Source organism: Coregonus lavaretus (genome assembly GCF_964263955.1).
Source record: "Coregonus lavaretus genome assembly, chromosome: 16".
In the NCBI taxonomy this organism is placed as follows: domain Eukaryota; kingdom Metazoa; phylum Chordata; class Actinopteri; order Salmoniformes; family Salmonidae; genus Coregonus; species Coregonus lavaretus.
Genome location: NC_140003.1, coordinates 3,428,566 through 3,572,744, shown reverse-complemented (window position 1 = coordinate 3,572,744; position 144,179 = coordinate 3,428,566).

Here is a 144,179-nt window from a genome sequence, read left to right as displayed (position 1 = left end):
CACGACGAGTTGAGTTTTTACCAAAAAGTTATATTTTGGTTTCATCTGACCATATGACATTCTCCCAATCCTCTTCTGCACTCTAGCAAACTTCAGACGGGCCTGGACATGTACTGGCTTAAGCAGGGGGACACGTCTGGCACTGCAGGATTTGAGTCCCTGGCGGCGTAGGGTGTTACTGATGGTAGGCTTTGTTACTTTGGTCCCAGCTCTCTGCAGGTCATTCACTAGGTCCCCCCGTGTGGTTCTGGGATTTTTGCTCACCGTTCTTGTGATCATTTTGACCCCACGGGGTGAGATCTTGCGTGGAGCCCCAGATCGAGGGAGATTATCAGTGGTCTTGTATGTCTTCCATTTCCTAATAATTGCTCCCACAGTTGATTTCTTCAAACCAAGCTGCTTACCTATTGCAGATTCAGTCTTCCCAGCCTGGTGCAGGTCTACAATTTTGTTTCTGGTGTCCTTTGACAGCTCTTTGGTCTTGGCCATAGTTGAGTTTGGAGTGTGACTGTTTGAGGTTGTGGACAGGTGTCTTTTATACTGATAACAAGTTCAAACAGGTGCCATTAATACAGGTAACGAGTGGAGGACAGAGGAGCCTCTTAAAGAAGAAGTTACAGGTCTGTGAGAGCCAGAAATCTGGTTTGTTTGTAGGTGACCAAATACTTATTTTCCACCATAATCTACAAATAAATTCATTAAAAATCCTACAATGTGATTTTCTGGATTTTTTTTCCTCATTTTGTCTGTCATAGTTGACGTGTACCTATGATGAAAATTACAGGCCTCTCTCATCTTTTTAAGTGGGAGAACTTGCACAATTGGTGGCTGACTAAATACTTTTTTTCCCCACTGTACATCACAGTTGGATGCTTCACCCTGTCACGGATGCCATGGTTGCCCTTAGTTTGAAGATGTAATCTGGTGACATGTGTTTCTCCATCTCCTTAGCTATCATACTCTAATTCCACTGATTTCAAAACTCGGTCCTCCAGAAAGTGGAGATCAACACTTATGCTGTTCTACTAAGCAATATATTTTTTAAAAAGCAGCGTTAGACAGGATTACCTACACATACTGACCAGTTCAAATAGACAGACGCGCGCTATATGGCAGACCAATCTGAACTCATCTTTCGACATGTCCAGCCCACTCATTATCTCAGCCAATCATGGCTAGCGGGAAGGTTGCTGTCTTTTTCTGTGGCTAAACCAACTATGCTCGTAATTTGACAATTTTATTCGTATTTACAGATGGCATAAAAGTTTGTTATTAAGGCACATGAAAGTTCACATGTTCCAGGATGCATTTCTGCCAAAAAAAATGAATTTTGATTTTTTTTTATGTTTACGTTCAAATTGCTCTCCTGTGAAGTAGTGACGTGCGACATACGCCTAGTGTCCTGAAACAAGTCACATATTTATTCTGTACAAGCTTCCTTCATTTCACTCTGTCAATTAGGTTAGTATTGTGGTTGATCCATCCTCAGTTTTCTCCTATCACAGCCATTAAACTCTGTAACTGTTTTAAAGTCACCATTGGCCTCATGTTGAAATTCCTGAGCGGTTTCCTTCCTCTCCGGCAACTGAGTTAGGAAGGACACCTGTATCTCAAAGGGATATTCAGTGTCTTCTTTTTAAGTGTTTTTACCCATCTACCAATAGGTGCCCATCTTTGAGAGGGATTGGAAAACCTCCCTGGTCATTGGTGTTGAATCTGTGTTGAAATTCACTGCTCGACTGAGGGACCTTACAGATAATTGTATGTGTGGGATACAGAGATGAGGTATTCATTCAAAAATATTGCACACAGAGTGATTCCATGCAACTTATTATGTGACTTGTTAAGCAAATGTTTACACCTAAACATATTTAGGCTTGCCATAACAAAGGGGTTGAGTACTTATTGATTCAAGACATTTCAGCTTTTCATTTTTAATTAATTTGTAAAATATTCTAAAAACATAATTCCACTTTGACATTATGGGGTATTGTGTGTAGGCCAGTGACATACAATTTTAATTTAATCAATTTTAAATTCAGGCTGTAACACAACAAAATGTGGAAAAAGTCAAGGGGTGTGAATACTTTCTGAAGGCACTGTATGTGAAATAATGGTCTGTTGCACCTACTGCAATGTAGACTTTCTCTTTGAGTTTCAATGTATTCTCTCTCTCTCTCTCTGAGAATGAGAATTTCAGTGGAATATACAAGATGAGGGAATTCTCTCTCTCTCTCTCTCTCTCTCTCTCTCTCTCTCTCTCTCTCTCTCTCTCTCTCTCTCTCTCTCTCTCTCGGCAGTAATAGTTTTGGCACTTTGCCAGAGGTACCCCTCAGTCTCGTCTGTACCTGTCAGTTAGCAAAGTTAGCCTGAAATTAGGTCCTCTCTTCTGTTTAGTCATATATTTCTCAAGGGGGAAAAAGTGTGGCCCCCTGCTGCATCTCCGCAACAACAAACAACCACAGTATCAACGGAGCAACTAAGATGGCGCGGCATAGCAACTGGGTATGCATATCAGCAACCATAGTATGATTTAATTATCTTGATCAAAGATAACAAATTGAGAGGTTTTTTTGTCTGTTTTTCATTCTCCCTGTGACATGTTGCATCTGCGACATGTTTCATCCTACTCTGCTCTTTCTCAATCCTCCCTCTCACTATCTCTCTTCCTCTTCTGTCTGCCTGCGAGACTCAGTGGGAATGACCTCTGTTGCTGCAGATCTTGCCATCCGGAGACGTGCATCTCCGCTTGCTCTCCCACCGGCTTATGTCACACTGGAATTCACTTTTGTCTCCATGCCAACCAGCCTCGCAGTAACAGTAGCCACAGTAACACTGTCCGTGGCCTGGAAGCAGAACAGATTGCAACAGCCACACAGAGACAAACAAACGGCTTCACCTTTACATTGCATACAGCACAAACCTGTAACCATGGCTGAATCTTTGGGTGTCATTTAGTTTTTTGGGTGTCAATTAGTCATTAATTATTTCATTTTATTATGTATATATGATGGGGAAAATGCACGTGTACATATAGCTTACACACATTTACAAATGTGGGAATAATTATTAATGAATGGTGAGCAAACTGTTTATAAATGCCTTATAAATGGTTTATTACCGGACTATGGACCAAATGCATCCCGTTTTAAATAAAGCCTTCATAAACACTACATAAATGTGCCACAAATCATCTATAATCATATGTCATGCTCTATAAAGGGTTCATAAATGTGGCATAACTTTGTGACATAACCAGCAATGTCAAATGTGACATAACCCACTATGTCAAATATGACATAAATCTGTGCTTTATAAAGGGTGGCATAAGCATCGCTTAAAAAAGGCTTTATAAATCATATTAAATTGAGGCTTCACAAAGCATTTATAACCTTGTCATGCATCTTGGTAGACATAGCCGCGGGAAATAGGGGTGCTGAGGATGCTGCAGCACCACCCCCACATTTTTTATTTTTTTTGAATTTAGTGTACTGGGCCTTAGTAGTCCTGTATTAGCGGACCGATATATCCGTCTGTAGCCCGGGCAAAACATTGCCTTTTCACACTTTGGTAATAGAAAAACAAAACAATTAGATTTCCTGTGTTCAAAACAATGCTTATACCGCATCAGGTGACCACTTTTGAGGTCTGGTAAAAAATCTGAGTGTAGTTACCCTTTAATTCAGTGCACATGCACTGTTGTTTGGTTAGCGGTGTTTCTGTAGCGCAGAAAGCACATATGTGATGGAGTTCGGAATTAAAATGCCCACTGGACAGTGGAACATTTCTAAGTGAAACTTTATTTATTGTAATTAAAATTACAGTGAACAAAAATATAAACGCAACATGCAACAATTTCAAAGATTTTACTGAGTTAATTCATATAAGGAAATCAGTCAATTGAAATCAATTCATTAGGTCCTCTTCGATAGATTTCACATGACTGGGAATACAGATACACCTTGGGAATGATTCAAGTGCAACGGTCAAGTGCAGCCAGCTCTAGGCAGAGTCTTGGTGGTTCCAAACTTCTTCTATTTAAGAATGATGGAACCACTGTGTTCTTGGGGACCTTTAATGCTGCAGACATTTTTGGTACCTTTCCCCAGATCTGTGCCTCGACACAATCCTGTCTCAGAGCTCTATGGACAATTCCTTCGACCTCATGGCTTGGTTGTTGCTCTGACATGCACTGTCAACTGTGGGACCTTATATAGACAGGTGTGTGCCTTTCCAAATCATGTCAAATCAATTGAATTTACCACAGGTGGACTCCAATCAAGTTGTAGAAACGTCTCAAGAATCATCAATGGAAACAGGATGCACCTGAGCTCAATTTCGAGTCTCATAGCAAAGGGTCTGAATACTTATGTAAATTAAGGTATTTCTGTTTTTTTATATTTAATACATTTGCTAACATTTCTAAAAACCTGTTTTTTGCTTTGTCATTATGGGGTATTGTGTGTAGATTGATGAGGAAAAATAATAATTTAATCAAATTTAGAATAAGGCTGTAACGTAACAAAATGTGGAAAAAGGGAAGTGGTCTGAATACTTTCTGAATAGTAATGCATTTTATTGGTAAAGTGGTTTCTTGAATCAAACAACACAACAACATTTTCAGTCACCTCCTTGTCTGAAGGACAATTGGATGAACAGGTTAATGTCTGCAATGTAGGCCTACATTGAACACCACACATTGGTTGCTACTGTAGGCTGAATGACAGAACAGCTATTTCAATGTTAAATGTTATGTGATGCATTTTCTTCATTGTTTTTGATGGTAGGCCTCTCTGGTAGGCCTACATTATGATCAAATCGCCACAGTAGCCTACATGGCCACTGTTAAAACTGTATCTTAAAGCAGGTAAAGCCTAAGTGTTCACAATAAATGCACGCTGGAAGTTGCACAGAATGTTCACAAAGTTCAAGTTTGCGCTCAGCAGACCTGAAATGTGTGTGCCCAAATTATTTTTAGGGAACAGGAGAGGGAACATTGCACAAGATGAAGGGAAAGTTGGAGCATAACTAATGAAAATTGATGTAGATATGTTCTATGTGTGCTATTTCTATGATTATTTTTATTTTGTGATACTTTTACGTGATATCCAATTGGTAGTTACAGTCTTGTCCCATCGCTGCAACTCCCGTACAGACTCGGGAGAGGCGAAGGACGAGAGCCATGAGTCCTCCGAAACAAGACCCTGCCAAGCCGCACTGCTTCTTGACACACTGCTCGCTTAACCCAGGTTCCCGTGGTATTGGGTTTCTCTTGGCTCCAGTGACACAACCCCTTAATTGACTGGTCTACTGGTGCCATCATCGGCTGGAGCCCGTTCTGCCACGCTCATTGCCTGAAGTCAGCTCAGCCTGCCCCGGGACGTCTTTCTGGGGGCTCAGAAGTTGCCTCAGACCTCTCCGCCATTCCCGAAGAGTACCAGGACCTCCGGGAGATGTTCAGTAAGGACCGGGCCACATCGCTTCCGCCGCACCAAACCTACGACTGCAGAATCAACCTTCACCCAGGCACCACTCTGCCCCGGGGATGAGTGAGCTAGCTGTCGGGTCCGGAGACCAAGGCTATGGAGACCAACATTGAGGACTCCCTAGCTGCTGGGTTCATCCGTCCTTCTGCCTCCCCCGCCGGCGCAGGGTTTTGTCCTTCTTCTCCACAAAGAAGAACCCTGCGCCGGTGGGGGAGGCAGAAGGACGGATGAACCCAGCAGCTAGGGAGTCCTCAATGCATCGACTATTGGGGCCTCAACAACATCACGGTGAAGAACTACCTGCTACCTCTCATCTCCTCAGCCTTCGAGCCGCTCCAGGGGGCCAACGTGTTCTCCAAGCTGGATCTATGGAACGCCACCCACCTGGTGCGGATACTGGAGGGGGACGGGTGGAAGACTGCCTTCAACACGGCCAGTGGTCACTAAGAGTATCTGGTCATGCCCTTTGGCCTTACCAATTCTCCAGCTGTGTTCCAGGCCCTGGTTAATGATGTTCTCCGCGACATGTTGAAACGGTTCATTTTGAAACGGTTCCTGGAGAACCAGCTTTTTGTGAAAGCGGAAAAATGCGAATTCCATCGCTCCACCATCCCCTTCCTGGGCTACATCATCGCTGCAGGGAGTGTACAGATGGATCTCGGGAAGGGTAGAGTGGTGGTGGATTGGCTGCAGCCTACGTCCAGTGTGCAGCTGCAACGTTTCCTAGGATTCACCAACTTTTATCGCCGCTTTATCAGGGGTTACAGCACCAGCTAACCGGATCTTTGTCCCAGACGCTGCCCGCTCCACGGTCCTGGAAGGTGTTCATTCCTCCAGGCTTGCCTGCCACCCTGGTTCCCGTCGGACCCTGGCCTTTGTGGGAGGATGCTTTTGGTGGCCCCACCATGGTTCCGGACGTCTCCGTGTTCGTTGCCGCCTGCACGGTCTGTGCTCAGAACAGGAATCCTCGGCATGCTCCGGCTGGCCTCCTTCAACCTCTTCCTGTCCCTCGCCGTCCCTGGTCACATATATCCCTGGACTTCATCACTGGTCTCCCTCCGTCTGATGGCAACACCACTACCCTCACGGTGGTGGACAGGTTTTCCAAAGCCGCCCATTTCATTCCCCTCCCCAAGCTACCTTCTGCCAAGGAGACGGCCCAGCTCATGGTGTAGCACGTCTTCCGGATCCATGGACTTCCGGTGGACATGGTTTCCGACCGTGGTCCTCAGTTCTTGTCCCAGTTCTGGAAGGCGTTCCGCACACTTATTTCGTTGTCGGCTAGTCTGTCCTCCGGGTTTCATCCCCAATCCAACGGCCAGTCGAAGCGTGCCAATCAGGACCTGGAGACGACTCTTCGGTGCGTCGTCATTGCCAACCCTACCACCTGGAGCAAGCAACTCGTGTGGGTAGAGTACGCCCAGAACACCCTTCCCTGCTCGGCCACTGTGCTCTCCCCCTTCGAGTGCTCCGTGGGTTATCAGCCCCCGCTCTTCCCGGAGCAAGAGGAAGAGGGTATGGCTGTCCACTCGGGATCTGCCACACCGGGTAGAGTCCCGCAAACTTTCCCCCCGTTTTATCGACCCTTTACCCATTTCCAAGATCCTTAGCCCCTCTGCTGTCCGTCTACTGTTGCCCCGCACCCTCCATATACATCCCACATTTCATGGATCAAGGATTAAACCTCTATTTCACAGCCCTCTGTCTCCTCTTTCTGTTCGTCTGTTGCCAGTTTGTCTTGTCTCGTCAAGCCTACCAGCGTTTTTCCCGTACTCCTGTTTTCTCTCTTGTCCCTGTTTTCTAGTTTTCCTGGTTTTGACCATTCTGCCTGCCCTGACCCTGACCCTGCCTGCTGTTCTGTACCTTTCGGACTCTGCTCTGGATTACTGACCTCTACCTGCCCTTGACCTGTTGCTTGCCTGCCCCTGTTGTTGTAATAAACTTTTGTTACTTCGAACTGTCTGCATCTGGGTCTTATCCTGAGGTCTGATAACTATCACATATTTACAATACAACATCCATTTGTACGTATGTATAGTGTGTGTCTTATCATGTGTATATGTGTGTCTGTGCCTGTGTGTGTCTCTTCAAAATCCCAGTTTTTCCATAAGGTGTATTTTTATCTGTTTTTTAAATCTGATTCTACTGCTTGCATCAGTTACCTGATGTGGAGTAGAGTTCCATGTAGCCATGGCTCTATGTAGTACTGTACGCCTCCCATAGTCTGTTCTTGACTTGGGGATTGTGAATAGACATTTGGTCTTGTGGGGTATGCATGGATGTCCGAGCTGTGTGCTAGTAATTTAAAACAGACACCTCGGTGCATTTAGCATGTCAACACTTCTTACAAAAACAAGTAATGATAAAGTAAATCTCTCCTCCACTTTGAGCCATGAGAGACTTAAATGACTCTGGGAGACTTAGTACGAAATGTCTCCCAGAGATAATAACACAAAGTACTTTTACAGCCACATTAAGGATGGAAAGTTGTCCCCTTTAATATTCTGGTAATTAGGTTCACCTTTAATTACACTTATTACAGACACAGATTGCATCCCAAATGGCACCCTATTCCCTGTAGTTTTGACCAGAGCCCATGGAAATTAGAGAATGGATTAATTAAAGTTGACAACCAGGGGATGCTAAACCTTCAGGAAGGGTAAGGATGAGTATACTAACACCACAAGGTGATTCAGAAAACGTTAGGTAAATCTTCAATTAACCTTTTCACAAATTAAACTGTACAATATGTGTTTCTATTCACAGAACTCATTTAACATAATTGAAAGGAGTCTCCACCCTAGCTGGTGGCTTACAAAGGGTTGGTGGCTTTCAATGGGTGAATACAGTGCACACAAAAACACCAATTGTTGTAGAAAGGGTCGGACACGAGACAAAATAACTAAGGCTGCGTTTACACAGGCAGCCCAATTCTGATCTGTTGCACAATTATTGGCAAAATATCAGAATTGGGCTGCCTGTGTAAACACAGCCTAAATGTCATAGTCATGGGCTTAATTAGAGGTTGTGCGATGACAAGGGTATTGACTAGGGTGAAACATGGCTGGGACTTAATCAATTGCTGTTAGTGGCTTTCTGGATTGCGCTGTCAGAAGTGCAAAGCCTGTGGCCTTGTGGTCATACACATGGCTGCTAAAACATACAGTGTGTATGACGACCCAATGGAAACCAGGATTCAATCCCTGTATCTACCTTCTGAGTTTGTCTTCCATCTTCATCAGTCTCCTCTCTATTTCTAACCCGTTTCAATAAAGCTTATAAAACATGACATGAATGTAGAACTCCACTCTCCTTGAAAAATAAAGAAGTGCAGTTGATTTGCACAGCATGTCCTGGAGGGAGTTGACACTTGCTACTGGTTGCGTGCATTGGATGACTTTTCAACCAGGGTTGCCATCAGAACTGAACGCCACAGGACTGCCAATTCCTAAATCTAGTGTCAACTCCCTCCATCTAGGGAACATGCTGCTTCTTCTGAAAGCGCTATGGAATGCCACTAGCTGCAATTGATTTAATCCCAGCCAGAGTAACATCACCATTGTGGGAAATGAGAGAGCATACCACAGCCAATATCGAAGAGAGTTTCCACCACATGCAAAATCTCTAAATCCTGCATTAGGTGAAGTCTATACAAGTACAACTATTTTGGTCGAAATGACAATCAAAACCAAGCCAGAGAAGAGAAAACTATTTTACGATAACAGTCTGTCTCAGTAGAAACTATGGCATGTTTTGATGTTGGGGGACATTTTTGGGGCTGCCTACACACACACACAGGTTCAGGGGGCGTACCTCCACATACCTCTCCGGTGTCCTCGTCATTCGCTGTCGTCACACTCACACAAGTGTCCCGTCAGCAGACCCCTGTCATCGGGGTTGTGACACATGCAGGTGCCACAGTGACAGGAGCTTGTCAGAGACACAAACGTCAATGTGTGAGTGTGTGAATGTGTGTGTGTCTCATCTGTCTCTCTGTCTGTCTTGATGTGATGCATATTAGGGGGTGAGGACACAGCTGGTTTGCAGATGTGGTTTGGGAGGGGTTGTGTGTCTCCACGTGTGTGATGGGGGGCCTCAGGCTAGGGAGTTTGTGCAGTGTGTGTGTGTGTGTTTGTGTGCGTGTGTGTTCGTGTGTGTTTGTGTGTGTGGGTGGGTGCTTGTGTGTGTGTGTGTTCATGTGTATGTGTGTGTGTGTCTTCATGTATATGTGTGTGTATGTGTGTGTGTGTGTGTGTGTGTGTGTGTGTGTGTGTGTGTGTGTGTGTGTGTGTGTGTGTGTGTGTGTGTGTGTGTGTGTGCATGCGCTTCAGGGCAGGGTGACCACATGCTGTGACCGGATTTGCATTCACAAGTTGATCAGTCTTACAAGGAGGCCACACACATACTCACACAAGCACAGACACACATAGACACACACATGGCCTCAGGCAAGGCCTGAGAGACAGATAATTATCCACAGGTGGGTATTGTGCTGTCAGTCTGTAAAAATAAGCTTGTGCAAGCAGGTGTGTGTGTGTGCCTGTGTGTTATCAGGTATCATGTACGAAAGTCGTATCCCTGTTTTGTTTCAGAAATCTCTGTAAGAGACCTAAAGAGGGGTCTTGCATTTGTTAGTGTAAAAGTAGTAATCACAGCTTCGTCCCAAATGGCACCCTACTCTGTTTATAGTGCACTGCGTTTGACCCATAGGGCTCTAGTCAAAAGTAGTGCACTTTATAGTGAATAGGGTGCCATTAGGGACAAAGACACAACCGTGCTCACATAAGAGGAATAATAAAGACAACAAAGGGATAATCATACATGTGTCATACCCACCTGAGAAAGAGAGAGGTGTGATGCCTGTGTCAGTATAAAAGAGGTTGAGGTGTGGCGGTATAGTACATTATACCTGCGTTGGAGCAAACCACTCCATGTGGGTTTCTTGGCAGTTCCTTACTTGGTCAGGTTACAGTCTTCCTGGTACTGGCACGCCTCCCCGAACCAGTTCTCATCACACTCACACTTCCCACAGTGGCACACACCATGGCCTACAGGGGGAGGGAGATATAAATTATAGCATGTAGGGACAATGGAGCATGTTGATCTGCTCATGTTGAAGGCACCTGTAAACAGACACACATGTATAGCACTAATACACAGGCATACACCTGCACACACCCTCCAGCGAACATACATAACCATACATTACTCACGCACGCACACACACACACAGCCTTGCATTAGACAGCGAACTTGAAAGGGAGACACGTGGCATCTCCTCAGTTCTACTAAGATGCTAAAGCTCTTCAGTCTCACCAGAGGACTCAACAGTGCTCCAATCCAATTAATTCCTTATTACATACAGTACCAGTCAAACGTTTGGACACACCTACACATTCCAGGGTTTTTCTTTATTTTTACTATTTTCTACATTGTAGAATAATAGTGAAGACATCAAAACTATGAAATAACACATATGGAATCATGTAGTAACCAAAAAAGTGTTAAACAACTCAAAATATATTTTAGATTTTAGATTCTTCAAAGTAGCCACCTTTTGCCTTGAAGACAGCTTTGCACACTCTTGGCATTATCTCAACCAGTTTCATGAGGTAGTCACCTGGAATGAATTTCAATTAATATGTGTGCCTTGTTAAAAGTTAATTTGTGGAATTTCTTTCCTTCTTAATGCGTTTGAGCCAATCAGTTGTGCTGCGACAAGGTAGTGGTAGTATACAGAAGATAGCCCTATTTGGTAAAAGACCAAGTCCATATTATGGCAAGAAGAGCTCAAATAAGCAAAGAGAAATTACAGTCCATCATTACTTTAAGACATGAAGGTCAGTCAATACGGAACATTTCAAGAATGGGATGAGTTAGACCACAGAGTGAAGGAAAAGCAGCCAACAAGTGCTCAGCATATGTGGGAGACTGTTGGAAAAGCATTCCTCATGAAGCTGGTTGAGAGAATGCCAAGTGTGTGCAAAGCTGTCATCAAGGCAAAGGGTGGCTACTTTGAAGAATCAAAAATATAAAATATATTTGTATTTGTTGAACACTTTTTGGTTACTAAATGATTCCACATGTGTTATTTCATAGTTTTGATGTCTTCACTATTATTCTACAATGTAGACAAAAAATAAAAAATAAAGACAAACCCCACATTTTAAAGAGGCTGCCAGGTTTAGGCCAAGTGTTGCTCTAAAGGCAGACCTACATTAGATTGTGTAACTGTTGTATGAAGGCCAGCAGGGTAATAGGCTGAACTACCTCTGACACCATTACATACATGATTGATGGACAAAAATGATTTTAATTCTACCTAATCAAAAAGGATTCCTCTCTCTCTCTCTCTCTCTCTCTCTCTCTCTCTCTCTCTCTCTCTCTCTCTCTCTCTCTCTCTCTCTCTCTCTCTCTCTCTCTCTCTCTCTCTCTCTCTCTCTCGTTCAAGGTAGGGTGACCAAAGTATGAAAAATGACTGTAGCTGGGACATTGATGAAGCTTGATCATATATTTACGATCATGCCACGCGTGAACCCAGTGCACATTTCGAGTGAAGTTGCTTCATCAATTGGGGAGGACATTCAATCGGCCTTTCCAGGAAGCTAATCCTGAAGAGGGATGCTGTACCATCATTGACAGTGGATATTGCAAGCGCTGACCATAATGTAAGCATCAGAGTATGATGAGTCTGAAACGCTATCCAACATTTTGGGAGGATCGGGGGGCTAACGTTAGATAATGCAACTGTGGCTGCTTTGACTTGTGAACGGTACATTTTCTGTAACACACCTGATAGTCACAAAATTATTTTTGTTCTTCCATCCCTAAGCCCCCTACATTGAGTCTTATAACTGCCAGCACACAGCTGACATGAAGGAATGTTGGCAAAAGGATTTGCGGTGTGTATAGTTTTTATCATTTACCCCTGAAAAATCATATTTTGCCATTCGATTGTGTGGGTTGTTGGAAAATTCTACTCTGTCTTCACAGCTTCGTTACAGCTGGATGATAGTAAGTCAAAGTTATTCATTTCAAATCTGCATCAATTGAACATTTCAGGCACATGAAAAGTCCAAGTACAAACATTGAAAAGTTGTACAAAAAGTGCACAAACAAATATTGCATATTTAAAATAGAGTAGTTCAAAAACACCAGAAAACACATAGTAGATCACTACATCAACAAATTGATAGCGTCATAACTCAGAACAGTAAATAAAAGGAAATTCAATTCATTACTCATTTAACAAACATTTCCCTTTTCAAAAACATTACAGGCTACGTAGACAGGCCTCCTGGATCTCCTGGGGAAGCTATGCGGGCTATCCATCCCAGGACCCTTGTCTGCCCAGTGTTAGAGGCCTGACAATAAGCTGGCCTATTGTAAATTATCAAATAAAAGTCTGATCAATACATACCATTTTTAACAAATTGTCATTTATAATTCTAATGCAGAGACAACAAAACATTGCCCAGTTCACTTATTGTATGCTGTTTTCATGTACATTCCCTTGTGTCTAAGCTTCTAATGTGACTCAGGCTTTACTAATTATTGTGAAGAAGTGAACTGTGTTCTGTAATTAGTTATAAAACAATATACATTTAATTGTGTATTGCTGCTGTTTTCCTGATATCCAACAGTCCATGATCAGCTCTGTTGACCATGAGAGCATTTTGCAGAGAAAATGGGTTTAGGCTCGGAATGACATGTGGCCCATTGTTTACCTTGTTACCTGGCAATGACCACAAGGAGCTGTCAGTCAAGGCGAGCTCATGAATATACTGTAAGCTCTTCGCCCACTCAGCCTGTTCTTTCAGGCATTTTAATAGCGTAACAATATTATGGGTGATGTTTTGGTCATTCAAATGCTATTTTTACTTGTGAAATAGGATGACTGTGAGGGACCTTTAAATAAACACATTTTCCCATAGATGTGTAAGAAACATATTTGTTGTGTTGTTCCACAGCCATATCTGTTTGAATCACTTTAATCTTCTAGATACAAATTTCAGTGGTGAATATTAGCAGTTGTTTACTTTCAAATCAAATGTTATTTGTCACATGCTTCATAAAACAACAGGTGTAGACTAACAGTGAAATGCTTACTTACAAGCCCTTAACCAACAATGCAGTTAAGAAAAATAAGTGTTGAGTAAAAAATAGATAATTTAAATAACAAATAATTAAAGAGCAGCAGTAAAATAACAGTAGCGAGGCTATATACAGGGGGTACCGGTACCGAGTCAATGTGCGGGGTCACAGGTTAGTCGAGGTAATTGATGTAACGTACATGTAGGTAGAGTTAAAGTGACTATGCATAGATAATAAACAAAGAGTAGCAGCAGCATAAAATAGGGGGTGGGGGGTGGGACATTGCAAATAGTCCGGGTAGCCATTTGATTAGCTGTTCAGGAGTCTTATGGCTTGAGGGTAGAAGCTGTTAAGAAGCCTTTTGGACCTAGACTTGATTCTCCAGTACCGCTTGCCGTGCGGTAGCAGAGAGAACAGTCTATGACTAGGGTGGCTGGAGTCTTTGACAATTTTTAGGGCCTTCCTCTGACACCGCCTGGTATAGAGGTTCTGGATGGCAGGAAGCTTAGCCCCAGTGATGTACTGGGCCGTACGCTCTACCCTCTGTAGTGCCTTACAGTCTGTGGCCGAGCAGTTGCCATACCAGCCGGTGATGCAGCCAGTCAGGATGCTCTCGATAGTGCAGCTGTATAACTTTTTGAGGATCTATGCCAAATCTTTTCAGGCTTTGTCGTGCCCTCTTCACCACTGTCTTAGTGTGTTTGGACCATGATAGTTTGTTGGTGATGTGGACACCAAGAAACTTGAAGCGCTCAACCTGCTCCACTACAGCCCCGTCGATGAGAATGCGGGCGTGCTTGGTCCTCTTCTTTTTCCTGTTGTCCACAATCATCTCCTTTGTCTTGATCACGTTGAGGGAGAGGTTGTTGTCATGGCACCACACTGCAAGGTATCTGACCTCCTCCCTGTAGGTTGTCAGTGATCAGGCCTACCACCGTTGTGTCATTTGCAAACTTAATGATGGTGTTGAAGAGTCGTGCATGGCCACGCAGTCGTGGGTGAACAGGGATTACAGGAGGAGACTAAGCACGCACCCCTGAGGGGGCCCCCGTGTTGAGGGTCAGCATGGCGGATGTGTTGTTGCCTACCCTCACCACCTGGTGGCGGCCCGTCAGGAAGTCCAGGATCCAGTTGCAGAGGGAAGTGTTTAATCCCGGGGTCCTTGGATGGTATGCGAGTTGGAGTGGGTCCAGGTTGTCGGGGGTGATGGTGTTTATGTGAGCCATAGCCAGCCTTTTACTGCATTTCATGGCTACAGATGTGAGCGCTACGGCATTTAGACAGGTTACCTTGGCGTTCTTGGGCACAAGGACAATAGTGGTCTGCTTGCATCATGTAGGTATTACAGACTGCAAGCGGTTGAAAATGTCAGTGAAGACACTTGCCAGCTGGTCAGCGTATGCTCTGAGTACGTGTCCCGGTAATCCGTCTTGCCCTGTTGCCTGAATGTTAACCTGTTTAAAGGTCTTACTCACATCGGCTACGGAGAGTGTGATCACACAGTCATCCGGAACAGCTTGTGTTCTCATGCATAGTTCAGTGTTGCTAGCCTCGAAGCGTGCATAGAAGGTATTTAGCTCGTCTTGTAGGCTTGCGTCAATGGATAACTCACGGTTGGGTTTCCCTTTGTAATCCGTGATAGTTTGTAAGCCCTGCCACATCCGACGAGGGTTCAGAGCCGGTGTAGTACGATTTGATCTTGGTCCTGTATTGGGATTGAGGGTGTAGCGGGATTTCTTATAAGCGTCCGGATTAATGAAGAATATCTGTTTTCAGTCTCTGATATTGAGGGCCTAAAACATTTTTGGGGTATTCTGAGGCTTTGGAAATTAAGTCTGTTGACAAGTTATTATAAATGTTGCTCTCATCCTGTTTCGCTGGGGTCTTGCGGGTCACACTCCATCATTTGTCTGTTTCGTCTATCATGTAAATATTATGTCACTTTCAAGGGCTATCCATCAGTCCCAAAAACAGGGCCTCGTCCTCATCACATTCCTATTATTACTGATCTGTCCCAGCAGACTGTAGAGGAGAGCGTTTTATACCCAGGTTATTTGATTTCATATAGTGGTTGTTCTATCCCAAAGCCTTATCTTTAAAAAAGTTGTTTGTCCACAATCAAATGTCTGTATTCTATCACCTTGTCGCTGTTTTTTGAAAGTACATAGCTCAAGTGGGGTAAGAAGTTGAAGCAAAATTTTTACTGTTTTTGTGCTCTTGTATTTTATTCTATCCTCTCTAGAAGAAAGTGAAGACATGTACAACTAATCTTACATGCTATGTATTTTGGCAATGTAGCAATGACAAATATATTAATTTACTGAAACAACTGAAAAACAACCCAAAAGTATGGATAAAATGTTTGTTATCAAGATGTAAAATGAGTGGAGGGTCCTCAGAGGAGAAAGGGGAGGACCATCCTACTCAGTGAATTTCAGAAAAAAAGAAAAATAATGAAACATTGTCAAATACCTGATTAAAGCACACTGGTCTACAATAGTCTCAACAGCACCCTCTAGGGTAGAACCATGGTGTAGCCAGAGGACAGCTATTTTCCATCCTCCTCTGGCTACATTGACTACAATACAAAACCTAGGAGACTTGTGCTCCTAACCCCCTTCCATAGACCAACAGTGCATTCGGAAAGTATTCAGATCCTTTCCCCTTTTCCACATAATTTTACGTTACAGCCTTATTCTTTACATTACAAAAATCTACACACAATTACCCCATATTGACAAAGCAAAAACAGGTTTTTATAAATGTTAGCAAATGTATTAAACTGAAAAAACAGAAAAACCTTATTTACATAAGTATTCAGATCCTTTGCTATGAGACTCGAAATTGAGCTCGAGTGTATCCTGTTTCCATTGAACATAGAAAATCTGTGGAGGGAGCTGAAGGTTTGAGTTGCCAAACATCAGGCTCGAAACCTTAATGACTTGGAGAAGATCTGCAAAGAGGAGTGGAACAAAATCCCTCCTGAGATGTGTGCAAACCTGGTGGCCAACTACAAGAAACGTCTGACCTCTGTGATTGCCAACAAGGGTTTTGCCACCAAGTACTAAGTCATGTTTTGCAGAGGGGTCAAATACTTATTTCCCTCAATAAAATGCAAATCAATTGATAACATTTTTGACATGCGTTTTTATGACATGTTATTCTGTCTCTCACTGTTCAAATAAACCTACCATTAAAATGATAGACTGATCATTTCTTTGTCAGTGGGAAAACGTACAAAATCAGCAGAGGATCAAATACTTTTTCCCTCACTGTATTTACAATTTGATTGAAGTCCAACTGTGGTACATTTTATTGATTGGACATGATTTGGAAAGGCACACACCTGTCTATATAAGGTTCCAGAGTTGACAGTGCATGTCAGAGCAAAAACTAAGCCATGAGGTCAAAGGAATTATCCGTAGAGATCCGAGACAGGATTGTGTCGAGGCACAGGTCTGGGGAATGGTACCAAAACATTTCTGCAGCATTGAAGGTCCCCAAGAACACAGTGGCCTCCATCATTCTTAAATGGAAGAAGTTTGGAACCACCAAGACTCTTCCTAGAGCTAACCGCCTGGCCAAACTGAGCAATCGGGGGAGAAGGGCCTTGGTCAGAGAGGTGACCAAGAACCCGATGGTCACTCTTACAGAGCTTCAGATTTCCTCTGTGGTGATGGGAGAACCTTCCAGAAGGACAACCATCTCTGCAGCACTCCACCAATCAGTCCTTTATTGTAGAGTGGCCAGACGGAAGCCACTCCTCAGTAAAAAGCAAATGACAACCCACTTGGAGTTTGCCAAAAAGCACCTAAAGAATCTCAGACCATGAGAAACAAGATTCTCTGGTCTGATGAAACCAAGATCGAACTCTTTGGCCTGAATGCCAAGCGTCACATCTGGAGGAAACCTGGCACCATCCCTATGGTGAAGCATGGTGGTGGCAGCATCATGCTGTGGCGATGTTTTTCAGAGGTAGGGACTGAGACACTACTCAGGATTGAGGGAAAGATGAACAGAGCAAAGTACAGAGAGATCCTTGATGAAAACCTGCTCCAGAGCACTCAGGACCTCAGACTGGAGTGACGGTTCACCTTCCAACAGGACAACGACCCTAAGCACACAGCCAAGACAACACAGGAGTGGCTTCGGGACAAGTCTCTGAATGTCCTTGAGTGGGACACAGCCAGAGCCCGGACTTGAACCCGATCTAACATCTCTGGAGAGACCTGAAAATAGCTGTGCAGCGACGCACCCCATCCAATCTGACAGAGAGGAATGGGAGAAACTCCCCAAATAGAGGTGTGCCAAGCTTGTAGCGGCATACCCAAGAAGAATCGAGGCTGTAATCGCTGCCAAAGGTGCTTCAAGAAAGTACTGAGTAAAAGGTCTGAATAGTTATGTAAATGTCATATTTCATTTTTCATAAATATTCCATATTCCATTTTAGAATAAGGCTGTAACGTAACAAAATGTGGAAAAAGTCAAAGGGTCTGATTACTTTCCGAAGGCACTGTATATTTCGCCCCCCATGTGTCCATTTTCCATACAACTTTTTCCATCCATTTTCCATACAACATCTAAAGTTGTAGAATGAGTTTCCTTTAAACAATAGATATTACATTGCTTCTCTTTTAGCCAGGTAAAGACTGATCGTCTTTTCTTATTATCTGCTAAGCCATTACAATTATAACCAGCTATACTTATTTCACCACTTACCATAATGAGATACAAGTTTTGATTATACTTAACATAATATATGCTTGTAAACTCACCATTAAGAAGTACCATGATAATTGAGTGTCCATATAATTTAGCTGTACCATGATATTTGCACTGTTAAGCATACCGTAGCTGCGACTAAGTAAACCTCTAATTGTTCTCCAATATTCCCCCTGCTAAAACCTCCCCCCATCCCAAGTTGGGTTGTCTTCCCAGTGACTGGCTGACCATCCCTGTACATATGGATCCTAGGGCCTTTGAGAGATAGGGGCCCATCCTTTAACAAGTGCACATGGTGCCACCTACAGTACAGAACCAGATCTGCAGTCAACATCTTTTCGAACGCCTTCGCTTCGGTTGTACAGCATCTAGTTACTTATATATATATAAAAAAATCGTGCATATCTTAATTTATTCCTGCAATTGATTAATAATATGCGTAATAATATAAGCACTTCTACGAAGGATTGTTATGTATAAAAAGGGCTGGCAGTAGGAATTCGACATTTTTGTCAACAGATGTGGGATGCATACACTCACTCACCCCACCCCTCCCAAACAAACACCTCTGCCCCTCTCTACCCTTATGCCCATAAATCGACCTACCCCTAGAATGGATAAGGACTGCTCCTTAGTGGCTTGGTTGCTCAGGTGGGTGTCTAGGATATAGTGTTGGCACCGTTCCATCATGATAGGGCAAAAATAAACAAACTACATATTTTTATTTTGTATATCCCATATCTGCGCAAAAGTGAAGACTCACTCTGTCACAACTCCTGTTCACAGACACACATGGGCTCTGGCATTTGCAACCATTTTCCTTACTCACTCACTTAACTCATCACACTTTTCCAATCACACAAAACACATAGGTACCCCATCCCACACACCCGCATTCACCTCACATACAGTGCCTTGCAAAAGTATTCATCCCCCTTAGCGTTTTTCCTATTTTGTTGTATTACAACCTGGAATTTAAATGAATTTTTATTTGGATTTCATGTAATGGACATACACAAAATAGTCCAAATTGGTGAAGTGAAATGAAAAAAATACCTTGTTAAAAAAAATATCTAAAAAAAAAATAACGGAAAAGTGGTGCATGCATACGTATTCACTCCCTTTGCTATGAAGCCCCTAAATAAGATCTGGTGCAATCAATCACCTTCAGAAGTCACATAACTAGTTAAATAAAGTCCACCTGTGTGCAATCACATGATCACAAGTGTCACATGATCTGTCACATGATCTCAGTATATATACACCTGTTCTGAAAGGCCCCAGAGTCTACAATACCACTAAGCAAGGGGCACCACCAAGCAAGCGACACCATGAAGACCAAGGAGCTCTCCAAACAGGTCAGAGACAAAGTTGTGGAGAAGTACAGATCAGGGTTGGGTTATAAAAAAATATCTGAAACTTTGTACATCCCACGGAGCACCATTAAATCCATTTAAAAAAAAATTGAAATAATATGGCACCACAAAATACCTGCCAAAACTCACAGATCAGGCAAGGAGGACATTAATCAGAGAGGCAACAAAGAGACCAAAGCTAACCCTGAAGGAGCTGCAAAGCTCCACAACGGAGATTGGAATATATGTCCATATGACCACATTAAGCCGTACACTCCACAGAGCTGGGCTTTACGGAAGAGTGGCCAGAAAAAAGCCATTGCTTAAAGAAAATAATATACAAAAACGTTTGGTGTTTGCCAAAAGGCAAACATATGGAAGAAGGTACTCTGGTCAGACCTTTTTGGCCATCAAGGAAAACGCTATGTCTGGCGCAAACCCAACACCTCTCATCACCCCGAGAACACCATCCCCACAGTGAAGCATGGTGGTGGCAGCATCATGCTGTCGGGATGTTTTTCATCGATAGGGACTGGGAAACTGGTCAGAATTGAAGGAATGATGGATGGCGCTAAATACAGGGAAAATCTTGAGGGAAACCTGTTTCAGTCTTCCAGAGATTTGAGACTGGACAGAGGTTCACCTTCCAGCAGGACAATGACCCTAAGCATACTTCTAAAGCAACACTTGAGTGGTTTAATGGGAAACATTTAAATGTCTTGGCCTGGTCAAAGCCCAGACCTCAATCCAATTGAGAATCTGTGGTATGACTTAAAGATTGCTGTACACCAGCGGAACCCATCCAACTTGAAGGAGCTGGAGCAGTTTTGCCTTGAAGAATGGGCAAAAATCCCAGTGGCTAGATCTGCCAAGCTTATAGAGACATACCCCAAGAGACTTGCAGCTGTAATTGCTGCAAATGGTGGCTCTACAAAGTATTGACTTTGGGGAGGTGAATAGTTATGCACGCTCAAGTTTTCATTTTTTGGTCTTATTTCTTGTTTGTTTGACAATAAAACATATTTTTCATCTTCAAAGTGGTAGGCATGTTGTGTAAATCAAATGATTCCAACCTAAAAAAAATCAATTTTAATTCCAGGTTGTAAGAAAACAAAATAGGAAAAATGCCAAGGGGGGTGAAGGACTCACGCAGTTGCGTACTGTGTATTTTTTGTCCTCTGTTTGTCGTGTTTTTATTTCTACCTTGTTGATTCCTGCCTAATTTCGGGCTTTGGGTACTTTTTTGTTCCAGTTCATTGTATTTGGGGATTTATTATTAAATGAATTGTGCTATCTATTTATAAATATTATACATACAAAATAGAATACAAATCATTTTACAACATTCCCTAACTTGAATAGTATAGTGTATTTATAGTTTATTTATGAAATGTTGTATATTATTATTTCAGTTATTTTTTTATTATTACAATCCCTATCATTAATAGTGTTGGCTGTTCCATTTTATTTAGAATAGCCATGAAGTGGTCTTGGTGTCTCAGAACAGTTGGTTATCAATGTATAGCTTGTCGACTATGAGAGCTACACGTCTCCCTTTTAGTCTATTGTCTTTGAAGAGTGGATACAGTACCTTGCGTCATTCTGTGATTTCCTTTTGGAACTGATTGTTCATGCCTATTTTAAAGCCGGCGAGTCGTTTGCACAGGCTTTTAACCATTATTGTATCTTTAAAGGATGCAAATTTGGCAACGATTGGGCGCTCGTATCGCTGTCCTCTCTGTCCGAAACGATGTACGCGTTTGAGTTTAATTTGGTCGATAGTGTCGACTGGGATCTGCAGCGCTTTAACCATGAATTCTTTCACCACACTCTCTGGATCTTCACCTTCATCCGCTTTAATGTCGGTAAACACCAGATTTCCACGCATTGATCTAGTCTGTATATTTTGATGCTAGTGGTTGTATTTTAATTTGGGATCTATTGCATACCACAACTGTCCCAGACTATGTTTGGAATGTTTATTTTTTGCACAGAATAGAATTGGTCGACTTTTGTACTATGGGGGATAGTAGATTGACATAGGTTAGTGCTTTTGCTGTTCGTTAGGCCTACTCATCTTGTTGGCTGACGAAAAGTAAATGTGGACAGTTCTTCCAATATCTTCAATATGCTCCTGGGAATTGGATAAGGACTCACGCAGTTGCGTCCCAGATGTGTCTGTCTTCACTTGTAGCCTGTGAGAAAGACCCGATCACGTCATGGAGAGCCAGCACTCCGGGCCACTCCGGGCCAAGGGCACAACAGCTACTGGCCGCAAAAGGCATGGATTTGTTTACAGTGCATTACGGCCACAAAGGGGATGCCACCGTGAAATTTTAGGCATTATCAAGTGCTTGTCAAATTGTGAATGAGAGACTATTGGAGTGTGTACAGCCTGTGCAAAAAACAAAGCAGAGCTCATGCCTTTCAAGCGACTTTTTTAAAATCATCATTAGAGTCACAGCATGCAGCCTTACAATGTTTTAAAAATAAAAACATATAGCCCAACGTTTGTAGAACAACTAAAGTTACATTAATAACACTAAATTAAGCATATAGGAGTACCTATTTCTTTGTTAACCGCTCAACATAGAATAGCCGCATGTCCGCACTCCCTCAAATCGTTTGGAGAATATATTTTTTGTTCAATTGTATTCTTCATACTATAAAATAATATAAAACATTGCCAAGGAATTCTAAGCAAATCTTGTCTGCGAAACGAACTAGTGTAGCCCACAGCCATTTGGCATAGCCAGATCAGGACCTAACATAAGGACAACTCTGTCAAGATCGCTGACAGATGAAGCGGACCAAGGCGCAGCGTGATAAGCGTACATTCTTTATTGTACTTAACACACAATCAAAACAATAAACAAACGATACGTGAAGTCCTAGGTTACAACATAAAAAAATCTTACGGAACAAGATCCCACAAAACTAACATGCCAAAAGGGTGCCTAAGTATGGTCCCCAATCAGAGACAACGAGCTACAGCTGCCTCTGATTGGGAACCACCCTAGCCAACATAGATCAAAACGAACTAGAACCAAAAACATTGAAAACAAAACATAGAAAATCCACACCCTGGCTCAACATATAAGAGTCCCCAGAGCCAGGGCGTGACAGTACCCCCCCCCCAACACAACAGGGTAGGGGCCGGGTGGGCATTCCGCCTCGGAGGCGGATCCGGCTCCGGGCGTGACCACCACTCTCTCTCTACCCCCCCGTTGCGCCCCTGGTCTGGTCCCGCTGGCCGGAGCTGGACTGAACAACGGTGGAGCGGGTTGCTCTGGCTCCGGAGTGGAGCAGCTGACCGGTGCCGGACCAGGCACCGGTGGAACAGGCACGGACCGTGCCGGACTGACGATGCGCTCCACTGGCTTGGTGCGGGGAGCAGGAACGGACCGTGCCGGACTGACGACGCGCTCCACTGGCTTGGTGCGGGGAGCAGGAACGGGCCGGACCGGGCTGACGACGCGCACCACTGGCTTGGTGCGGGGAGCAGGAACGGGCCGGACCGGGCTGACGACGCGCACCACTTGCTTGGTGCGGGGAGCAGGAACGGGCCGGACCGGGCTGACGACGCGCACCACTGGCTTGGTGCGGGGAGCAGGAACAGGCAGGACCGGGCTTGCGACGCGCACCACTGGCTTGATGCGGGGAGCAGGAACAGGCCGGACCGGGCTGGCGACGCGCACCACTGGCTTGGTGCGGGGAGCAGGAACAGGCCGGACCGGGCTGGCGACGCGCACCACTGGCTTGGTGCGGGGAGCAGGAACAGGCCGGACCGGGGTGGCGACGCGCACCAAAGGCTTGGTGCGAGGGACAGGAACAGGCCGGACCGGGCTGGCGACGCGCACCACTGGCTTGGTGCGGGGAGCAGGAACAGGCTGGACCGGGCTGGCGACGCGCACCACTGGCTTGGTGCGGGGAGCAGGAACGGGCCGGACCGGGCTGACGACGCGCACCACTGGCTTGGTGCGGGGAGCAGGAACAGGCTGGACCGGGCTGGCGACGCGCACCACTGGCTTGGTGCGGGGAGCAGGAACGGGCCGGACCGGGCTGACGACGCGCACCACTGGCTTGGTGCGGGGAGCAGGAACGGGCCGGACCGGGCTGACGACGCGCACCACTGGCTTGGTGCGGGGAGCAGGAACGGGCCGGACCGGGCTGGCGACGCGCACCACTGACTTGATGCGGGGAGCAGGAACAGGCCGGACCGGGCTGGCGACGTGCACCACTGGCTTGGTGCGGGGAGCAGGAACAGGCCGGACCGGACTGGCGACGCGCACCACTGGCTTGGTGCGGGGAGCAGGAACAGGCCGGACCGGGCTGGCGACACGCACCACAGGCTTGGTGCGAAGGACAGGAACAGGCCGAACCGGGCTGGCGACGCGCACCACAGGCTTGGTGCGAGGGACAGGAACAGGCCGGACCAGGCTGGCGACGCGCACCACTGGCTTGGTGCGGGGAGCAGGAACAGGCCGGACCGGGCTGACGACGCGCACCACTGGCTTGGTGCGGGGAGCAGGAACGGGCCGGACCGGGCTGACGATGCGCACCACTGGCTTGGTGCGGGGAGCAGGAACGGGCCGGACCGGGCTGACGATGCGCACCACTGGCTTGGTGCGGGGAGCAGGAACAGGCCGGACCGGGCTGGCGACGCGCACCACTGGCTTGATGCGGGGAGCAGGAACAGGCCGGACCGGGCTGGCGACGTGCACCACTGGCTTGGTGCGGGGAGCAGGAACAGGCCGGACCGGACTGGCGACGCGCACCACTGGCTTGGTGCGGGGAGCAGGAACAGGCCGGACCGGGCTGGCGACGCGCACCACAGGCTTGGTGCGAGGGACAGGAACAGGCCGGACCGGGCTGGCGACGCGCACCACTGGCTTGGTGCGGGGAGCAGGAACAGGCTGGACCGGGCTGGCGACGCGCACCACTGGCTTGGTGCGGGGAGCAGGAACAGGCCGGACCGGGCTGGTGACGCGCACCACAGGCTTGGTGCGAGGGACAGGAACAGGCCGGGCTGGACTGTGGAGACGGACTGGAGGTCTGGAGCGGAGAGCTGACACAACCCGTCCTGGCTGAATGCCTATTTCCACACAATCTGTGTGAGGCATCAGCAGAGGACGAACAGGGCTGTGCACTCGTACTGGCACTACAGCACGTGGCACTGGCGCAGGATATCCGGGACCGAGGAGGGGTACTGGAGGCCACGAGCGTTGAGCCGGCACACTCCGTCCTGGCTGCATGCCCACCTTAGCACGACACGTGCGTGGTGCTAGCACAGGACATACAGGACTGTGCCGGAACACTCGCGGCACAGTACGTGGCTCCGCATAACACGGAACCTGCCCAGTCTCACGCTGCCTAGCCTGAGTACGGGGAGTTGGCTCTGCTCTACCTCTAGGCTCCGCCAACCACCCTTCCAGCCCCCCAAACCTGGTGGCCTCCTCTCCTAGTCCGCCGATTCGCCCTGTAGCTGCCTCCAGCAGCCCCGTCGTCCACGCCGTGTGCCCCCCCAAAGAAAATTACTTGGGGTTGCCTCTCGCGTGTCCGTCGTCGGCACGGTTGGCGCCGTTTCTCCTCTCCTGCCTGGGCATTTGCCCATGGCCCTCTGCCCGCGAAAATGTCCTCCCATTACCACCATTCACCCACCTGGGACATCGCCAACTTCTCCTCCTGGGCACGCTGCTTGGTCCTCTGGTGGTGGGATCTTCTGTCAAGATCGCTGACAGATGAAGCGGACCAAGGCGCAGCGTGATAAGAGTACATTCTTTATTCAGTACTTACACTAACCAAAACAATAAACAAACGATACGTGAAGTCCTAGGTTACAACACAAAACCTTACGGAACAAGATGCCACAAAACTAACATGCCAAAAGGCTGCCTAAGTATGGTCCCCAATCAGAGACAACGAGCTACAGCTGCCTCTGATTGGGAACCACCCTGGCCAACATAGATCAAAACGAACTAGAAACAAAAACATAGAAAACAAAACATAGAAAATCCACACCCTGGCTCAACATATAAGAGTCCCCAGAGCCCGGGCGTGACAAACTCAGAGAATGGTATTCCGTTCTTCTGAAATAGACTACATTTTCTTCATATCATGCTTCTTTAGACCTGTCTAAAATAAATAATGGATTTATTGTGAAGGTGTAGGCCTTATTACATGGATTTATTAGCCTAAAATGTAGATGTTCCAAAGATCTGCATCAGTGGCTTGTAGGCTATGTGTGGAAGCCAGAGATGCTAAATGTGTTTATGTTTATTAATGGTCAATTACCGTGAGGCCGACAGTTATTTGCTTGACAATCACCGGCTGATGAAATTTCATGACCGCCACAGCCCTAGGTATACCTTACAACATTACTGTACATGTGCCCCCGAAAAGTGTGTGGTGGAGGTTGAATTAAACTACCTTGGTAGCACCAATGTCTCTCACTCACTCTCTCCTTGGGCAAAGGCCTGACTTTACTGGCAGCCTTTAGCCATTAGGCCAAAACATATTGTGATTTTAGTTAATTAAAAGTATTGATTTTAACATTATGCCTCTGATGCAGTTCTTCATCACCAGCAGAAAAGACAAGTTTAAGCATAGTGATTGTGTGTTTGTTTCCCACTTGATTTATTTCCCCAGGTGCTCCAGTGTCAGAAGGTCATTTCAGTCATCCCAACAACAGTTGGACATTTGGACTTGAGTGATTATTGCATATTAACGTAAATCAACAGACTTTCAAGTTATTTAGATAGTCCCAATGCATATCTACAGAGGGTTACTAGAGTGTATTAAATGCACTGAACATGCTCATCAGTTGATACATATTTGAATGTAAAGTAGATAGTCTGTAGACCAACAACTAATCTCAACTTGTGTTTCATTTTATTTGGATAGTCCCAAAGCATATCTACAGATAGTTACTAGAATGACAACAAATATGCTGTTAAGTAGTAACTGATAATCAGTTGAGATGCTGCAGATAGTCTCCTGATTGTTTGTTGATCATCTATAGATGGGCTGGCATTTGTGCAAGTGAGGGGATATACAGTTGAAATATTACTGACCATGCTACAGATATGCTGTTGAAATACTGATGATAGTCTACAGATGGTTTGTTGAGCATCCATAGATGGACTATAGACTACCTTGTTGAAAATTATGAGATATACTGTTGAGATGCTGCTGAAAGGTTAAATGCATGCTGTTGAAATGCTTCTGATGGACTACAGACACTTCCTTGTTGAAAGTAAACAGACATGCAGTTGACATGTTCCTGATAGTCTGAAGATGGACTATCCAAATAAAGTGTTTTAACTTTTTAAGGTAAATTATCTAAAAACGCGTGAACTCAGATTTTTTTCATATTCGCAAATGTTGTAGCTTAGACCCTACTTTACATCATCCGAGGTTTTTGTGTTGTGCCCGCCATCGGTTGAGACAGAACATGCTCTTGAATACAGTGTGGGTGTCATTTCAATCATAGAAATATAATTCATAGAATGGACCTATCCCTTCTTGACATTTTAACTTCTAATTCCTACCACAAAGATGGCCGCCGGTCCACCCACCGGTGAATGTCAACTTAAATGGTCATGTCTATTCTATTATATACATTTCTATGATTTCAATAGATTTTCTATGGAGGATTGACTGTATAATTTAAAACAACAGATATTCCCATTCAAGTCAACATTCTATAATGTGTGGACCTCTAACCATCTTTGTGGTACCATTTGAAAGTTAAAACTTCACTTTTATTACCATTTTAGTACATTTATCAGCCAAAACATGACACCCACCCTGTATTCAAGAGCATGTTGTGTCTCAACCGATGGCGGGAACAACACAAAATTCTCAGATGGTGTAAAATAGGGTCTAATGTACAAAACATGAAAAAAACAGAGTTTATGCAGTTTTAGATAATTGATGTTTAAGGTTAAAAAAAATTCTGGTGATGGATGTCTCATGGTATGGCGGGGGTATTTGAGCACCTTTATCTCTAGAATGTTTTGGCATTCAAGTCCAAAAAGTCTCTTTCTGAGCACTTATACAATGGTAAAATATGTATGGAAGGTTTCGTTCAAATCAAAAGGGATGCTGTCAAAAAGTGATTGAATTCAAATGGATATACCCCTCTAACAAATAGCCAGAGTAACACCAATTGATCAATGAAGTGTCAGGTTGAAGGACTGGAGCTTACACCCCTTGTATTACATACTCTAGTAAATCAACCTATCCGTAAGCATGTGGTAAGATGTTTGGTTTTGTGTTTTGCAGAATACTTCCTTGCAAGGAGACAAAATAAATATCACTGTTCCCCGTGTAAAGAGACCCATACTCAAAGTAGGGTTATGTAAGTGATAACAGGAATTATTATGACCATGATAATTGTGACATTGACATAAGCTGCGTAACATTATGTAAAACATTTTGCAATGCTTACTCTGCTTTTATTTTATGCACATGATTTTAATATTGTCTCCCTTTTTTCTCTCCATCTCTGAACAGGAATCTATGAGTGCCAGAAAAGCACCGGTTTCCTGTCAGGTTGTCTGAAATCGATCAATCGCCACTCAAATACAAAGACTGAAAGCCTGAAGATGGAGACAAGTGGAGGTCCCACTACTTCAAGGGGCATCCGCCATCTCCAAGATCAACGAAAAGGTGATGAGTGCATGGAGGCCATCTCGCTGTTGAACCACACCAATGAGGTGATTCTTCTCAAGATGAGGGAGACCTTTGAGTATCGACAGGGCATTGTCAATGTTGAGGAGAAATCTACTAGTGTACTCAGTGTCTTCCCCCAATTCTTGGATACCAAAGCACTGATAGGTGTTTGCATTGGTTGCAGTAATCTTGATGGTTGTCCAACAATGTGATATGATTGTGCTATTTTCTGTGGTACAAAATAATCCTTCAAGACTTTTGCGTGCTCTTCGACTCTGAGACGGCATCAACGTTTCTGGAGAAATGGAGTACCAGTTTCATAGAAATAATTATCAGGGAGGCGAGGACAGTTCGACCATCAGATTTTCTGCTGCAGTTGCTGAAATCGGTTGATGGGGAACGTGAAGATCCAGGTATTGCTGAAACTGTCTGTCAATTTCGGTCTTAATTGAAAAGATAATCTTAAAAGCTGACAGTAAGCTTACTGCAGTGTAATGTTTTATGTGATGTTTTTCAGAGTGGGACAATAAAATGGCCTCACCGCTATTGTTGCTGCATCTCCTCGCACCACAACCAGCTTGAAGGAAGAGAGACAATAAGATCAGTGTTTGTGATGCGGTGGATCACTTGGTGAAGTTTCAAAAGGTTAGTTCATGATCCCACATAAATAGATAGATCATTTATAGTCATCAGATGAATTGTTCACACTGGCCATCAGTTATTGATGACATCACACAATGTCACAAAAAAAAGACATAGCAGGATAGCAGTATGTTAGGCATTGGTGGCAAAGGGTACAGAGCTGTTGTTTCCAACTGAGCATTGATGAGAAATACATTGGGCCACATAATAATGGTTCAATGATGCTGTAGTGCAGGCGACGGTGTGGCTGAATGGATTATTTGTGTTTTTGCAGTACAGAGAGCCTGGTGAATGTTGTGAGACTTATGATCATAACGTGCTTGCTGTCATTTTGTTTTTCAGTCATGCCGGAGTTTAAAGGAGAACCTCACTGAGAAAACCATCAACCATACCTCCTGGCTACTGGGACCACTAGAGTTGATGTGCACAGTACTACATTGTGATGGACAAAAACGTCATACCTTGTCAGGCAAGCACTTCCTTTGCAGCTTTTGATGAGCTTTTCAAAGCTCATTTCGTGTTCAATGTGAAATATGACTATGCTTTCAGCAGCTGTTGTGCAGACAACAGTGTACAATATATAGGCAACACCAAGGAAAGTCCAGAGGCCAAGGAAGTGAGGGCAAAGCTGTTAAACAGATGGTAAACATAACAGACCCAAGATGTTTAGATGTTTTGTTTGCAAGTCATTATAAAAAACAAGTCCACAATTGATTTGACATATTAAGTTAAGTCACTGGAAAGAAAGATTGTACTATTATTTTACACAGGGAGCAAGTTATTTGTTTTTGGTCGAGTTTGAAGCTTATTTCCATGCTTATCAAGTCAGTGAAGGCCAAGGAATATATTGGTTTTGAATAAGGAGCACCTAAGATATTTCAAACCTTTTGATATACAATAATTGGGCATGTCATGTGGTTGTGAGTCATAATATTATGTTGTTACAAGGGGCTGCCTTGAGTCAAGGTGGTTTTGAGAAAGGAGAGTTGAAATATTGCAAACATGTATTTATTCAAATGTGATGGATGTGTTTTATTGTGTAACGCTAGAGGGCTGCCACATTTAAGACAGTATTTTAAGTGTCTGTTTCCAAAGTATGATTTATGGTAGTGAAAATGTAATACTGTAGCGCTATAGGGCTATTTAACGATAAGCCTAGAAAGCTGAAACAGCTCTGGTTTCATTCTCCTTCTAACCTGATACTACCAGGTGAATGGTGTCTGTCAGGTAGAAAGCAAGCCATAGGGAGAGACTAAAGGATCCTTTCTGACGTGCAAACCAATGTTACATTTCAGAATTGATTAACATTAGATTATGGTTAGGGTCAGGGTTCAGCTAAGGTCAGTTTTAGATTTTGACTAGTTGGTTTGCACGTCAGAAAAGTGAATTTAGTATCAATCATTTGGGTAGCCGTGCCATGTTTGATTTCAGCTGTGAATACACCTGACTGAATTTGACGCTGAAAATATTAGTTGCAGTTTTAAGCAAATAGTCACTCAAGTGGGAATGTATTTATTTTTTTAATGAAATATGCATTAACATATCACGGACCATCTCCAGAAAATGCATTGTCTAACAAATAAACACAGTCAATTCAATACCTTTGCCTTTGGTTTATTTACTCTCTGAAACGTTTATTATGTTATGTTTTAAAAGCCAGTCCAATGGCAGGTTTGGTTATTGGTTTGTCACTTTTAAAAGGTACATTTTTAACACCCACTGTGATGGGAACTCAACACTCTAGAGTGTTATTGATTTGACACTTTTAACATGTTCATTTGCAAGACCCACTGTGTTAGTTTTCAACACTGTGTAAGGGACCCAACACTCTGGGGGTGTTAGTTTATCAACACTTTGAAAAGTGTTAGTTTAACACTATTTCGGTGGGTCACATATAATTACAAAGAACGTGTTAAATGTAACACAGTGGGTGTTCAAATTCAGATCGCAAATTTGCTGTGTGATAGTTAATCATTTTTAGGATATTATTCAATTCAAATGTGTTTCTTCAAACAGACGGAGGTAGATTGTATATTGTTTTCTTGGTTTTAGAACTTTATTTTTGTGTAGAGTGAGTTAATGCCATTTATTTAAATTTACCCTGCTAACTTTAGTAGCAAGTAGCTAGTTAGCTAGCTACCAGAGTTCAGTTTTCTCTGCCAGAATGGCTAGTTAACGCTAATGACAATGTAGTGGCTTTTTTGTTGATGAACCCCTTTTATTGCCGACATCAGATTCAAGCTTCTGGGAAAAAGCTGTATCGATCATGTAATACTGCATTTTTGCGTTAAAATAAAGATTGCCGTTAGAGTGCAGTATAACTACAGTATGCTGCAAATACTGCATCCAAAATAAATACATACATTGTACTGCAATAATGTTTACATTTACATCATTTAGCAGACGCTCTTACCCAGAGCGACTTACAGTTAGTACATACATTATTTTATTTTTTCATACTGCCCCCCCGTGGGAATCGAACCCACAACCCTGGCGTTGCAAACGCCATGCTCTACCAACTGAGCTACCTCCCTGCCGGCCATTCCCTCCCCTACCCTACCCTGGACGACACTGGGCCAATTGTGCGCCGCCCCATTGGTCTCCCGATTGCGGCCGGCTACGACAGAGCCTGGATTCAAACCAGGATCTATAGTGGCACAGCTAGCACTGCGATGCAGTGCCTTAGACCACTGCGTCACTCAGGAGCACTAGAACCAAAAAGTTATGTGTCTTGACTTCTGTTACAGTGTAATTGCAGTTACAGTGCAACGTGCGCACATAGGGCTCTACCTGTACATTTTTGGTCGTTGTTGTTCTGAACCCACTGCCCGCAAGTCATTCAATTCTAATTTAAGCTCCAGAACCAAAACGTTATGTGTCTTGACTTCTGACCAATGACCAGTCATCAGCATTGGAATGCAAAGGCAGGTGCGCATATCCAGATTAGTGACCAGAAAGAACTTGTTTTAATTTCCTCCAGTTTTCCTGGCAAAAACAGAGTAGGCCTACATTTATCATCCATATAAAATACAGTTTAGCAATCTACTATGACCTCATCTTTGCCAGAACATTAGGCTACCTGGCACTATGATTGATAATTGTCCTATTTCAGATAGGCATAGTTAGGGTGGCAACTGGCTATATGTCTAAAGACAGGCAGCTGTAACGTCGCACAGCCTTCAATATTATGGGATGAAGATGTAACATATTCTGGCAAATTTATTACGATATTTGTGAGGAAGAACAGGGCTACCCGGCTGGCAATGAGCACTCTGCAGGCAGGCTGTCCTCTAGAGTGATAGCGAGGTGCTTTCCATCCGATCCTGCAACCTCCGCTATAAGTAGGCCGTATGATTTTGCTTGCTCTGGACTCCAGAGAAGTGACATGATACAGTTCCTTCAGAATGTACTCATACCCCTTGACTTTTTCCACATTTTGTATTTGGGTCGTGGCTGGGTCTTCCAGCATGACAACGACCCGAAACACACAGCCAGGGCAACTAAGTAGTGGCTCCGTAAGAAGCATCTCAAGGTCCTGGAGTGGCCTAGCCAGTCTCCAGACCTGAACCCAATAGAAAATCTTTGGAGGGAGCTGAAAGTCAGTATTGCCCAGCGACAGCCCCGAAACCTGAAGGATCTGGAGAAGGTCTGTATGGAGTAGTGGGCCAAAATCCCTGCTGCAGTGTGTGCAAACCTGGTCAAGACCTACAGGAAACGTATGATCTCTATAATTGCAAACAAAGGTTTCTGTACCAAATATTATGTTCTGCTTTTCTGATGTATCAAATACTTATGTCATGCAATAAAATGCAAATTAATTACTTAAAAATCATACAATGTGACTTTCTGGATTTTTGATTTAGATTCCGTCTCTCACAGTTGAAGTGTACCTATGATAAAAATTACAGACCTCTACATGCTTTGTAAGTAGGAAAACCTGCAAAATCGGCAGTGTATCAAATACTTGTTCTCCCCACTGTACATGTTTTTCAATCATTTTATCCAAACTGCTCACGCGCGTCAACGACTGTCCGTGTAGCCAGACTTGGTTCAATTTTTTTATGCTTGACGCGTTGCAAGTCCCGCCTCTCCCTTCTCCTCACTGTTTTTTAGGAGCATATGCCCACGTGGGTGATTGAAAGATGAACTGAGGTCCACACTCCAGTCCAGTTGGTGGTGGTAATGCCAACTAGGTTTCCCCTTTTATCTATGGATTAATTGTCAGAGTAGAGAACACACAATTTTGGTTGACACAAAATGGGTCACAATTCTACAAAGATCCAGAAAAAAAGGACCTTGTGCATTTCAGGTAAAATAACGAACCAATGTTTATATCCCAGGACAAACTAGCTAGCAGCAATAAGCTAGCTAGCTAAATGGACATGAATGTTTCATGTGTTTCGACCTGTCCCCAAATTAATATAGTTGGTTTGTTTTGATATTTCAACCTGCGTGTCTTGATCGCGTCTGGTGTGGATGGACAAAATCAACATGCGGACAGACGCGTGTGCAGGGTCTACTCAGCATGTTAGACTCTTATGAGTTAAAGTTCAGGAGTAAACATTTGCTTAAAAAGTCACATAATAAGTTGCATGGACTCACTCTGTGTGCAATAATAGTGTTTAACACATCTCTGTACCCCACACATACAATTGTCTGTAAGGTCCCACAGACTAGCAGTGAATTTCAAACACAGATTCAACCACAAAGACCAGGGAGGTTTTTCCAATGCCTCGCTAAGAAGGGCACCTATTGGTAGATGGGTTAAAAAAAAAAACAGACATGGTGAGCATGGTGAAGTTATTAATGACACTTTGGATGGTGTATCAACACACCCAGTCACTACAAAGATACAGGCGTTTTTCCTAACTCAAAGTAGCATTGCTGGGGAATTACTGGGGAAGCAAGAAAAAAAAGCCTCATTACAAACTATGTATTGTGATAATTGTGTTGTTTGCTCTGCTCTATAACCTGTTAGTTCATATGCCTTGAGATCGTGATACCGGAAAGCAACCTCTGTCCGGTGAAGTCCACAAAGCATATCGCATGTAACAAACAGTTATATAACCTACCGCATTGTCAAGTAAGTTAATGTTTCCGACATTTTCGGGACTACTAAAGAGTTAGCGCAAGTCGCAAAGGAAACAGGAGCTGCCTCCACTATTCCAGCACCATTTCAAATTCAACATTTAAACATGATCAAATCACCAATGCTTACTATAATACATTGACAACTAAAATATATATTTTTTGAGCCCCACCTGTTTAGCATTTTTTTTTATATATGTATAAATATATATGTATAAATATATAAATATATATATATATATTTTGTGCCTGTTTTGCGTGTTATTTTGGCATTAATTCATGTCACATTTCATTTTGCAAACAACGTAAAAAATAATAATAATTGAGTTAATAAAGCCACATACAAAAATTGTCTCTTTTTTGCTTTCTTGAGTAAGGCAGCTCCAAAATGCAGGTGTTTCAGCCTAGCTCAGTGCTTTCTGTGGTGGTGGGGCAGCCAGCGGAAAATACGGAGCGTAGGGGTTGGTAATGTTCTCTAGTTGCGCCGTGATTGGCTCAGTGTTCTGTCACTCATGGGGACACTGCGTCACCGCAAAATGTATGGGTAGAGCTTGGAAATTCAAGCCCCTTGGGTGCTGCCATTGACTTACATTAGAAGTGCCCACCAAGAAGGCTAAAGGTAATTGACCAGAGATAAAATGACGTCAAATCACGTTATATCTACCCTAGCTTTGATTGGACTGATCATGTCAACATCATACTTTCAAAATCTTAGCTAGCAAGCTAGACAAGCAGTCATCATCTTGCATTAAGTGGGCAATTTACTGGCACAGCCGGCTGTGACCAGGACTGCACAACTGGCCCAGCGTCATCTGGGTTAGGGGAGGGTTTGGCCAGCTGGGATGTCCTAGTCTCATCGTGCTCTAGTGAATCCTTGTGGCGGGCGAGGCGCCTGCAAGCTGACATCGGTCATCAGTTCGACAGTGTTTCCTCCAACACATTGGTGCGGCTGGCTTCCGGGTTAAGCAAGCAGTGTGTCAAGAAGCAGTGTGGCTTGGCTCTCAACCTTCGCCGAGTCCATAGGGGAGTTGCAGCAATGAGATAAGATCACAACTACCAATTAGATATCACGGAAAAGGTGGTAACGACATGGGCCAGAACAGTTTGAATACATTGGCCATGCTGTCAATCCAGCATGACTTCTGCCGCATTCAAAACAACTGGAAACTCGGAACTGGGAAATCTCAGACTTCAGTGAGTTCAAGACAACGGGGAACTCGGATAAAACTAGCTCCGACTGGGAAAATATGGAAAATAATTTTTAACGGTCATCCAACTCGGAATTTCAAGAGCCCATATGAAGGACCGCCGCGCCACCTTCCTGTTCACGTGAGCACAGCACAACAAGGGGAGTCCAAAAATGTATTGTATGCTGCTGCATAAATGATGTAATATGCCAGGGAGATATGTATACTCTAGCCAAGAAAGTAATACTAAGTGTATGTTGTGTAGTAAGCTGTTAGTAGCCCATGTCCTCACCCAAATAATTTGGTCCCTTTCCTCCCTCATAACTTGGCCTACTGTTCTGACTTGATGGTGCACAGCCTATAGCCTGTCTTAGAGAAATGTAATCATTGAATATTGTAAGTGCTTTCATTGTCTGCTTATATGCACCCTTAATTTATCCTACGGTTCTGACTTGGTGTACAGGGAGAATACTGTAAGAAAGACCCATGTTCTGAATTTTGTCGCTGTACATTTCAAAACTGCTGAACAAATAGCTCGCTCATTGATGTCTTAATCGAAATTACGGATTGCCTTTTATCCACTTTTCGTTCACTTATGGCACAGTTTGTACATCTCAACTGTCAGTAAAAACCATATTTGTTTAAGCAAGTCAGCCATATCAGCTATGTTTTTTAAAAAGGCAGTAAATGAGGCTGAATGAACTGTTTCGCTGCCAGACAAGGCTCCGCTGATAGTCAGGTGTAGCGATAGTAAGGATTCACCATGGTGCTGAAAAGAAAGCTCTAAAAGAAAGCTCTGCTGTTGAGATAGCTTTATGTAGGCCCTAACAGTTTGTGGGCACCGTTTGTTACCATTATAATGCAATGAATGTATTGTTTAGTGTTGTGTTGTGTAGTGGCTTTGCTGGAATGCATCCCAATTTAGTATTTATTTTTTTGTCCCACAAAGATTAACATGCTAAAATCGCCACTGGATGTGGCTGTCCATGGTTCTGATTTCTCTGCGTGTGTGTGTGTGTGTGTGTGTGTGTTCATGCAATTAGAAAAAACGTTGACTCACCCTACTTGTTGAGAAATGCCAATGCCATCCTCCTGTCTTTCATGTTGATGTAACGGGCTACCTGGCTAAAATGCTTGCTCGCTAGCCTAACTTCCTTTCATGGGAAATGTTAGCTAGTTAACATTAGCCTTCTACATCTAGCTACATATTGATCCTCTCAGGCCAGGGGCACAATGTATGAGTTTATGGTTGGATCAGAATCGCCGTTATAATCATTGGCCAGTTCGGGGAATTAAGTAAAACCACAAGTCCAAATCCTTATCTCCATCCATGGCTAATTTAGGAAATGGTCAATTTTAGCTAGCTAGCTAGCTAGCCACTGGAGGACAACAACACAACGAGATGCAACAATCCAAGTTGTTTCTATCAATGACGTATTGCTCTCGATGTGATCTGATTGGATTGAAGCCAAATCCAAACTGGCTTCCCTTGACGCGCGCCATTTCCAATGCTCGCTGGCTTCCCTTGCATACAATGCTACAGGCGGCAACAATGTCATACCCTTTTTGAACAGACAGCATCAGCTAGATGGCCTACACATACAGAGACAGAGGGGCGCTGTTTCGCTCACTCAGATGCTTTCTCCGGTGAGATACATTCAACATCTTGCATGCGAATTGAAGGGAAATTATGAAACACAGAGAGACAAAAGATACATTCTTTTATATATTTTTTTCTTGGTCAATTTTTTTGGGGAAGCCTGGCTTCCCTTGGCATCCATGAATACACGCCACTGCTAACTCAGTTGCCGGAGGGGAAGGAAACCACTCAGGGATTTCATCATGAGGACAATGGTGACTTTAAAACAGTTACAGAGTTTAATGGCTGTGATATGAGAAAACTGAGGATGGATTAACAACATTGTAGTTGCTCCACAATACTAACCTAATTTACAGAGTGAAAAGAAGGAAGCCTGTACAGAATAAAAATATTCAAAAACATACATCCTGTTTTGAAACAACATTTACATTTACGTCATTTTTTTTTGGGGGGGGGGGGGTAACGGGGGGGGGGGGGGGGGGGGGGGGGGGGGTTAGAAGGATTACTTTATCCTATCCCAGGTGTTCCTTAAAGAGGTGGGGTTTCAAATGTCTCCGGAAGGTGGTGAGTGACTCCGCTGTCCTGGCGTCGTGAGGGAGCTTGTTCCACCATTGGGGTGCCAGAGCAGCGAACAGTTTTGACTGGGCTGAGCGGGAACTGTGCTTCAGCAGAGGTAGGGGAGCCAGCAGGCCAGAGGTGGATGAACGCAATGCCCTCGTTTGGGTGTAGGGACTGATCAGAGCCTGAAGGTACGGAGGTGCCGTTCCCCTCACAGCTCCGTAGGCAAGCACCATGGTCTTGTAGCAGATGCAAGCTTCAACTGGAAGCCAGTGTAGTGTGTGGAGGAGCGGGGTGACGTGAGAGAACATGGGAAGGTTGAACACCAGACGGGCTGCGGCATTCTGGATGAGTTGTAGGGGTTTAATGGCACAGGCAGGGAGCCCAGCCAACAGACGGGAGATGACAAGTGCCTGGATTAGGACCTGTGCCGCTTCCTGTGTAAGGCAGGGTCGTACTCTCCGAATGTTGTAGAGCATGAACCTACAGGAATGAAACAAGGCACTGAAGTAATACTGCCAACATTTTACAAAGTGGTATGTTTGGGGCAAATCCAATATTTTCAAGCATAGTGGTGGATGCATCATGTTATGGCTAGGCTTCTAATCGTTAATGACTGGGGATCTTTTCAGGAAAGAAATTATAATGGAATGGAGCTAAGCACAGGCAAAATCCCAGAGGAAAACCTGGTTCAGTCTGCTTTCCAGCAGACAATGGGATATGAATTCACCTTTCAGCCAGTGGCGTGTATTCATGGATGCCAAGGGAAGCCAGGCTTCTCCCAAAAAGAAAAAAAAAACATAATTTAACTTTCATCTCTCTATGTAAAATAATAAAATAATAACCAATCAGTGTTGCGCTAAATTTAGTGAACTCAACTGTGAATGGTCCAGGCACACAAAACAAATAAGTGTCAAGGGAAGCTAGTTTAGCTTTGGCTTCACACCAATCATATCACATCAGAAGCCAAACATCATTGACAGAAAACATTTGAATTGTTGCATCTCGTGTCGTTGTCCTCCAGTGGCTAGCTAGCGATTTTCGAAATTACCCATGGATGGAGATAGGGATTCGGACTTGTGGTTTTACTTAATTTTCCGTACTAGCCAATGATTATAAAGGCAATTTGATCCAACCATAAATTCATACATTGTGCCACTGGCCTGAGAGGATGGAATTTCAACATGTAGCTAGATGTAGTAGGCTAATGTTAACTAGCTGGAATGGCGCAACGTTGTCCATGAAAGGAAGTTAGGCTAGCGAGCAAGCATTTTAGCCAGGTAGCCTGGGACAACAAAAACTAAAAGCGTGTACTGTATGACAAAGTCATAGACCATTTAGGCAACATGAAAGAGGAGGATGGCATTGGCATTTCTCTACAAGTAGTGTGAGTCAACATGTTTTTTCTACTTGCACGCACGCACGCACACACACACACGCACACACAGAAATCCTTACCGTGGACAGCCACATCATATTTAGCTTAAGTTGATTGGACTAAATCGTTTTTGGTATGTTTTAGTTGTCACTGTATTAGACTATGTATAGGTGATTAGATGATTTTGAAATGTTGAAGTGGAAATGGTGCTGGGATAGTGGAGCGCCTGTTTTCTTTGCGACTTGTGGTAACTCTCCATGGTAAATAGTTGTTTAGTAGTCCGAAAATGTCAGAAACATTAGCTTGCTTGGCCATGCTGTAGGTCATGTAACTGTTTGTTACACGCAAACAGTTTGGGCCCCGTGTGGCTCAGTTGGTAGAGCATGGCACTTGCAACGCCAGGGTTGTGGGTTTGATTCCCACAGGGGGGCCAGTATAAAAAATAATAATGTATGCACTCACTAACTGTAAGTCGCTCTAGATAAGAGCGTCTGCTAAATGACTAAAATGTCAATGTAATATGTTTTGTGGACTTCACTGGACAGATTTTGCTCTCCGGTTTTGTGATGAAACAAAGGTGTAGTTGAATTTATTCTGCCACTGTGTCTTCTTATTGTCTCGGCCTTAGACCTATATATCACTGTGTCAAGGCATAAGTACTAGGTTATAGAGCAAACAATGCAATTATCACAACACATAGGTTGTAATATGGCTTTTTTTCCCCTGGCTTGCCTTCCCCGGTGATTTTACCCACGCACCGCTACTGCTTTCAGCAGGACAATAACCTAAAACACAAGGCCAGTTTTGACTTAAATCTACTTAAAAATGTATGTCAAGACCTGAAAATATTTGTCTAGCAATGATCAACAACCAATTTGACAGAGCTTGAAGAATTTTGAAAAGAATAATGGGCAAATGTTGCACAATCCAGGTGTGGAAAGCTCTTAGAGACTTGCCCAGAAAGACTCACAGCTGTATTCGCTGCCAAAGGTGCTTCTACAAAGTATTGACTCAGGGGTGAGAATAATAATGTACATGAGATATTTTTGATTTCAATTTTAATACATTCGCAAAACATTCTAAAAACATGTTTTCACTGTCATTATTGGGAATTGTGTGTAGATGGGTGAGAAAAAAATAAACATATTTAATCCAGTTTGAATTCAGGCTGTAACAACAAAATGTGGAATAAGTCAAGGGATATGAATACTTTCTGAAGGCACTGTATCCCTAGTTGATATTGCCTGCTAACATCAACGACTTTCAGCTTTAAATGCAAGTGTAAAAACGTAGTGTATTTCTATAGCCTATCTTGCATTTTGAAAATGCATCACCGTTTATGGCTGTAATGACAGGCTACATTTGCACAGCGATTGTGCGTGCGCGGGGGCTGCAAATTTTGTACCACAAAAAGTTTGAAAAACACTAGAATAGATGATAGTGGCAACAAATGCAGTTGGGTTGGATATAGTAATGGGCTCCAATATTTCTTACAATCTTCTATTTTGATTGGAATTGTGTTGGTCATTGTTAATAATACTTTACTCATCAGATTGTACTGCTTTCCCCTCTTCTTGTAATAATTGCTCATGAGTCTGTGACCACATTTTCTTTTGGGGGTGCCCCTTTTTTTTTTTTTTTTGCACATGCCCCCCAAAAGGTCTGTGAACGGCCCTGCAGTGCAGTATATTATTCTGCAATTACTGTGTCCATAATACCACAGTCGACTGCAGTTATTGCACTTTTACTGCAGTTTCAAAACTGCAATCTTTTTTTGTAAGGGTGGGCATGTAAGAGTTGGCTTTTAGGGGGCGCATTGCTTCATCCCGCAACGTAAACAATGGCTCATTGCGGGACGAAGCAAGGGGGCACGATGAGAGGGAGTTCTGCTAACAATGGCAACCACAAGAAGCTTGCAGAGGTAATTGTACGTTGCGATGCTTTACTTGCTTAGCATATAGACGTTTCTACTGTGTTCTCTGGGATGTCGAAATCAATTCAGAATGATTTGATAGCTTCCATTGCATCATCCATTAAAAGTTAGATTAAAAGAGAGGTTGATGCAGCAAATTTTTTTTGCATGGCAAATGGATGAAACCACAGACATCAGCTGTTGCTCGCAGTTGTTAGTTATTGTCAGATATGTGGATGATCAGGGCTTTATTCAGGAACATTTCTTGGCCCTTTTTGACTTGACAAGTGGGGGTGATGCGCAGTCTGTTTGACTTTGTGAATTTTGAAATGTCTGAGTTTAACTTAATGGTGAAACTTTTTGCCCAAACCTATGAGGGCGCTGCTGTAATGTAATGTAATGTAATGTAATGTATCTGCTATTTGTATTTACAGCTAAGTCCCCTCCTGTTCCCTAATTAAGAGAGGATGACCACTCCACTCCACTACAAGTGTCAAGTCTCTCCTGATATGAAGCCATGTCTCATGTGCCCGCTCATCCACTGGAGCATTGAATGTTTCCTCTCCATGCACTGTGAGTAGCCCTGTCCATTTTCTCTCATTCCTCTATGTAGAGTCAATCACATGCAGAAACACAAACACATTATTACACAACAATGTGATTTTAATCCTTGCTTGGACTAACTCATTCTTAGCTCTTTTGTCTAACTGTGTTGTGTTATTGTCTTTTGTCTTCCCATTCAAATCCTGTCCTGCCATCAGTGGAAGAGCTGTTTTCCAACACCATCCATGATGTGCCAGTCCTGCACTGAATTGTCTGAACACCTCAACCCCTGATGTCAAGCCTCTGAACACCTCAACTCATGCCGCATACCCTCATTCAATCACTGCTGTGATCCCTCCCAACACTGTGTAAGTAGCCCTCTCATTCCCAATCCCCAAAATATTTTACTATAAAAATGTCTTTATTAAATGTTTTAGGTTAAAATAATTTGTCTTTGACGATTTCTTAAACACTCTGTCGTCTCCGTTCGGTCCGTGCCTATACTTTGGGTCTCCCACATTTTTCAAGTAACCGGCCTCCACTGTGTAAAACATATCTATATTAGTATTATTACTATGAAGTACAACAATGGTGGGTAGCTGTGGACAGAGTGTGTCCTGTGGGTAGCTACAGAGAAATTGTATTCTCAACCGCAATAGCATCTCTGGATGTTGAAGCTGTCATCACAGCTGTCAGCACATCCACAGACCAAACCCAGCCCCAGAATATGCTGTCCATCTGAATAACCTTCAACTGAAAGACACACAGACAAGACCAGGCTGAGCATTCCACCATCACAGCTGTGCATGTTACTATAGTATAGTGAGTTGCTAGAACACGTTAATGACTACTAGCCTGCTCCCAGATCTTTTTGTGCTCATGTCAACTCAATCGCTGTCACTAGCTAGGTTTCCATCCAATTGGTGACACATTTTCATGTGAATATTCTAAAATATGCGCATTTTCCCACCAGTGGTGTGTTTCCACCAAATGGACTTGTTGTGGATAAAAGCAGTGTGTGATGACGTAGTGCACATAAAATTAACTCTTTAGCTTAAGTTTTCATGTACCGAATAGAAATCTGAAGTTCAATGGGTTTCCATTGCATTTTCAACTCGTCACAAAAATGCTTGCGGTAAGTAGCAAATGTGCCAACTCTGGTCTTGGCAGGTGCTCTCTAGTAAACAGCTTGGATATCATGTGCGGATAGGCTAGCCTACATGATGAGATTATTATGGATAAGAGCGAGAATATTTTTTTTTGTCAAATGGCAGCCAAGCATCGATCATCATGTCACCAGAATAAGACCCTCGATATTTATTGGAAATGAGCATCAAGTTCATCACCGTGCACTTTCACCACCCTGTGAAGTTCATCATAACTTATTTCATCTGTAGCCTAATAAACTGCATGGTTTCCCGAGTCGTAGTAGGAGGACCGCACACCATATCATCGCATGACTCCAAGTTTACTTCGATATGATGGTTATTACAGTATATCAATATTTGTGCATAAAGGTGTTTCCACCGCCATATCTCGCGTAATACATTTTACAGACACCAAAAGATCCCACAATGTCGAACGAACAAATTGTCTGCCGACATTTATAAAATTGTACGGACACTAAGTGTTTCCATCACAGCTGTCGTGATTTTATTTTATGCAGTATGATTTTACTCGCATAAATATTGTGGATGGAAATGTGGTTATTGTCAAGCCAAACATGTCAATGGTTTTCTCTATGGGCCCCATACGGTGATGGATGACAGACGAAACTTGAAGTGTGTCAAAACTTAGAAATTAGTTGAACTTTTGATGGATAAACAGATGCATGGTGAGTTCTTTGTGCATTCATCACTCTCTGTGTGGTCGGTTCCTAAAATATAGCAGGGCTGTCCCTCCTCAGTTTATCTAGACATGTCTCCTGGGTAGCAAATTCCCTTAGCCTGAGAATGCCCAGACCCTTGTTCACTGATTGACAGATTCAACCAATGACCCTATCTGACAGATAAACCCAGCCAATGATACCTTAACAGACAGACAGATAATAAGACTTTATTAAGCCCAGCAGCAGTTGGAGGTAATGATAGGGGATGTACCGTCACCAAGATAAACTGTTGATGGGAAGAGAAGCGGCGAGTCATTCAGGAGGCTAATTTTGGCGTTATAATTCCAGTCACGTCTTTCCTGTTGGCAGATAAATGGCGGATATATCATTTAGATAGAGGTGAACAAAAGAGTGGGCTTGTTTGAGACACAGTTGATGATAATAATTAAGTAATCTTTAGTTGTTATTAGTGATATAACCTACAATGACCGGCAAAAAATGTCCAGAGATGAACTACTCATTAGACTTTACATGAAACATCCAGCTGTATATGGAGTGCATTTCAACATAACAGAAACATAGGGATAAGTAACATTTAAATTGCTAATGATATTAGCTAAAAAGAGAGAATAGCACTGTAATAGAGAATGTCGATCTAGTTTCAGTTAACACAACCTCCAGAAGAATTTATGAGGATCCAAGCTCATAACCTTAGAACACACCCCTGTCTAGCTGAAAACCTGGTTCTGTTATCAGCTAAGGAGGACAAACTTGTGATTGTCTTTTGTGTTAATTTACTGCTTGGTTCCCAGGTTTAATAGTTTGATGGCATTTTTCCATTACATTTGTTTAGCTCGCATTCTCCATTAAACACGGAACAATCTCAGTAGGTAATTATTCCATCCCTGCTCCCATTTCTTCTGTGATGCGGAGCGTGAAACGACTGCACGTCAGGTTGTGTTCTGCGCGAGAGAGGAAGGAGACACCTGTCTCAAGTAATAACTCATCCTTATAGAGCCGCAGACGACAGAAAGAGACCAGAGCCATAGATAGACCACCGAATAGAATGACAAGAACAGTAAGTTAGTCATTCCAATTCTATGAGACCAAAACACATTGTGATGGCAGTTTTTCTTCATAGAAGCCATGGGCAATAACTGTCCACTGATCTTCCAGAATTGTACACCAAGTTGTGAATCTGAACTGCTGGAAAGAGAATTTGAAAGGACGCACAACTGACACTTCGAGGCTTGCATCAAATGTTTTAAGCAGTCTGATCTGATCCAAAAGTATTGACGCTTGTGTCAAAGTAAAATTACCATGTGATTGATGACATTTGAAGCTTCAGACTTCACACTAACATCTTAAAGGGTGTCAAAACTGCTGGACAGAGAGCGCCGACCTCTTCTGAAAGCTTTTTGTTTCATCTAGATATTTCACTTGACAGGAGTCTCAACCTGTAGAGCTTTGGTGAGTGAGATTCTCGTCCTGTGGAGGCACAGGATCGAGCGCCTGTATAGATATACAGTACCAGTCAAAAGTTTGGACACACCTACTCATGCAAGGGTTTTTCTTCATTTTTACTATTTTCTACATTGTAAAAAAACTATGAAATAACACATATGGAATCATGTAGTAACGAAAAAAGTGTTCAACAAATAAAAATATATGTTATATTTTTGGTTCTTCAAAGTAGCCACCCTTTGCCTTGATGATAGCTTTGCACACTCTTGGCATTCTCTCAACCAGCTTCATGAGGAATGCTTTTCCAACTGTCTTGAAGGAGTTCCGACATATGCTGAGAACTTGTTGGCTGCTTTTCCTTCACTCTGCGGTCAAACTCATCCCAAACCATCTCAATTGGGTTGAGGTCGGGTGATTGTGGAGGCCAGGTCATCTGATGCAGCACTCCATCGCCCTCCTTCTTGGTCAAATAGCCCTTACACAGCCTTGAGGTGTGTTTTGGGTCATTGTCCTTTTGAAAAACAAATTATAGTCCCATCAGTGCAAACCAGATGGGATGGCGTATCGCTGCAGAATGCTGTGGTGGCCATGCTGGTTAAGTGTGCCTTGAATTATAAATAAATCACCAACAGTGTAACCAGTAAAGCACCCCCACACCTGCGTTGTCTTGGCTGTGTGCTTAGGGTCGTTGCCCTCTTGGAAGGTGAACATTGGCCCCAGTCTGATGTCATGAGCGCTCTGGAGCAGGTTTTCATCAAGGATCTCTCTGTACTTTGCTCCGTTAATCTTTACCTCGATCCTGACTAGTCTCCCAGTCCTTGCCGCTGAAAAACATCCCCACAGCATGATGCCACCACCATGCTTCACAGTAGGGATGGTGCCAGGTTTCCTCCATACGTGACGCTTGGCATTCAGGCCAAAGAGTTCAATCTTGGTTTCATCAGAACCAGAGAATTTTGTTTCTCATTGTCTGAGAGTCTTTAGTTGTCTTTTGGCCAACTCCAAGCGGGCTGTCATGTGCCTTTTACTGAGGAGTGGCTCCCGTCTGGCCACTCTACCATAAAGGCCTGATTGGTGGACTGCTGCAGAGATGGTCGTCCTTCTGGAAGGTTCTCCCATCTCCAAAGAACTCTGGAGCTCTGTCAGACCATCGGGTTCTTGTTCACCTCCCTGACCAAGGCCCTTCTCCCCCGATTACTCAGTTTGGCTGGGTGGCCAGCTCTAGGAAGAGTCTTGGTGGTTCCTAACTTCTTCCATTTAAGAATTATGGAGGCCATCATTGGGGACCTTCAATGCTGCAGACAGTTTTGGTACCCTTCCCCAAATCTGTGCCTCGACACAATCCTGTCTCGGGGCTCTACGGACAATTCCTTCGACCTCATAGCTTGGTTTTTGCTCTGACATGCACTGTCAACTGTAGGACCTTTTATAGACAGGTGTGTGCCTTTCACAATCATGTCCAATCAATTGAATTTACCACAGGTGGACTCCAACCAAGTTGTAGAAACATCAAGGATGATCAATGGAAACCGGATGCACCTGAGCTCAATTTCGAGTCTCATACAAAGGGTCTGAGTATGTACGTAAATAAGGTATTTTTGTTATTTTTAATAAATTTGCACAATTTTCGAAAAACCTGTTTTCGCTTTGTCATTATGGGGTATTGTGTGTAGATTGATGAGAAAAAAACCTAACCATTTTAGAATAAGGCTGTAACAACATGTGGAAAATACTTTCCGAATGCACTGTTTGCATATGCAGAATGTGTTCAGGGGTAGATGTGTGTGTGTGTGTGTATATATATGTGTGTGTGAGTGTGTATATGCGTGTAACCTCATGCAGGAGCCTTCAGAACAGCCTCAATTTATCGGGGAATGGACTCTACAAGGTGTCGAATGTGTTCCACAGGGATGCTGGCCCATGTTGACCGCAATGCTTCCCACAGTTGTGTCAAGTTGGCTGGATGTCCTTTGGGTGGTGGACCAGTCTTGATACACACGGGCTTGAAAAACTCAGCAAAATTGCAGTTCTTGACACAAACCGGTTCAAAGGCACTTAAATATTTTCTCTTTCCCATTCACCCTATGAATGGCACACATACACAATCCATGTCTCAATTGTCTCAAGGCTTAAAAACCCTTCATCTACACTGATTGAAGTGGATTTAACAAGTGACATTAATAAGGGATCATAGCTTTCACCTGGATTCACCTGGTCAGTCTGTTATGTATACTCAGTTGGTGAGTGAAACCCCATTATCAGGCTGAAGCAGGCTGAAGCAGAACCTTCGCTCTGAGGACCCATGAACCATAATGAGCTCCTCATCAGCTTCCAACCTGTCTGCCCAAACAAATAAATCACCCCCTCACACACACCCACGCAGGTGCACACACACATACGTGCACACACACACACACAACACAAACTCCATTAGGCCTGTTCAAAACCCTGACAAGACTGGACATTTTACAAAAAGAAGGATGCTTGTTTTCTCTTCCGCCAAAAATATGTCTACCGGCATATCACTTTTAAGGTCATGAAATTGTATATTAAAGTAGCTGTTACGATGGTATTCATCAGGGTGAATCTTTTGATTTAGTTGACCTGGTTTCAAAGAAGAACAATTGCAACATGTTTCAGGATCATTTGTATCAGGTGTTCTAGATACGGAATGACTGGTTTGTTTCACCATGTCGACTACAGACCAGTTGGTATATGGTAATAGAACAAGCTAAACATTCAGATGTTTGAAGTGCCTGTATTCGGGTTCATATTAAGGCCTGTACACAAACAACGCATAAAGTGGTTCCCTTCCATTTTATACGAGGATATGAACCCCAATAGAGCTAGAATAATCACATTTGATTGGCAGCCGCATAACATCTATTCCGCTGCAAAGACAATACTATTTTGAAAATGCATTTATTTCATTACGCCTGGAGCCATGATTCCTGTACTCCATGACTGGATGTCTGCACTCCAAATGTCTTCAGCAGTTCAAGGAGCAATGTCAATAACCACAAGAGTCTGAAGAGGACGAGGGAAAGAGAGGACATACACTACATTACCAGAAGTATGTGGATACCTGCTCGTCTAACATCTAATTCCAAAATCATGGGCATTAATATGGAGTTGGTCCCCCCTTTGCTAGTATAATAGCATCTACTCTTCTGGGAAGGCTTTCCACTAGATGTTGGAACATTGCTGCGGGGACTTGCTTCCATTCAGCCACAAGAGAATTAGTGAGGTCAGGGCACTGATGTTGGGCGATTAGGCCTGGCTCACAGTCGGCGTTCCAATTCATCCCAAAGGTGTTCAATTGGGTTGAAGTCAGGGACTGTACAGGCCAGTCAAGTTCTTCCACACCGATCTTGACAAACCATTTCTGTATGGACCTCGCTTTGTGCCTGGGGGCATTGTCATGCTGAAACAGGAAAGGGCCTTCCCCTGCCACAAAGTTGGAAGCACAGAATCGTCTAGAATGTCATTGTATGCTGTAGCGTAAAGATTTCCCTTCACTGGAACTAAGAGGCCTAGCCCGAACCATGAAAAACAGCCCCAGACCATTATTCCTCCTCCACAAAACTTTACAGTTAGATGTATGCATTGGGGAAGGTAGCGTTCTCCTGGCTTCCGCCAAACCCAGATTCGTCCGTCAGACTGCCAGATGGTGAAGCGTGATTCATCACTCCAGAGAATGCGTTTCCACTGCTCCAGAGTCCAATGCCGGCGAGCTTTACACCACTCCAGCCGACGCTTGGCATTTTGCATGGTGATCTTAGGCTTGTGTGCGGCTGCTCGGAAAATCAATTTCATGAAGCTCCCGACGAACAGTTATTGTGCTGACGTTGCTTCCAGAGGCCGTTTGGAATTCGGTAGTGAGTGTTGCAACAAAGGACAGATTATTTTTACGCGCTACACGGCGGTCCCTTTCAGTGAGCTTGTGTGGCCTACCATTTCGCGGCTGAGCAGTTGTTGCTCTTAGACGTTTCCACTTCACAACAGCACTTACAGTTGACCGGGGCAGCTCTAGCAGGGCAGAAATTTGACTGACTGACTCGTTGGAAAGGTGGCATCCTATGACGGTGCCACGTTGAAAGTCACTTAGCTCTTCAGTAAGGCCATTCTACTGCCATTGTTTGTCTATGGAGATTGCATGGCTGTGTGCTTGATTATATACACCTGTCAGCAACGGGTGTGGCTGAATTACCCGAATCCACTAATTTGAAGGTGTGTCAACATACTTTTGTATATATAGTGTATTTGATGCTAGAGTGGTGTGCAATCAAGCTCAAACCAAAACCATGGATTCGTGTTGACGCACATCTCTATTCTGAGAACAATTACCGAAATATAAACTGAACGGCCGCCCAAGTTCAAAAGCAGGTTGGCTGTCTAACAGAAGCTATTACCAAAATGACACAATTGGATTGCCAGCTGTCTTTTCAGAAATTTATGATTTCTCTCCAATTGTTTCAACTAAATATTATTAAGTAACTTTACTCATCTTGTCGGTCAAAGCGTTACCCGAACCTAAAAAAAATGTGTTGGCATAAAATTAGCTCCAACATGAGAAACGTAGGCAAAAATTCTGTCAACTTAAAATAATGTTTTTGCTTAAATTGTCTCATACAGTATATTCATTCAACTAGAAATTATAATTTGGGAATCAATCAATCACATTTATTTATAAAGCCCTTTTTACATCAGCAGATGTCACAAAGTTCTATACAGAAACCCAGCCTAAAACCCTAAACAGCAAGCAATGCAGATGTAGAAGCACCGTGGCTAGAAAAATCTCCCTAGAAAGGCAGGAACCTAGGAAGAAACCTAGAGAGGAACGAGGCTCTGAGGGGTGGCCAGTCCTCCTCTGGCTGTGCCGGGTGGAGATTATAAGAGTACATGGCCATTTAAGGCCAGATTGTTCTTAAAAAACGTTCAAACGTTCATAGATGACCAGCAGGGTCAAATAATAATCAGTGGTTGTAGAGGGTGCAACAGGTCAGTACCTCAGGAGTAAATGTCAGTTGGCTTTTCATAGATGAGCATTCAGAGGTCGAGACAGCAGGTGCGGTAGAGAGAGAGTCAAAAACAGCAGGTCCGGGACAAGGTAGCACGTCCGATGAACAGGTCAGGATTCCCTAGCCGCAGGCAGAACAGTTGAAACTGGAGCAGCAGCACGACCAGGTGGACTGGGGACAGACAGGAGTCATCAGGCCAGGTAGTCCTGAGGTATGGTCCTAGGGCTCAGGTCATCCGGGAGGGGAGGGAGAGAGAGAGAGAGAGAATTAGAGGGAGCATATTTAAATTCACACAGGACACCAGATAAGACAGGATAATTACACCAGATATAACAGACTGATCCTAGCCCCCCACACATAGACTATTGCAGCATAGATACTGGAGACTGAGACAGGGGTGGGTAGGGGGACACTGTGGCCCCGTCCGACGATACCCCCGGACAGGGCCAACCAGGCAGGATATAACCCACCCACGTTGCCTAAGAACAGCCCCCACACCACTAGAGGGATATCAACAGACCACCAACTTACTTCCCTGAGACAAGGCTGTATAGCCCACAAAGATCTCCTCCACCGCACAAGCCCGGGGGGCACAAAACCGGACAGGAAGATCACATCTGTGACTCAACCCACTCAAGTGACGCACCCCTCCTAGGAACGGCATGGAAGAGCACTAGTAAGCCAGTGACTCATCCCCCGTAATAGGTTCAGAGGCAGAGAATTCCAGTGGAGAGAGGGGAGCCGGCCAGGCAGAGACAGCATGGGCGGTTCCACACAGCAGTGCCTTGCCGTTCACCGTCGCACCCCTGGGCCAGACTACACTCAATCATAGGACCTACTGAAGAGATGAGTCTTCAGTAATGACTTAAAGGTCGAGACCGAGTCTGTGTCTCTCACATGGATAGGCAGACCATTCCATAAAAAATGGAGCTGTATAGGAGAAAGCCATGCGGTCTTGTGACTGTAGCGTACGTGTAAGTACGTACAGCAGGACCAAATCAGAGAGATACATAAGAGCAAGACCATGTAATGCTTTGTAGGTTAGCAGTAAAACCTTGAAATCAGCAGTAGCCCTAACAGGAAGCCAGCACTGTTAGGGCTAGCACTGGAGTAATTTGATCACATTTGATCACATTTTTTGGTTTAATCAGGATTCTAGCAGCCGTGTTTAGCACTAACTGAAGTTTATTTAGCTGGAGAGTAGAGCATTGCAGTAGTCTAATCTAGAAGTTCCAAAAGCATGGATTAGCTTTACTGCATCATTTTTGGACAAAACAATGTTTTTGCAATGTTACGAAGATGGAAAAAAGCTGTCCTTTAAATATTCTTGATATGTTCGTCAGAAGAGAGATCAGGGTCCAGAGTAACGCCGAGGTCCTTCAAAGTTTTATTTGAGACAAGCATCAAGATTAATTGTCAGATCCAACAGCAGATCTCTTTTCTTTGGACCTAGAACTAACATCTCTGTCTTTGAGTTAAAAAGTGAAACATTTGCCGCCATCCACTTCCTTATGTCTGAAACACAGGCTTCCAGGGTAGGCAATTTTGGGGGTTCACCATGTTTCATCGAAATGTACAGCTGTGTGTCGTCCGCATTGCTGTGAAAGTTTACATTGTGTTTCCGAATTACATCACCAAGAGGTAGAATATATAGTGAAAACAATAGTGGTCATAAAACGGAACCTTGAGGAACCCCGAAACTTACAATTGATTTGTCAGAGGACAAACCATCCAAAGAGACAAACTGATATCTTTCCGACAGATAAGATCTAAACCAGGCAAGAACTTGTCCATGTAGACCAATGAAGGTTTCCAATCTCTCCAAAAGAATGTGGTGATCGATGGTGTCAAAAGCAGCACTAAGGTCTAGGAGCACGAGAACAGATGCAGAGCCTCGGTCTGACGCCATTAAAAGGTAATTTACCATCTTCATGAGTGCAGTCTCAGTGCTATGATGGGGTCTAAAACCAGACTGAAGCGTTTCGCATACATTATTTGTCTTCAGGACGGCAGTGAGTTGTTGCGCAACAGCTTTTAATTTTTTTTTTGAGAGGAATGGGAGATTTGATATTGCCCGATAGTTTTTTACATTTTCTGGGTCAAGGTTTGGCTTTTTCAAGAGAGGCTTTATTACTGCCACTTTTAGTGAGTTTGGTACACATCCGGTGGATAGGGAGCCATTCATTATGTTCAACATAAGAGGGACAAGCATAGGAAGTAGCTCTTTCAGTAGTTTAGTTGGAATAGGGTCCAGTATGCAGCTTGAAGGTTTAGAGGCCATGACTATTTTCATGAATGTGTCAAGAGATACAGGATTAAAAAACTTGAGTGTCTCAATTGATCCTAGGTCCAGGCAGTTCTGTGCAGACTCAGGACAACTGAGCTTTGGAGAAATATGCAGATTCAAAGAGGAGTCCGTAATTTGCTTTCTAATGATCATGAGCTTTTCATCGAAGAGGTTCATGAATTTATCACTGCTGAAGTGAAAGCTATCCTCTTTTGTTGAAAGCTGCTTTTTAGTTAGCTTTGCGACAGTATGAAAAATTAATTTACGATTGTTCGTATTCTCCTCAATTAGGTTGGAAAAATAGGATGATCGAGCAGCAGTGAGGGCTCTTCGATATTGTACGGTACTGTCTTTCCAAGCTAGTCGGAAGACTTCCAGTTTGGTGGAGCGTCATTTCCGTTCCAATTTTCTGGAAGCTTGCTTCAGGGCTCTGGTATTTTCTGTATACCAGGGAGCAAATGTCTTGTGACCAATGTCTTTTGTTTTTAGGGGTGCGACTGCATCTAGGGTATTACACAAGGTTACATTTAGATCCTCAATTAGGTGGTTAACCGATTTTTGGAATCCGACATCCTTGAGTAGGTGGAGGGAGTCTGGCAGTAGTCTCCCGAGTGGCGCAGTGGTCTAAGGCACTGCATCGCAGTGCTAGCTGTGCCACTAGAGATCCTGTCGTAGCCGGCCGCGACTGGGAGACCCATGGGGCGGCGCACAATTGACCCAGCGTCGTCCAGGTTAGGGGAGGGAATGGCCGGCAGGGATGTAGCTCAGTTGGTAGAGCATTGTGTTTGCAATGCCAGGGTTGTGGGTTCGATTCCCACGGGGGGGGCAGTATGAAAAAATAAAAAATAATAATGTATGCACTCACTAACTGTAAGTTGCTCTGGATAAGAGCGTCTGCTAAATGACTAAAATGTAAAATGGGTATTACGGAATATAGGAATCTTTGGGTTGTCCAAGAATTTATAGCATGGCTTTTGATGATCGTTGGTTGGGGTCTGAGCAGATTATTTGTTGCGATTGCAAACGTAATAACATGGTTGTCCGATAGTCCAGGATTATGAGGAAAAATATTTAAATCCACAACATTTATTTCACGGGACAAAACTATATCCAGGGTATGACTGTGGCAATGAGTAGGTCCGGAGACATGTTGGACAAAACCTCTGAGTCGATGGTGGCGTCGAAAGCCTTTTGGAGTGGGTCTGTGGACTATTCCATATGAATATTAAAGTCACCAAAAATTTGAATATTATCTGCCAGGACTACAAGGTCCGATAGGAATTCCGTGAATTTACCTAAAAAAAAGTTATTCCAGACATTGTGGCGTAGCAGGAAGCTACAATGCCATGAACCAAGAGGTAGTGAGTTCAAATCCCAGATGAGGACATGTTGAATAATAATTACTGTATAAATTAGCATGCACAATGTAATCATGTGTGTCAAACATGCAAGTTAAAAACATTGTTAAAATATGTTAAAAGCACTGTTTGTGTGTCTAACCAGTTTTACAGCCTTTTTTAGTTAAGATTACCAAATAATAATTCATAGTTGAATGAACAAGAGACAAGTTGAGAAAACACCATTTACATTGACTGAATTTTTTGCCAAAGTTTTCTCAAGTTGGTGCTAATTTTGGGCCAACAATTAGTTTTTAGTTCAGGTAACAGTTGGACTGAAAAGTTGCGTAAACCAGAAAAAAAAGAAGGATGTGGAACCAGTTACTTAATGCATTTTAGTTGAAACAACTAGATGTGTGTTCTAGAACAAGGCCAGAGCATTCAGATTCTCCACTGATAAAGCAACGAACTGGTAAAACCTAACAACTACTCTTTGAAAAATGACAGTTTGGACTGAATGGCTGTGTAATTAAAATGAGCTTCCAGTCGCTGATGGTACAATGAAAGGCTGTGGAATATCAAAAATCTTCATAAAAGCTAAAGGAGGATTTAGTGTCACTCCATGATGGGGCCTAGCTATTCTTCTCCACCAGGTATTGGCTGTTAATGCGACGCTAACGTCAGTCTGGCTGAGTCAAACCAAAGCGCTTTCCAGAACGTTTGCTATCATAGCGAGAGGACGTCTGCTATATTAATTACCACTGACTATGGAAGATCCAGCATCCACACAATGCTTTTAACATACAATGTTTTCAAATTACATATTTGACACACATTGACATACATGATTACATTGTGAATGTTCATTTATACAGTAATTAATATTCAACATGTCCTCACCTGGGATTTTAACTTCGTTCACAGCATTCCAATCTTCCTGCTACACCACCATGTCTGTGTCTGACTGATTTCACCTGTATTGCTACACCTTGCACTTCAAAGTAAATCTCAGCTCTGTTAAATGTACACTCAAGAAAAACTATTTATTAAGGAGTAACATTAAAACAGAGTAATATGCCCCACCAACATTACACAACTATACAGAAAACCTAAAATTGCTTAAATAAGTCAATCAAATCAATGCTGAGGGAATAGTAAGATAATTCACACAGACATGGCTTGGCAGTCCTCTGGATACTGTAACAGAGATATATTTTGGCCCCTCAAAGGGGAAAGGGCTGACTAGTCCTTGGGCATTGACCTTTGTGCTTTTGTTGTGTTCCTGGACCATTTGCCATGCAACTCCAGGGTGACAGAGAGCACATATATTAGGGCCGAGTGTACAAATCCCACCTGGACAGAAGCTGTACATGGACAGCCTCTGTCCAATATAGGAAGAAACGGCCGGCACCACATGAGAGTTCGTTCTTGAGTCTTCAGTCAAACGTATTGAACCCAACTTCTAGTCCTTGGGCCCATGACATCAGGTGTGTCTTCCGGCGAGCGTTGACAATGTGCTTTTGACATGTAAATGTCCCTATGTACACATTCCTTCAACCAAGATCAATAAAACATTATTTGTCGAGGGCAGAAAGATTACATCAGTCCAATCAGTTCTCAACATTTGATGAAACATTATTACAGTCAACAGTTACTAATCATTGTTTGGCTTTGTATGTTGGTCAGTTTGGTTGGTCTGGTCAATGGTATCCTCAAAGTTGATCAAGTATGAATCAGATGGATTTAAAATGGAATGAAAGGCCATTAAATGCATAATGAATGTTACACTATCGCAAGGATGGTCTAAGGTAATTGATAGGAATTTCCTATGTTTATATTTATTTGCTTGTTGTTATAATGACGATTGACTTTTCCCTTACACAGTCATTGTCACGCGATGGGGTTTCATGGCCATAATATTCATAGAAAAGCACGCTCTGCGTACTGTTTGAAAGGTTCTCTCATGTCCTAGTCCAGTCTGCATGAGATGGACCCTGAAGAGCGAGCTAATTTGCTTTGAGCCGCTCTAAGATGTCTGCATTGGTTTCATTGTCAAACAGCTGGTTGATAATTGTGCCATCCTTAAAATCATCTGTGACTCTGTACTTGCCACACATCTCACATTTCAAGACTATACGCATTGTACTGGGTCTTCACCCATTCCCACCATGGTGTGAATGAAGATTTCAGTGGGAATGGTCCAATATCATTTAAGTGAGAGGTAGCATGTTAACCTGCGTGAAATGACAGACTCTGCGCCTGCATTGTTTGTCAATGTCCTAATGACTGAAACATGAGCCGCTACTACCCTAAATGGACTCGCTAGTCTATGAGGAGTGTGACAGCGCCTGGGAGTTCGAATATGCGGGAGGCAGAACGTGCGTTTTGGAGTGCGGCTGCGCTCTCCACAGTCGCCTGTAAAGCCAACACCACTATCGGTGTCTGAAACGTCACCTGTGCCTGAATGGTCAGCCTCAAAGCAGAGCTTATAACAATTTACATTGCTGCGTCAAAAGCGTTACCGCTTGCTCCAAGGAGTCAACATTTTGCTCATGTTTCTTTTCCAAAGAGATGTTTTTCAAAAGCATCTCGTCAGAGAAGAGTTCCAAAATGCATACATTTCCCTTCAATTCCCTGTTTTGGTGTTTGCAAATGCACACTAACTTCTAGAATTTGGTTCTTCTTCGCCTCCTTTTTTATGCATGCCAATAGTTTGCCAGTAATCAAGTTTTTAATCGCTTGTCAAATTACTATTAAGACCATTCTTATCTTTCTTGATTAGCTTTTGAGCCAACTCATGAATACGAGATTCCCTTAACTCCAAAAGGTCTGTAGTTTACACCTTATCCATTGCGTAGGCTATGTATTTGTTATATGTTAGGGAATCTAATGGAATAAATAATCAAAACTTCATACTGACCCGCAGATGCAACACTGAGGGATACGACAATCCTCTACATAAACTCACCCGAACTTCAAAGTAATCAATAATACTCCAAATTATCCAGTCGCTATTTACCGTACTTCCAAAGTTATCAATATAATCCACAAGTTCCTAATGATATATCGCTAGGGGCCACCATTTACTTTAGTGGGCAGTAATACTTGACGTGTGTGTGTGTGTGTGTGGAAGAGTAGCTGGTGCTTTAGCAGCTGCTAATCGGGATCCTTATAAATACTAAATGTCAATGGTGTGTGTAGGCACCTGAGCTGAGCCATAGGGCAGACTGAGCATATACCACCCCACTATCAGATTAGAGGTGGGGGCAATTTATGCTTTCCCCCCCCCCCCCCCACACTTCTATCTGAAATCACCATCACCCACTCATTAACTTGTCAAAAATTTTTTGCATGCCAATCAATATAACGCACCTCTGGATTTGCGACCATGCACAGCTGCCAAAAAATATTGCTGACCTTTATGAAATTACCCTATTTATGTAAAAATTACCAAATACACTCACTGTTTAAAGCAAAACTACCCAAACTATTTCTTATGGTGAACCTGAACAATCTAAATAAAATCTGAATGATTGAAAACCCCAATCAGCAGTTGGATGTGAATTGTGTCCACTCTAGCAGGCTACACACTCAGGTAAAACATTTTCTACAGCGCATTTGGTAACAATTACATTGGTTGTCACTCAACTAATAAAGCCCATGATTTTACATTGTGAAAGCCATTTACAAGCATCTGAATGCAGATGCACCCATAGCCTATTAGAACAATTAAGACAGGGATAGGCATACCTCTCGTTGGTGCGAGCAGCTGTCTCCTGCACTGTATACACAGTTATCTGATATATGCAGTTACATGCATAAAAGTTTGATAGGCTACTGAACTAAAGGAGAGGACGCATCAATTCAGTCGCAACAGATAAGAGGTATTTTCTGAATAAAACCATAAGTAAAAAAACATTAGTGAACAGGGCGATTAGTAATGTTTGATTTGGATCGGTTTGGGCTCCGGCTGACCGATTCACTCATCTTAAACATTTGAACAGGGAACCGATGCATATCGGTGAATCGTTACATCTCTACCAAATAATAGTTTAAAGTTGAATTAACATATGAGACAAGTTCACCAAACACATCATTTTAAATTGACTTTTTTTTCTTGGACCAAAAAGTTGAATAAACAAAAAAAGGATATGGAACTTAATAATAATAATTAGTTGAAACAACTAGATTTGTGATTCCCTTTGTAAACAGTGCATGGTAACAATCCCCATCTTAATATAGAGTCAGGAATCCCTCTGTTCTCTCTTCCCTCATTTTCTCACTACTTTTGTAAAAAGTAAGTCGTCTATAGGTGTACGGGGACTGTGTGAAGTTTGACAACTTTAATTGTAAATCAGACTCACTTTCCCTTTCTTTCTGACAGTTTCTCACTCTTTTCCTACCCTTCTCCTCCTCTTTCTCCATGCTGCTTCCTCTCCCTCTTTCTTTCCTCTCTTCCTCTCTCACCCTCTCTCTGTAAATCTTTTGTGGCTACTGAAAGTTCAGCTCTGTAGAATTATCTCAAGAATTAATGGATTCTCTCACATTGTAAGGATAATTTCTCTCACCATTCACGTCCTATTTTAAGCATAATGTGAGCTTCTATTTTGGTTCCTGTTCCATTATGGATTGGGCAATTTTGTGAGATTTTACAGCAAAACTATAAAGCCTCAGTCCTGCGCTGGATAAAAAAAATGTCAGGCTTTCTTTGTGTGTTCATTGGGAGAGAGGTTGCATGCTTAACGTTTTTTATTACAATACCACAGGACTGCAATATCACACAATACATATCATCTGAAAGGAAAATGTATCTGACTCCTCTGCTCCAATAGCAAGCATGAGTCATCCAATATTGTCCAGGAGAAATGGAAAGCCTGTAGCCTATGAACTGACCAATACTTGATGTACTCTAAAGGCTGGATTACGTATTAAGGCTGGTAACCTATGACATCATCTGACAAGTGCAATTCAAGAAAATGGTAAGGTGTTGCCACATTGCCCCCTTGGCAATGGTCATGATGTTTCGCTGTGTTATGTCATTCAATGGCCGAAGTTAGAGCTGTGGTAGAAACCTACAGGCTACAGCCACAGGTATGTCAATGTTCATTGTTCAATAAAGAGAGACGGATACCCAAGTCATTTTAAATAGGGTGGAATGGAGCATGAGAACAAAGCAAATGCCCTACTGTACTGCACAGTCAATCCACTTCACATTCCTTGGACTGCAACTCCAGACAAGCAGTCTTTCAGAGCTTTGTTTTCTCACTCACTCAGGGCTTTCTCAGTGAGATATCTTTAATTTGGTCTAGCTTTCTGACATTGCTTTATATTCCTGCTCTCTCTTTCCTGTTCAGGAATGACAGAAATATCCAAAGTGTGAATAGAACCCTAAGATCAAATATTCCTGTCACTCTCAATTTGAGAAAGAGTTAGCTTTGTAGTGAAATGCCATGAATAAATAACAAAATAACAGTCTCAACAGCCAATTGTTGCAGGATATCCAAGGACATGCAGTGACAACAACCACCAGTATTTCAGTTCTCAAATCATAGCACTCATGTACATGCATACCTTAGAAACAAACAAAAAAATATATATGTTGTTGGTTTAATTGATGGCAAAAATGTTTGGTGGCACATGAACAAACAGAAAAAAGGGAGCAAATACAAAATCCTGCATTTGACCTGTGGGCTACCAAAAAAACACTTATTACTCCTTGAATTCACAGTAGCTGTCACATTTAATGATACAGTATGTGTGGGTTTAGCCTTTATACAGGCAACACGTTTAATTATTTTTATTTAATTTTCTGCCCCACCTGCCCTGAATGATGGGTCGCCACTGGATATATAGTATACAAAATACATTGTGTGTGACGGCATTATCATTGTGCCTCCATCCTTTGCACAAATCCTCATATTCTAAAGTTGAATGATTTCTATCTAACAGGTTGCGACCAACATGGTTGAGTACCTGCGCCAGGCAGAGGTGACCAGATCCTACCCATTTGTGTTGGCCCTTGGAGACTGCTAACAGGTGTTTACAGTCATTAGTGGACCGGCATTAGAGCAAGTTACATTGCTTGGGGAACTGGATGTGTGCTTCAAGTCCTATTATGTGTTTGATATAAACTTTCCCAGACTGTGTGCCTCAGCATGGCAATTCCTACAGACCACCGTGTATCAGCTGCCAGGAACAGAATCCCCCGCAGTAAGACTGTTGCGAGCATGTCTATTTTTCCACTGAGCAATAGTGGATAAGTATCTACTCTTGTTTGTAGTGTGAGAAGTGACAGGAGGAAGCACAGTCCTCCGGCTTATGTGTTTGTGTTCCTGTGAATTAATAGATCAATGGATGTTAGAGTCATGTGTGTCTCTCTGATTCAGAGGGGTTGGGTTAAATGCGGAAGACACATTTCGTTTTTTTTTTACATTTAACATTTTAGTCATTTAGCAGACGCTCTTATCCAGAGCATACATTTTATTTTTTTCATACTTGAATGCATTCAGTTGGGCAACTGAATAGGTATCACCTCCCCCTTCATATTCCAATGCTACTGTAATATGTTCTTAAGGCATAACTCTGTTAAATTTACTTTACATTTTTTGTCTGCTTTTTGCCTACGGTACGGTATGTGCTTGTTTGCCTTTAGTTCAACTACTGTTGCACATAAATCTTCATATATTTGTATGATTAATTTGATATTTTCTGTTCAAGCTGGGCTGAAGTGTGTTCTGGTAGGCTTTCATTCTATCACAACAATTTATTTTAAATACATGTTACATTTTGGTGAAAAGTGGTATTATGTAATGACAGTCATTTGTCCATGTACTTCAAATGTAATATTTGACACTTGTTCTCTGTGTAACAATGTTTTGACCCAAATGTAGACTATTATTGTATGGCAAAACAGCATGTTACCTAAAATAGCTGAAATGTGTCAGTGAATGTGCTAATCTATTGATTAGCTCTGGCACTCTGATACACAGATCTGTGTTTATATCACTTAAGACTGTGTCTCCCGCACACATGCTTTGTTTGTCTCAGATTGCAATCTGAGTGTGTACATCAAGTTCAGCTGAGGCTTTAGTCTGATGTTTGGACTGTTTGGTTAATGAAATAATATAAATCCATTTCAATAATCAATCCTATCTTATGAAATCTTATCTTTATGAAATAACAGATACTTAGAGAATAGGGCTTTGTTTCAATTTGCCATTTTAAAAAGGTGCATATATTCTTGTACATTGTGGACAATACTGACGTGCTGTGATGTATGTTCTGAAATGCAGGTAATACAAATTAATGATTTGACATTCAACATTATATCTTGATTGTGTGTAGGAAAAGGAGAGGGTGGGATGGTAGAGAAGGCATAAATATATAAGCAAAACTGAAATCAGGACTACAATAAAAATAACCCAGCTGCTGGGTCAATCCCCCAACCCAGTGTGCTGGGTTTATGTCAGAACCCAACACATTGGGTTGTTTTAACCCAGCAATATAGTCTAATTTACCCAACCGCTAGGTCAAGCGCTTAACCCAAGGTGCTGGGTTAAAGCACAACCCAACCCCGCTGGGTTGAATTAACCCAATGCTGTGTTTGACCAATATTGACCCAGCGCTGGGTTGTCGAAATGACCCAAATTGTGTTATTTTTAACCCAGCATTTTTTAGTGTAAAATTATTCATTTTGGAAAAATCATATGAATTGCCATATTAGGCATAACTCAATTTCTACCTTTTTAAGATGCAAAAACAAAATGTTTTCATTCATTGTTTTCAGTATCCAAATTTTGTTTTTGTGTTTTCTGATTGTTTCAGTGCATGCATTCAACAAGCTTTTGGACAAAGGACTTCCACAGGGCCGCCATCGCCAAAGTTCTCTCAAAAAGGCAATAGTTCTGAACTGGGTTTGATTTAGTTGTTTTAATTATTATAATTTTGTTAATTGTCTTTTAAACTTCCATTGGTTGAAATCTACTGCTCAGTTATCACTTGGCTCATGTAAATAGTTCTGTAGCTGCCCATTTAAAGATCCTAAGGTCAACATCCCCATAATGTTCACATTTCTCATGTAAACGTTTTAGGTGCATACAGTGGGGAAAAAAAGTATTTAGTCAGCCACCAATTGTGCAAGTTCTCCCACTTAAAAAGATGAGAGAGGCCTGTAATTTTCATCATAGGTACACGTCAACTATGACAGACAAAATGAGGGAAAAAAATCCAGAAAATAACATTGTAGGATTTTTAATGAATTTATTTGCAAATTATGGTGGATATTTGGTCAATAACAAAAGTTTCTCAATACTTTGTTATATACCCTTTGTTGGCAATGACACAGGTCAAACGTTTTCTGTAAGTCTTCACAAGGTTTTCACACACTGTTGCTGGTATTTTGGCCCATTCCTCCATGCAGATCTCCTCTAGAGCAGTGATGTTTTGGGGCTGTCGCTGGGCAACACGGACTTTCAACTCCCTCCAAAGATTTTCTATGGGGTTGAGATCTGAAATTGTTCTTACGAAGCCACTCCTTCGTTGCCCGGGCGGTGTGTTTGGGATATTTGTCATGCTGAAAGACCCAGCCACGTTTCATCTTCAATGCCCTTGCTGATGGAAGGAGGTTTTCACTCAAAATCTCACGATACATGGCCCCATTCATTCTTTCCTTTACACGGATCAGTCGTCCTGGTCCCTTTGCAGAAAAACAGCCCCAAAGCATGATGTTTCCACCCCCATGCTTCACAGTAGGTATGGTGTTCTTTGGATGCAACTCAGCATTCTTTGTCCTCCATACACGACGAGTTGAGTTTTTACCAAAAAGTTCTATTTTGGTTTCATCTGACCATATGACATTCTCCCAATCCTCTTCTGGATCATCCAAATGCACTCTAGCAAACTTCAGACGGGCCTGGACATGTACTGGCTTAAGCAGGGGGACACGTCTGGCACTGCAGGATTTGAGTCCCTGGCGGCGTAGTGTGTTACTGATGGTAGGCTTTGTTACTTTGGTCCCAGCTCTCTGCAGGTCATTCACTAGGTCCCCCCGTGTGGTTCTGGGATTTTTGCTCACCGTTCTTGTGATCATTTTGACCCCACGGGGTGAGATCTCGCGTGGAGCCCCAGATCGAGGGAGATTATCAGTGGTCTTGTATGTCTTCCATTTCCTAATAATTGCTCCCACAGTTTATTTCTTCAAACAAAGCTGCTTACCTATTGCAGATTCAGTCTTCCCAGCCTGGTGCAGGTCTACAATTTTGTTTCTGGTTTCCTTTGACAGCTCTTTGGTCTTGGCCATAGTGGAGTTTGGAGTGTGACTGTTTGAGGTTGTGGACAGGTGTCTTTTATACTGATAACAAGTTCAAACAGGTGCCATTAATACAGGTAACGAGTGGAGGACAGAGGAGCCTCATAAAGAAGAAGTTACAGGTCTGTGAGAGCCAGAAATCTTGCTTGTTTGTAGGTGACCAAATCCTTATTTTCCACCATAATTGCAAATAAATTCATTAAAAATCCTACAATGTGATTTTCCGGATTTTTATTTCTCAATTTGTCTGTCATAGTTGACGTGTACCTATGATGAAAATTACAGGCCTCTCTCATCTTTTTAAGTGGGAGAACTTGCACAATTGGTGGCTGACTAAATACTTTTTTCCCCACTGTAAAAAGATTAAATAAACAATTTATTTGGGAAATATCCAGTCTCTGCTTTTTTCTTCATTACCATGCTGATGATTTCACGTTGTATTGGACTTATTTATCTGTTAAGACATTGAATACATGTTTCATTGTCAATGTCCCCTGTAGCTCAGTTGGTAGAGTATAGCGCTTGCAACGCCAGGGTTGTGGGTTCGTTTCCCACAGGGGGCCAGTATGAAAATGTATGCACTCGCTAACTGTAAGTCGTTCTGGATAAGAGCATCTGCTAAATGACCAAAATGGAAATTTGTAGTATATTTACTATCTTTAGTACGTTTAGTTTTTTCTCTGAGAAGTAAGTTCATTTAAAGTTATATGTGATTTGGTTTATGTAAATAAACTCTTTCAATGTTGTTAACACACAATAAACAAAAACCTCTAATTTGAATATTTATACGGAGTTTGCAGCAAATAGAATGTTCGCCACAAGTTTCCCAGAATTGTTTGCCAGAAGTTCACAAGTTGCTGCAAATTACTGCAACAGTTTGCCACAAAACAAATTTGCATGTGAAAATATGAGCTTGCTACAACTGTTTGCAAGAAGCCATTTCGCAACAGCAAAGTTAATGTTGTTAATTTAGCAAGCTTAGTAAATTTAGTAAACCTGCCAACAATACCTAAGTTAACGAGGCTAGCTAGACAACTTGCGTTAATGTTATTATCCTAAAAATAATGCAGTGAAAAACGCCAACTAGCTAAGTTGGCATGTACTTCATCGTTGAGTTTACTTTGTTAGCTGAACGTGTTAACGTTAATGTACTGTTTGAGCAAACATTAAAGACAAACAATCGTAAGTTATCAAAGTTTGCATTAGCTATGACAATAGTCTGATAACATTTAACACAAGAAGAAAAGGTGTAACGTTACTTACTTGAGGAAACAAGCTTAGTCGCAGTAAAAAAACTCTGTAGTAGAGAAGGGTGTTTCTCTTAAAAATGTCACCAAAAAAATTGGGACGGTTGGCATCCAACATCAATGAAAATAAATGGATTCCAAAAATGAAAATGAATGGGTTGGCATTGAAGATAAAGTGGATGCGACAAGCCCACTAACCAATCCAATTAGACCTTTTCCTTTTCGCGCAGGAACATGGGTGGGGGTTTTACTCAAGGACCAATGGAATTGCCCAAATTGACTTCAGTTACAAAACAAATATAACTAGTCATAAAAATATTTGTGAAAAAGATACTCCATTGCAAGGAGAAAATAACAAATGCAACAGACTTTGAATTCCAATCTGGTGCATGAACAGATGAGTAAACTAAAAACAAACAAAACATTTAAAATGCGTTGGTCAAGATTTTACATCGACAACGTGAATAGCTCTCCATGATTCAAAATCCAGGCCAGCATATTGGTGCTCCATCTATCTTTTGACTAAAAGTGTGCCACTAGTGTATATTTGGTATTTCAAAACTATTCTTTAGTTCCAAAAGCCAAACGTCACAATTTTTCTATAGCTACCACAGCATTTGAGGGAGGAATGCTTACTAACTTCCAGTTGATGACATTTGCCTTTTGGTCTTCTTCTTCTACGGGGTTTAATGGCGGTTGGCATCCAATGTTAATGGTGCATTACCGCCACCAGCTGGACAGGGTATTGAATAAGAAACAAACAAGAAAAACATTTAGGGAAAGCAGGAAAACAACATCAAACAAAACAAAACACGTCAACTAAGAAAACCCATCACACTTCTTCAATCACAGTCCACTCCAAAATACATCCCTACACAGGCTCAGGGGCCTGTGATGGGGGTACATTAACCGACAGGAATTCTTGCACGGCCTCGGCTGTGAAATCACGAAGACCGAAAAAACGTTCAGCGGCATTCACAATGATTCCAATTTTCTTAAGACTTCTTCTCCGCTTGTGCTGTACAGTTTATGACCATTGCAATAAATAATACAAAGTCCACGTTTTTAACATGTAGCATTTCACTATCCTTTCGTTGATGAGAAACCTTCACTGGTCGTGGTGGCTCTACTACCATTGCTTCTTCCCCGCCACTCGTTCCTTCCAATTGTCTCACCGCCTCCAGATAGGAAACACGCTGGACACTCCTTAGCCTTGCCACCTCATTCTCCTTCACCCTAACAGGGCACTCCAAGAATTCAGGCGCATGTTCACCTCCACAGTTGCAACATTTCCCTTCATATGGCATACAATATTCTTCCCTTCTGTACACACTTGACACCTGACCAAATCTTTTACATTGATGACACTGAAGGGGCTTGTGCACAAAAGCTCTTACAGGGTATCTCATGAATCCTAACTTTATATGAGAAGGGAGAGACTCTTCATCAAAGAACACTAGCATGGATGAAGTGAATTTATTTTCTCTGTCCACCATACAGGTCAGTCGACGTGCACCAACCACTCCATCGATGTCTTCAGTTATATCCTCTTCTTTTATTTATTGCGCCACCCCAGAAATAACCCCCTTGATAGGCACCCTGCTACAAAAATCCATGCAGGAAACATTCCACTCCGATATCTTTTTGAGTCTTAAAACACGCTTCTTCTGCTCAGCAGATGCACAAAAAATCCAAATAAAACCACTTCTTGTGACTCTCACCAACTCCACACTTTCCTCCAACACATTCAAGATTTTCCTGGAGACGTTAAACAGATTTCCCAAGTAGCATTGATCCAAAACCTTGACTCCGACCAAAAACGAGTCTAATGGTTTCCTATTTTCCAACATAGCTTTACCTCTCGTTTCCCTTTTTCTTCGCCAGTGTAACCCACTCATTCTCACTTTCTGTTCTATTAGCTTCACTCGACTCACTAGCAGTTTCAAACAAAACCTCAGTTTCTGCCATCTTCCGTCCTACCCAGTTCTCTTCCTCCTCCTCCTGTGCAATAATTTCACCTGCCTTTTGGTCTTCTTCTGTGAGGGTTTAAGAGGTGCCGCCACCTACTGCACGTAGTGTGCATTTCTCTTTTGGCAAGATTGTGGGAGAGTATAAATCATAGACTGTAGCAGTTTCCCCACCACTATCTGTAGTCACAGTTGAAAAGGCTGACTTCCCCCCACCCCCCAATTAAATGGCTATGGGTTCCTAAAGTTTAGCAGTACAGGCTATTCATTGAAATGTGCATTGCAAGTTGCAACATTGGCTGTGGCTTCGATTTGAACATAGTTTAAAGCAATAAACAGGCCATGAAATTCATTTAACAAAGTAACTGGACCAGTTGCTAGGAACAGTTGTTATTGCCTCCAAAATATAGCCTAGTATATAAAACAAATGACAAAAAAGGTAGGCTATTAATGGCTATAAACTGTAAATGATCACTTTTGTGTCATCCTCAATTATTTTTTATGCCTTGTGTCCTCCTGTGTGGTTGTTTTGTTTTAAAATGGGCAAATAAATAAAATCACAAAACATCTAGGCTAAGGATTATATATCACAACAAAAACAGCTAGCAGGCTCTAGCTGGCTGTGGTTAGCTGGAAGGTGGCAGGCCGAATGTGAGATTAGCGAAATTCCTGGCTATTGTTTAAGAAATGAACTCATGGCTTGCCTAAACGCCATAGATGAAAAAGCAGCCTGCCGAGGGCTTATAGCGGTCCTCTGAATGGGGGCCCGATGGCGGTTGGAGTGTATAGCTTTGGGCGTAGCGACAGCGGGAAATAGCAAGCAGGGGAGATTTTTTGCTATCTGGGGAACTGCATAGAGTTTGCATGGAGTCGATCAAAGACTAGTTTGTCTCATGAATCAACTTAATGGTTATTAAAGCTTCACTGCCTTTATATTGATATATTTTTTTGTTTGTGAAAGAGTGAGGATAGTTTTAAATCTCAGCTGTAGCCCTAATGAATGTGTAACAGCCACACGGATACAGTTATATTGAGGAAGAACTGATCGTAGGAAATTAATGAGCGCGAGCACCGCCTCCGCGCACGCACCTACACGCTCCATCATCATAACGCACACCGGAAAACAGCTGATGTCATGGAGAGAACGACACATTGCCACCGATAACAGGGAATATACACTCTTATCGCGTAAGTGATTCAACATGTATCTGATTTGATGCTTCCTTACCTTGAAACGATCGAATGCGAAAACGTGAATGGTATGTGTGTGCGCGCAAGGGACTGCGTTGAAGCTTGTAGATCATCTCCAGGAAGAAAAACAGTGCATGCACAAGTTATGGCCATGCCTCCAAAACCACATTTTTATTAGGTGGACATTATCCTTCTTCACGTATAACAAGCGCTTTGTTTGCCTTGAACAGAAACACATTAACACCGCATATTGGATAGGCCTACAATACACCGTCATTTTGCCTTTATTATTTTGATGTAGCTTGGTGCCTATCCGTTTCCATAGTAACCTTGGTGAAGCAGCAGATGCAATTCAGTCGGTGTCTGGGGATCTCCAGCAAAGATTAGAACATATTTGTTTACAGTCTCAATATGGGCATGTATTACAAATTGAAAAATCGCCTGTATATTGCATAATCTCTGTAATAGATAAAACACCTGCTACATTTGGATGTTTGCTTTGCATACACTTGACATTTGATGTAGGCCTATCCAATGCCAGCCAGGTGACATTTGTATTCAAGATGGATGCTGAGAACACAGACTTATGGTTGCAATACATGTACATTTGATTGATAGCCTATATATTGTTTTATCAGTCATGGACAGGAACCATAGGCCTATGCTGGACATTCTTTCTGGAACTGATAAGCATTGTGGAAGCTGCTTTAACACACAGAGTACAAATACCATTATTTAAGTCGCTATAGGCCTCTGCTCTGCAACTGTTGTCTTAAATTCCTCTTGTGCAAGCTATTCCCCATTCCACAGAAGTTAATTGAAAGCCATATCAAATGTTAGCCAGCAAATTCCGACCCTACCTTATGCTTGTTTACACTGAGCTGCACTGGGGTCGGAACACCATCATGGTTAGATTAAGGGTGTTTTCACATATAGTCCTCTTTAAAATAACTGATCTCAGTCCTCTTTAAAGAGACTCGGGTAAAATCATTATGGGGGTATTGTGTGTAGATTGATGAGGAAAAATATGTATTTAATCAATTTTAGAATAAGGCTGTAACGTAACAAAATGTGGAAAAAGGGAAGGGGTCTGAATACTTTCCAAAGGCACTGTAGGTCAAATTTGGAGTAGAGTAGCATATCCCATCCCTGCATTAAGGTACATTTTTTCCAACCAATATCTCATGCCAGCTTACTTTAATTTAGGTTGCCGTTATAGTTATTCTACTATGGTATATAACACACAAAGATTATGTTTTGCCTAACAGTCTCTCTTAGGGTTGTGGCGGTCATTAAATTTTGTCAGTCTGTGATTGTCTAGCAAATAGCCTCTCCTGGCTTCCACGCATAGACCTTTGGAACATCTACATTTGAAAAAGTTGAATAAATCCATGTAATATAGCCTACACCATCAAAATAAATCCATTATTTATTTTAGACAGGTGTAAAGAAACATGATATGAAGAAAATGTTGTCTATTTCAGAAGAACATTTACATTTACATTTTAGTCATTTAGCAGACGCTCTTATCCAGAGCGACTTACAGTTAGTGAGTGCATACATTTTCATACTGGCCCCCCGTGGGAATCGAACCCACAACCCTGGCGTTGCAAACACCGTGCTCTACCGACTGAGCTACACAGGGGGTTTAAGCAGAATAGCATACTCTGAGTTGTCCTTATGTTTGGCCCAGATCTGGCTATGCCATATGGCTGTGGGCTACTCTAGTTAATTTATCAGACAAGATTTGCTTAGAATTCCGGGGCATTATTTTATAGTATGAAAAATACAATTGAAAATAGCAGAATAAAACAGAAAAGCTATTTTCTCCAAACGATTTGAGGGAGTGCGCACATGCAGCTATTCTGTTTTGAGCGGTTAACAAAGAAACAGGTACTCTTATGTGATTAATTTCGAGTTATTTATGTAAATTTAGTTGTGATACAAATGTTGGGCTATATTTTTTAATTTTTTATACATTCTAAGGCTGCATGATGCGACTAATGATGATTTGAAAAAAGTTGCATGAAAGGCATGAGCTCTGCTTAGTTTTTTGCGCAGGCTGTACACACTTCATTAGTCTCATTCACAATTTGACAAGCACTTGATAATGCCTCGAATTTCCTGGCTGCATCCCCTTTGTGTGGCCGTGATGCCCCTTAAAACAATCCATGCATTTTGCGGCCAGTGGCCGTTGTGCCCTTGGGCTGAATATAATTCCCTTCTCCCGGCTGCGTGCCGAAGCACCTCTCACTCACACATGGCTCCCTCGTTTCTCACAGGCTACAAGTGAAGATAGATACATCGGGGATGCAACTGCACGCGTCCTTATCCAATTCCGAGGCGCATATGGAAGATATTGGAAAAACTATCCACATTTACTTTTGGTCAGCCAACAAGTTGAGTAGGCCTAACGAACAGCAAAAGCACAAGCCTATGTCAATCTACTATCCCCCATAGTACACAAGTTAACCTATTCTATTCTGTGTGAGAAATAAATATTCCAAACATAGTCTGGGACAGTTGTGGGATGCAATAGATCCCCAAATAAATACAACCACTAGCATAAAAAACTCAGTTTTAAGCAATGAGCCTGATGCAACAGATGAGAACGTTTAGCTTAATGTTGAGAAACTATTAGGCTATTTCTTCACATTATAAGCGCAGCAATGCACACATGGCAGTATACTATAAGTATGAATGTTCCATTAGCAGGAAAAAAACATTATCAAAAGTGACCACAAATGTGATTATGTATGTAATGCCTTTATAATAAAGGTGCATTTTTATGGTGAAAATTATCTTCCCCAAATTTGAAACTCGCGCTGTGTATGCCAGTTAGGCTCGACACCCGTTGTAAAGCGGATTAATGTGCTTCATTTTAAGAAGTTATTTGGCCACTTTAGTTGTGATACAAACCTTATCAAAACATATAGGCCTATGGGCTAGGCTACATGAGGTGTGCGACTATGATTTGAAAAAGTCGGGGGAAAAAACACACTGTTTCTTGCCTTAAGCTGGGCATCATTCACAAGTGATAGTCTAATATATCATTCTTTACATATACTAAATAATATGTGTGAAATTTGTTTTGATTTAGAATGGACAATTATCATGCACCCGTCTCGAAACGGGCAGCGGAAAAAAATACATGTCATCTATGCACTTAAATAGCGAATGGAGGACCCTTTTCCCGTGGTTCATTTCCATGCCAGCCAGGTAGGCTATACTCCTGTTTTAAAGAGAGGCAATATGCTTAATATTAGGAAAGTTGAGAAATAAATATAGTAGGCCTAGCCTATAGAAAGCTGATGGGATCCTCCTCTTTTTAATAGAGGCCATCACTCTGTTTTCTCATGCAATTGCATAGCCTGTCGAAATGTTGGGCAACATGAGCTCTCATCAAGTGTTTGATTAGATTTTAGGTACATTTGCATTGATGTCAGAGTGATTAGAGGGACAATAGAGTGCTGAGTACCAGGCAGTTAGCAAGTTTAGTAGGCTACTAATGACCATCAGCAGCATCAGAGCTTGGAGAAGCCTAATTACCGTGACTAAACGTCTGTCGCATGAAACCACTCACATGTCCTGTGCACTTTTGGCAAGGTGAAACTTCTCAAATGTCCGGTAAATAAAAATATCCAGCACCACATTCTCTTAATGGAAACCCTGATATGCTCGTAAAAACCAATGAGTAGATGGGAGAGGCGGGACTTGCAGCGTGTCTAGCGTCTAAAATAGAACGTTCTATTTTAGCGCCTCGCTACGCAGACGCACGTTGACAAACGCAAGCAGTTCAGATGAAATTATTGAATACCATGTAATGTATGTGTAAATGTATTTTGCAGTGCTCGCGCACGCAACACAGCTGGCTGGGTCAGCATGCAAGTGTCATAATCGAGATGGAAAATTGTTTGTGTCTTGACCGTGTGTTAAGACAGTTGTCATACACAGTGGTGGAAAAAGTACCCAATTGTCATACATGAGTAAAAGTAAAGATACTTTAATAGAAAATGACTCAAGTAAAAGTCAGTCTTCCAGTAAAATACTACTTGAGTAAAAGTCTAAAAGTATTTGGTTTTAAATATACTTAAGTATCGAAAGTAAATGTACTTGGTAAAATATACTTAAGTATCAAAAGTAAAAGTATAAATCATTTCAAATTCCTTATATAAAGCAAACCAGGCGCCACCATTTTCTTGTTTTTAAAAATGTATTAACGGATAGCCAGGGGCATGCTCCAACACTCAGACATAATTTACAAACAAAGCATGTGTTTAGTGAGTCCGCCAGATCAGAGGCAGTAGGGATGATCAGAGACGTTCTCTTGATAAGAACAATCTGGGCTTAATGGCCATGTACTCTTATAATCTCCACCCGGCACAGACTGAAGAGGACTGGCCACCCCTCAGAGCCTGGTTCCTCTGTAGGTTTCTTCCTAGATTCCCGCCTTTCTAGGGAGTTTTTCCTAACCACCGTGCTTCTACATCTGCAATGCTTGGTGATTGGGGTTTCAGGCTGTGTTTCTGTATAGCACTTTGATTGATAAGTGTGTGAATTAGATAATTTTCCTGTCCTGCTAAGCATTCAAAATGTAACGAGTACTTTTGGGTATCAGGGAAAATGTATGGAGTAAAAAGTACATAATGTTCTTTAGGAATGTAGTGAATTAAACGTTTTCAAGAATATAAATAATAAAGTAAAGTACAGATACCCCAAAAAACTGCTATTGTTACTTAAGACCTTTACACCACTGGGCATACAATGTCACTTTGACAATAGTAGCTAGGTAATTAAGGTAGGCTATTACTGTACTTTGTCACTTTTCCCTATACTGTAGTCTCATTACGTCACACTTATTTTTCTTGCTATAGTTACTGTAGCAAGGTACAGGACTATTTCAGAGTGCACTGAAACAAACTCTTAAAATGTATGTTTGTTGAAGCTAATAGATACTCACAGCTACAATTAATGTGCCCGATGATTAGATCCTGCTCGTGAGAGAAAATGTCCCTTTCTCCAAATGGGAGGCTAATTGTAGTCTCTGGCAACTTTACTCCCGCATTATAGCACTCACTCCCTGTAATTTTGTTTTCTCTCTTCCTCAAATCTCTACCAAAATATGCTAAGTGTAGCAATTACATTGCAAATTGCTTCTGACTGCATTGTGTGTTTAGAGGACACATAGAAATCTTTTGCCACAAGGCGAGGGTGATACAGTGGGCATATAGGCATTATACAGTCCTCTCTCAGTATCTAATGTAATTTCCCCATGCCTTGACTATTTTCGAATTGTGGACTTTGACGTTAAAACATTTCGCGAAGTGCAATTGGAGAAGTCTGTTTCCATCTATGGCTATTGGAATAAGACAGGGTGGAATTATAGGCTACTTATTGTCACTGATAATGGTCCACGGACTTATGATATCATGCTAATGTGATGTACAGAGAGTCTTGGCAGAGTCAAGAACAAACACGAGTTCACACCATGGTCTATCTGGATGGAATATTTAGGATTTAACTTTGATTTCTGTATGGCTAACTGAACAACAGTTAGGCCTAGCTTACGTGTTCAGGCTAGCTGTTCATTTGATCAAGGTACTTAGTAAGGCTGACATTGAACTGACATATTCATTGAGCTGGAATCGATAGGCCTAACACTTATTGAAATTAATATTGATGATGTTTTCTATTGATAATTGCTCTATGTGCACACAGACCTCACTTCTGAACTGTCTAGCTGTACTTTTGACTGCTGAATGATATCTCTCTCTTCCAGTCATTTGACTGCTGTAGTATTATCTCTATCTTACAACAGGTAACCCTAAGACACTGATACAGTATCACTCGCCCCCGGTCTCTCTCTTTGGCTGGTCTCTCTGCCCCCCCTCTAACCTGGGGATGAATGCACCAATGAGGAGCCAACTCACGGTGAGTCACATAACCCCTCCCCGCTGTCCCATCCTATCCCACAACACCTCACTCCACTGAGTGTGTCGTTTGCATAAATGCCTCTCTGTCAGATGTTGGTGGGCGTTTTCTTGTCTCTCTCTGATCGTACTGTAGATGTTGGTACTGTACGTGTACATTGTACATTGTATATGCACCATATATGCCATATTTACAGGGTATGCCTAATCACATGTTATGTGCAGTACTGGAGCAATTTCAGCTTTACTTTTCCCTTTGGTATGTGTGCTTTGTCTCCATTGAGGGTGCCATTTCCCCCTTTATGTGTACTTCTGTTCCAATTCTATCAGCCCTTGCTTACCACACACACACCCCTCTCTCAGTCACTTTGCTGTAGGTTGGAAGCCTACCCTGTAGCCTACTAGCCTTTGATGCTTCTTACACATGGTGAAGATCGAGTATGATCTTTATATCCTGGTAAGTAAGTTATTGAAGCTGTTGTTCCAATGTGAATACACTTGTTCCGTGTTCCCATGTGTGCTCTGTTGTTGTCTACCATGATGGCCATTCAACAACACAACATTGTTTTATTTTAATTCATTCATGTTGTCTATTATGTTATGAATAATATCTGTGCAGGAACTCTGGGCTTTTTTTGTATTTCAATACCAGAAAGCTTGCCGACTTCAATTGGTTTTAATGAAGCAATTCAAATACTATTATTTTATTCAGAAAAAAAAAGAGTCATGGACAGTATTTACCAGACCTGGGCAGAAAATACTTCTACTGGTGTTAGGGCTGTCTAATTTATTTTATCGTGATTAATCACATTGTCTGAAAGCATTCAAAATACCCAAAATACATTATCTATATAGCTAAAACAGCAATGCGATGTAAAATAAGTTGATATTGAGGTTAAAGTGTGTTTCATCGATTTACCAGATTTTGCTAACCGTTACTTTGGACAAAATCAAGACGTCAATATTCTTGTATAAAAAAGCGTAAATTACAGCTCAATTTGAGCAAATTCGGAATTTGCAATTTGCTGTGATGCTGTAATTATCGCGATTAATTTATTTTCTTCTGTTTGACAGCCCTAATTTGTATAATTACCAACTTTTCAAATACTCTAAGTAGTTATTTGAAAACACAAACATATTTATTTGATGGCTGGCAAATATGAAAAAATATTAATATAAAATGGATTCAATTGTTTTTTCCCCTCATCAATCTACACACAATACCCTATAATGACAAAGTAAAAACAGGTTCTTAGACATTTTTTCAAATGTATAAAAAAATATATATATATATATATATCACATTTACGTAAGTATTCAGACCCTTCAGTACTTTGTTGAAGCACCTATGGCAGCGATTACAGCCTTGAGTCTTCTTGGGTATGAAGCTACAAGCTTGGCACACCTCCATTTGGGGAGTTTCTCCTATTCTTCTCTGCAGATCCTCTCAAGCTCTGTCAGGTTGGATGGGGAGCGTCGCTGCACAGCTATTTTCAGGTCTCTCCAGAGATGTTTGATCGGGTTCTGGCTGGGCCACTCAAGGACATTTAGAGACTTGTCCTGAAGCCACTCCTGCGTTGTCTTGGCTGTGTGTTTAGGGTCATTGTCCTGTTGGAAGGTGAACCTACGCCCCAGTCTGAGGTCTTGAGCAGGTTTTCATCAAGGATCTGTCTGTACTTTGCTCCGTTAATCTTTCCCTGTATCCTGACTAGTCTCCCAGTCCCTGCCGCTGAAAAACATCCCCACATCATGATGCTGCCACCACCATGCTTCACCGTAGGGATGGTGCCAGGTTTCCTCCAGACGTGACGCTTGGCATTGAGGCCAAAGAGTTCAATCTTGCTTTCATCAGACCAAGTAATCTTGTTTCTCATGGTCTGAGCTTCTTTAGGTGACTTTTGGCAAACTCCAAGCAGGCTGTCATGTACCTTTTACTGAGGAGTGTCTCCCGTGTGGATACCATAGCATAAAGGCCTGATTGGTGGAGTGCTGCATAGATGGTTGTCCTTCTGGAAGGTTCTACCATCTCCACAGATGAACTCTGGAGCTCTGTCAGAGCAACAATCGGGTTCTTGGTCACCTCCCTGACCAAGGCCCTTCTCCCCGTTTGCTCAGTTTGGCCGGGTGGCCAGCTCTAGGAAGAGTCTTGGTGGTTCCTAACTTCTTCCATTTAAGAATGATGGAGGCCATCATTGGGGACCTTCAATGCTGCAGACAGTTTTGGTACCCTTCCCCAAATCTGTGCCTCGACACAATCCTGTTTCGGAGCTCTACAGACAATTCCTTCGACCTCATGGCTTGTTTTTTGCTCTGACATGCACTGTCAACTGTGGGACCTTATCTAGACAGGTGTGTTCCTTTCCAAATCATGCCCAATCAATTGAATTTACCACAGGTGGACTCCAATCAAGTTGTAGAAACATCTCAAGGATGATCAATGGAAACAGGATGCACCTGAGCTCAATTTCGAGTATCATAGCAAAGGGTCTGAGTAATTATGTAAATAAGGTTCTTTTTTTGTCTTTTTTTTACATGTGCAAAAATTGCGAACACCTGTTATCGCTTTGTCATTATGGGGTATTGTGTGTAGATTTATGAGGAAAAACATTAATTTAATGCATTTTAGAATAAGACTAATGTACCAAAGTGTGGAAAAAGTCAAAGGGTCTCAATACTTTCCGAATGCACTGTATATGATCATTAGCAAATAGTTTGGAGGGCTTTCAGATATTAATCTTATTATGTAAGCCTAGAATTAAGTACTAAATGATTGAAGAAGAAAAATTAACATGCTTAACTAACAGTTATTGACCAAAATAATGGAATGTAATACAAACAAATAAACAATCCGACAAATGTTGAGTAAACTTTAGCTAGATGTAGGCAACAATTTTGATGCGGTGAAGTTGTCCTGTCCCCTTAGCAGAAAAACACCCCCAAAGCATAATGTTTCCACCTCCATGTTTGACGGTGGGGATGGTGTTCTTGGGGACATAGGTAGCATTCCTCCTCCTCCAAACACGGCGAGTTGAGTTGATGCCAAAGAGCTCGATTTTGGTCTCATCTGACCACAACACTTTCACCCAGTTCTCCTCTGAATCATTCAGATGTTCATTGGCAAACTTCAGACTGCCCTGTATATGTGCTTTCTTGAGCAGGGGGACCTTGCAAATTTTTTTTCCGCATTTGCGAATAATCGCACCAACTGTTGTCACCTTCTCACCAAGCTGCTTGGTGATGGCCTTGTAGCCCATTCCAGCCTTGTAGGTCTACAATCTTGTCCCTGACATCCTTGGAGAGTTCTTTGGTCTTGGCCATGGTGGAGAGTTTGGAATCTGATTGATTGATTGCTTCTGTGGACAGGTGTATTTTATACAGGTAACAAGCTGAGATTAGGGGCACTCCCTTTAAGAGTGTGCTCCTGATCTCAGCTCATTACCTGTATAAAAGACACCTGGGAGCCAGAAATCTTTCTGATTGAGAGGGGGTCAAATACTTATTTCCCTCATTAAAATGCAAATCAATTTATAACATTTTTGAAACGTGTTTTTCTGGATTTTGTTGTTGTTATTCTGTCTCTCACTGTTCAAATAAACCTACCAATAAAATTATAGACTGATCATTTCATTGTCAGTGGGCAAACGTACAAAATCAGCAGGGGATCAAATTATTTTTTGCCTCACTGTATAGTGTATCTGAAAATGCATGCAGTTACTTGCTGTATAACTCTGATAGAGCTAAATGTGGAATAATCGGAAATGTGTAGTTCTGACTCTGCTCTTCAAGAGGTGATGATATTAAAACCAAATCGTTATTACATTTAACAATTCCTTGAAAATGGCACATAGGCCTAGTTGTCAATGGTTTTACCGGAGCTGGGGGTCTCCTTGCCCCCCAGCAGCCAAATCGAACGCTCTTCACTGTATTGTGACGTTATATTGATAACAACCAATATTCCCATGTGTGTGTGGTTGGCCCTAGAGTGTATATTGACCAGAGTGTCTCCTTCACTTCCTCTCTCCTTAAGTGGGCAGTCAGGCAAACATCCACCTGCACTTAACCAGACCAACTCATTCATGCAACATTACTGACATAGCCCTTACTAGAGCATTGGTGGCTGCAGTGTCTCTCTGTCTATGAGTGACTCACAGATCAAACGAGGCCTCTGCTACTCTTCACATACACACATGTCCGGACGTATTCCAAATGCTTTCCAAACACCTCAACAGACCAGCAGTCATACCCTGGGTTCCAAGGCTTCATGTTTTTGAAGGTGTAGTGCATTTGAACTATGATGGAAAATCACTTGAGCATCCAAATGTGTTACCTTCAACAGTGAGTTACCATGTGTCAGGACTAAGATGAATTATAATCAATACCCATTTTACACCACCCTCTGTCACTGTACAGTGATAAACCTGCACTCAAATTTTCCTCATGAATAGTGTGAAGCACAAGCATCCCAAATGTCCATTACTAACGAGACCATTTTATGCCCTTTTTATGCCTTCTGTCCATGTTTTTTTTTACCCCATATGTAACTCTGTGTTGTTGTTTTTATGGCACTGCTTTGTTTTATCTTGGCCAGGTCGCAGTTGTAAATGAGAACTTGTTCTCAACTGGCTTACCTGGTTAAATAAAGGTGAAATAAATAAAATAAAATAAAAAATGCTAATATTAGCATTTCTGGTCGCAAACCCTATGCAAGTCAATCTCTCCCGTTTAGCATGTTTTACATTTTGGAACCCAATCATCTGAAAAATATTTTTGGTTGAGCAACACAATCAATTTAAGAGATTATTTGGGCATGGAGTTGAAACATACTAAACGGGGGAGATGGTGTTTTGGGCCCAAAACGTTCATAATATTATTAGCATTTATTTATTGGCAGTAGCTTGTTAAACAAAACCCACACACTCCTTGTCCATAGACTGCTTTCAAGTTAAGGAAACAAATATTTTAATAGGTAATTTCACTAAACTCTCTGTTTAAAAGGAGGTTCCCATCCATAGAACATCCCCCTTGTGCTTGTACTCCTGAGGTGCTGACCTGTTGCACCCTCTACAACCACTATGATTCATTATTTGACTCTGCTGGTCATCTATGAACGTTTGAACATCTTGAAAAATGAACATGGATGATCAGCACAGCCAGAAGAGGACTAGCCTGGTTCCTCTCTAGGTTTCTTCCTAGGTTCTTGCCTTTCTAGGGAGTTTTTCCAATCCACCGTGCTTCTACATCTGCATTGCTTTCTCTTTGGGGTTTTAGGCTGGGTTTCTGTATAAGCACTTTGTTATATCTGCTGATGTAAAAAGGGCTTTATAAACGAACACATTTGATTGATTTTCTTTCAACCTGGCTAAGAGTGACCCTGTGAGAGCATGTGAAGTGCTTACCTACTTCAGTGGTGATTAGATATGGCCATGTTTGTCTGTCCTCGTGGCCTTTTAGTGTGCTCCCGGTTGAATTGTCTAATCAACCATTTATCTGGTTTAATTTATGCAAAATTATCCTAAAAGAGGCGCATGGTCAGTTTCCCTGAGGGAGCACAGTCATTTGTTTAGTGCTTCTCCTTTGGTTGCAGTTAGGTGTGTGTGTCTTGGAACACAATTTCCATTATGTACTTCAGTATATCACTCTCTCCACGTGTCCATTTATTAAAGGGATAGTCCACTCAAAATACAACCTAACGTGAAATATATATTTTGTATATTTGATATTGTGTTTTGTTAGTTTTATCACAAAGCCCCATTTAGTCTTAGAACATGTCTATATCACCTCACAAATACTCCAATCCAACTCCAAATGGCATCAGTAGGCATCAAGTTATTTTAGAGCTCTGCAACTCTGAATTGATAAAGCCTGCTTTGAATTGAACATTTTAAATGGATCTCAACTCTCTCTGTGTCTCTGTCTGTCTCTCTCCCTTTTTCTATTTGCTCCGCCTGTCTCCCTCCCTCTCCCCCCTCCATCCAGGGGGATAACTTGTACATTAAGGATCGCTGGTGTATGTTTGACGGCTTCATGATCTTCTTCCTCTGGGTGTCTCTGGTGCTTCAGGTACAAACGTTACACCTTACGTTGTCTGTGTGTGTGTGTGTCCAAAACCTTGGTCAAATAGGTCTTTGTTTTCTTTAAAGTAGTTTGAACTATTATAGTGGTTCCATTATGCCAATCAAGATAAATCAAGTGCACCTAACGTATTTGAAAGAAAACAAATCCGTATTTACTTAACAAAGATCTGGAGTGTTAGTACATGCAAATGTGTGTGTGTGTGTGTTCGCATTTGCATACAGATTTACCTTACAACAGAGGTCTTCCAGGTACAGCACCTGTTCATAGCCTTCCCTCTCTCCCTCCGGTGTTTGAGATAGCGGATGTTGTTGACCAGATGTCTCCCTGGGGCATGTTGAGAATCCCCAGAGCCCTCATCACGAGCCTTCAGGATCTACTTCCGCGCTCACGCATTACCAACATCCTCAAGTGCTCAGGGTTTTCTTTGGACATGACATAACCTGGATATGAAATATCATTTGAAATGGAAATCTAAACTTGGTTGATGGTTAATGTAAAATATTCTCCCAGGCAGTCAGGGGAACAGATCTGGAGTGTGTCGATATTCTTGCTCTTCTTCTTCCTCTGTATGGAATCCTGGGAGTTCAGATGTTCGGAACGTTCAATCATCACTGCGTTACCAACGACACAACGAAAGGGTAAGGGCCTCCATTTACTCAATTTTTAGTGTACAAGATGTTTTCATCTACGGTATCAATGATAACAGTGGGCTAAACAGGCTGACTATAGGCTATTCATAACCTGAGTGCGTGTATGCAGCTTGTGGCAGTGAAATATGACAAGGTGCGTTTCTGTTGTACCCAGAGCCAATCAGCTCATGAGTGATTCCATACGAAACCAGGACCAACAAAATACCATGATTTTGGGGATTTTCATGAAATTGAATGGTCCTTTAGAGGAAGTATTGTTGAGATACACGTGTATATACAGTACCAGTCAAACGTTTGGACACATCTACTCATTCAAGGGTTTTTCTTTATTTTTACTATTTTGTACATTGTAAAATAATAGTGAAGACATCAAAACTATGAAATAACACATATGGAGTCATGTAGTAACCAAAAAAGAGTTAAACAAATCAAAATATGTTTTATATTTGAGATTCTTCAAAGTAGCCACCCTTTGCCTTGATGACAGCTTTGCACACTCTTGGTATTCTCTCAACCAGCTTCACCTAGAATACTTTTCCAACAGTGTTGAAGGAGTTCCCACATGCTGGCTGCTTTTCCTTCACTCTGCCGTCCGACTCATTCCAAAACATCTTAATTGGTTGATGTCGGGTGATTGTGGAGTCCAGGTCATCTGATGCAGCACTCCATCACTCTCCTTCTTGGTCAAATAGCCCTTACACAGCCTGGAGGTGTGTTGGGTCATTGTCCTGTTGAAAAACAAATGATAGTCCCACTAAGCGCAAACCAGATGGGATGGTGTATCGCTGCAGAATGCTGTGGTAGCCATGCTGGTTAAGTGTGCCTTGAATTATAAATAAATCATCAACAGTGTCACCATCACACCTCCTCCTCCATACTTCACGGTGGGAAATACACATGCGGAGATCATCCGTTCACCTACTCTGCATCTCACAAAGAGACGCCGGTTGGAACCAAAAATCTCAAATTTGGACTCATCAGACCAAAGGACAGATTTCCACCGGTCTAATTCCACCAGTCTAATTGCTTGTGTTTCTTGGCCCAAGCAAGTCTCTTCTTCTTATTGGTGTCCTTTAGTAGTGGTTTCTTTGCAGCAATTAGACCATGAAGGCCTGATTCACGCAGTCTCCTCTGAACAGTTGATGTTGAGATGTGTCTGCTACTTGAACACTGTGAAGCATTTATTTGGGCTGCAATCTGAGGTGCAGTTAACTCTAATGAACTTATCCTCTGCAGCAGAGGTAACTCTGGGTCTTTCTTTCCTGTGGCGGTCCTCATGAGAGCCAGTTTCACCATAGTGCTTGATGGTTTTTGAGACTGCACTTGAAGAAACTTTCAAAGTTCTTGAAATGTTCCGCACTGACTGACCTTCATGTCTTAAAGTAATGACGAACTGTCGTTTTTCTTTGCTTATTTGAGCTGTTCTTGCCATAATATGGACTATTTTACCAAATAGGGCTATCTTCTGTTTACCACCCCTACTGTGTCACAACACAACTGATTGGCTCAAAGGCATTAAGAAGGAAAGAAATTCCACAAATTAACTTTTAACAAGGCACACCTGTTAATTGAAATGCATTCCAGGTGACTACCTCATGAAGCTGGTTGAGAGAATGCCAAGAGTGTGCAAAGCTGTCATCAAGGCAAAGGGTGGCTACTTTGAAGAATCTCAAATATATTTTGATTTGTTTAACACTTTTTTGGCTACTACATGATTCCATATGTGTTATTTCCTAGTTTTGATGTCATCACTATTATTCTACAATGTAGAAAATAGTAAAAAATAAAGAAAAACCCTTGAATGAGTAGGTGTGTCCAAACTTTTGACTGGTAATGTATGTCAATCTAACCAACCAGTAACTAAAAGCAACTTTCTAAACAATGCTTTGGTTAGTTTCTAGCTTGTTAGCTATCTAGCTAACGTTAAGTCACAAGCTTGATGTAGTCATTGCATGCTAGGAATATGGGAATTTGTGAATTTGTCCCTATATTTTTGGTCCCCTAAAATGGGTGGGAATATGTACATAAAGTGCTGTAATTTCTAAACAGTTCACCCGATATGGACAAAAATGCCCTACAATTAAAGCTGACAGTCTGCATATTGTATCATTTCAAATCCAAAGTGCTGGAGTACAGAGCCAAAACAACAAAAAATGTGTCACTGTCCCAATGCTTTTGGAGCTCACTGTATATTATCCATATCCTCGCTCAGCCACAGAGCTCATCCAGTTTGTTCTCCAGTGACTGCACGTTCACTAATAGAATAGAGGGCAATGGCAGTATATTTTCTCACCAACGTAGTCTCATCAGGATGCTGCCTCGCCTGCTTCTCTTTCGCCACCACTTCCTCTTTCGAGTCCTGGGGATTAGGGCCTGGTCCGGAGTACGCAGAACGTCCAGTGCTGCCGACTCGTTGGACATTTTCATCCAAATCGATGTTAGTGATTGCTGTTCTGATGTCCAGAAGCTGTTTTCTGTCATAGGAAATTATGGCGAAGACATAAAATAAAATAAAAACACAAAATAGCAGAATTGGTCAGGAGCTCGTAAGATGGCTACTATCCAGTGCAGCGCACTCTTTTCAGGAGAAGGTACTGTTTCTCCATTTGCAAATGGCAATGACTCAACTCCAGTGTGCTGTATGCAATTGTCCTCTGTAGCTCAGCTGGTAGAGCACGGCGCTTGTAACGCCAAGGTAGTGGGTTCAATCCCCGGGACCACCCATACAAAAAAATAATAATATGCACGCATGACTGTAAGTCGCTTTGGATAAAAGCGTCTGCTAAATGGCATATTATTATTATAGATATTTTCATCTAGTAACTACCTGTCTTGTCAGACCATGGTCTGTAGAGAGAATATTTTCCAATCTCTTAAATTTCAAATATGAAAGTAATGAGGAAACACCTCTCTGCTCCCCTGTATGCAATGAGGTCATGCTTGAGGGTGGTGTGTGTGTGCGTGCGTGTGGATTTATATGCCCCCGTGCGTGTGTGTATGTATTTGTAAGTGTTTAATATTCAGATACAGATGATGAGTGAGTGGTGAGGAGAGCAGAAACCCCAGCAGGGGAAACAAAAGAAGCATCACCATCACAGTTAGAGCTGTGATGCGCTGCACGAGAGAACCAGCCCTAATCATAATCATTAACATGTCCTGTATTGTCTGGGCTTTATATTAAAAGCCTCCACTCCTCCACCCTCGGAACTGTCCATCTCCGCTCATTGACAAGTGCTCTCCTGCCCCAGGGGACACTGCATACATTGAATTTTAAACAGATTTCATGAAACTAATTCAGGATGAATTCCAGATTTCACAAGTTTGTTTTTGCTTTTAACTTGGTAAATGTTCTGTGACACAATATTACTGGACCTCTTAGGCATTAAGTCACCTATTTATGGGACCTTGAGTGGTTCTGGACCGGTTCTGACAGACATTTCTGTGTACAGAGCACTCTCTGAATGATGCAGCATCAATCCCTGTGCACTCCTTGAAAGGTCTGGTTGTCCCGCTTCTAACGTTGTCTCCCACTCTCCGATGAGATGCAGTATGTGAAATCTGACACCTAATTTGCGTAGAGAGCATCATGTCACATTTGTATGGACTATCCAGACAAATGATTTATTTTCTCTGGCTGTGAAGCTACGATTGTGATATGGCATATGAAACGGAAGAGTCTAGCGATTGTAGCAAAAGCAGTCTCATCTCGCTGTGATGTTCTCCGGTGGATTTAGAGCTCTCAACATTAAAAAATACAAAATAATTGAGTAGAATTGAAAGAAGACTACTTTCTCTTGGTCACAGACGGACGAAAGCTGAAGTTCTAATGAGTCTGCAGACATTTCAATGGCGTCTGCGTTGCTCAGAAGACGCTTCACAGAACATTCTCTGTCGTCAGTTATATGAAATGGTGCCAATATTGTACTGTCAGTAAGTATGATCATATTTATTCATCTGTGCTTGAAATTCACTTCTAGATTAAGGGACCTTACAGATAATTGTATGTGTGGGGTACAGAGATGGGGTAATCATAGAAAAAATCATGTTAACCACTATTATTAAACACGGAATGAGTCCATTCAACTTATGCGATTTGTTAAGCACATTTTTACCCCTGAATTTATTTAGGCTTGCCATAACAAAGGGGTTGAATACTTACTGAATCAAGACATTTCAGCTTTACATTTTTATTAGTTTCTAACATTTTATACAATCAACATTCCACTTTGAGTTATAGATCAGTGACACAAAACCGCAATTTAATAAACAATATATTCAGGCTGTAACACAACAAAATGTGGAAAAAGTCAAGGGTTTTGAATACTTTCTGAAGGCACTGTACATAGCGAATATGCCCACTCTGTTATTGGCATGTGCACTCTAGCCAACAGCTCGCATATACAGTGTGTGTATAGCCTAGATAATTAGATTATTATGGTCAAAATAGATTATTTTTATTTGTCAAACGGCAGCCAAGCATCGATCATGTCACCAGAATAAAACCCTCAATATTTATTGGAAAGGAGCATCAAGCTCATCACCTTGCACTTTCACCACCCTGTGAAGTTCATCATTATTTATTTAATCTGTAGCCTAATAAACTTCATGCTTTCACGAAGACCACACAACATGTCATCGTGTGACTCCAAGTTTACTTCGATATGATGGTTATTATATGAATATTTCAGCATAAAAGCATTTCCACCGCCATTTCTCACATTATTAATTTTACCGACACAAAAAGATCCCACTTTGTCTAGCCTTTTTTTGTTTTGGCGACATTTGGACATTTTACCGACAAAGTTGCTGTTTTCATCAGGCCTGTCGTAATATTCTTTATCCGACATCTATTTTACTTGCATAAGAAGGCTGGATGGAAACCTGGTTACTGACAGTCACTCAATTAGCCAATTAGCTAAAATTGTTTAGATTGGTAAATTAGTCTAGCCAGCTTTCTAAACGTGTAATAATCATGGTCGAATTACCGACTGGGCAAGCAGGGCACGTGCCCAGGTGCCCAGACCACCAGGGGGCCCACACTGATTTTGTTAGTCACTCTTACTCAGATATCATATTAAGATGGCATAAGTCATGGCAAAATGTGTAGAATTGCAGGAAATTAGCTTTTAAAAAATGTTCTCTCCGCACCATGGCAAATGAGGTCTCACATATCTAATGCTGCCCTTTAGCAGTAGCATTTCCCCAGCATTACAGCACTCTACATCTCACAATATGTCCTCCTCTTGTCTGTGCATGTTACAGTTAAGTCTATTGAAAGAATTTCAGTAGTGTGTGTATACGTAAAGTATTTTCCTGTCTTTCATAAATTATAGGAGAAACAAAAAGAGGGGATATAGTTGAGACTGTTTAACGTCAGCTCTAAGGGCTTACTCAATACCAGTCTCAATGAATAATGTACTTATGGCTAACATAAGTAAGCACTAAAATGAAATGTGTATTCTCTGTGTTTCTGTGATTGTCAGTAATGTGACGTGGAACAGCCTGGCCATCCCAGACACCCACTGTTCACCAGATGGTGAGGGCTACCTGTGTCCACTGGACCTGGAAGAACTGGTGCTCAGCAGGCAGGGGGTGGGCTACAGCGGGTTCAACAAGCTTGGTACGTACAGACACACACGCATGATACACACGCACGCACACAAACAAACAAACACACACACACACACACATGATGCACACAGGCATGATACACAAACAAACACACATGCCCACACCTACACACACATTACTGCCTTCATGCTTTGAATAAATATTTGTACAGATATATCGGATAACAAATGTCAGGGTTTATCAGACTGGTGACTGGTATATTGTAGGTTGGAAACAGCATTTTTAACTGCTGTCTGAATACCAGCTTTGGGTAGTATTTGTACAACTACCTATCTGTCAGATTACAATATTTCAAGGCTTGCATCTGTGTATTAGAGCTGTGCGACAGAGGCTTCATCAACCATAACATACAGATTACACCTCTGCTGAAACAGTGTTGATTTACATTCCTTCACAAATCTATCAGACCAAAACTGTTGAGGATTGCTGAGGATTATCCTGGTGTCAAGACCAGTCTCTCTAGACAATGTACAGTACCAATGTTACAGCATAGGTCTGGGATTTCTGATACTAGGTCGGGACCATTCCTGGGTTATTTTCTGAGCAGCAGAAAAGGTTACAAAGGGAAAAAGGCTTCTACATGAGCCTTGGTCTGGGGTTTTGGCCCAAATCCAGTGTTGGGTGCACTGAGCAGTGGCTCTAATCTCTAAATAGCTGTTAAGGATGGAAGAGAGAGAGACAGAGAAAGAGGGGATTCCGAGAGAGAGGGAGAGAGGGAGAGAGATAGCTTAATGGAGAGATGCATACGTCGACAAACTCGCGCACACTGGGCATGTAGGGAAGCCTAGACAAGGCTTTACCTCTCCCTTTCTCTCTCTTTCTATCTCTCTATTTCAATCAACCTCTGTTTCTCCCTTTATCCATCCCTCTCTTGCTGAGGAGTATTTTTCACAATGGAGGACAAAGTGCATTTCTCTGTCTACCAATGTGTCTACCTCTCGTCTTGTAGTGAGCACAAACACTCTCCTCTTTGGGTAGTTGGAACGATCCCCCCCCTCTCTCTGTTTGTTATATATCAATGGCCGTGTCCGAAATATGGCTTGCCTACAACTTACTTAAACTGCATACTGTGTACTAATCGTACTACATGATATTTAGAATGTACTGTTTACTACAAACGTATGCAGTAAGACACAAATATCAACATAGTATTCATCCATACTGAGAAGGCGTCATCAAATGTGAAATTGCGCTTGTTCCCCGCCATTCATACATTTTTGTAGAGGACGTCCCCTACTCTGATTGTCTTCCTCAATAATGTGCAGCGAATTCTACTAGATGAAAAGCCTAAATGAGTATGACATCCGGGCATTTACATTTGAGTCATTTAGCAGACGCTCTTATCCAGTGCGACTTACAGTTAGTGAGTGCATACATCTTTCATACTGGCCCCCCGTGGGAATCGAACCCACAACCTTGGGGTTGCAAGCGCCATGCTCTACCAACTGAGCTACAGGAGGCCTATTTAAAGTATACTCCATTTTCAAAATGTCACATACTATAATATATACTGTATATTACATATATTATTCTCTACATCTCTCTGCACTTTAGCTCTTTTGTCGGGTGTGCGGTACAGTAGATTTCTCCAGTCTACAAAGACTTTCACACCTGTGTGGTTTCATGACTTCCATTCCCTCAAGGGTTAGATGGAGATGTAATAATTAGGCAAGTGAACTGTAGAGGGGAAACACTAAGTGGTTAGACAGGTCATGGTGATACATTCAAGTTCTATTTAACTAGAAGACCCACTCTACCTGCCTAGTTAGATGTCACCTATTGCTCCTCTTTAGTGAGATCAGTGTACTTTCTAACTGGACTAATGACTAAGAAACTGTCTCATTTCGTTTGTTCTCTCTCAACTCTCCCCCTTTTAATGTCTCTCTTTTGTGGTCTCTTGCTGGGACCTCTGCAAAAAATTACAGGGAGTTTACTGTACCTTCAGTGACAAATCCACATGTAAAATGTTGCAGAGATTCAGGAGGGATTAAAATCTGGTTGAAATAAGATATTTCAAATTATATCACAGCAGAGAGGAAAGGAAAGACACACCTGGCTAAAAAAAATATATATTTAAAAAAATTATACTCAGATCGATACATTTACATGTGTGCAATGTACTGTATATTCCCCCATCTGACTCTTCATATTTTAACAAAGATTGTTTTCAGACTCTATTCTAATATAATTATTTTTCAGTCAAATCTAAATACTAGAACTGGTAAAGAAGCAGACTACATAGATTTAGAGGGAAACATCCATGTTCATTGTACTACATCTGTGTATCAATCATAACTGACTACACAGCTATGACAGTGTTGTCAACAAAAATGAAAAACAAGTGCTCCAGTTCTGTAAACGCCTGGGTCTGTACATTGTTAATGGCAGGACAAAGAGTAACTCTCTGGTTAGGTTTACTTATTGCTCCTTACTAGAAAACAGTGTAGTCGACTGTGCCAAAACAGATATGGAGCAAGAATAAATAGTTATGGTCATGCCACAGACCACTGCTAAATTATATTTAAAACCTAAACTCTACCCACCCACATTCAAGTAGACAAAAACTAGCCATGTTGAATTTGAGGCAGCATTAAATAGCATTGATATTGAAAACTTGATCTACAGTTTTCTTTTTACCAAATTTAAAGATGACTAAGAGGGCATTCATTTAGCCCCTGATAAATTGATCGACATATTCATCAAACTGGCAAAAATATAAAATATAAAAAAGGTGATAAATGGAACATCAAAAAAAAAAAAGAAGAAAGGAAAAATGGGTTGACAAAGAATGTTCAACTGCAAGAAAACAACTGAGACTTTTGTAAAACCAAAAACACAGAGACCCTGTAAACCAGGAGACACGTCTCATATACAGTGTCTTGCAAAAGTATTCAGCCCCATTGGCATTTTTACTATTTTGTTGCATTACAACCTGTAATTTAAATAGATTTTTATTTGGATTTCATGTAATGGACATACACAAAATAGTCCAAATTGGTGAAGTCAAATGAAAAAAATTACTTGATTCAAAAAATTCAAAAAAATAAATAACAGAAAATTGGTGCGTGCATATTTATTCACCCCCTTTGTTATGAAGCCCCTAAATAGGATCTAGTGCAACCAATTAACTTCAGAAGTCACATAATTAGTTAAATAAAGTCCACCTGTGTGCAATCTAAGTGTCACATGATCTGTCACATGATCTCAGTATATATACACCTGTTCTGAAAGGCCCCAGAGTCTGCAACACCACTAAGCAAGGGGCACCACCAAGCAAGCGGCACCATGAAGACCAAGGAGCTCTCCAAACAGGTCAGAGACAAAGTTGTGGAGAAGTACAGATCAGGGTTGGGTTATAAAAAAATATCTGAAACTTTGAACATCCCACGGAGCACCATTAAATCCATTATTAAAAAAATTGAAAGAATATGGTACCACAACAAACCTGCCAAGAGAGGGCCGCACACCAAGACTCACGACCAGGCAAAGAGGGCATTAATCAAAGAGGCAACAAAGAGACCAAAGATAACACTGAAGGAGCTGCAAAGCTCCACAGCGGAGATTGGAGTATCTGTCCATAGGACCACTTTAAGCCGTACACTCCACAGAGCTGGGCTTTACGGAAGAGTGGCCAGAAAAAAGCCATTACTTAAAGAAAAAAATAAGCAAACACATTTGGTGTTCACTAAAAGGCATGTTGGAGACTCCCCAAACATATGGAAGAAGGTACACTTGTCAGATGAGACTAAAATTTAGCTTTTTGGCCATCAAGGAAAACTCTATGTCTGGCGCAAACCCAACACCTCTCATCACCCCGAGAACACCATCTCCACAGTGAAGCATGGTGGTGGCAGCATCATGCTGTGGGGATGCTTTTCATCGGCAGGGACTGGGAAACTGGTCGGAATTGAAGGAATGATGGATGGCGCGAAATACATGGAAATTCTTGAGGGAAACCTGTTTCAGTCTTCCAGAGATTTGAGACTGGCATGGCGGTTCACCTTCCAGCAGGACAATGACCCTAAGCATACTAATAAAGCAACACTTGAGTGATTTGAGGGGAAACATTTAAATGTCTTGGAATGGCCTAGTCAAAGCCCAGACCTCAATCCAATTGAGAATATGTGGTATGACTTAAAGATTGCTGTACACCAGCGGAACCCATCCCACTTGATGGAGCTGGAGCAGTTTTGCCTTGAAGAATGGGCAAAAATCCCAGTGGCTAGATGTGCCAAGCTTATAGAGACATACCCCAGGGTGAATAGTTATGCACGCTCAAGTTTTCCTATTTTTTTCTTATTTCTTGTTTGTAAAAAAAAAAAAAAAAAAAAAGAAGATTGCATCTTCAAAGTGGTAGGCATGTAGTGTAAATCAAATGATACAACCCCACCAAAAATCATTTTGAAAACCTCTATAAATTCCAAGAAAAATAACAGTAAACAACAAAACCAGCTGGACGATGATATTAAATTGTCTAAACTAAATTATAAAATAAAGGCCCTCGAGCAGTAAAGCCTGTGGGCCAGACAGCATTCAAATAGAGAGGCTGAGCTCACAGAGGCTATTCTCAAGCAGTTTAATCTAGTGATGGAGATTTTTTAGTGGACTATGAGATAAAACTGGGTTAATGACAAACATAGAGTTAAAGTTCTTTGTTATTGGGCCAGGAACATAATTTGATCATTTCACTGTGTGTGTGGGGGTTTGTGTATGTTTCAAGGATTTAGGGACCTGTCATGTCCAACAATCGGTCTTCAGGTCAAGCCCGGGAGAGCCGGGGTTGAACAGAGTTTAAACAGAGTTTAAAGTTTAAATTGATGGTATTAGTATTGATTCTGAACTGAATGAAAGTCGAATTTAGGCGGAGTGATAAATGGTGGGAAACTGAAGAGGGAGGGATTTTGAGATAGAGGAGATATGGATGGGATATATAACTGGGAGAGAGAGAGAGAAAAAGGGTGCCACTCTGCAGACCGGCATCGGCTTTGTTGAAACTCCAATAAAGTCATATCTTGATGCAACAAAAACTCTGTAAGAACTTTGATTTTCCACAACATATTTGGCACCCCAGATGGGACCTGTTTATAGAGATCTTTGAGTGCTTTGCCATCGGAGGAGGTTTTGACGAATCACACAATCAGTGGCCACTGTTTAAACAAAGGTAAGCGACGTTCTTACTTAAACTGTGTGTTTCGATCAAGCTGAATCTGAGGGTAGGGTACGGAAGGGTTCTCTCCAGAATTTAAGGACCAAATTTAGCAGAAGAACAGAGTTTTTGTTGGAATAAGAAATAAGCATGCATGCAATGTTATTGTTGATAAGTGTGAATAACTTACATTCTACGGTTACCGCTCTAGCGTGTTTATCATTGTTAGAGGCTGCTCGGGGGTAGGTGGCTAGCCAAGAGTTCCCTACGGTTACCGCTCTAACGTGTTTATCATTGTTAGAGGCTGCTCAGGAGTAGGTATGCATCATCCTGGATGAGGGGATGCACAAATTAGACAGGTAATCGGGTAAAAAAAAGTAGGTCATCCAAGTAGGTGACACCATAAATTGGAAGTCGCGCCGTTCATCTCAGGTAGGTGAACGGTTGTGAACGCCACCAGGGCTTCAAAGTATAGAGAAAGAATTACAGTGGGGAAAAAAAGTATTTAGTCAGCCACCAATTGTGAAAGTTCTCCCACTTAAAAAGATGAGAGAGGCCTGTAATTTTCATCATAGGTACATGTCAACTATGACAGACAAATTGAGAAAAAACAATCCAGAAAATCACATTGTAGGATTTTTAATGAATTTATTTGCAAATTATGGTGGAAAATAAGTATTTGGTCACCTACAAACAAGCAAGATTTCTGGCTCTCACAGACCTGTAACTTCTTCTTTAAGAGGCTCCTCTGTCCTCCACTCGTTACCTGTATTAATGGCACCTGTTTGAACTTGTTATCAGTATAAAAGACACCTGTCCACAACCTCAAACAGTCACACTCCAAACTCCACTATGGCCAAGACCAAAGAGCTGTCAAAGGACACCAGAAACAAAATTGTAGACCTGCACCAGGCTGGGAAGACTGAATCTGCAATAGGTAAGCAGCTTGGTTTGAAGAAATCAACTGTGGGAGCAATTATTAGGAAATGGAAGACATACAAGACCACTGATAATCTCCCTCGATCTGGGGCTCCACGCAAGATCTCACCCCGTGGGGTCAAAATGATCACAAGAACGGTGAGCAAAAATCCCAGAACCACACGGGGGGACCTAGTGAATGACCTGCAGAGAGCTGGGACCAAAGTAACAAAGCCTACCATCAGTAACACACTACGCCGCCAGGGACTCAAATCCTGCAGTGCCAGACGTGTCCCCCTGCTTAAGCCAGTACATGTCCAGGCCCGTCTGAAGTTTGCTAGAGTGCATTTGGATGATCCAGAAGAGGATTGGGAGAATGTCATATGGTCAGATGAAACCAAAATATAACTTTTTGGTAAAAACTCAACTCGTCGTGTTTAGAGGACAAAGAATGCTGAGTTGCATCCAAAGAACACCATACCTACTGTGAAGCATGGGGGTGGAAACATCATGCTTTGGGGCTGTTTTTCTGCAAAGGGATCAGGACGACTGATCCGTGTAAAGGAAAGAATTAATTGGGCCATGTATCGTGAGATTTTGAGTGAAAACCTCCTTCCATCAGCAAGGGCATTGAAGATGAAACGTGGCTGGGTCTTTCAGCATGACAATGATCCCAAACACACCGCCCGGGCAATGAAGGAGTGGCTTCGTAAGAAGCATTTCAAGGTCCTGGAGTGGCCTAGCCAGTCTCCAGATCTCAACCCCATAGAAAATCTTTGGAGGGAGTTGAAAGTCCGTGTTGCCCAGTGACAGCCCGAAAACATCACTGCTCTAGGGGAGATCTGCATGGAGGAATGGGCCAAAATACCAGCAACAGTGTGTGAAAACCTTGTGAAGACTTACAGAAAACGTTTGACCTGTGTCATTGCCAAGAAAGGGTATATAACAAAGTATTGAGAAACTTTTGTTTTTGACCAAATACTTATATTCCACCATAATTTTCAAATAAATTCATAAAAAATCCTACAATGTGATTTTCTGGATTTTTGTTTCTCATTTTGTCTGTCATAGTTGACGTCTACCTATGATGAAAATTACAGGCCTCTCTCATCTTTTTAAGTGGGAGAACTTGCACAATTGGTGGCTGACTAAATATTTTTTCCCCCCACTGTAGATAGAGTAGGTCTGCTCATCTCATACGGGTGAATGGTTAGCTTGAGCGGCTGTGAATCATTCAGTGATTCATTCTGTCTGATTCATTTAAGCATGAGTGGCTGCTTATCTGTGTGGGTGATCAGACAACAAAAATAAATCCTGTAAATAATAGCCTTTTCTTTGTGGAGAAAGTGTAAGGAAAGGGACTATATTTTAGGTCGTTTGAAGCTTCTAGGCTGGTGGAGAAAGGGAAAGTCCAATCTTGCATTAGGAAGAGGAGAATTAATAGTATGTGGATATTCATTTGAGTGTGGAAAATTCACATTACTGGGAGAAGAATGAAGAGGTGTGTGTGTCTTTTCCCAGAAGGGAGAGAGAAATCCTGTTGGAGGAACATGTCACGTGTACGGGGGTGATCATATGACGTCAACACATTGTATTTTGGTCAAGTTTTTAGGGGGTAATTAAAGTTGGGAAATTTAAAAGTAATATAGGATTATGGTAAAATTTACCACAGTAAAATAATAACTGTGATAGGGTTAACATTCGAAATTGGGGCCCGTTGGTAGAATAAAATATTCCTGTAGATTATACAAATAGTGATTAAGCACATTTGGGAACAACGTTGTGTGAATGTGATAAGAGAGTGGATAAAAGTGGAATAATATGTAAGTGCTGGCTTCCGCGCCCAAACACGTAGACGTATGTGGGGGGGGGGGGGGGGGGGGGGGAGACAGTACATAGATCATGTGATATAAATAAAATTAAGCATTATAATAACTATCTATCATTTCAGAAGCAGAGGTGATATAGTAAAATTATTTTAGTATATTAGTGGGGAAAAACGTAATCCATTTGATTAAATTCATTAGATCTGTTACCAAATTAATGAATGTAGATTTGACTCGTTGACTGCTAAATTATTTCCTTTGAGTTTATGAGATCGTTGCCCGGTAAAGCTATTTTCGGATAAGTATGAGGTGCCAGATACTAAAACTACAGATCCTTATAATTTGGATAAAGGAAGATTTACTTGTCATTTCAATGAAGCATAGTTCTGCATTACTGACTAAAATTTAGATTTTCTGATTAGAGTGTAAGACTGGGATTTAGAAGTTTCCGGGGTTTGAAGTGAACAACTACTGTATTCAACAGGAATAGTGGGGGGGGAGAAAGATAGTTATTTTCTGTGGCGCCGAATGAGTTGATAATTTGAAAAACGACTGAGAATATAGTTGTAAGTTGGAATATTGAATTGAATATGGATGTGAATTAAATGTATGCTTGTCAATGATAGCAAGTATTTGTTTTATTAATTAGAGAGTAATCAGAAAGGACAGTTACAGAAATTGAATGAGCGGACTGGCAATTGCGATTGAGCTGTGGCCGTGATTTGAATTGATAACAAAGGAAAGTAATTTAATAGGGAAGTTAGAATTTCAACGGTGAATTGTTTGGGTAGACAGAGGAAAATAATGTATTTTAGTAATATGAATGCAAATATACTAGTAGTTATTGGTGGTTTGGGAATAGACTGTGCTAATGCCATGTTTTAGTTTGCGGGTAAAAGAGAGACAGTCTAGCGAGAAAGAATCGAGCTGTAAGAGGCATTTGAAGTAGAAGGAAAATTAATTAATGGAAAACATTTATTTTTCAAATTCTAATTGTTATTACTTTATTCTATAGGTTGTGTAACACCAGTGGTGTATGGAAATAGTTGTTGAATTCTAAAACGATAATTTGTTTTCGTTACGTGAACCAGTGGATTGCAAGTAGCTTTAGCTATTATGCTGATGGGATAGCACCAACTTATAGTGGGTTCTAGATTTGTTAAACAACAAATGTATATTTTAACTAAATTAATCCAATAAGCTACAATTATAACATTATCCGGAAAAGGCACAAGCTAATACGAAACGGTTATTACCTATGTCATTGATCCAGTAATGATACAAGGATAAGAAGGATAGTAAAGGATAGGGAAGGGAAGGGATAAAATCTCATTTAAGGAAAGAGGAAGAGTATGAAGATGTATTAGGAAGAAGAATACCATTAACTGAGGGATATAAAACCGTTTAACTGAGAAAGGTAACAGGAATAATTTACCTTACACCCTAATATAGACACTGGACCACACAAGGAGTAGGGATGGCAGGAACACCAGTAGCAATCATGAAGAGAAGGTTCCCAGAAAATAGTAAAGATATTGGTAAAATCTCTGACAAATGGGTAAAAAGGACCAGGAAAATAGTAACTAAATGGCCAAAGGAGGGAACATTTGATGTAACAGTGTGCGAGGAAATGGATACCCTAATAAAGAACCATAAAACAGGAGAGAAAGGGGAGAAAAGAAAGAAGAAGAGAGAGAAAGAGAGAGAAATCTTGAAAATGTTCTGGGAGGAAGGAAAGAGTTGGAGGGACAGCATAGCCAAAGCTAGAAGAATAATCATGGAGAGGGAGAGTGTACCAAAAAAGGCTGGTTTAACTACACCACCACCATACACAGAAGGGGGGCAGTATTCTCAGGTTACAGGTCTAGTCTCAATAACAGGGAATGTAGAGATAGAAGAAGAAGAAGAAGAAGAAGAAGAAGAAGAAGAAGAAGAAGAAGAAGAAGAAGAAGAAGAAGAAGAAGAAGAAGGAAGCAACAGGTTTCCACGCCAAAAAGTGGAGAAAAATCACATTTAGATATATACTGTTATGGAGGACTGAGGGGCATGTTAACAGAACTGGACAATTATGGGATAGATGAACAAGAGTATGATCGGCAAAGAGATGGGGGGAATACAAGTGATGAGGAAGGTGAAGAACTTAGACAGTATGCTGACTCTGATCAAGGACAGAGTGAGACAGAGGGACTAACGTCAGAATCACGCAAGGATTTCTGCGACCATATTATCCACGCAATGGAGAAATACAGGAGGGATGAACGGAAATTGGCGAAGCAGTGGAGAGAGATTCTGAGAAAACTAGGACAGTTGCAGTTGGAAGAGCTGACAAGAAAGGACAAAAAGAAAACACAAGCTACACCTGTTCTCCAAGGAGGTCAACAGATCCCGCCTCAGCAGCAAGGCCAAAGATCTACTACCTTACCAGTAGTGAATGTGTACACACAACAATCCCCTGGAGAGTGGCAAAACAAGAATAATGAAAATGGACCCAGGAATCAATGGTACCAACCACAGCATCAGACACACCAGAATGGTGGACCAAGAAGACCAGGTGTCTGCTGGGGGTGCAATCAATCAGGACATATGAGAAGGGATTGTCCTACCATTCCGTGGGTGCCTAGGCAACCACAACAGGGAAATTGGCAAAGAAATGGCACCAGCTAAGATGATTGGCAGCAGTCTTAGAACTCATGGGATGGACCAAATCAGGGTAGCTAGAGAAGCATTTATTTTGGACTAGGGGACAGGGGACATCACTAACTTTTTGTAGGTTCTGGATTGATTGCACAACAATTTAAATGTTTACTAAAATCAATGCAGCAGGTTGAAATGATTAGATTACTGGAAAGTGGTTATGGGTTTTATGTTATAGGTGTATATTCTACTTAATTAAAAATGATAATGTCTGATGTGTCTTGATTGGGAGTCTTTTTTCTGGGATTGATGGAAATCCCCTACAGTATGAATGATAAGGGAGATGTAGGAGACCACGTATCAAACAACATTTTAATAGATAGTTGGGATCAAATATCACTGATTCCTTACACTGAGAAATTGACTGAATTTGTGACAGGGAAAAGTATTACATTCAGTGGGGTTAAAGAATCCTTCCGAGGGTCAAAGATAATGGATTCTGATAGGTGAAATGTAAATTGACAGTATGTACGGGTGACAGTGCGAATGAGGGTTACAAATAATCAAATGGTGTATCATGCTGCATTTAAACAATCGCTGGAGGGGTTGAATTTGAGTGTTGTGGATTGTAGTAAAGTGTTATGGGCGTCGAATGACGAGGACACTAGTGGGCGAAACCATCATCACATTAGTAAACTATTTTGGTAGAAGGGGGGCCACAGGGCATGTGGGAAAGTACAACCAACAAGGCAAGAGATAGCATATTTGAGTTTTCGACGTCATGAATTTTGGGCGTGATCGAGTGGTAGCAGTGCGACTAGGGAAAAGCCTAGGGGTTTAAATCTTATGGGATTTTATTTCGTTTTATGTGCACTGGATTGTGGAATTCACCAGGGAAGGGAGCAGTCACGAGTGATGTTGTTGGGGGTTGTCTGAAAAGGGGAATCAGGAGATGTGGCAATAGAGAGGGATAATTTCTAATTTAAATTGTTTGGACTGATTAAGAGGTATCAAAATGGAAACTAACTAAATGTGTACTTTTTCTTCCAGGAAAAAGGGGGGAGTGATTTTCTATTTTCTTTGAAATATTTTCAGAGACTAGAAATGTTTGTTTATTGTTTTACTATATGATGTTGAAATAACCACAAACAACCTACTTAGTATGAAATGTTAGCTGTATATGATTTTTATTTTTTATTTTAGGGTTCTTTTCACGGGGTATAAGTGGTATGTCTTAAGGGGGAAAACACATGTATTTTGGGCTTTTATTTACTGAATGATAGGTAACTACGTGTGATTTCTTTTGAAAAGAGCTCTACTAAGGACTTAATGGATACTCGGTATACACAACATTTATGAGATGTTTTAAATGTTGGTAATGTTTAGTATACTATTGGATAGAACAATTCATTGAATGATTTCAATGACCTCTGCAATCTTTCCTGGCTTTATATAATGTGACTTGATCACCCGCACTGTAAATCCTAGAGGCATGCTGAATTGGGGGTTAGTTATAATAAGGAATTGTGTAGAAGTATTTAATTTGGCAATAATCCTATATATCATTCCAAACAGGACAAGGATGAAGTGAGAGTTAGTCCGGAAGGAGAGATATTCCTTGAATAATGATGGGATGCAAGTAGGTTAAGATATTATCAAAGGTTGGCATTTTAAGTTCAGTTATTATTTTTGGTTTAACAGGCAGTATTGTTGTTGTTTTGTTTTTTTAACACATGAATCACGATGTGATGCATGTGTTCAAAGTGGGGAAGTTGAGGTTTTAACGGTGTTAATGTTTTTTAATGTTTTTGTGGTAAGATATGCAAATTGTATTAAGGATATGAGTAGTAGAAATAATGGGTTATGGGTTAGGTTAAATCTTTTTTGTTTTTGTGATAGGAGGCAGGGTGTAGAGGCGGTCTGTCTATGAAAAGCTGCAGGAGGTGCGCTTCATAATCTCAAGGCTTCTCCTGACAGGAGAGAGGATATAAGTAGCATACTGTGTCTCACCTAACCTAACAATGTTCTTAAGACTTTCTTTCCATGGGTGAAGGTAACTCTGCCTAACTGAGTAGGATAATCTGAGCATTTTCTGCGCCCTGAAGACTGTGACAGTAAAATATTACAGAAGGAAGAGCTGGAAAGACCCTATGTGGAGGGACCCGTACCAGGTGTTGTTGGCTACCTCAACGATGGTAAAAGTAGCAGAGACAGATACTTTGATCCATGTTTCCCACTATAGGAGTGTTCGAACCCCAGGAGAGGAAGATGGCCCCGCCATTGGGTAGCATTGTTGTATTTTGTGTTTGTCTATGGTTGTGTGTCTTTGCAGCAGTAACTCCGAGCTTCCCTATGGGTAGGATGGAAAAAGGACACTTCGCAGACTGATGTCAATAGATTGAGAGGGACTCTGGCTGATCCGGAGACCCTAGTGACGGAAGAAGGTTAACAGCTAAAGTGACCATACATCGTCATCCAGGTTACACCAGCGGCTGTACGGAGAGAGGGGAGCGCGACCTGGTATCATCTAAACCATTGTACTAGAGTACCACGAGGGAACCGATGACTTAGAGATGAGCGAGCTGAGGATGGTGGAGCTGGCAAGAATCAGGAGATGGGGGAGGATGGCAATTACTGATGAGCTACGTGTTCTTGCTGATTCCCTCAGCGTAGGGGCAGACCTTCGAGACCTTCAAGACCTTCGAGACATTCGAGACCTTCAAGACCTTCTAGATCTTCAGGATATTTCATACATCCAAGACGCACCAGATATCCCCATCATTGATTTCTCTGCCCTTGATTAGTTCCCCTAAAAATAAGGGGAATAGCATACTGACATTAGTGAAGAGCAAAATATCAAGACATAGAGATATAGAAATGATTAAAATGTATATTCCTGCGCAAGCATGAACCATAACTAGAATACAGAAGGGGATCGCTATTAAAGTACAAGGATTAAATGGTTATTGGTGTGGGAGGAACCAGCACAAGGATTATGGGGAAATTACATGGGGTAGTGTGACGTAGGATAATAAAAGAAGAAGGCAGGTGGATAATAGACATAAGGACAACCACCCAAGACTTAGATAAACCATTTATTTTAGTACTTAGTGCTACATTTTCAGGGGGAAGTGTTGGTGAAGTAGTTATTCCTTGGGAAAGTGCACTAAACTTTGTACATGTTAGAGCCATACCAACTTCAGAAGAAAGGGAAAGGAAGGAGCCGTTAGACAATGATTAGTATAGATGAGTACAATATATTACGTTAAAATTAAATAAAGAAAATAGTCTAGTATGCATCACATCTCCTGTAAAATAATTAACAGTAATTCCAAATCCTCACAGTTACCAGGACTGTGATATGTTCAACCACAACTTATGTCAGTTAAGGAACTCTGAAAGACTATATTGCCTGGCAGAATGTTTGTCATATTTAGGAAATCCTAAATATGACCAATTGTATAATCAACCAGGATGAGGAGAGAAGTGTAAGCAATTGTTAGAATAGGAACAAGGAAAAAGGAAACACCAGAGTAATATCAAATAGACTATGAGCAAATATAGGGGTGTTACAATAAAACAATTGGGTTATATAATTTGGGAGAATTCAAGGGAGAATGTGGAACTATGTGGCATTTATACAGATAGCCTTTGGAATGCAGACACCCCTCAAAGAAAAATCTATCAGGCAGCAGGATCAAGTATTAGAAATTGGTATTAACAATGAGTGGTGAAACATAATAATTTGTCATATAGACAATGCTTATAGGGATGTGTTGGATTGGAAATTAACCCAACTAAACTGTTATGATCTGTCCTTTCTCGAGGTTACTACGATGGTGTCTTAATGCATAGCAGAGATAATTCGGTCCAGAACAGTGTGAACCTCAATATAAACCCTCTACCCGGCTGAAGAGGAGCAACAAAGGCGTTTAAGACATTCCTGTCCAGCACCACCTCTACCAGGAGACCTGAATCAGAACCAGTATCCAATCGAAGCAATCAACTGCCTTTTCTCTTAGGCCTTTTCTCTCATGAATGTGACAGGAGTCCATGTGGAGTGAGCAGGAAGAGCGATCTATTCAAATACAACCTTTCTCATAGTTTGGGTATACTGGTTGGCAAAATGGACCAAACAGAATGAAGGTAGAGGTGGGGTGGCTCAGGTGTTACATTGGAATTGGGACATTGCCATGGGCAATCCAAGATGAACTATGAAGCTATCTGAAGAACAAAATGAAGACGCCAGAAGATTAAGTGCCGGGGGAGGAAGGGATTGTTATTTGAGGTAGTTTGTTGATTAAGGACGTATTATACACTGCTAAATTTATAGTAATTTAGACTAGGAATGCATTGAGATACTGATCTGTTGTAATTATCTTTATGAGGAAGCTAATGCTAAAATTATGGATAATATAAATGTACATTCTGCCAGTGTCAGTATGTGCCAAGGTGAGAGCTTTAACTTTGAATTATGGAACCAAGGTGACTAACTAAGAATTGTCATTCTCTCTTTAGCTCTGTAGCTCAGCTGGTAGAGCATGGCGCTTGCAATGCTAAGGTAGTGGGTTCGATCCCCGGGACCACCCATACACAAAAAATAAATGTATGCACGCATGACTGTAAGTTACTTTGGATAAAAGTGTCTGCTAAATGGCATATTATTATTATTATTATGAATTGTAAGCTGAATGATTGAACTGAATGAAGATATGTGAGTTAAAGATGTTGACACTATTCTTAAACATGTCCTAGGTAGTATGGTTAAAACAATGCTACATTAGTTTTAATGTGGTAGGATACTAACACTTATATTGGAATTATTTTGAGTAGAAATAGTGATATTTTTATTATGAGTATAACCTGGAATGCAAAGATTGTGATTGATAGCATAAACATAATATACTTTTGTAAATTTATGGGATTAGTAATCCCATATGTGGGGATATGATGGAGATTTTTTTAGTGGACTATGAGATAAAACTGGGTTAACGACGAACATAGAGTTAATGTTCTTTGTTATTGGGCCAGTAACTTAATTGGATCATTTCACTGTGTGTGTGGGGGTTTGTGTATGTTTCAAGGATTTAGGGACCTGTCATGTCCAACAATCGGACTTCAGGTCAAGCCCGGGAGAGCCGGGGTTGAACAGAGTTTAAACTAAACATGAGTGTTTTTGCAAGATAAGGGATTGATTGATGGTATTAGTATTGATTCTGAACTGAATGAAAGTCGAATTTAGCCGCCATCATTGACAAAAGAAGTGGGTGGAGCGATGAAGAGCAGGAAACTGAAGAGGGAGGGATTTTGAGCTAGAGGAGATATGGATGGGATATATAACTGGGTGAGAGAGAGAGAAAAAGGGTGCCACTCTGCAGACCGGCATCGGCTTTGTTGAAACTCTAATAAAGTCATATCTTGATGCAACAAAAACTCTGTAAGAACTTTGATTTTCCACAACACTAGTTTTTAGGGTAGGCTATTTTCCTGAGATCTGGAGCCAAGGCTTTATCACACCTACTGTATATTACTTTTTTTTGACCCTAGTAACTATAGAGGCATCTCTGTTAGTAGTAACTTAGGAAAGGTTTTCTGTAGCACAATGAATGCCAGAATCCAACACATTTTAAGTAAAAGTAACATTGGATTCCTCCCTAAACACCGAACAACTGATCACATATATACCTTCCACACCTTGGTCAAAAAACATGTCCACCATACTCACAAAGGATTATTCATTTTTTTGCCTGTTTTATAGACTTTCAAAAAGCCTTTGATTCCATATGGCATAAAGGTATGTTCTTAAAGCTCCTTCAAAGTGGCATAGGAGGCAAGGTCTATGATATTATTAATGTGATCTATAAGAAATACAACAAAATAACACAATTCTTTAGTTAGGACAGAAGAGTTAGACAAGGTTTCAATGTTAGTCCAACCTTATTTCATATTCATATAAATTAACCATATTAGAACAATCTAGATCTCTGGGACTCACCCTAGAAGACAACAAAAATAAAGTTGATTTTATATGCTGATTATTTAGTAGTCTTGGGCTACAACAAAGCCTGTCCTTGCTAGAACAGTATTGTAAGGACTGGGCACTATCCATTAATATGAAGAAAAAAAAAGTCCAGATCTCAGGAAAACAGATACCATTTCACCCTAGGAGAAACAACCCTGAAACACACTACCAACTATACTTACCTTGGTCTGACTATAAATTAATCTGGGCAGTTTGACATGGCCATAAAGTCTCTTGCAGATAAAGCACTTTCACATGATGGGGTATTGTGTAGGCCAGTGACACAAAATCTAAATGTAATCTATTTTAAATTCAGGCTGTAACACAACAACATTTTGAAAAAGTCAAGGGGGGTGAATACTTTCTGAAGGCAACTGTGTACTATCCGAAGCCAGTTCATCTAGACCGAATCAACCGTCAGAAGTATGGACACTAAGCACCATATGCGCTAACGAGGGAGCAGTGACATCCAGTTGGTAGAACCTCATGAAGGAACGGGGTGGTTCCTCCAACATGCCGTATTACAGATCTCTTGAATAGAGATGCCTTTGATGTAGTTATACCTCTGGTGAAGTGAGCACTCAGGCACTCCGGAGGTGGTAGATCCTTGCTATTAAATGCCACTATAATAGCCTCCACTATCCAATGGGATCCACACTGGTGAGAAATGGGACTCCCCTTATGGGGAGGTGCCCAAGAGATAAGGAGCTGCGTGCTCATAAGCGGTGGAGACGCTGTTCCTCCATAGAGGAAAAAGCGGTAGGTGAAAGGTCAAAAGCTCTAAAGTGAGGCCATAGTAAGCACTGCTAACTTTAGGCACATAATGGGATTAGGTTGAAGTAACCCTGTCACTGGTCAAAATCAGACCAGTGACAGAGAGATAGCTCAGCCTGCCAAAGAGGACACATTTTTCTTCAAACTAGCACAATAGATGGCATACACTCTCAAGAGGTCTCTCTGACACAAACACACACACACACACACACACACAAACACACACTCTCAACAGGTCTCTCTGACACAAACACACACACACACACACACACACACAAACACACACTCTCAACAGGTCTCTCTGACACAAACACACACAAACACACACAAACACACACTCTCAACAGGTCTCTCTGACACAAACACACACACACACACACAAACACACACTCTCAACAGGTCTCTCTGACACAAACACACACACACACACAAACACACACTCTCAACAGGTCTCTCTGACACAAACACAAGAATCCACACACAAACACACACTCTCAACAGGTCTCTCTGACACAAACACACACACACACACACAAACACACACTCTCAACAGGTCTCTCTGACACAAACACACACACACACACAAACACACACTCTCAACAGGTCAGCTCCCTCACGACGCCAGGACAGCGGAGTCACTCACCACCTTCCGGAGACATTTGAAACCCCACCTCTTTAAGGAATACCTGGGATAGGATAAAGTAATCCTTCTACCCCCCCCCCCCTTACCCCAACCCACCCCCCACCAAAAAATAAATAAATACATTGTAAAGTGGTTATCCCACTGGCTATAAGGTGAATGCACCAATTTGTAAGTCGCTCTGGATAAGAGTGTCTGCTAAATTACGTAAATGTAATGTAAATGTCTCTCCAACACACATACAAAGCTTGTCACCTCATTTTCTCATTTCCCTGTGTGACTTCAACGGGCCCATTGAAATAACTTAATGATGTGATTTTAAATGAGACGAGCCCTGCCAGTGGTTTAATGCATAGATGCTGCTCTAATGGCGAGGCTCGTGATGACAGATTAGTTTTAAATTACATCTAAACGACGGCTGTGTTGTCGTCGCCTCCTGCTCGGACCAATCTAAATGGCTGGGCTTTAAAGATAAGGGGAAAGCAGCAGGCGTCGCTTACAGCTGTCTCCATGTTGATAGCATTGTGGCGGGAAAGGCCAAGCGCTCGCTGTGAGGGACTGCCAACAGAGAGAGGAGGGGGTGGGTGGGGGTGGGGGATAGAAAGAGCGAGGGAGAGGAGAGATACAGATGGGGAGAGAGTGAGTAGCTGGAGGGGAAACTCCCAATGATGATGTATTATATTTTATTGTTTTTCAGACAGGTTGAAAGATGGAATGGGACACTAAATTTAGAGGGGAGAAAGGGTGGAAATACAGCACTAGCACTGCGCCACACTCTGGCACCTGTTTTGCCTCTCTCTGACAGACAGGAACGATGGTCAGCACTTCTCTTTGACTCCCATTGGCTGTTGAATTCTTGACAGGAGAATCCCATTGCACAGCATTTGGTCTATAAATTGAAGCCAGCCTATTTCGCTGCTGCCAAGGGCCCTGACCCCTGTTGGATGGTTGCATTGCAGTGTGTGTGTGGCTGTGCCTGTCTGTGGGTGCGTGCATGCGTGTGTGTGTGCTTACCCCATCAAGAATTTTCAATGGGCTAAAACTATGCTGGTATGCACCAACAAGTATGCACCAACATGTTAATTACGACACTGATCGGAAGGTCAATATTTGTGCATTCCTAGGATTGTAATGATAATGTAAACGTTTGCGCCCCAGATGGCACCCTATTCCCTATATAGTGAACTACTTTTGACCAGGGCTCATAATGCACTATGTAGGGAATAGGGTGCCATTTGGAATGTAATTTATTCCGCTCTATTTGTTTGTCTCTCTGGACTGTCCTGCAATTAACTTGGGAATGTAGGCTACTGTACAGTCGTGGTCAAAAGTTGAGAATGACACAAATATTAATTTTCACAAAGTCTGCTGCCTCAGTTTTTATGATGGCAATTTGCATATACTCCAGAATGTTATGAAGATGAATTGCAATTAATGATTTGAATTGAATTTGCCATGAAAATGAACTTAATCCCCCAAAAACATTTCCACTGCATTTCAGCCCTGCCACAAAAGGACCAGCTGATATCATGTCAGTGATTCTCTCGTTAACACAGGTGAGAGTGTTGAGGAGGATAAGGCTGGAGATCACTCTGTCATGCTGACTGAGTTAGAATAACAGACTGGAAGCTTTAAAAGGAGGGTGGTGCTTGAAATCATTGTTCTTCCTCTGTTAACCATGGTTACCTGCAAGGAAACACGTGCCGTCATCATTGCTTTGCACAAAAAGGGCTTCACAGGCAAGGATATTGCTGCTAGTAAGATTGCACCTAAATCAACCATTTATAGGATCATCAAGAACTTCAAGGAGAGAGGTTCAATTGTTGTGAAGAAGGCTTCAGGGCGCCCAAGAAAGTCCATCAAGCGCCAGGACCGTCTCCTAAAGTTGATTCAGCTGCGGGATCGGGGCACCACCAGTGCAGAGCTTGCTCAGGAATGGCAGCAGGCAGGTGTGAGTGCATCTGCACGCACAGTGAGGCGAAGACTTTGGAGGATGGCCTGGTGTCAATAAGGGCAGCGAGGAAGCCACTTCTCTCCAGGAAAAACATCAGGGACAGACTGATATTCTGCAAAAGGTACAGGGATTGGACTGCTGAGGACTGGGGTAAAGTCATTTTCTCTGATGAATCCCCTTTCCGATTGTTTGGGGCATCCGGAAAAAAGCTTGTCCGGAGAAGAGAAGGTGAGAGCTACCATCAGTCCTGTGTCATGCCAACCGTAAAGCATCCTGAGACCATTCATGTGTGGGGTTGCTTCTCAGCCAAGGGAGTGGGCTCACTCACAATTTTGCCTAAGAACACAGCCATGGATAAAGAATGGTACCAACACATCCTCCGAGAGCAACTTCTCCCAACCATCCAAGAACAGTTTGGTGACGAACAATGCCTTTTCCAGCATGATGGAGCACCTTGCCATAAGGCAAAAGTGATAACTAAGTGGCTCGGGGAACAAAACATTGAAATGTTGTGTCCATGGCCAGGAAATTCCCCAGACCTTAATCCCATTGAGAACTTGTGGTCAATCCTCAAGAGGCAGGTGGCCAAACAAAAACCCACAAATTCTGTCAAACTCCAAGTATTGATTATGCAAGAATGGGCTGCCATCAGTCAGGATGTGGCCCAGAAGTTAATTGACAGCATGCCAGGGCGGATTGCAGAGGTCTTGAAAAAGAAGGGTCAACACTGCAAGTATTGACTCTTTGCATAAACTTAATGTAATTGTCAATAAAAGCCTTTGACACCTATGGAATGCTTGTAATTATACTTCAGTATACCATAGTAACATCTGACAAAAATATCTAAAAACACTGAAGCAGCAAACTATGTGAAGACCAATACTTGTGTCATTCTCAAAACTTTTGACCACAACTGTACATAGGGCTCCATGCCATCAAACTGGCATGCCATTATTTTAACATACAACATGGTCTTTCAAGGTCAAAATAATCACACAATATGTTTAGGGTAGTGGGTCGTTTACAGTTACTGTAGACTCCTCTCACAGGTTGATGCTTCCAGGCATGTGTCCCAAATGTCACCCAATTCCCTATTTAGTGCAGTACTTTTGACCAGGGCCCATATGGCGCTACCTACAGTATCGGTCTTTTCTGTTTTTCTGCCTGTCTATATGTACAGTATGTGTGTGTTTGTGTGTGAGTGTCTGTCTGTCAGTCTACCTGTCTGTCGGTCTGTGGTAATATGAAAACCAGTCTGCTTGTCCGTGTGTAGGCCTGCCGGTCTGTCTGCCTGCCGGTCTGTCTGCCTGTCTCTATGTGTGTCCGTGTGGCCGTCTGTCTCTCGGCCAACTGATTTGATTTATTAGGATCCCCATTAGCCGACGTCAATGGCGACAGCTAGTCTTACTGGGGTCCAACACATAACAAAAACGAATTACAGACAAAAGACTTTACAATTTACATACTTTTAAAAACATCTATCAGTTACACATACATGTCAGTACATACACACAACAATGCAGCAGGTGGAAGCAGCACTTAATTGTGTAAATGAGTAAACACCTGCTCATTCTAGAACCAGATTAGGAAACAGGAGAGTTCCCTCATGAGTAGCGCTGAGCGATTAACCAACATTCCGGTTTATTTTTGGTTTTTAAATAACAAATTGACTGACATCGGTTCAATTATTTTGAATTCCTTTTAGTCATTTTTTTTCCTGTGCGCTCAACGTGCCGTTTGTGCCATTTCTCTAGAGAGATTTCTCTCTGGGACATCTTGTCCAACTCATCACAGTTACGTGCAGAAAAAATGATAATTAACTAGAATGACCAGAATCCTTTGCGCCTACAGCTGCCTATTCTCATTGGTTCTTGCCCAGGCAAGCCTGTGGGGCCAGCAGACAGACAGACAAGGAGAGGAAAAGCGATAGAGAGACACGAGAGGGATAGAGAGCGGTTTCTTAGATATCTCTAACCGACAATACATCTAATTGATTGATAGTTGTTATTTAGCAGTCTTAAAAGTATGCCTTATCTACTTCGAAAAACTACTGAAATAGTGATTTCGTCAGACAGCAGGCAGCTAGCCAGCTAGGCTAGTCTACTAGTGTAGTGTATTAGGATTATGTCTTTGTTAATGTTTTTCATGTGGAACTGAACGGATGTTTATTTTAGTTCAAAAGTAGCCATTTGTAGGGTGACGCCCCAGGGGAGACAGGTGATTGGACAGCAGAGGGAGCAACCCATATTTTTGCATTGTTTATAAGTATATGCTGGACGAAGAAGAGGTTAGAGCAGACATTACAATTCAAGGACACTGCTCTCCGGGTGGTCATGACATCCGTCACTTATGCTGAAATCTTGTGATATGAATAAAACTTATGATCAAAGGTTCAGTATGAGCGGACTCCTTTGTTTGACAGCAATGAGCACCAGCAGCGACAAGATACACTACACTAGCCTGAAGGATGAATCTTTGGGCTGCACAGAGATAGATGGCTGGCTGCTACTGGCTGAGCAGAGATGAGATGATGACTTGGAATAAAATAATAAGTCATAAAAGAAAAAAATATGAACAACAACTGAATAATTTTATTAAAGTAATGTGAATAAAGGATGGTTTAATAACTGATATTCAGTGATGGGCAGTCACTACCATCATCAGGGTTTTATTATACACACTACCGGTCAAAAGTTTTAGAACACGTTTGGACACATCTACTCATTCAACGGTTTTTCTTTATGTTTACTATTTTATACATTGTAGAATAATAATGAAGACATCAAAACTATTCAATAACACATATGGAATCATGTAGTAACCAACAAAGTGTTAAACAAATCAAAATATAGGCTGGTAACTCTAATGAACTCATCCTCTGTAGCAGAGGTAACTCTAGGTCTTCCATTCCTGTGGCGGTCCTCATGAGAGCCAGTTTCATCATAGCGCTTGATGGTTTTTGCGACTGCACTTGAAGAACCTTTAAAAGTTGTTGAAATGTTCTGTATTGACTGACCTTCATGTCTTAAAGTAAAGGACTGTCGTTTCTCTTTGCTTATTTAAGCTGTTCTTGCCATAATATGGACTTGTTCTTTTACCAAATAGGGCTATCTTCTGTATACCCCCCCTACCTTGTCACAACACAACTGATTGGCTCAAACGCATTAAGAAGGAAAGAAATTCCACAAATTAACTTTTAATAAAGCACACCTGTTAATTGAAATGCATTCCAGGTGATTACCTCATGAAGCTGGTTGAGAGAATGCCAAGAGTGTGCAACGCTGTCATCAAGGCAAATGGTGGTTATTTGAAGAATCTCAAATTTTAAATACATTTTGATTTGTTTAACACTTTTTTGGTGACTTCATGGTTCCATATGTGTTATTTCATAGTTTTGATGTCTTCACTATTATTCTACAATGTAGAAAATAGTAAAAATAAAGAAAAACCCTTGAATGAGTAGGTGTTCTAAAACTTTTGACCGGTAGTGTGTGTGTATATACAGTGGGGGAAAAAAGTATTTAGTCAGCCACCAATTGTGCAAGTTCTCCCACTTAAAAAGATGAGAGAGGCCTGTAATTTTCATCATAGGTACACGTCAACTATGACAGACAAAATGAGATTTTTTTTCTCCAGAAAATCACATTGTAGGATTTTTTATGAATTTATTTGCAAATTATGGTGGAAAATAAGTATTTGGTCAATAACAAAAGTTGTCAATACTTTGTTATATACCCTTTGTTGGCAATGACACAGGTCAAACGTTTTCTGTAAGTCTTCACAAGGTTTTCACACACTGTTGCTGGTATTTTGGCCCATTCCTCCATGCAGATCTCCTCTAGAGCAGTGATGTTTTGGGGCTGTCGCTGGACAACACGGACTTTCAACTCCCTCCAAAGATTTTCTATGGGGTTGAGATCTGGAGACTGGCTAGGCCACTCCAGGACCTTGAAATGCTTCTTACGAAGCCACTCCTTTGTTGCCCGGGCGGTGTGTTTGGGATCATTGTCATGCTGAAAGACCCAGCCACGTTTCATCTTCAATGCCCTTGCTGATGGAAGGAGGATTTCACTCAAAATCTCACGATACATGGCCCAATTCATTATTTTCTTTACACGGATCAGTCGTCCTGGTCCCTTTGCAGAAAAACAGCCCCAAAGCATGATGTTTCCACCCCCATGCTTCACAGTAGGTATGGTGTTCCTGAGTGGCGCATTGGTCTAAGGCACTGCATCGCAGTGCTAACTGTGCCACTAGAGATCCTGGTTCGAATCCAGGCTCTGTCGCAGCTGGCCGCGACCGGGAGACTCATGGGCGGCGCACAATTGGCCCAGCGTCGTCCAGGTTAGGGGAGGGAATGGCCGGCAGGGATGTAGCTCAGTTGATAGAGCATGGCGTTTGCAACGCCAGGGTTGTGGGTTCGATTCCCACTGGGGGCCAGTATAAAAAAAAAAAAGTATTCACTAACTGTAAGTCGCTCTGGATAAGAGTGTCTGCTAAATGACTAAAATGCAAAAATTTGTTCTTTGGATGCAACTCAGCATTCTTTGTCCTCCAAACACGACGAGTTGAGTTTTTACCAAAAAGTTATATTTTGGTTTCATCTGACCATATGACATTCTCCCAATCCTCTTCTGGATCATCCAAATGCACTCTAGCAAACTTCAGACGGGCCTGGACATGTACTGGCTTAAGCAGGGGGACACATCTGGCACTGCAGGATCTGAGTCCCTGGCGGCGTAGTGTGTTACTGATGGTAGGCTTTGTTACTTTGGTCCCAGCTCTCTGCAGGTCATTCACTAGGTCCCCCCGTGTGGTTCTGGGATTTTTGCTCACCGTTCTTGTGATCATTTTGACCCCACGGGGTGAGATCTTGCGTGGAGCCCCAGATCGAGGGAGATTATCAGTGGTCTTGTATGTCTTCCATTTCCTAATAATTGCTCCCACAGTTGATTTCTTCAATCCAAGCTGCTTACCTATTGCAGATTCAGTCTTCCCAGCCTGGTGCAGGTCTACAATTTTGTTTCTGGTGTCCTTTGACAGCTCTTTGGTCTTGGCCATAGTGGAGTTTGGAGTGTGACTGTTTGAGGTTGTGGACAGGTGTCTTTTATACTGATAACAAGTTCAAACAGGTGCCATTAATACAGGTAACGAGTGGAGGACAGAGGAGCCTCTTAAAGAAGAAGTTACAGGTCTGTGAGAGCCAGAAATCTTGCTTGTTTGTAGGTGACCAAATACTTATTTTCCACCATAATTTGCACATAAATTCATTAAAAATCCTACAATGTGATTTTCTGGATTGTTTTTTCTCAATTTGTCTGTCATAGTTGACGTGTACCTATGATGAAAATTACAGGCCTCTCTCATCTTTTTAAGTGGAAGAACTTGCACAATTGGTGGCTGACTAAATACTTTTTTTCCCCACTGTATATATATTTTTTGATGTGTGCCTTTCCAAATCATTACATTTACATTTACATTTTCATGTCCACCTGTGTTAAATTCAATTCACTGGACATGATTTGGAAAGGCACACATCTGTCTATATAAGGTCCCACAGTTGATAGTGCATGTCAGAGCAAAAATCAAGCCATGAGGTTGAAGGAATTGTCCGTAGAGCTCCTTGACAGGATTGTGTCGAGGCACAGATCTGAGGAAAGGTACCAAAACATTTCTGCAGCATTGAAGGTCCCCAAGAACACAGTGGCCTCCATCATTCTTAAATGGAAGAAGTTTGGAACCTCTAAGACTCTTCCTAGAGCTGGCCGCCCAACCAAACTGAGCAATCGGGGGTGAAGGGCCTTGGTCAGGGAGGTGACAAAGAACCCGATGGTCACTCTGACAGAGCTCCAGAGTTCGTCTGTGGAGATGGGAGAACCTTTGAGAAGGATAACCATCTCTACAGCACTCCACCAATCAGGCCTTTATGGTAGAGTGGCCAGACGGCAGCCACTCCTCAGTAAAAGGCACATGACAGCCGACTTGGAGTTTGCCAAAAGGCACCTAAAGGACTCTCAGACCATGAGAAACAAGATTCTCTGGTCTGATAAAACCAAGATTGAACTCTTTAACCTGAATGCCAAGCATCACGTCTGGAGGAAACCAAGCACCGCTCATCACCTGGCCAATACCATCCCTACGGTGAAGCATGGTGGTTGCAGCATCATGCTGTGGGGATGTTTTTCAGCAGCAGTGACTGGGAGACTAGTCAGGATCGAGGGAAAGATGAACGGCGCAAAGTATAGAGAGATCCTTGTTGAAAACCTGCTCCACAGCACTCAGGACCTCAGACTGAGGTGAAGGTTCACCTTCCAATAGTACAATGACCCTAAGCACACAGCCAAGACAATGCAGGAGTGGCTTTGGGACAAGTCTCTGAATGTCCTTGAGTGGCCCAGCCAGAGCCCGAACTTGAACCCGATCGAACATCTCTGGAGAGACCTGAAATTAGCTGTGCAGCGACGCTCCCAGCCAACCTGACAGAGCTTGAGAGAATCTGCAGAGAAGAATGGTAGAAACTCCCCAAATACAGGTGTGCCTAGCTTGTAGCACCATACCAAAGAAGACTTGAGGCTGAAATCACTGCCAATGGTCATTCAACAAAGTACTGAGTAAAGGGTCTGAATACTTATGTAAATGTCATATAAAAAAAAAAATTATATACATTTGTAAAAATTTCGAAAAATCAGTTTTTACTTTGTCATGATGGGGTATTGTGTGTAGATTGATGAGAGAAAAAAAAAAGATTCCATTGAAGAATAAGGCTGTAACGTAACACAATTTGGAAAAAGTAAAGGGTTCTGAAGGCACCGTGTGTGTATATATATGATACTAAAAACAAATATGTAATATAAGCAAACCAAAATATTTTATTTAAGTAAAGTAATGTGAATAAATAATGGTTATAGCCTAATAAGTGATAGTAATGGTCAGTCACTGCCATCAGTTGTTGTAAACTGTGTTGTTACAGCTCTATGCAATGGTCGCATTGGCGGCAGGGGAGATTTTTATATAGAATTAAATCAAATGAAATCTGTACAGAGGTTTAGCTTATATGTGACTCATCTCAGGAAACTAGGCATATGTCGCGCATCACTACTTCACAGGAGAGCCATTTGAACGTAAACCAAAAAAACGAATCTAAATACGTTTTTGGGCAGAATGCCTTCGGGAACATGTGAACTTTCATGTGCCTTAATAACAAACTTGTATGCCATCTATAAATACGAATAAAATTGTTAAATTACGAGCCTAGTTGTTTTAGCCACAGAAGAAGACAGGAACCTTCCCGCTAGCCATGATTGGCTGAGATAATGGGTGAGCTCGACATGCCGAGAGATGAGTTCGGATTGGTCTGCCATGTAGCATGCTTCTGTCTATAACATGAGCTGGTCAGTATGTATAGGTAATCCTTTCTAACGCTGCTTGTAGTAGAACTGCAAAGGTGATGCTCTCCACTTTCTGGAGGACTGAGTTTTGAAATCAGTGGAATGCACGGTGGGATTAGAGTATGATAGCTAAGGAGATGGAGAACATTCTGGCATTTGATTGCAAATATGCAGATGGAGTTGAAAAGAGAGCACACAGAAGACTGTTGTATGAAACACCTGTCTCCGGATTACATCTTCAAACTAAGGCAACCATGACAGAGAGGGAGAAGCGTCCATCCATGTATATGGGTAAGATAGTCTAGCTAGCTACATTTTCAGATATTACACGTTTCTAATTTAGTCAGAGAGTCGTTTTAATTTCAAGTTAAAGGGTACTATTAGCTAGCTAGCTAACGTTAGCTGGCTGGCTCGCTAGCTAACATTATGTGTATGATCTGTGAAGTAATATTATTTGTATCTCAGAGCCATTTGCGTTGCTAGGTATAGCCTAATGTTAGCTAGCTAGCTAACATTGAACCTGGTTGGTTAGCTACCTGCAGATTCATGCAGGGTAGTAACATTATGAGTTGGGACTATGGTTAATTGTTTAGCCAGCTAGCTACATGTCTAAACAAAAGACTCCACTATGCAAGTAACCATTTGATTAGAATGTTCATGATGTCACTGCGACAACTCTAGCTGGTAAATTCGCTCTGGCTATCTACTCCGATTTCAGAGCACTCGTCTGAGTGTGCCAGAACGCAGAATAACTGACTAATTTACGAACGCTCAACACCCGTTGAATATGGCCAGTGTCAGTAAACGTTGACAAAAAAGCGTAATTAAATTGTTGCCAGCAGCACTGTTGCAGTCACCAACCCTCTGTATAACATAAAAACAGCCTAACCAGCTCTGCTAGGGTGAGTCAAATGGTCAGATTGAGCTGTTCCCTCATTTGTGTCTGGAAGTAGCTAGCAAGCTAGCCAACGTTAGCCAGTTAGCTTGGGGGCTTGACTGCTGTTGTTAGGTCAAAACGCTCGGCTCAACCCTACTCCTCGGCTAGAGCGTCCAGTGTGCGCTCTGAACGCTCCGAAAGCGAAACGCTCTGAATTTACGAATGGAGCGCACTCTGAGCACACTCTGGCACTCCAGATTGAATTTACGAACGCCCCCCACCCCACCCCACCTTAGTATAAACCAGCATTTAGTCTTCAAATCTTTGGTTGTTTAGTACATGGCCTCACGTGAATCCTTAAAGAGCTGGGTGGGGCTAAAGCTTAAGAGGGTGTGAACAATGGGTGTAGACAAAGAAGAGCTCTCCAGTAGGTGTACCAAAACATTCAAGGGCCATTTTCTCAAATGTGAGGTTACAAGTTTATCAGTTTTCAAAGCAGAATTACTTTCCCATTGTTCCTCAACTGTAGTGTATGATATACCATTTTCTAGCTCTGAGTCTCTACTTTTATCCAATGTAAAAAACACAATTTCAAATTTTGATACGAATCGAGCCGGACGGTCACATATTAGGCTGTGCAACATAACGTCCATGTCATAGAATGACCTGGATATATAGGCTAAAGGGATTTCCCTGCCTTTATTTTTCATTCAAGTAAATTTCTCACAGCGAGGGAAATTGTTCTGATAGTAGACCCTCTGAAAATAATGTTCTTATTACAAATTATCCATGATCATGAAATGATTAATCAAATAGCCTTGTTTTCTACTCCTAATTTTGTATGCCTATTCATATAGATTATACCAGGAGTCTCCAACCCTGTTCCTGGAGAGCTCCCCACCTGTAGGTTTTCACTCCAACCCAGTTGTAACTCAACTGGGTCAGTTTATCAACCAGCTAATTATTAGAATCAGGACTGCTTAGATTAGGGTTGGAGTGAAAACCTACAGGACAGTAGCTCTACAGGAATAGAGTTGGAGAGCCCTGAATTATACACTGAACAAAAATATGAACGCAACATGAAACAATTTCAAAGATTTGACTGAGTTACAGTTCATATAATGAAATCAGTCAATTTAAATAAATTCATTAGGCCCTAATCTATGGATTTCACATGACTGGGAATACAGATATACATATATTGGTCACAGATACCTTTAAAAAAAAGGTAGAGGCGTGGATCAGAAAACCAGTCAGTATCTGGTGTGACCATCATTTGCCTCATGCAGTGCGACACATCTCATTTGCATAGAGTTGATCAGGCTGTGTATTGAGGCATGTTGAATCTTGTCCCACTCCTCTTCAATGGCTGTGTGATGTTGCTGGATATTGGTCGGAACTGGAACACCCTGTCGTACACGTCGATCCAGAGCATCCCAAACATGCTCAATGGGTGACATGTCTGGTGAGAATGCAGGCTATGGAAGAACTGGGCCATTTTCAGCTTCCAGGAATTGTGTACAGATCCTTGCGACATGGGGCCGTGCATTATTATGCTGAAACATGAGGTGATGGCGGCGGATGAATAGCACAACAATGGGCCTCAGGATCTCTTCACGGTATCTCTGTGCATTCAAATTGCCATAGATAAAATGCAGTTGTGTTCGTTGTCTGTAGCTTATGTCTGCCCATACCATAACACCACCACCATGGGGAACTATGTTCACAACCTTGACATCAGCAAACCCCTCGCCCACACGACACCATACACACTGCTATCTGCCCGGTACAGTTGAAACCAGGATTCATCCGTGTAGAGCACACTTCTGCAGCGTGTCAGTTGCCATCGAAGGTTAGCATTTGCCGACTAAAGTCAGTTACGACTCCAAACTGCAGTCAGGTCAAGACCCTGCTGAGGATGATGAGCACACAGATGAGCTTCCCTGAGACGATGTCTAACAGTTTATGTTGAAATTCTTTGGTCGTGCAAACCCACAGTTTCATCAGCTGTCATGGTGGCTTGTCTCAGACGATCCCGCTGGTGAAGAAGCCGGTTGTGGAGATCCTGGACTGGCTTGGTTACACGTGGTCTGCGGTTGTGAGGCCGGGTGGACGTACTGCCAAATTCTCTAAAACAACGTTGGAGACGGCTTATGGTAAAGAAATGAACATTCAATTCTCTGGTAATAGCTCTGGTGGACATTCCTGCAGTCTGCATGCCAATTGCACGTTACCTTTAAATCTTGAGACATCTCTGGCATTGTGTTGTGTGGCAAAACTGCACATTTTAAAGTGGCCTTTTATTGTCCCTAGCACAAGGTGCGACTCAGTAATGATCATGCTGTTTAATCAGCTTCTTGATATGCCACACCTGTCAGGTGGTTGGATTATCTTGGCAAAGGAGAAATGCTCACAAACAGGGATGTAAACAAATTTGTGCACAGAATCTGAGAGAAATAAGCTTTTTGTGCATATTTACTTTTATTTCAGCTCATGAAACATGGGACCAACACTTTACATGTTGCGTCTATATTTTTGTTCAGTGTAAATGGACAGAATAGCGCTGGAATGTATAGAGGCCGTTTTCCGCCATCGTCTCGTTTGATGACTTCTACTTCAATGAGTCGGCGGCACAGGACATACTGTTTACCCTGGACCATGAAACCATTAGGGTACTTTGCCTCTACCCTCTATTCTATTGGCAAATGTACAATCACTGGAGAACAAACTGGACGAGCTCCGTTCGAGACTATCCAATCAACGAATCCTGAAGAACTGTAATATCCTATGTTTCTCGGAAACCTGGCTGAACAAGGACATGGATACAATTCTAGCAGGTTTTTCTATACATCGGTAGGACAGAACGGCACTGTCGGTAAGCTCAAGGGGGTGGCGTTTGTCTTTGTTAAAAACAGCTGCTTCACGATCTCTAATGTTAAGGAAGTCTCAAGGTTCTGCTCGCCTGAATTAGAATACCTCATGATAAACTGTAAACCATACTATTTACCAAGATCATTTTCATCCATATTTTTCGTAGCTGTCTATTTACCACCACAAACCAATGCTGGCACTAAGACCGCACTCAATGAGCTGTGTAGGGCCATAAGAAAACAAGAAAATGGTCATCCAGAGGTGGCGCTCCTAGTGGCTGGTGATTTTAATGCAGGAAAACTGAAATCTGCCAAAAAACTCTAGATCTTCTGTACTCAACACACACATACAAAGCTCTCCCTCGCCCTCCATTTGGCATATCTGACCATAAGCTACAGGACTATTTCGCTAGCATAGACTGGAATATGTTCCAGGACTCATCTAATGGCATTGAGGAGTTTACCACATCAGCCACCGGCTTCATTAATACGTGCATCGAAGACGTCGTCCCCACAGTGATCGCATGTACAGTGGGGAGAACAGGTATTTGATACACTGCCGATTTTGCAGGTTTTCCTACTTACAAAGCATGTAGAGGTCTGTAATTTTTATCATAGGTACACTTCAACTGTGAGAGACGGAATCTAAAACAAAAATGCAGAAAATCACATTGTATGATTTTTAAGTAATTCATTTGCATTTTATTGCATGACATAAGTATTTGTATTCGCCCCGGTTTTGAGATTGTTTTCATCAAAATAATGCAAAATAATATAACGTGTTACTTTCCATGCAAAGTAATATTGTAACGTAGCGCATAACTTTTGTTACATGTAACAAGTAATATGTTAAATATAACTTTTTCAAGTAATGAATCACAACATTGGTGAGCATACATGCAGGGGCAGGAGTTTTCCCCTGACCATGTGGCCTGACCAGAAAATATTATTTAGGTCCTAGTTTCAAGGGCAAAGAGTTTTTCCAGGTCAGGTCATGCAGTCAGGACAAACTCCTAGCCATATTCCTATAGCACATTGTTTTGTAAATGTAATGTTGTTAACAACATATAGTCTCCTAGTGGAGAGGAGGTATGGTAGGTTAATGGGGTCTCCTGTCTCTCTCTCCCCACAGGCCTCATACTAATTAGCCCCTGGCTTTTTCCCATACCATAATTACACTTGGCATAACTATAACAGAGTCTACACACAGATAAAGGGTAGAGGAGGAGAGAGTGAGTGATAGATGGGGAGAGGGGCATGAGAGAGAGACATTGAGAAAAGGTGAAGCTGATTTATCTAGGTACATACCAGCAAACGAAAATAGTGAAACTTCCCAGAACATTTGTTAGGTTTTTATTTTTATTTAACCTTTATTTTATCATGGAGTCATACTGAGACCAAGGTCTCTTTTACAGCTGAGCCATGAATTACATAAATTACTGAAAATATCAATACAAGCAGAAAGAAGAACACATTCATAAAAACAACAACATATTCATCAGTAATAAGATCCTCAATCAGCTTTCTGAATTGCCCTAGAGGCACCAAACATCAAAATTAAGAACATTTTGAAGATTGTTCCACAAATAAGAAAAAAACAACAACTAAAAGCTGATTTCCCTAACTCAGTAGAAACCAAATGAATTTCCAGAGTTAGCCATCCCTGAGACCCGGTGTGGTAACTCGCATGTCTAAATTTTAATAAAGATGTTAGGTACTGTGAACATTTTTGTAAAAGGGCTTTATAAATGAAAACACAAAGAGGGCCAACCAACTTTCTGGTAGTGAATGTAGTGATGAGTAAAACATTTTTGTTGCCTGTAATAATGCACAGTTTGCTATGATAAACTGCATCTAATGGCTTTAATGAAGTGGCAGCTGAGTTCATATAGATGATGTTGCCATAGTCTAGGACTGATAGGAACGTCAACTGAATAATCTGCTTTCTGCTATTTAGTGAGAGGTACAGTGGGGAAAAAAAGTATTTAGTCAGCCACCAATTGTGCAAGTTCTCCCACTTAAAAAGATGAGAGAGGCCTGTGATTTTCATCATAGGTACACGTCAACTATGACAGACAAAATGAGAAAAAAAAATAAGTTTCTCAATACTTTGTTATATACCCTTTGTTGGCAATGACACATGTCAAACGTTTTCTGTAAGTCTTCACAAGGTTTTCACACACTGTTGCTGGTATTTTGGCCCATTCCTCCATGCATATCGCCTCTAGAGCAGTGATGTTTTGGGGCTGTCGCTGGGCAACACGGACATTCAACTCCCTCAAAAAAATGTCTATGGGGTTGAGATCTGGAGACTGGCTAGGCCACTCCAGGACCTTGATATGCTTCTTACGAAGCCACTCCTTCGTTGCCCGGGCGGTGTGTTTGGGATAATTGTCATGCTGAAAGACCCAGCCACGTTTCATCTTCAATGCCCTTGCTGATGGAAGGAGGTTTTCACTCAAAATCTCACGATACATGGCCCCATTCATTCTTTCCTTTACACGGATCAGTCGTCCTGGTCCCTTTGCAGAAAAACAGCCCCAAAGCATGATGTTTCCACCCCCATGCTTCACAGTAGGTATGGTGTTCTTTGGATGCAACTCAGCATTCTTTGTCCTCCAAACACGACAAGTTGAGTTTTTACCAAAAAGTTATATTTTGGTTTCATCTGACCATATGACATTCTCCCAATCCTCTTCTGGATCATCCAAATGCACTCTAGCAAACTTCAGATGGGCCTGGACATGTACTGGCTTAAGCAGGGGGACACGTCTGGCACTGCAGGATTTGAGTCCCTGGCGGCGTAGTGTGTTACTGATGGTAGGCTTTGTTACTTTGGTCCCAGCTCTCTGCAGGTCATTCACTAGGTCCCCCCGTGTGGTTCTGGGATTTTTGCTCACCGTTCTTGTGATCATTTTGACCCCACGGGGTGAGCCCCAAATCGAGGGAGATTATCAGTGGTCTTGTATGTCTTCCATTTCCTAATAATTGCTCCCACAGTTGATTTCTTCAAACCAAGCTGCTTACCTATTGCAGATTCAGTCTTCCCAGCCTGGTGCAGGTCTACAATTTTGTTTCTGGTGTCCTTTGACAGCTCTTTGGTCTTGGCCATAGTGGAGTTTGGAGTGTGACTGTTTGAGGTTGTGGACAGGTGTCTTTTATACTGATAACAAGTTCAAACAGGTGCCATTAATACAGGTAACGAGTAGAGGACAGAGGAGCCTCTTAAAGAAGAAGTTACAGGTCTGTGAGAGCCAGAAATCTTGCTTGTTTGTAGGTGACCAAATACTTATTTCCCACCATAATTTGCAAATAAATTCATTAAATATCCTACAATGTGGCTGTCATAGTTGACGTGTACCTATGATGAAAATTACAGGCCTCTCTCATCTTTTTAAGTGGGAGAACTTGCACAATTGGTGGCTGACTAAATACTTTTTTCCCCACTGTAAGTAGGAAAACCTGCAAAATCGGCAGTGTATCAAATACTTGTTCTCCCCACTGTATATTTTTTAATAGCTATACAGTGCCTTCGGAAATTATTCAGACCCCTTGACTTTTTCCACATTTTGTTACGTTACAGCCTTATTCTAAAATGGATTAAATACATAAAAATCCTCAGCAATCTATACACAATATCCCATAATGACAAAGCCAAAACAGGTTTTTAAATTATTTTGCAAAATATGTTAAAAAATAAAAAACTTGACTCGAAATTGAGCTCAGGTGCATCCTGTTTCCATTGATCATCATTGAGATGTTTATACAACTTGATTGGAGTCTACCTGTGGTAAATTAAATTGATTGGACATGATTTGGAAAGGCACACACCTGTCTATATAAGGTCCCAAGGTTGACAGTGCATGTCAAAGCAAAAACCAAGCCATGAGGTCGAAGGAATTTTGCGTAGAGCTCCAAGACAGGATTTTGTCAAGGCACAGATCTGGGGAAGGGCACCTAAAAATGTCTGCAGCATTGAAGGTTCCCAACAACACAGTGGCCTCCATCATTCTTAAATGGAAGAAGTTTGGAACCACCAAGACCCTTCCTAGAGCTGGCCGCCCGGCCAAACAGAGCAATCGGGGGAGAGGTGACCAAGAACCCGATGGTCACTCTGACAGAGCTCCAGAGTTCCTCTGTGGAGATGGGAGAACCTTCCAGAAGGACAACCATCTCTGCAGCACTCCACCAATCAGACCTTTCTGGTAGAGTGGCTAGACGGAAGCCACTCCTCAGTAAAAGGCACATGACATCCCGCTTGGAGTTTGCCAAAAGTCACCTAAAGATTCTCAAGACCATGAGAAACAAGATTCTCTGGTCTGATGAAACCAAGATTGAACTCTTTGGCCTGAATGCCAAGCGTCACGTCTGGAGGAAACCTGGCACCATCCCTATGGTGAAGCATGGTGGTGGCAGCATCATGCTGTTGGGATGTTTTTCAGGGAGACTAGTCAGGATCGAGGCAAAGATGAACATAGCAAAGTACAGAGAGATCCTTGATGAAAACCTGCTCCAGAGCGCTCAGGACCTCAGACTGGGGCGAAGGTTCACCTTCCAACAGGGCAACGACCCTAAGCACACAGCCAAGAGAACGCAGGAGTGGCTTCGGGACAAGTCTCTGAATGTCCTTGAGTGGCCCAACCAGAGCCCGGACTTGAACCCGATCTAACATCTCTGGAGAGACCTGAAAATAGCTGTGCAGCAACGCTCCCAATCCAACCTGACATAGCTTGAGGCGATGTGCAGAGATGAATGGGAGAAACTCCCCAAGTACAGGTGTGCCAAGGTACTTCAACAAAGTACTGAGTAAATGGCTGAATACTTATGTAAATGCAATATTTCATTTATTTATGTTTTATAAATTAGCAAAAAGTACTACAAACTTGTTTTTGCTTTGTCATTATGGGGTATTGTGTGTAGATTAGTCAGCCAGGCTCTGTCGTAGCCGGCCGCGACCGGGAGACCCATGGGGCGGCGCACAATTGGCCCAGCATCGTCCAGGGTAGGGGAGGGAATGGCCGGCAGGGATGTAGCTCAGTTGATAGAGCATGGTGTTTGCAACGCCAGGGTTGTGGGTTTGATTCCCACAGGGGGAATGAAAAAAATAATGTATGCACTAACTGTAAGTCGCTCTGGATAAGAGCGTCTGCTAAATGACTAAAATGTAAATGTAAAATGTAAATTGATGAGGAAAACAACAATGTAATCAATTTTAGAATAAGGCTGTAACGTAACAAAATGTGGAAAAGGTCAAGGGGTCTGAATACATTCCGAAGGCACTGTATATAGTCTTGTAAGTGTGCATAGAGCAAGGTTATTATAGGAAACGAAAACTGAAACTAATTAGTATTATTTTTTATAAAAAACTATTTTGTAAACTGAAATATAATAATTAAGAAAAACATTTAAAAAAGTAGAACTATACTGAAATTATTATCTTTGACTGAAAAACAACCCCCCTAAAAATAACTACATCATAAATTATGTTTAGTTTTTTTTAAATGTTTTCTTTTTTAATCAAATGGGGTTTTCAAGCTGTTTTTCTAATAGGGTTTTTGAGCTTCTGAATTTGGCAGGTAAATGCTGCAAGTAGATGGCAACGTTTCAAATAGGCCTAGCTTGTGCATCACTATCACCTGCTATCAGTAGCTAACAGGGAAGAAATCTGAGGGCGAGCGGAGCATGAGCGTGAACCGTAGGCATGAACAATGGTGGCAGCGAACCGAACACCAGCAGTGGTCTTTAGCAAAAGGCAAAGCCTCATATGGGATTATTTTGAGTATATTGCTGAAAAGGACAAAAGCAAATGTATTGTTGTGTCAGAAGATGGCAGCGTGTGTGGAACGGAGGTAAAATGGAAAAACCGAACCAACCTTCATGTTAATCTGAACAGTACCTACAAAGGATTTCAGGATAAAGACATGGTGAGACAGCTATTATTTTATTTTTGGAATTCGGTCAGGATTCGACTCCTGGTGTCATATAAACACACATTAGATGTGGACATTTTTTAGAATTGTAGAAAATGAGCGTTACAACTGCAAATTATTCTCTCTGCCAACAAGAAGGGTGTGAACAGTTTGGGATCGCATGGGTTGCGAGGTGGGGATTTGTTTCTACGGCGATAAATGACAATATCCATCCGGACCTTTGCCACCTAGGACATTTGTGACCAGACCATCTCAAATAGTACTTGAGTACCCCTGCTATAGGCCTACAACACATACATGGCTCATAGCCTCCCATACATAGGGCTGCTTTCTGTCCTTAACACTAAAACTGAAATGGGTCGAGAGCTCCAAGTTCCTCTGTGTCCACGTCACTAAGGACATATCATGGTTCAAATACACCAACACAGTTGGAGGCTGAAAAAGATTTGGCATGGGCCCTCAGATCCTCAAAAAGTTATACAGCTGCACCATTGAGATCGTCTTGACTGGCTGCATCACCGCTTGGTATGGCAACTGCTTGGCATCTGACTGTAAGGCGCTACACAGGGTAGTACGTACGGCCTAGTACATCACTGGGGCCGAGCTCCCTGCCATCCAGGACCTCTATAACAGGTGGTGTCAGAGAAAGGCCCAAAAAATTGCCAAAGACTCCGGCTATGGCAAGCGGTACCGGAGGGCCAAGTTTGGAACCAAAAGGCTCCTAAACATCTTTTACACCCAAGCCATAAGTCTGCTGAACAGTAAATCAAATGGCTACCCTAACTATTTGCATTGACCCCCTTTTTATTTGCACTGACTCTCTTGCACCGGCCCTATGCACACTCACTGGACTCTACACACACACACTCACACTTACTACACTGACACGCCAACGCACACATACAATTACAAACAGAAAGTCACAAAACTATAATAGCCTTGGTCAGTGCAAGATAGGGTCAATGCAGATAGTCCAGTTAACCATTTACAGCGCCTTCAGAAAGTATTCATAGCCCTTGACTTATTTCACATTTTGTTGTGTTACAGCCTGAATTCAAAATGGATTAAATATATTTGTTTCACCCATCTACACACAATACCCCATAATGACAAAGTGAAAACATGTTTTTAGAAATTTTTGCAAATGTGTTGAAAATGAAACACATAAATAACTAATTTACATAAGTATTCACACCCCTGAGTCAATACTTTGTAACGATTACAGCTGTGAGTCTTTCTGGGTAAGTCTCTAAGCGCTTTCCACACCTGGATGGCATCATGAGGAAGGAAAATTATGTGGATATATTGAAGCAACATCTCAAGACATCAGTCAGGAAGTTAAAGCTTGGTCGTAAATGGGTCTTCCAAATGGACAATGACCCCAAGCATACTTCCAAAGTTGTGGCAAAATGGCTTAAGGACAACAAAGTCAAGGTATTGGAGTGGCCATCACAAAGCCCTGACCTCAATCCTATTGAAAATGTGTGGGCAGAACTGAAAAAGCGTGTGCGAGCAAGGAGGCCTACAAACCTGACTCAGTTACACCAGCTCTGTCAGGAGGAATGGGCCAAAATTCACCCAACTTATTGTAGGAAGCTTGTGGAAGGCTACCCGAAACGTTTTACCCAAGTTAAACAATTTAAAGGCAATGCTACCAAATACTAATTGAGTGTATGTAAACTTCTGACCCACTGGGAATGTGATGAAATAAATAAAAGCTGAAATAAATCATTCTCTCTACTATTATTCTGACATTTCACAATCTTAAAATAAAGTGGTGATCCTAACTGACCTAAAACAGGGATTTTTTTACTAGGATTAAATGTCAGGAATTGTGAAAAACTGAGTTTAAATGTATTTGGCTAAGGTGTATGTAAACTTCTGACTTGAACTGTAGATGTATGTCCAAACTTTAACTCGACCACTCAGGAATATTCACTGACTTCTTGGTAAAGTCAGTGAGTACGAAAAAAAAAAAATATATAATAATAATAAATAAATAAATGCATGCACTCACTAACTGTATGTCACTCTGGATAAGAGCGTCTGCTAAATGACTAAAATGTAAATGTAAATGTAAACAACTCCAGTGTATATTTGGCCTTGTGTTTTAGGTTATTGTCCTGCTGAAAGGTGTCTGGGGGAAAGCAGACTGAACCAGGTTTTCCTGTAGGATTTTGTATCCTGAAAAACTCCCCAGTCCTTAACGATGATAAGCATACCCATAACATGATGCAGCCACCCCTATGCTTGTAAATATGGAGAGTGGTACTTAGTAATGTGTTGTATTTGATTTGCCCCAAACTTTGTATTCAGGACAAACAGTTAATTGCTTTGCCTTATCTTTTGCAGTATTACTTTAGTGCCTTGTTGCCAACAGGATGCATGTTTGGAATATGTTTTATGTTGTACAGGCTTCCTTCATTTCACTCTATCAATTAGGTTAGTATTGTGGAGTAACTACAATGTTTTCTCCTATCACAGCCATTAAACTCTGTAACTGTTTCAAAGTCACCGTTGGCCTCATGGTGAAATCCCTGAGCTGTTTCCTTCCTCTTCATCAACTTAGTTAAGAAGGACGCTTGTATCTTTGTAGTGACTGGGTGTATTGATACACCATCCAAAGTGCAATTAATAACTTCACCATGCTCAACGGGATATTCAATGTCTGCTTTTTTTACCAAAAGGTTATCTTCTTTGTTAGGCATTGAAAAACCTCCCTGGTCTTTGAGGTTGAATCTGTGTTTATATTATTTCAAATCAATAAAATGAAATCAAATTGTATTTGTCGCATGTGTCGAATACAGCAGGAGTAGACTTTACCGTAAAATGCTTTACGAGCCCTTTCCCAACAATGCATAAGAATGGCGCCGGAGGAGATGGCTGCCGTTTTACAGGCTCCTAACCAATTGTGTGTGTTTTTTTCGCGTTATTTGTAACTTATTTTGTACATCATTTTTCTGCCACCGTCTCTTATGACCGAAAATAGCTTTTTGATATCAGGACAGTGATTACTCACCTCGTACTGGATGAATATTTTTTATTTAACGAGTCGGACACAAATAATTTTCTTCAGACACCCGACAAGGCCCAAAACCCAGTCATTCGCTTGAGAAAGAGACAGAGATATCGGGACGTAGGTAGGGGTGCCTTGTAAGGATCCGACGGCGAGTGGGTAATCTGCCTTTACCATCAGTCCTATTAGCCAACGTACAATAATTGGATAACAAAATAGACTAACTACGATCACGGATATCCTACCAACGGGACATTCAAAACTGTAATATCTTATGATTCACCGAGTCGTGGCTGAAAGACGACATGGATAACATACAGCTGGCAGGATATACGCTGCATCGGCAAGATAGAACAGCTGCCTCCGTTAAGATAAGGGGTGGCGGTCTGTGTATATTGTAAACAACAGCTGGTGCACAAAATATAATATTAAGGAAGTCTCAAGGTTTTGCTCGCCTGAGGTAGAGTATCTCATGATAAGCTGTAGACCACACTATTTACCAAAAGGGGTTTGCATCTATATTTTTTGTAGCTGTCTATTTACAACCACAAACCGATGCTGGCACTAAGACCGCACTCAATGAGCTGTATAAAGCCATAAGCAAACAGGAAAACGCTCATCCAGAGGCGGCGCTCCTAGTTGTCGGGGACTTTAATGCAGGGAAACTTAAATCCGTTTTACCTAATTTCTACCAGCATGTTAAATGTGCAACGAGAGGAGAAAAAAAACTCTAGACCACCTTTACTCCACACACAGAGACGCGTACAAAGCTCTCCCTCACACTCCATTTGGCAAACCTGACCATAACTCTATCCTCCTGATTGCTGCTTCAAGCAAAAACCAGGCAGGAAGCACCAGTGACTCAGTCAATAAAAAGTGGTCAGATGACGCAGATGCTAAGCTACAGGACTGTTTTGCTAGCACAGACTGGAATATCTTCCGGGATTTTTCCGATGGCATTGAGTACACCACATCAGTCACTGGCTTCATCAATAAGTGCATTGATGACGTCGTCCCCACAGTGACCATACGTACCCCAATCAGAAGCCATGGATTACAGGCAACATCCGCACTGAGCTAAAGGGTAGAGCTGCCACTTTCAAGGAGTGGGAATCTATCCCGGACGCTTATAAGAAATCCCGCTATGCCCTCCGATGAACCATCAAACAGGCAAAGCATCAATACAGGACTAAGATTCAATCGTACTACACCGGCTCCGACGCTCGTTGGATGTGGCAGGGCTTGCAAACTATTACAGACTACAAAGGGAAGCACAGTCGTGAGCTGGCCAGTGACACGAGCCTACCAGACGAGCTAAATTACTTCTATGCTCACTTTGAGTCAAGCAACACTGAAGCATGCATGAGAGCATCAGCTTTTCCAGATGACTGTGTGATCACGCTCTCTGTAGCCGATCTGAGTAAACAGACGGCTTACCAGGACGTGTACTCAGAGCATGTGCTGGCAAGTGTCTTCGCTGACATTTTCAACCTGTCCCTGACTGAGTCTGTAATACCAACATGTGCCAAAGAACCCTAAGGTAGCACTCACGTCTGTAGCCATGAAGTGCTTTGAAAGGCTGGTCATGGCTCCCTCTGCAACTGGACCATGGACTTCCATGACGTGCTCTCCCCAGGTGGTAAGGGTAGGTAACAACACATCTGCCACGCTGATCCTCAACACGGGGGCCCCTCAGGGGTGCGTGCTCAGTCCCCTCCTGTACTCCCTGTTCACCCATGACTGCATGGCCAGGCACGACTCCAACACCATCATTACGTTTGACGACAACACAACAGTGGTAGGCCTGATCACCGACAACGATGAGACAGCCTATAGGGAGGAGGCCAGAGACCTGGCCGTGTGGTGCCATGATAACAACCTCTCCCTCAACGTGATCAAGACAAAGGAGATGATTGTGGACTACAGGAAAAAGAGGACAGAGCACGCCCCCATTCTCATCGACAGGAATGTAGTGAAGCAGGTTAAGAGCTTCAAGTACCTTGGTGTCCACATCACCAACAAACTATCATGGTCCAAACACACCAAGACAGTCACGAAGAGGGCATGACAAAGCCTATTCTCCCTCAGGAGACTGAAAGGATTTGGCATAGGTCCTCAGATCCTCAAAAAGTTATACAGCTGCACCATCGAGAGCATCCTGACTGGTTACATCACCGCCTGGTATGGCAACTGCTCTGCCTCCGACCGCAAAGCACTACAGATGGTAGTGCGTACTGCCCAGTACATCACTGGGGCCAAGTTTCCTGCCATCCAGGATCTCTATACCAGGCCCTAAAAATTGTGAAAGACTCCAGCCACCCTAGTCATAGACTGTTCTCTCTGCTACCGCACGGCAAGTGGTACCGGAGCGCCAAGTCTAGGTACAAAAGGCTTCTTAACAGCTTCTACCCCCAATCCATAAGATTCCTGAACAGCTAATCAAATGGCTACCCGGACTATTTGCATTTTACCTCAGTTACCTCGACTAACCTGTGCCCCCGCACATTTACTCTGTACCGGTACCCCCTGTATGTAGCCTTGCTACATATCTATTTTTTACTGAACACTTATTTTTATTAAAACTGCATTGTTGGTTAAGGGCTTGTAAGTAAGCATTTCACTGTTGTATTCGGCGTATTTGACAAATAATATTTGATTTGATTTGACTGAGGGACCTTACAGATAAATGTCTGTGTGGGGTACAGAGATGAGGTAGTCATTCAAAAGTCATATTAAACAATATTATTTTACACAGAGTGAGTCCATGCAACTTATTATGTGACTTGTTAAGCACATTTTTACTTGCCATTTAGGCTTGCCATAACAATTTAGGCTTGCCATAACAACAGGGTAGAATACTTATTGACTCAAGACAAAAGCCACTGTATTTAACCATTTAGCAGTCTAATGGCTATTTAGCAGTCTTATGGCTTGGGAGTTGAAGCTGTCTCGGAGCCTGTTGGTCCAAGAGCCGATGCTCCGGTACCATTTGCCTGACAGTAGCAGAGTGAACAGTCTATGGCTTGGGTGGCTGGATCCTTTGGCAATTTTTCAGGCCTTCCTCTGACACCGCTTGATAAATAGTTCCTGGGTGGCAGGGAGCTCGGCCTCCGTGATGTATTGGGCTGTCCGCACCTCTGTAACGCTTTGAGGGTGGGGCATTTGCTATACCAAGCAGTAATGCAGCCAGTCAAGATGCTCTCAATGGTGTAGCTTTAGAACTTTTTGAGAATCTGATGGCCCGTGCCAAATCTTTTCAGCCTCCTGAAGGGTAAGAGGCGCTGTAATGCCCTCTTCACGACTGTGCGGGTGTGTGTGGACCGTTTAGCGCCTTAGTGATGTGGATGCCAAGGAATTTTAAGCTCTAAACCCGCTCCACTACAGCCATGTTGATGTGGATGGGGGCATGCTCTCCTCTCTTTCTCCTGTAGTCCACGATCAGCTCCTTGGTCTTACTGACAGAGATGCTGTTTCCTGGCACCACACTGCTAAGTCTCTGACCTCCTCCCTGTAGGCTGTCTCATCCCCATCGGTGGGCAGGTCTACCATGGTTTTGTTGTCAGCAAACTTGATGATAGTGTTGGAGTCGTGCGTGGCCACGCAGTCGTGGGTAAACAGTTAGTACAGGAGGGGACTAAGCACACCCCCCTGAGGGCCCCCCGTGTTGAGGGTAAGCGCGATGGAGGTGTTGTTGCCTACCCTCACCATCTGGGGCTGGCTCGTCAGTATGTCCAGGATCCAGTTGCAGAGGGAGGTGTTCAGTCCCAGAGTCCCCAGCTTGGTGATGAGCTTGGAGGAGACTATGGTGTCATGACCAGCCTTTCAAAGCACTTCATAATTACAGATGTGAGTGTTACAAGGTGATAGTCATTTAGGCAGGTTACTTTGGGAACAGGGACAATGGTGGTCAGCTTGAATCATGTTGAGATTACAGACTGGGACAAGGAAAGATTGAAAATGTGTGTGAAGACACTTGCCAGCTGGCTCATTGCGCTCTAGCGACTCCTTGTGGCGGGCCGGGTGCCTGCATGCTGACTTCGGTCATCAGTTAAACAGTGTTTCCTCTGACACATTGGTGCAGCAGGCTTCTGGGTTAAGCAAGCGGGTGATAAGAAGCGCGGTTTGGCGGGTCATGTTTCGGAGGACGCATGACTCGACCTCCGCCTCTCCCGAGCCCGTTGGGAAGTTGCAGTGATGAGACAAGATTGTAATTGGATCGCAATTGTATATCACGGAATTGGAGAGAAAAAAAAGGTTTTTCTCACATCGGCCACGGAGAGTAAGATCACACAGTCATCCGGAAAACAACTGGGGCTTTCACAGAAGACTCTGTGTTGTATTTATTCCTCGAAGGGGGCATTAAAGCATTTTGCTCGTTTGGGAGTTCTGCATCACTGGACATCTCACGGCTGGGTTTCCGTTTGTAATCCGTTATCGTCTGCAAGCCCTGCCACATACAGGGCCTTCGGAAATTATTCAGACCCCTTGACTTTTCCCACATCTTGTTACGTTACAGCCTTATTCTAAAATTGATTAAATTAGTTGTTTTCCTCATCAATCTACACACAATACCCCATAATGACAAAGCAAAAACAGGTTTTTAGAAATGTTGCTAATTTATTAAAAATAAAATACTAAAATATAGCATTTACATAAGTATTCACACCCTTTACTCAGTACTTTATTGAAGCACCTTTGGCAGTGATTACAGCATCGAGTCTTCTTAGGTATGAAGCTTAGCACACCTGTATTTGGGGAGTTTCTCCCATTCTTCTCTGCAGGTCCTCTCAAGCTCTGTCAGGTTGGATGGGGAGCGTCGCTGCACAGCTATTTTCAGGTCTCTCCAGAGATGTTCAATCGGGTTCAAGTCCGGGCTCTGGTTGGGCCACTCAAGGACACTCAGTGACTTGTCCCGAAGCCACTCCTGCGTTGTCTTGGCTGTGTGCTGAGGGTCATTGTCCTGTTGGAAGGTGAAACTTCGCCCCAGTCTGAGGTCCTGAGCGCTCTGGAGCAGGTTTTCATCAATGATCTCTCTGTACATTGCTCCGTTCATCTTTCCCTTGATCCTGACTAGTCTCCCAGTCCCTGCCGCTGAAAAACATCCCCACAGCATGATGCTGCCACCAACATGCTTCACCGAAGGAATGGTGCCAGGTTTCCTCCAGACGTGACGCTTGGCATTCAGGCCAAAGAGTTCAATCTTGGTTTCATCAGACCAGAGCATTTTGTTTCTCATGGTCTGAGAGACCTTTAGGTGCCTTTTGGCAAACTCCAAGTTGACTTACATGTGCCTTTTACTGAGGAGTGGCTTCCGTCTGGCCTCTCCACCATAAATGCCTGATTGGTGGAGTGCTGCAGAGATGGTTGTCCTTCTGGAAGATTCTCCCATTTATACAGAGGAACTCTAGAGCTCTGTCAAAGTGACCATTGAGATTTTGTTGTAGGCAGAACTCATCGAAGTAGGATTCTATAGCATTGACATGCACGACTCAGCCCGTACTCTACACAGACTGGTGCGGCATAACCAATCAGAGCTGCAGTAGGCCTATATGTAAATAGACCATTGCCAAATATGGATCTGTGCCATCCATTTTGAACTGTGTTTACAGCATGAGCGGTCATCAGTAGATGTGCTTGTTTTGAGATCAAAGTGAGAGCTCCATGTAGCCACTTGTGCACATTTGTTCATGTCCTTTGCCAGTTAGTGAGTTATTAGCCCAGTTATAGATCATTTGTAGTCAGCAACAGGGAAGTGATTCCTTCCTACAAGAGCACAAAATGTGTACATTTCTAGACATCTTTGAAAAGCAAGTCGGATAAATAGCTTTTTTTTGTCTTGAAGAGGCAGTGTTGTATTTTGAGACAGCCTTGAATAAGCTAAGTAGCCAATAGGCTGTAGCATAATTTGTCTGATTCTCTGTAATAATGGTATGGGAATAATAATAATGCATTTTATTTTGTAAAGTGGTTTCTTGCATCAAAGAACACAACAACATTTTCAGTCACCTCCTTGTCTGAAGGACAAGTAGATCAACAGGTTAATGTCAAGCCCTGCATGTTTTTTTCTAAGGTCTCATGGAATGTAGGCATACATTGAACACCACACATTGACTGCTACAGTAGGCTGAATGATAGAACAGCTATTTACATGTTAAAATGATATGGGACGCATTTTCTCCATTGTTTTTGATGGTAGGCCACTCTGGTAGGCCTACAATATGATCAAATAGCCACAGTAGCCTGCTTGACCACTGTCTGAAATGGTAACTTAAAGTGGGTATAGCCTCAGTGTTCACAGTAAACGCGCTCTGGAAGTTGCACAGAATTTTCACAAGGTTCAAGTTTGTTTTCAGCAGACATGAAATTTGCTCAGTGACTAAATAAATAAAATGGAACTTTGCTGACAATGTCTTAACTTTAGCTACTTTTTATTCAGTATTACAGCTAAATAAACCTACCACAACAACATCATTATATATAGGGTCAAATAGCTTACAGTTGTAGAACTCCTGCACTACCTTGTCACCGATGGATTTGGCATTGTTGCTGTAGCAGCCCAGTAACCACAACAACATACGTTGCGACAGTCGCAGAGACATTAACTTTTTTCATGTCTGTGCAACAAGGAAACCGACAGTCGCAGTGACAGTCTACAGATATTCCACCGAAGTATAAATTAAATGTTGTTTTGACCAGCGACACTTTTCGCATTCTAATTATCTACAGACGTGTCGTTAAACCAAGTATAAAGCGCCCTTAAAACTTGAAACAGGGCAGAGAAAGAAGGGGAAAGGAAGGGATATTTAGACTAGCTTTGCATTGGTCACTGTTACATTATAAAAGTGTATCTTTGTGTGTGTGTGGCAGCACTCCCAATACCCACAGTGAGGTGGTTACTTTCAGCATGGCTCCGTAAGAGGCACTCTATCCTTACTGTCTCCCAGACGACTCCTTCTATCTCTCCGTCTAAATCTCTATCTTTCTTTTACAGACAGTCCCCCGTACTGGATCTGATTCCTCCCACCCACAAGCTGTACAAATTCAATGCAGCCTGCTCAGTGGTTAAAATGCCCCCACAGAAAAATTATATTGTTTCTGCATTAGAAAAGAACACACGTGTCTTGCGTGAATAATATAATATGAAATCAAAATCACATGTTTTGTTAGGGCGTAGCTTATACTTGCTACATTTATTGTAATGATACAGGGACATATTGTTGTGTGTCCCAATTTTGGTTTTGATTGAAGCCCAGACTGTATCTCCCCATATAACTTCGGCTCATGAATTTGGCCATGCTGCTTGTTTTAGACATTCAATACCGTAGCTGGTCCCGCAGGAAATAATACAAATTAACTTCTTTCTAGTGTCTGAATACTATGGCCCAATCCCAAATCGACCCCTAGACCCTATGCACTTACTTGCCATCTGATAGACTAGGTGGAAGTTTCATCATACTGCTTAAACCAATCAAACCCTCTCTGATCTCCACAAGCGCATAGGGCATACAGTGGGGAGAACAAGTATTTGATACACTGCCGATTTTGCAGGTTTTCCTACTTACAAAGCATGTAGAGGTCTGTAATTTTTATCATAGGTACACTTCAACTGTGAGAGACGGAATCTAAAACAAAAATCCAGAAAATCACATTGTATGATTTTTAAGTAATTAATTTGCATTTTATTGCATGACATAAGTATTTGATACATCAGAAAAGCAGAACTTAATATTTGGTCCAGAAACCTTTGTTTGCAATTACAGAGATCATACGTTTCCTGTAGGTCTTGAACAGGTTTGCAAACACTGCAGCAGGGATTTTGGCCCACTCCTCCATACGGACCTTCTCCAGATCCTTCAGGTTTCGGGGCTGTCGCTGGGCAATACAGACTTTCAGCTCCCACCAAAGATGGTCTATTGGGTTCAGGTCTGGAGACTGGCTAGGCCACTCCAGGACCTTGAGATGCTTCTTACGGAGCCACTCCTTAGTTGCCCTGGCTGTGTGTTTCGGGTCGTTGTCATGCTGGAAGACCCAGCCACGACCCATCTTCAATGCTCTTACTGAGGGAAGGAGGTTGTTGGCCAAGATCTTGCGATACATGGCCCCATCCATCCTCCACTCAATAAGGTGCAGTCGTCCAGTCCCCTTTGCAGAAAAGCATCCCCAAAGAATGATGTTTCCACCTCCATGCTTCACGGTTGGGATGGTGTTCTTGGGGTTGTACTCATCCTTCTTCTTCCTCCAAACACGGCGAGTGGAGTTTAGACCAAAAAGCTCTATTTTTGTCTCATCAGACCACATGACCTTCTCCCATTCCTCCTCTGGATCATCCAGATGGTCATTGGCAAACTTCAGACGGGCCTGGACATTCGCTGGCTTGAGCAGGGGGACCTTGCGTGCGCTGCAGGATTTTAATCCATGATGGCGCAGTGTGTTACTAATGATTTTCTTTGAGACTGTGGTCCCAGCTCTCTTCAGGTCATTGACCAGGTCCTGCTGTGTAGTTCTGGGTTGATCCCTCACCTTCCTCATGATCATTGATGCCCCACGAGGTGAGATCTTGCATGGAGCCCCAGACCGAGGGTGATTGACCGTCATCTTGAACTTCTTCCATTTTCTAATAATTGCGCAAACAGTTGTTGCCTTCTCACCAAGCTGCTTGCCTATTGTCCTGTAACCCATCCCAGCCTTGTGCAGGTCTACAATTTTATCCCTGTTGTCCTTACACAGCTCTCTGGTCTTGGCCATTGTGGAGAGGTTGGAGTCTGTTTGATTAAGTGTGTGGACAGGTGTCTTTTATACAGGTAACGAGTTCAAACAGGTGCAGTTAATACAGGTAATGAGTGGAGAACAGGAGGGCTTCTTAAAGAAAAACTAACAGGTCTGTGAGAGCCGGAATTCTTACTGGTTGGTAGGTGATCAAATACTTATGTCATGCAATAAAATGCAAATTAATTACTTAAAAATCATACAATGTGATTTTCTGGATTTTTGTTTTAGATTCCGTCTCTCACAGTTGAAGTGTACCTATGATAAAAATTATAGACCTCTACATGCTTTGTAAGTAGAAAAACCTGCAAAATCGGCAGTGTATCAAATACTTGTTCTCCCCACTGTAGGTTCTAGGGGTTGATTTGGGATTGGGCTATACTGATTCTGCTATCTCTCAATACAATTCAATTCAATTTAATTTCAATTCAATTCAAGGGCTTTATTGGCTTGGGAAACATATGTTAACATTGCCAAAGCAAGTGAAGTAGATAGTAAACAAAAGTGGTCCTCTGTAGCTCAGCTGGTAGAGCACGGCGCTTGTAACGCCAAGGTAGTGTGTTCGGGACCACCCCATACACAAAAAAAAAATTATAATGTATGCACGCATGACTGTAAGTCGCTTTGGATAAAAGCGTCTGCTAAATGGCATTTATATTATTTATAAATAAACAATACATATTAACAGTAAACATTACACTCAGAAGTTCCAAAATAATAAAGACATTTCAAATGTCATATTATGTATATATACAGTGTTGTAACAATGTGCAAATAGTTAAAGTACAAATGGGAAAAAAAAAACATAAATATGCTGCTGTGATGGCACACTGTGGTATTTCACCCAATAGATAAGGGAGTTTATCAAAATTGGGTTTGTTTACGAATTCTTTTTGGATCTCTGTAATCTGTAATCTGAGGGAAATATGTGTCTCTAATATGGTCATACATTTGGCAGGAGGTTAGGAAGTGCAGCTCAGTTTCTTCTCTTGAGAGCCAGGTCTGCCTACGGCGGCCTTTCTCAATAGCAAGGCTATGCTCACTTAGTCTGTACATAGTCAAAGTTTTCCTTAAGTTTGGTTCAGTCACAGTGGTCAGGTATTCTGCCACTGTGTACTCTCTATTTAGGGCCAAATAGCATTTTAGTTTGCTCTGTTTTTTTGTTAATTCTTTCCAATGTGTTAAGTAATTTTCTTTTTGTTTTCTCATGATTTGGTTGGGTCTAATTGTGTTGTTGTTGTTGTTGTCCTGGGGCTCTGTGAGGTCTGTTTGTGTTTGTGAACAGAGCCCCAGGACCAGCTTATTTAGGGGACTCTTCTCCAAGTTAATCTCTCTGTAGGTGATGGCTTTGTTATGGAAGGTTTGGGAATCGCCTCATTTTAAGTGGTTATAGAATTGAATGGCTCTTTTCTGGATTTTGATAATTAGCGGGTATCTGCCTAATTCTGCTCTGCATGCATTATTTGGTGTTTATCGTTGTACACTGAGGATATTTTTGCAGAATTCTGCATGCAGAGTCTCAATTTGGTGTTTGTCACATTTTGTGAATTCTTGGTTGGTGAGCGGACCCCAGACCTCTCTCTCTCTCTCTCTCCCCCTCTCTCTCTATCTCTATTGAATTATTTCTGATTGCTTTTCATCCCCTGCAGCTTAGCTGCCGGCCATGGTTGCCTGTTGCCATTTCCAATAAGAACCAGTGTCCTGCAAGCTCAACCTCACCTCGCCTCTCTTCCTCCCTCCCCATCGCGCTCTGCCTCTCGCTCTCCTCCCACTCAACATGTCTCTGCATATCTCGCCTTCTATCCGTCTCCACATCCCTTTTTCTTTCTCCCCCATTTCTCTCTTAATTTGTCTCATTCTCTATCTTGCTATAACTGAGACGAGAGGATATTTAAATCCCCACCAGCCAGGCACACCATTTGTCTTGTTTAATGGTTTTACAGACACACGTTTTCTCATGAATCATTACCTCAGAACGATGGGAAGTCTTATTTAGCTTTTACAATTATAATAAATGTATAATTTGGGTTGATCTAATCCTTTTGCTAGTATTGGCTATCGTGAAAGTTAATGGTATGTTTTTGCATTCATGTATACCATTATACTCTAGCTTAAAGGGCCAATCAGCAGTTGAAACAATAACAAAGTGTCCTCGCCACTGTTTCTGTAAAATGCTGAGGGATGGGGCTTGAGAAATGTAATCATTCTCAAATTCATAGACAGAGCTATAGATGCAAGAACTGACCATGTTATCAAAATTATAGTTTTAACCATGTTTTGGATTCATACTATACTGCTCAAAAAAATAAAGGGAACACTTAAACAACACAATGTAACTCCAAGTCAATCACACTTCTGTGAAATCAAACTGTCCACTTAGGAAGCAACACTGATTGACAATAAATGTCACATGCTGTTGTGCAAATGGAATAGACAACAGGTGGAAATTATAGGCAATTAGCAAGACACCCCCAATAAAGGACTGGTTTTGCAGGTGGTGACCACAGACCACTTCTCAGTTCCTATGCTTCCTGACTGATGTTTTGGTCACTTTTGAATGCTGGCGGTGCTTTCACTCTAGTGGTAGCATGAGACGGAGTTTACAACCCACACACACAAGTGGCTCAGGTAGTGCAGCTCATCCAGGATGGCACATCAATGCGAGCTGTGGCAAGAAGGTTTGCTGTGTCTGTCAGCGTAGTGTCCAGAGCATGGAGGTGCTACCAGGAGACAGGCCAGTACATCAGGAGACGTGGAGGAGGCCGTAGGAGGGCAACAACCCAGCAGCAGGACTGCTACCTCCGCCTTTGTGTAAGGAGGAGCAGGAGGAGCACTGCCAGAGCCCTGCAAAATGACCTCCAGCAGGCCACAAATGTGCATGTGTCTGCTCAAACGGTCAGAAACAGACTCCATGAGGGTGGTATGAGGGCCCGACGTCCACAGGTGGGGGTTGTGCTTACAGCCCAACACCGTGCAGGACGTTTGGCATTTGCCAGAGAACACCAAGATTGGCAAATTCGCCACTGGCGCCCTGTGCTCTTCACAGATGAAAGCAGGTTCACACTGAGCACATGTGACAGACGTGACAGAGTCAGGAGACGCCGTGGAGAACGTTCTGCTGCCTGCAACATCCTCCAGCATGACCGGTTTGGCGGTGGGTCAGTCATGGTGTGGGGTGGCATTTCTTTGGGGGGCCACACAGCCCTCCATGTGCTCGCCAGAGGTAGCCTGACTGCCATTAGGTACCGAGATGAGATCCTCAGACCCCTTGTGAGACCATATGCTGGTGCGGTTGGCCCTGGGTTCCTCCTAATGCAAGACAATGCTAAACCTCATGTGGCTGGAGTGTGTCAGCAGTTCCTGCAAGAGGAAGGCATTGATGCTATGGACTGGCCTGCCCGTTCCCCAGACCTGAATCAAATTGAGCACATCTGGGACATCATGTCTCGCTCCATCCACCAATGCAACGTTGCACCACAGACTGTCCAGGAGTTGGCGGATGCTTTAGTCCAGGTCTGGGAGGAGATCCCTCAGGAGACCATCCGCCACCTCATCAGGAGCATGCCCAGGCGTTGTACCTCTGTACTGCTCCGTTCATCTTTCCCTCGATCCTGACTAGTCTCCCAGTCCCTGCCACTGAAAAACATCCCCACAGAATAATGCTGCCACCCCCATGCTTCACCGTATGGATGGTGCCAGGTTTCCTCCAGACATGATGCTTGGCTTTCAGGCCAAAGAGTTCAATCTTGGTTTCATCAGACCAGAGAATCTTGTTTCTCATGGTCTGAGAGTCCTTTAGGTGCCTTTTGGCAAACTCCAAGTGGGCTGTCATGTGCCTTTTACTGAGGAGTGGCTTCCGTCTGGCCACTCCACCATAAAGGCCTGATTGGTGGAGGCTACAGAGATGGTTGTCCTTCTGGAAGGTTCTACCATCCCCACAGAGGAACTCTGGAGCTCTGTCAGATTGACCATCAGGTTCTTGGTCACCTCCCTGACCAAGGCCCTTCTCCCCTGATAGCTCAATTTGGCCGGGAGGCCAGCTCAAGGAAGAGTCTTGGCGGTTCCAAACTTCTTCCATTTAAGAATGATGGATGCCACTGTGTTCTTGGGGACCTTCAATGCTGCAGAAATTTGTTGGTTCCCTTCCCTAGATCTGTGCCTCGACATAATCCTGTCTCGGAGCTCTACAGACAATTCCTTCGACCTCATGGCTTGGTTTTTGCTCTGACATGCACTGTCAACTGTGGGACCTTATATAGACAGGTGTGTGCCTTTCCAAATCATGTCCAATCAATTGGATTTATCACAGGTGGACTCCAATCAAGTTGTAGAAACATCTCAAGGATGATCAATGGAAACAGGGTGCACCCGAGCTCAATTTTGAGTCTCATAGCAAAGGGTCTGAATACTTACGTAAATAAGGTATTTCTGTGTTTTTATTTTAATACATTTGCAACAATTCCTAAAAACCTGTTTTCCCTTTGTAATTATGGGGTTTTGTGTGTAGATTGATGTGGGAAAATGTTTTATTTAATCAATTTTAGAATAAGTCTGTAACGTAACAAAATTTGGAAAAAGTCAAGGGGTCTGAATACTTGTAAGGAAACAACAATGTCCTTTGGCAGACAGCTTTCACTGTTTGCGTTTACATTGCAGATTAATTCAACCATAAATCAAGATGCCATACATATATAAAATATATATTGTAGCAGGACTCATACTGTTTTACCAGATAAAAGTGTTTTAAGGCAACCTGAAACGACTCCTGTCAAAAGAAGTGTACTATGTGAAGAATGGGGTGTCATTTAGAACAGCCCTAGAGACCTCTCATATATGGGTGTGGGTATCTGAAGGGGTTTGTTATGGAATAGATATCAATATGTCCTCATTCTACATCAATGCTAAATCAATGTCTCAATGTTTCTGCAGCAACTGATGTGCTCCTCCGTCTTCCACATGTTTATTCTGACCTTGGTTGCTGTGGATGTAATCGTAGCCGCCAGCAACTACTGCAAGGGCGATAACCACCAAAGGCACTATGATGAGTTCTACCTGGCTGAGGTAAGGGATCAGAACGCACACACATACTGTACAGTACACACACACACACACACACACACATGCATATTCACACACTCACAACTGAATTTCACTCCCACTCCTATCTCTATGGCTATGTTTGTCTTGCTTGGTTTTGCTATTGCTCTGTTGTTCTGTTTCTGTTCCCCCTTTGCTGCTATAACAGCCTCTACTCTTCTGGGAAGGCTTTCCAGTAGATGTTGTAACATTGCTGCAGGGACTTGGTTCCATTCAGCCACAAGAGCATTAGTGAGGTCGAGCAATGATGTTGGGCGATTAGGCCTGGCTCACAGTCGGCATTCCTATTCATCCCAAAGTTGTTCGATGGGGTTGAGGTCAGGGCTCTGTGCAGGCCAGTCAAGTTCTTCCACTCTGATCTCGACAAACCATTTCTGTATGGACCTCGCTTTGTGCACGGGGGCATTGTCATGTCTAAAATGTCATTGTATGCTGTAGCGTTAAGATTTCCCATCACTGAAACTAAGGAGCCTGAACCATGAACAACAGCCCCAGACCATTATTCCTCCTCCAACGAACTTTACAGTTGGCACTATGCATTAGGGCAGGTAGCATTCTCCTGGCATCCGCCAAACCCAGATTCGTCCTTCGGACTGTCAGATGCCGAAGTTTGATTCATCACTCCAGAGAATGCGTTTCCACTGCTCCAGAGTCCAATGGTGGCGAGATTTACACCACTCCAGCCGACGCTTGGCATTCCTCATGGTGATCTTAGTCTTGTGTGCGGCTGCTCGGCCATGGAAACCCATTTTATTAAGCTCCCGACGAACAGTTCTTATGCTGACGTTGCTTCCAGAGGCAGTTTGGAGCTCGGTATTGAGTTGCAACAGAGTACAGACAATTTTTACGTGCGACGCTCTTCAACACTCGGCGGTCCCGTTCTGTGAGCTTGTGTGGCCTACCACTTTGCAGCTGAGCCGCTTACAGTTGACCGGGGCAGCTCTATCAGGGCATTAATTGATGAACTGACTTGTTGGAAAGGTGGCATCCTATTGATGGGAATTTTTCAGTGGACTGTAGTTGGATATTTTCAGACTCAGTAGACTATAGGGCTGTTAGGGCTGTTTCTTCTCTCTTCATCTGACCTGACCTCGGGTCAAATTCCTTGCTCCTCCCTAATCCACGGCTGTCCTACCTTATCAGTGACTGAAACCACTGTTGCCTCCCTCCTTAGGCATATTCCTGGAACGGAGCCAGGGGTTAAACATAGTTCAGACTATAAGTTAAACATGGTTAATTACAGCATGACGGGCATTGGGACTGAGTGGGACAGAAGAAAGAGGCTTGGAGCCAGGAAATGGACCTGGGAATGGGCCTGCTATGTGTGGGAAAATATACACTATGCATGAGAACTGTATATGGTTGAGAATGTATTATGGCTCAGAAAATGGACCTGCCATGTTTAAACCATGTTTAAGTATCGATTGATATGTTTAAGAATAAACAGAGCAGAGCCAGGGAATGGCTCTGTTATCTTTTACATGACAGGGCTTGGTCCCGCCACTATTGTTTCCAGAAACGGAATATAGAAGAAGGAGAAGTCAGATTTCGCCATTGTTATAAAATAAGGAAGTGGGCGTAGCGGTCAAGAGGTGAAAACTGGAGACAGTGGTGGAGGAACCAAAGAGGGAGGGATTAAGCTAAAATGTATGTAAAATGAGTATATAAACTGAGAGCTGAGAGGTGGACAATTAGATGCTCTGCAGACCACCTCGGCTCTATGATCTGTGTAATAAAGTCTATCTTAATTCTACAAAAACTCTGAAAGTACTTTGTGTTCGACTGAGGACAAAGACAATTTTCTACAACACTATGACGGTGCCACGTTGAGAGTCACTGAGCTCTTCCGTAAGCCCATTCTACTGCCAATGTTTGTCTATCGATGTTGCATGGCTTTTTTGCTCGATTTTATACACCTGTCAGCAACGGGTGTGGCTGAAATAGCCAAATCCACTCATTTGAAGGAGTGTCCACATACTTTTGTATATATAGTGTATGAATACATAAATACAGCATGAACCCAGAAAAATGTATACATTTCTGTTACATAAACATATTGATGTAGATAGAAATGCTCTAAAACAAGTTGATAAACAATCTAAGTAAACCACAGTATATACAGTGGGGAAAAAAGTATTTAGTCAGCCACCAATTGTGCAAGTTCTCCCACTTAAAAAGATGAGAGAGGCCTGTAATTTTCATCATAGGAACAAGTCAACTAGGACAGACAAAATGAGGAACAAAAATCCAGAAAATCACATTGTAGGATTTTTTATGAATTTATTTGCAAATTATGGTGGAAAATATGTATTTGGTCAATAACAAAAGTTTCTCAATACTTTGTTATATACCCTTTGTTGGCAATGACACAGGTCAAACGTTTTCTGTAAGTCTTCACAAGGTTGTCACACACTGTTGCTGGTATTTTGGCCCATTCCTCCATGCAGATCTCCTCTAGAGCAGTGATGTTTTGGGGCTGTCGCTGGGCAACACAGACTTTCAACTCCCTCCAAAGATTTTCTATGGGGTTGAGATCTGGAGACTGGCTAGGCCACTCCAGGACCTTGAAATGCTTCGTACGAAGCCACTCCTTCGTTGCCCGGGCGGTGTGTTTGGGATCATTGTCATGCTGAAAGACCCAGCCACGTTTCATCTTCAATGCCCTTGCTGACGGAAGGAGGTTTTCACTCAAAATCTCACGATACATGGCCCCATTCATTCTTTCCTTTACACGGATCAGTCGTCCTGGTCCCTTTGCAGAAAAACAGCCCCAAAGCATGATGTTTCCACCCCCATGCTTCACAGTAGGTATGGTGTTCTTTGGATGCAACTCAGCATTATTTGTCCTCCAAACACGACGAGTTGAGTTTTTACCAAAAAGTTCTATTTTGGTTTCATATGACATTCTCCCAATCCTCTTCTGGATCATCCAAATGCACTCTAGCAAACTTCAGACGGGCCTGGACATGTACTGGCTTAAGCAGGGGGACACGTCATGCACTGCAGGATTTGAGTCCCTGGCGGCGTAGTGTGTTACTGATGGTAGGCTTTGTTACTTTGGTCCCAGCTCTCTGCAGGTCATTCATTAGGTCCCCCCGTGTGGTTCTGGGATTTTTGCTCACCGTTCTTGTGATCATTTTGACCCCACGGTGTGAGATCTTGCGTGGAGCCCCAGATCGAGGGAGATTATCAGTGGTCTTGTATGTCTTCCATTTCCTAATAATTGCTCCCACAGTTGATTTCTTCAAACCAAGCTGCTTACCTATTGCAGATTCAGTCTTCCCAGCCTGGTGCAGGTCTACAATTTAGTTTCTGGTGTCCTTTGACAGCTCTTTGGTCTTCGCCATAGTGGAGTTTGGAGTGTGACTGTTTGAGGTTGTGAACAGGTGTCTTTTATACTGATAACAAGTTCAAACAGGTGCCATTAATACAGGTAACAAGTGGAGGACAGAGGAGCCTCCTAAAGAAGAAGTTACAGGTCTGTGAGAGCCAGAAATCTTGCTTGTTTGTAGGTGACCAAATACTTATTTTCCACCATAATTTGCAAATAAATTCATTAAAAATCCTACAATGTGATTTTTTGGATTTTTGTTCCTCATTTTGTCTGTCCTAGTAGAAGGATTACTTTTATACTATATCAGGTATTTCTTAAAGAGGTAGGGTTTCAAGTGTCTCCGGAAGGTAGTCAGTGACTCCGCAGTCCTGGCGTCGTGGGGGAGCTTGCTCCACCATTGGGGTGCCAGAGCAGCAAACAGTTTTGACTGGGCTGAGCGGGAACTGTGCTTCCGCAGAGGTAGGGGGGCCAGCAGGCCAGAGGTGGATGAACGCAATGCCCTCGTTTGGGTGTAGGGACTGATCAGAGCCTGAAGGTACGGAGGTGCCGTTCCCCTCACAGCTCCGTAGGCAAGCACCATGGTCTTGTAGCAGATACGAGCTTCAACTGGAAGCCAGTGGAGTGTGCGGAGGAGCGGGGTGACGTGAGAGAACTTGGGAAGGTTGAACACCAGACGGGCTGCGGCATTCTGGATGAGTTGTAGGGGTTTAATGGCACAGGCAGGGAGCCCAGCCAACAGTGAGTTGCAGTAATCCAGACGGAAGATGACAAGTGCCTGGATTAGGACCTGTGCCTCTTCCTGTGTAAGGCAGGGTCGTACTCTCCGAATGTTGTAGAGCATGAACCTACAGGATCGGGTCACCGCCTTGATGTTAGCGGAGAACGACAAGGTGTTGTCCAGGGTCACGCCACGGCTCTTCGCACTCTGGGAGGAGGACACAACGGAGTTGTCAACCGTGATGGTGAGATCATGGAACGGGCAGTCCTTCCCCGGGAGGAAGAGCAGCTCCGTCTTGCCGAGGTTCAGCTTGGGGTGGTGATCCATCATCCACACTGATATGTCTGCCAGACATACAGAGATGCAATTCGCCACCTGGTTATCAGAAGGGGGAAAGGAGAAGATTAGTTGTGTGTTGTCTGCGTAGCAATGATAGGAGAGGCCATGTGAGGATATGACAGAGCCAAGTGACTTGGTGTATAGAGAGAATAGGAGAGGGCCTAGAACGGAGCCCTGGGGGACACCAGTGGTGAGAGCACGTGGTGCAGAGACAGATTCTCGCCACGCCACCTGGTAGGAGCGATCTTTCAGCTAGGATGCAATCCAAGAGTGAGCAGCGCCGGAGATGCCCAACTCGGAGAGGGTGGAGAGGAGGACCTGATGGTTCACAGTATCAAAAGCAGCAGATAGGTCTAGAAGGATAAGAGCAGAGGAGAGAGAGTTAGCTTTAGCAGTGCGGAGAGCCTCCGTGACACAGAGAAGAGCAGTCTCAGTTGAATGACCAGTCTTGAAACCTGACTGGTTTGGATCAAGATTGTCATTCTGAGAGAGATAGCAGGAGAGTTAGCTAGGGCACCGTATCCTATGACGCCATAGCTAACTAGCATGCTAGCTTCCAATAACACACGGTTTAGCACCAATACTCGGTTACAACAAACTACCAATAGTGTGTTAACACGCTAAACAGATCATTCGTGTCCGTGTCTAACATTGTGTAAAGTTTTAGGGTTAGTTTTGACAGTTTGAGTGAGTACGTCGTCAACTTATTCAGCCAGTTAGTTAGTTAGCTAGAATAGTTAGCATATTAGCTAGC